Below are 121,425 nucleotides of genomic sequence, written 5' to 3' on the forward strand. Positions count from 1 at the left end.
CCGCCTCACCCCTGGTTGCCTGGCACCTGTGTATGCAAATCAACCCACCATCTTTGTTGGGTTAATTTGCATACTCACACCTGATTGGCTAGTGGGTGTCACGAAGGTACAGTCGATTTGCATCTTACTCTTTTATTAGTGTAGATATTAAAAAGGATAAATCTTCATGTTAAAAAAAGTGCCAATATTGAACAAAATTAGTTTTAAAAAAATAATAATAGAAGAAACTGTAATCAGAGGTGGAAGTGTAGGGGAAGGGATATGGAACTCTGTATTATCTACTCAACTACTCTGTAAATCTAAACTGTACCTCAAAATCTATTATTTGTTTATTTGCATAAACTCAATGTATCTCCCCACAAGATGTTTACTAGTCAGAAAAAAAGAGAGTAATTTTTTTTTTAAGAGAGTAATTTTATAGTAGAGAAACCCAGCATATACCATCTTATCCAGGTGATCAAAGTTCATATGACCAGATGAAGACATACCAACATCATGTACCATGTAATATGCTCTGAGAACACATCACTTCCTTACTATCCTTGCCCCAAATGAGTAAGCGCAAAGTAATCATTATAAAACATCAAATAAATCCAAATAGGCAGAGATAATCTACAAAATAATTGGACAGTACTCTTCATAAAAGTTCATGGGAAAAAAAATCTGAGAAACTATCCCAGATTGGAGGAGACCAAGGAGATATGACAACTGAAGAGCCAGCCTCCAAGATGGTCTCACAGTGACCCTGCATTCCTGGAATAGGGCCGACCTGTGTGCCAACAGGATGTTGTGGAAATGACACTGATTTCGGAAGCGAGTCCTAAAAGACTTTGCAACTTCAACCTTGCTTTCTCTGGGAGAAGCCAGCTGCCACGTCATGAGGCCATTCAAGCAGCAGTCTGGGGAGACCCATGTGGGGAGGGACTGAGGCCCCCGGCCGTTATGTCTCCTTGAAAGCAGATTCCCCAGTCTTAAGAGGTCAGATGACCGCAGGCCTAGCTGATGTCATGAATGCAACCTCACCAGAGACCCTGAGCAAGATCTACCCAGCGGAGCAGCTCCCAAATTCCCGACCCACAGAAACCATGAGATAATAAATGTTGGTTGTGTTAAGCTTCTAAGTTTTAGGGTATTTGTGACACAACAGTGAATGACTAATACAGCAGTTACGTGCAATTTGGAATTCTACATTGGATCCTGGACCAGGAAGTAAATGTTAGTGGGACCATTGGCACAGTCAAAAGAAGGTCTGTAGATTAGCTAACAGTATTACAGCAATGTTAATTTCCTGGTTTTAAAACTGTCTTTTGGTTGTGTAAGATGTTAGCATTAAGAAATGTTTGGTGAAGGGAATACAGGGACTCTGCAAAGTTTTTGCAATTATTTGTAAATCTAAATTATTTCTAAATAAATAAATATTTTACAAAGAACAGAAAAATATGCCTAATGAAAGTAGAAGGAATAAAAGAATAAAGAGCAGAAATTAACAAATTAGAAAACATATAATGGAAAGAATTTTTTTAAAAATATACATATTATTGATTTTTTTACAGAGAGGAAGGGAGAGGGATAGAGATTTAGAAACATTGAGATTCAGCTGCCTTCTGAACACTCCCCACTCGGGATGTGCCCGCAACCAAGGTACATGCTCTTGACAGGAATTGAACCTGGGACCCTTGAGTCCGCAGGCAGATCGATGCTCTATCCACTGAGCCAAACCGGTTAGGGCTAATGGAAAGAATTTAAAAAGTAAAAATGTTTCTTCAATAATACCAATAAAATTGACAAATCTCTAGCAACATGGATTCAGATATAATTTTTTAAAAAGAAGGCACAAATTAACAATAACGGGAATGAAAGCCTTAGCTGGTTTGGCTTGGTGGATAGAGCATCAGCCTTCGACTGAAGGGTCCCAGGTTCGACTCCAGTCAGGAGCACAGGCCCGGGTTGTGGGCCTGATCCCCAATGTGGGACCAGGCTGGTGTGGGGGAGGGGCTGTGGGGCAGTTGGCCAGCTGGCCCCACCCCCTGGTCAAACTCCCAATCGAACTCCCGGTTGAGGGGACAATTTGCATATTAGCCTTTTATTATATAGGATATGTAAAATATTTATTAATTTTATATGTTTATATTTAAGGTTATATGAAAATAGACAAGTCTCTATAGAAAAATGTAATTCAGCAAAACTAAAACAAGTAGAAATAGAAACCCTGGTTAGTCCTATAATATTAAACAAACTGAATCAGTAGACAAAAAACTTACCACAAAAAAAACTCCAGGCCCCATATGGCTCCACCAGTGAGATTACCCAAACATTCAAAGAACAAATACTGCTATCTTATACAGATCCTTCCAACTTCCCCTACACGTCATAAAGGTAGCATGCTTGACACCAAAAGTTAACAAGGACTGCCTCTGAACAAGGAGGTCACGGTTTGATTCCCAGTCAGGGCACAGGTCCAGGTTGCAGGCGTGCAGGAGGCAACCGATCAATGATTCTCTCTCATCACTGTTTCTATCTCTCTCCCTCTCCCTTCCTCTCTGAAATCAATAAAAATATATATTTTTAAAAATAAGGACTGCGAGAAAAAGAAATACTGCAGGCTCATAAACGTAGATGTAAATATCCTAAACAGATGATCGCTAAACTGAATCTAGTAATGTACAAAATAAATAACACACTGTGGCCGAAACCGGTTTGGCTCAGTGGATAGAGCGTCGGCCTGCGGACTCACGGGTCCCAGGTTCGATTCCGGTCAAGGGCATGTACCTTGGTTGCGGGCACATCCCCAGTAGGAGGTGTGCAAGAGGCAGCTGATCGATGTTTCTCTCTCATCGATGTTTCTAACTCTCTATCCCTCTCTCTTCCTCTCTGTAAAAAATCAATAAAAATATTTTTAAAAAAAATAGCACACTGTGCCCAAGTGGGATTTATTCTAAAAATATGAGGTTAGAGATGAGAAATGTACTGAATGCAATTTACTCCTTTAACAGGTTAGAGGAGAAAAGTTGTACCACCTCACTGAATCCAGGGTGCATGTTGCCATGCCCAGTGAGACAGACAGACCCAAAGGGCACATCACACCGGTAGGGGCAGGTGGCTAAGAGCAAGAGGAGAGGCCGTGGCTGGGCAGAATGTTTGAGCCAGTTGTTGAAATGGGATCTAGATACTGGCAGCTTTCTCGGCAGTGCCCTTTGGCGCTGAAATATAAAATCCTTTCCATTCTGAACTGAAACATTTTTATAAGCATAGTTACAATAAAATAACCACTGAGTATGAGAAAAAGCAAAGTAAGGTAATGAATTGAGAAATATAAAATTGGGGGTGTGGCATATTGGGGTGGGAGACAGAGAGATGTGATGGGGAGGAGGAAATAGGGAAACTTTGTGATACTGTTAATGTTCTGTTTGTCAAATTGGGGGCTTATTTAATTATTCATTCCACTATTTATGTATAATTGACATCAATTACTTTGTACATATCACACGGGTCATAATTTTAAAAAGTGAACTCAACATGCTGCCTCCATCCCTGCTATCTCTGGGATTCTCCATCTTACAGAATAATTTCTTTTTCAAATATATATATATTATATAATTTAATATATTTTATTTATTTTTTTACAGAGAAGAAGGGAGAGGGAGAGAGTTAGAAACATTGATAAGAGAGAAACATCGATCAGCCTCCTGCACACCTCCCACTGGGGATGTGCCTGAACCAAGGTACATGCCCTTGACCAGAATTGAACCTGAGACCCTTCAGTCCACAGGTTAACACTCTATCCACTGAGCCAAATCAACCGGGGTCAAATATATTTTATTGATTTTTTACAGAGAGGAAGGGAGAGGGAGAGAGAGTTAGAAACATCAATCAGCTACCTCCTGCACACTCCCTACTGGGGATGTGCCCGCAACCAAGGTACATGCCCTTGTCTGGAATCGAACCTGGGACCCTTCAGTCCGCAGGCTGACGCTCTATCCATTGAGCCAAACCAGTTAGGGCTCTTATAGAATAACTAGAGGTCCAGTGCACGGATTCGTGCACATTCAAAGGAAATTAATTAGAAGGTGGCTGGTGGGGCAGGACTGGGCGAGATGTGCTGGACATGCCCTGGAGCCAACCTCCCGCAGTCTCTCCCAGGCCAGCCGCACCTGGGGCAGCGCCAGGGCTCGAAAGCCATCTGCGGAGTGAGGAGTGAGCCCGGTCCCTCCAGTAGGTGGGGTCCCTCAGCCTGGCCTGCAGTCCAACATCCCCTGAGGGGTCCCTCTGGGAATGGGAGAGGGCACTCTGCAAAGTTGCTGTCACTCGGCAGCTCCTACGTTGAGTGTCTGCCCCCTGGTGGTCAGTGCATGTCATGCCTACTGGCTGGTCAGCCAGTCAGCCAGTCAGCCAGTCAGCCAGTCGGCCAGTGGGCCAGTCGGCCAGTTGGCAGGTCACTTAACCTTGTATAGATATAGATTTTATCTTCCACACAAGGCCACTCTGCTTCTCCCTTTCCCTCTCCCCCACGCTTAACCGGATACTGAATTCTGGCCCTGCACACCTTCGGCACCTCTGTCGTCCACCCTGTCCAGCCCAGCGCAGGCTGTCTTTATCCCTACATGAGCCGCTGCATCAGCTTCCTGACCATTCCTCCTGCTCCAACTGGCACTCCCCTCCCTCCTTCAGGCCCCCACTCACCGAGGCCAAGGATAATATCTCCCAATGCAGATATGCTCAGCCATCTCCTGCTTAGCCCGTGGCAGTATCTTTCCACTGACCCTAGTGTAAACCCCAAAGTCATTAAGAGGCTGTTTTCATGGGCCAGTGGATCTGGCTCACCCATCTCTTCAGACTCATTTTCTGCCATTCCCAGCCTCACTCACCAAGCTTCAGTCCCCCGGGATTCTCTTTGCTTCCTAATAGACACCTAGACCAGTGGTTGGCAAACTCATTAGTCAACAGAGCCAAATATCAAGAGTACAACGATTGCCCTCACCGGTGTGGCTCAGTAGATAGAGCGTCGGCCTGCGGACTGAAGGGTCCCGGGTTCGATTCCGGTCAAGGGCATGTACCTTGGTTGCGGGCACATCCCCAGTAGGGGGCGTGCGAGAGGCAGCTGATGGATGTTTCTCTCTCATCGATGTTTCTAGCTCTCTATCCCTCTCCCTTCCTCTCTGTAAAAAACCAATAAAATATATATATTAAAAAAAAGAAAAAAAGAGTACAACGATTGAAATTTCTTTTGAGAGCCAAATTTTTTAAACTTAAACTATATAGGTAGGTACATTGTTATTAACTTAATTAGGGTACTCCTAAGCTGGCCTTTGCTAAAAACTCAAGGGGCCAAAGAGCCACATGTGGCTCGCGAGCCGCAGTTTGCCGACCACTGACCTAGACTTTCCATTCAGGCCAGAGGGTCTTCCCAATGACTGATCCTATTCCTTTCTCCCTTCCACCCACCCTACCCTCTAATCATCTTACGGTTTCATCTAAAATGTCACTTCATCATCCCACTTTTATTATTTTTTAAAATATATATTTTATTGATTTTTAAAAATAGATATTTTATTGATTTTTTACAGAGAGGAAGAGGGAGGGATAGAGAGTTAGAAACATAGATGAGAGAAAAACACCCATCAGCTGCCTCCCGCACACCCGCTACTGGGGATGTGCCCGCAACCAAGGCACATGCCCTTGACCGGAATCGAACCTGGGACCCTTGAGTCCACAGACCGATGCTCTATCCACTGAGCCAAACCGGTTTCGGCTTTATTGATTTTTTTACATAGGGAAAGGGAGAGGGATAGAGAGTTAGAAACATTGATGAGAGAGAAACATCGATCAGCTGCCTCCGGCACACTCCCTACTGGGTATGTGCCTGCAACCAAGGTACATGCCCTTGACCAGAATTGAACTTGGGACACTTCAGTCCACAGGCTGACGCTCTATCTACTGAGCCAAACTGATTAGGGCTTTTTTTTTTATTATTCTTCATTGCCAAGTGTTGCCTTTGAAAACCTCCCTCTCTTATGATCTACCTCACTTTTTATATCCCTGACTTCCAGCCAAATGCAGATCTCCCAGGAACTCCCAGGGCCCCTAGGAAACGGCAGAGCCACAAGATAGAAAGAGCCTGGGTTCTCCAGTAATCAGGTGGGAGCTTGACCTCCAGTTGTTCTCCTGTCAAAGAGATGTATTAGTTGTCTATTGTGTAAAAATTACTTCGGAACTTTGTGGTTTAAATTAAAAAACACACATTTGTTATCTCACTGTTCTGTGGGTCAGGAATTCAAGAGCAACTTATCTGGGAGAGACTCACAGTCATTCATGAGGTTGCATGCAGTCAAGATGTTGGCCAGGGCTGCAGGCACCTGAAAGCTTGCTTGGCTGATATGAACATTCATGTACAAGTGTCTGTATGAACAGATGTTTTCAAATCTCTTAGATATGTATCTACGAGTGGAATATCTGGGTCATATGGTAACTGTATGCTTAACTTCTTGAGAAACTGCCAAACTGTTTTCCAAAGCATCTGCACTATTTTACCAGAAATGTATGAGTGTACCAATTGCTCAGCATTCTTCCTAAAACTTGTTATTGTGTTTAGTTATAATATCCTAGTGGGTCTGAAGTGGTATCTCATTGTGGTTTTGATTTGCATAACCACGATGTGCCTGTTGGCCATTTTTATATCTCCTTTGAATAAGTTTCTATTCAAATCCTTTGCCCATAAAATTGGGTTACTTGTCTTTTTATGAGAGTTATAAGAGTTCCTTATATTTTATAGATACAAGTTCCTTGCCAAATATATGATTTGCAAATATTTTCTCCCATCCTGTGGGTTGTCTTTTCACTTTCTGAATGGTGTCCTTTGAAGTACAACATTTTTAAAAATTTTGATAAAATCCAATGTATCTAGTTTTCCTTTTGTTGTTGTGCTTTTGGTGTCATATGAAAGAAACCATTATCTAGCCCAAGCTCATGAAGATTTATGCTTAAGTTTTCTGCTAATACTTTCATAATGTTAGGTCTTACATTTAGGTCTCTGATCCATTTTGAGTTAATTTTTGTGTGTGGTGTAAGGTAGATGCCCCAGCAGCATTTGTTGACAAGACTATTCTTTCCTCCATTGCATTGTTGTAGCAACCTTGTTGAAAATCAATTGACTGCACTGGCTAGTTTGGTTCAGTGGATAGAGCGTTGGCCTGTGGACCAAAGGATCCCAGGTTTGATTCTGGTCAAGGGCACATACCTCGGTTGCAGGCTCCTCCCTGGTCTGGGCCCTGGTCGGGGCTCGTGCAGGAGGCAACCAGTCGATGTGTTTCTCTCACATCAATATTTCTCTGTCTTTCCCTCTCTCTAAAAATCAATGAAAAAACATCCTTGGGTGAGGAGAAAGAAGAGAGAGAGAGAGAAGAGAAGAGAAGAGAAGAGAAGAGAAGAGAAGAGAAGAGAAGAGAAGAGAAGAAAAAGAAAAGCAATTGACCATAAATGTGTATTTATTTCTGGACTCTTAATTTTATTCCATTGATTTATTTGTCTATGTTAATTAGTGTGGATTTGTAGTAAGTTTTCAAATCAAAAAGTATGAATACTATAACTTTATTTATTCCAAAACTGTTTTCTCTATTCTGAATCTTGTGTATTTCAATATGAATTTTATGTCATCTTTGCACAGGGACCACGATAATCTTCTCTGTATCCTTCCAATTTTAGTATATGTGCTGCTGAATCGAGCAGTCAACGTGAATTTTAGGATCACCTTGTCAATTTTTGCAATAAAGGCAGCTGGGATTTTGATAGGGACTGTTGAATTTTTAGATCAAATTTGGGGAATATTGCTATCAAACAATGTTAAGTCTTAGAATCTATGTATATGAGTTATTTATTTAGGTCTTTAATTTACTTCAATTATGTTTTGTAATATTCAGTGTACCAATCTTATACTTCTTTTGCTAAATTTATCATAAGCATTTTGTGTGTGCATTGTAAATGGAAATGTTTCCTTGATTTCATTTTTGGACTGTTCATTACTACTGTATAAAAATACGATTGAATTTTGCATATTAATCTTCTATCCTGCAACCTTACTGGACTTGTTTATTAACTCCAATAGTTGCTAGAAAGTCATAGATGGCTTCATGGGGCATCAACTAAGTGACAGTTCACAAGCAAAACTGACTAGGTCAGTGTTGTAGCATGTAGCAGTACTTCAATCCAGGTCAACAGGTGGTGGTGAAGGCGGCTGAGGCACCAGGACGGGACTCAATGCCAACCCCAGGACAGGTCTCGTTAAATCTCTGGACCTCAATTGTCTCACGTATAAAATGAAGATAGCACCACCTAGCTCATAAACTTTAATGATAGTTAAGTGAGATGACAAAATTGCAAGGCACAAAGTGGGTGCATTAGCTTCATTCTGCCAATGAACAGACTGGGTTGGCACAAACTGAAATACCGGGCAGCACGAGACGAGAGGGAGCTGTGCCCCAGGCCCAGAACCGGACACCACCAGGACAGGAAAGCTGCAGGCGCGGGAATGCAGCATTGAAGTCAAGCCTTTTAACGGGACATTCCCACCCGGCACTGAAGGTCTGCCTTCTCCTCAGTCCGTGGCACACCTGACTGCCCTCTCCCACAAAGTGCAGCAAACGTCCCCCCAAGGCAGACACTCATCCCCACCCGCCCCCGACGGCACCTTCCCCACTCTCGGCCCGCTGGGGTAGGACCTAGTCCTAGGCAACGCTGCCTTCCGCCCCTAGCAACCGCTCACCTGCTTTTCTCTTCCTATAGGCCAGCACATTTCCCTTCTTTTTTTTTATTGGTCCGCGTAACTACATCTCGACCAATCCGTAGCAGCCACGGGGAGCCAACCTACTCCCACACAATTTGGGGTGATCTTGGAGGAGACGAGTTTTTCCTTTTCTGAATCCAGTTTTCCCAGAAAGCATCTTACTTGTCAAACTATTGTGACTCCCCCTGGAAGTAGTTTCGAAACATTGTATGTCCTAGGCCTGTCTATCCCTTGCCGACTCCCCACTCCCAGCGGCACGGCCCCCGTAAAGCTCCACCTCCCAGCCACTCGGAGAGCCCGAGTCCCCCGCTAGGTAGAGGCCACTCAGCGGCGAGACGATACCATCTGTGACTAATAAATAGGGGGACTTAACCACCCCCAGGGGTGCCCTATTCCGCACCGGCCACCTATTGCATCTCTTGCTCGAACCACGGGCACGAACCCCAGACATGGTGGTGGGACGACGGCTCCCGGCACCGAGGAAGGCACGCGATGCGGACGAGAGAAGGGTGCACTTGGTACGGCCCACGCCGCGCCCCGCGCTTCCGGAAGTGAGGTGTCTCACCCTCGAAGTTCCGGCTCGCAGGGGGTGGAGGAGTGTTGTTAACCGGGACGCCTCCGCAGTCGCGGGGTTTGAGCGGGCTCGCGGCGGTGGGCTCCTGGTGAGTGCGCCGGGGCCGGGCCGGGGTGTGGTTGGAGTCGGGACCTGGACCTTCCCCGGAGGTCTCCGGGGTCGGGCGCCCCTCAGCCCGCCGCCCGCTTTCGGTCTGTCAGCCGGCGGCAGACCAGGCGCCCGCGCGGCCGCTCTCGCTGAGGCCGGGCCCGCCTGCGACGCTCGCAGCTTCGGGCGCTTACAGGTGCGCGATCGCGGGGCGACCCGGGTCCCCCCTCCGTCTCGCCGCTGCATCCTGTCGGTCGGCCGTTTCTCAGGTGCCCCGAGTGGACACTGCCCCGAGGGTTGGGGGGCACCAGGGTTCCAGACTGACGGACCCGCCCGCTCCCGCGGGGCGCGTGTCGGAGCTGCCCACCCTGGCCGAGCTGTCACCGGCCCGGCTGCGCCCCCAGCGCCTTGGCTTCTCCCAGCCCCGGCCGCCCGTTCCGGCCGCTGGAGATCCATGCCTTCTGCACCCCTCCGTGTCATCTTCACTTGAGAGTCAGTGGGAGCAGTTCGCCCCGCTCCACGTTGGTGCTGTCCTCCTTCCTCCCTAGGGGCGGCGGCTTGGCAGGCAGACAGAGCCCTAGATTTGAAACAAGACTGACCGAGGCTCCAGGCTGGCGTCAGTGGGATCAACTAACCACTTTGAGCCTCAGTTTTCTGTTTGTAAAATGGGGGGAATACATGCTATTCTTGATGTGATGATTGTAAGGGCGGAATGAGTTTTTATTTTCTCTCTGTTTACTGACGGGGCGTCCCAGGCACTGGCTAGACTGCACCGTATGGGCATCACACACGTTCTTCTTTCCTTTCCGCCTGCAGGTGTCCAGGCCAGGGCAATGTTCCGCACCGCAGTGATGATGGCGGCCAGCCTGGCGCTGACCGGAGCAGTGGTGGCTCATGCCTACTACCTCAAGCACCAGTTCTACCCCACGGTGGTGTACTTGACCAAGTCCAGCCCCAGCATGGCAGTGAGTTGAGGGCTCAGGGAGGGAGGAACTCCTGGGAGGGGAGGAGGAGGTTGCTTGAGACAGAGGCGGGGCTAGAGGTAAGAGAGAAGTGAAGTAGCCACCAGCTGCCTAACTTTGAATAAGTTGTGATGGGGATGTGGGGTGTTTCTGAATGATGAGTGTCAGGCTGAGCAAAGCCAAAACTGACCTCAAACCATTGCCTCTTTCTGCTCCTAGGTCCTGTACATCCAGGCCTTCGTTCTTGTCTTCCTTTTGGGCAAGGTGATGGGCAAGGTGTTCTTCGGACAGCTGAGGGCAGCAGAGATGGAGGTAAGATGGTTGTGGCCCCAAAGGTGAGGGCCAGGGAGCTGGGCAAGAAGAGTCTGAGTTCTACATCATGCCCTGCCCAACCCCCAGCACCTTCTGGAACGTTCCTGGTATGCGGTCACGGAGACTTGTCTGGCCTTCACTGTCTTTCGGGATGACTTCAGCCCCCGCTTTGTTGCGCTCTTCACTCTCCTTCTCTTCCTCAAGTGTTTTCACTGGCTGGCTGAGGACCGTGTGGATTTTGTGAGTAGGGTCAGGGGTTCTCTGGAGCAGACAGAAGCCAGAGAGTGGCCGGTGGGCAGGCTTGTGGACTGAGGGGGGCTGGGTTGGGGGTATGGGGTGAGTCCCAGCCTTCCTGACAGGACCCCTCTCTGCTCTGCCTCAGATGGAACGCAGCCCCAATATCTCCTGGCTCTTTCACTGCCGCATTGTCTGTGAGTGAGACCCACGCGAGGGGCGAGGGGGGAAGAGGCGCCAGGACCTGTACTGTAGAGCACAGGCTGCCCAGCTGTACAGGAAAGATAATTTAGGAAATTAATTTGCATCATCTCTGCCCTGTTCCACTCCAGAGCTTCTCAGCTGCCTGGCCCCTTAGCTCTTTGCCTCCTCACCTGGAGCTTGGGCTGCCCCAGGGCCCCTCTAGGCAGAACTGGAGTTCCCAGGGGGCCAGGTTCAGTGGTATGTGCCCACCTGACTAGAGGCTGGGACCATCCATTATGGGCTTGAGGGTGGGAGCTGTCTTAGAGCATGAGATGGCTGCCAGGCCCTGGGCTGACCCCTCCAACCCCCCATGTGGGGGTCCCCACAGCCCTTATGTTCCTCCTGGGTATCCTGGACTTCCTCTTCGTCAGCCATGCCTATCACAGCATCCTGACCCGTGGGGCCTCTGTGCAGCTGGTGTTTGGCTTTGAGGTAAACTGGCTCGGGAAGTTGGGAGGACAAGCCTGAGGTGGCACTGCATGTGCCTCGAATGACCCAACAAACTTCACTGAGCACCTGCTCTGTGGCCAGCCCCATGCGGGCCACCAAGGAGCAGCCTCCAGTCAGTCCCAGCTCCCGGGAGAGTGGGGAAGGCACAGAAAGAGGCGCGTGTGGAGGAGGACCCTGACCTGGTGCTCAGGGAAGGCTTCCGGAAGCTGATGCCAGAAGAGCTGGCTGTTGATGGACAAAGGAGTTAGCTTGATGGACAGCTGGGGAGGTGTGTCCCTGGCAGAGGAAGAATGTGCTCATTGACAACAGCTCCCTTTGTTGAATGTTTATTGCGTGCCAGGCCCTGTGCTGAGCACTTGACCTGCATCTCTTTTAATTAGCAAAGTAACATTGTTATAAAGGAACAGCTAATTCTGTCATTTTACAGACAAGCAGACTGTAGTTCAGAGAGGTCTATGGATTGCCAAAAGCCAGACCAGCTAGTGAGTGGAGGGGCTGGGCAGACCCCGGCTGTGTCCAAGCCTGCGCTTGTACTATTGGACCTGCTGTGCAGAGGCCTGGGACAGCAGTGTGGCTGGAGCAAGCAGGGGCTGCATGCTTATGCCCCCCCCCCTCCTCCCTCCAGTACGCCATCCTGATGACTATGGTGCTCACCATCTTCATCAAATACGTGCTGCACTCCGTGGACCTTCAGAGCGAAAACCCCTGGGACAATAAGGCCGTGTACATGCTCTACACAGAGCTGTTTACAGGTGACAGGAGCCGGGGCCTCCCCTGACCTGGACTAGTATCCCCAGCTCTGCCTCCCAGGCCCTGTGACCTGCTGCTCTCTGTACACCTTCCTCCGCAGGCTTCATCAAGGTTCTGCTCTATCTGGCCTTCATGACCATCATGATCAAGGTGCATACCTTCCCTCTGTTTGCCATCCGGCCTATGTACCTGGCCATGAGGTGAGCCCAGCTGAGCCGGGCCCTGCCATACCCCTAACCCCTATTTGATCCCTCCCCTTCCTCTCCCAACTTTCACTGAAACTGTCCTTTCAGGCAATTCAAGAAAGCTGTGACAGACGCCATCATGTCTCGCCGAGCTATCCGCAACATGAACACACTGTAAGTGGGCCTGGCCTCGGTGCTCTCCTAAGCTCTGCCCCGGCTCTGCCCCGGCTCTGGTCTTGACATGTCCTTGGCCTGTTCTAACCAGGTACCCAGATGCCACCCCAGAGGAACTCCAGGCAATGGACAATGTATGCATCATCTGTCGAGAAGAGATGGTGACTGGTGCCAAGAAACTGCCCTGCAACCACATTTTCCATACCAGGTGGGAGGACCCTGGGGAGTCTGCGCATCAGGGGGCAGGCTCTGGGGGCAGGTCCCTAGGGACCTGCTAATCATTGCCCGGTGCTCACTCCCAGCTGCCTGCGCTCCTGGTTCCAGCGGCAGCAGACCTGCCCTACTTGCCGTATGGATGTCCTTCGTGCATCGCTGCCAACCCAGTCACCACCACCCCCTGAACCTGCGGATCAGGGACCACCACCTGCCCCCCATCCCCCACCACTCCTGCCCCAGCCCCCCAACTGTGAGTGACCCCTCGTTTGGCCATCTGACACTGTCTAGTACTTGCCTTGGGCTGGGTATGGGAAATCAGAGTCCCTGCCCACTAGCTCAGTCTGGTGTGGTGATGGGGAGGTCATGGGAGGAGACATAGATGGTTGCTGTCATGTGTAGTCAGTGCTGAGCTCAGAGAGGACCTGTGGGAGCAGAGGACATAGCTCCCAACAAGCAGCCCCTTGCCTGTGATTGGGACTTTTTCTCATTACCTCCTGTCCTCTGCAGTCCCCCAGGGCCTCCTGCCTCCCTTTCCACCAGGCATGTTCCCGCTGTGGCCCCCCATGGGCCCCTTTCCACCCGTCCCACCTCCCCCCAGCTCGGGAGAGGCTGCGGCCCCTCCGTCCACCAGCGCAGGTGAGCCTTTGGGTACTGCGACAACCGGGGGGCGGGAGTAGTAGAAGCAGAGGCCCCTCAACACTCACCGACTTCCTGTTCTTGCTCTTTAGCAGCCCTTTCTCGGCCCAGTGGAGCAGCCACAACCACAGCTGCTTCTGCTGCCTCTGTCCCGGCACCTGGCTCTGCCCCCACCTCCGAGGCTGCTCCCACCCCGGGCTTCCCCTTCCCCCCTCCCTGGATGGGTATGCCGCTGCCGCCACCCTTTGGTAAACAGGGACTCTCGGGGTGGTTCTGGTGGGTGAGGGGTGTCAGGCCCAGGCAACCCAGGCTGAGCCTCTCCCTCCCTCCAGCCTTCCCCCCAATGCCTGTGCCCCCTGCCGGCTTTGCTGGGCTGACCCCAGAGGAGCTGCGGGCTCTGGAAGGCCACGAGCGGCAGCACCTGGAGGCTCGGCTGCAGAGCCTGCGCAACATCCACACGCTGCTAGATGCTGCCATGCTGCAGATCAACCAGTACCTCACTGTTCTCGCCTCCTTGGGGTACGTCTGCACAGGGAGCCGGGGGGGGGGGGGGGGGCGGGCAGCAGAGGCACGGAGCTGCCAGAAGGCTCCCAGGAGTGGTTCTTGCCCTTTTTCTCGTGCCATCCTGAGATACCTGTTGATTCGGGCCACCTGTCTGTAGGCACTCTTGGTGCCTTGTTATCCTCCACTGCAGAAGGCCTGTCTGGATCTCAGGACAGTAGAAGTGTGGATTATTAGAGAGCCGAGTTTGCATCTTGTTACTTTATCTTTTCCTCAAGTCAAATTCCTTATAATTCTCAGTGTTTTAGTTCATCCCCTGCACCCTCCTGACATACGGTGACACTGGGACTGGGAATCAGTGTCCCTGACCTGAGACGGCAAATAAAGTTAGTCACTTGGAGGCAGCCTGGCTCGAGTTCAAGTCCTGGTGCCAACACTCAGGTGCTTTGTGGCCACCATTACCGTATTTGAATGGAAGAGGATCTCATTCCTGTTCACAGGTCCTATGTACAAAGTGCCTGGCACCCAACAATGACAGCACAGGTGTGGAGGGGAGCCGAGACCCGAGTGCTCTGTTGTATTCAGTGGGATGTCTTAGTTGGTACCTTATAAGGTACCCAGGGTGGAGACTCTGCATGTAAGTGAACAGGCCTGCAGTCCCTGCCTGCAAGTGGCTTCCATTACTCTGTGAGGTAGTCACAAGAATTCCTGCATGCGTTCACTTGTGTCTGGTGGTCACTGAGCTGCAGAGGCACGTCAGTGCTGTACTCTATTTTATATTTTTTTTATTGATTTCAGAGAGGAAGAGGGAGAGATAGAAACAGCAATGATAAGAGAGAACCATTGATCGGCTGCCTCCTGCATGCCCCCCACTGGGGATTGAGCCCATGACCGAGGCATGCGCCCTTGACCAGAATCGAACCCGGGACCCTTCAGTCCGCAGGCCGACCCTCTATCCACTGAGCCAAACCGGCTAGGGCAGTGCTGGACTCTGTTTTGCAAGGCTTGCCAAGGACAGGAGAATCTGCCCAGTCATACCAAGATGCCAAAGCTGGGCTTACCTCTTGTCCCTTCTCTTCCTAGGCCCCCCCGGCCTGCCACCTCAGTCAACCCCACTGAGGAGGCTGCCCCTACAGTTGCTGCTGCTGCCTCCTCCACCAGCATCCCCAGCTCTGAAGCCACCACCCCATCCCCAGGAGCTTCCCCACCCGCCCCAGAACCTGAAAAGCCTCCAGGTAGTTGTGGTCAGCCTACAGGGGCGCAGGGTAAGGGATTTCTCTGTGTTGCACTTCTGACCTCTCTGTCCCCAGCTCCTGAGTCAGTGGGCACCGAGGAGCTGCCTGAGGATGGGGAGCCCGATGCAGCAGAGCTCCGCCGCCGCCGCCTGCAGAAGTTGGAGTCCCCCGTTGCCCATTGACACTGCTCCAGGCCTGGCCCCTGCTCCCTCTCGAGCAGCCCTTGCTGGAACATGTCCTGCCACCAAGTGCCAGCTCCTCTCTGTACCAGGGAGCAGTAACCCCCACATCTGAGACAAAGGAGGTGGCATCCCCTAGGCCAAGTGGAAAGAGGCCTAAGGCCCCAGTTGACTCCAGCCCTTACAGTCCTTGGGCAGCCAAGGGGATCCTGAGTCAGTTCCAGCCTTCTCCAGCCCTGCAGCCCTGTGTTCTGCTGGGGCCTTGAAGGCAGAACAGCACAGCCTCTGAGAAGCCCTCTGAGCCCCACTTGCGTGTGTGGAGTCACACTGCAGTGCCGAACAGTATTAGCTCCCATTCCTAAGTGAGGACTCACGGGTCTGGGGGCAGGCCAGGAACTTGCTCCCTGGCCCACCAAGACTGGTACCGGTGTCCATTTTTTACCCTAAACTCCCTGGAAGCCCTTCCTGGTGGTGGCTGTGTCCCTTATGCCCTGTGACATTTCCATGTCTTACTGGCAACCACACAACTCAGGGAAAGGAGTGCCTGGGGGCAGAGAAGCAGGAGGGCAGCACCGAGGGACACTGCCTACAAGGCCCCTCTCCCTGTAGCTTGTCTAAAGCGAGACTGTCCCTGCTCTGACCCAGCAGCCACTGCCCAGCCTCACTCCAGGCTGAGGGCTTGTGTCTGCTCCGGAACCACTGCAAGCCCCAGAATCTTCGGAAGGCCACTTCTCAACTTACAGAACTTGTCTGAAGTTTAAAGAATTGGAGTGACTTCCTTGTATTTTCTTGGGCTTAAAATTTGTCTTTGGATTTGAATGCTTGACCCCAGGGAAGAGGAGCAGGAGTGCCAGGCTCCTGGTCTTTCCAGTTCAGAAAAGGCTCTGGGCAGGCAGGGAACGGGAGCCACGGCCTGCCTGTCCCTGTCTTTTCCCCCTTGGTTTTGTGTTAAGTGAGTTGCTGGAGAGTTTCAGATGATTATTTAATTTGTAAATATTGTACAAATTTTAATAGCTTGAATTGTATATACAGCCAAATAAAAGCTTGCATTAACAATTGGTAGATACGGTGTCAAAGCATCAGTGAGCTGGGCTCCATTTTCTTGCTCAGGCTGTAGACTTGAGAGTGGCCTGGACTCTTTCAGGGATGAGGGTTTATTTATACAACCCAGCACTGTCCTTGGCGCATTGTTATTAAACTATTAGGAAGATATACCCACATTACATCAGAAAAAACAGCTCCAAAAAGGTTAAGTGCCCTGCCTCAGCCCAGAGGGAGCTAGGCTCTGAACCCTGACTTAGCCAGTCTGATACTGGGGTGGGGGTGGGTTTTCGGCCCTCATTACAGGACAAGTGTGAAGGTTCACTGGATGGCGATGGCAGGGGCAAAAGGACAGCATCTTCATGCCTGCAAACCCCCTGTCCAGCCTTGATACCAGGTCATCAAGCTGGGAAGCATGCCATGTGCTGGGCTGCTAAGAGCTCCCAAGCACCCCCTTGTGGGCAAATCGGCTACAGCGAATCTAATTACTGCAGCTGGAAACCCAATCAGCCTAACTCTGGTCTGGAATAGAGCAGAGGTGAGTGCGCCTTCTGCCTCACCATGGGTAGGAAAGATGAGCTCGGGCTGACAAGGGCACGCTGTGCCCCATGCCCAGCACTGCACATGTAACTGAAGGCTTCCGGAACCCATGTCAGTCATCGGTGTTCTCCGTAGCCTCCACAAGCCAGGTCTGGCTAGAGGAAGAGCTTGGGAATGTTCGCAGCAGTAAGTCTAAGGACCAAGGAAGGAAGGTTCCCAACGGTTCTGTCTGTGCTACCCTCCCCTAAACACCAGAGGGGCAGCCAACAACCTCCAGAATTTGAATAACTGACCCAAGGAGCTCCAATGAAGAAAAAGCAAGAATAGACCAAAATCAGGGGCAGGGGGGACAGCAACTAATGCCCCCCACTAGCTCAGCTGTTTCTAGTGGGTCTCCAATGTTAAGATAGCCCTCCCTCAGTGCTGGCATCTGAGCAGATGGTCCTGTTTCCCCCTTTATGCAAGCAAGGTCTGCTCCAAGGCCCTTTAGCCCTCACTCTACTTTGCCCAAGCCCTCACCCTAGTCTGTACCCCAATCCTAGTTGCTTCAACACCGCCTCCTTCCTGAGGTCCCCTGGACTCCAGTCTGTGGGGGATGCTGTCATGCAGGCTGCTCAGCTAGGCCTCAGAAGCCCTTCTCTAAGAGCCAGGTTTTTAGTTGCTGGTCAAAGTAGCCCTTGATCCGCAGGGTACCTGTCACCTCATTGACCTGGGTGATAGGTGTCTTCCCCAGCAGTGGGCTCAGAAAGTCTTCCACATCCTTCTGCAGGGCCTGGGGGAAGAGGACAAATCAGGCCTGGTCAGGAGACCCGTCACCTCTAGAGGATTCCCATCCCTTCAGCCCGAAAAGACCACCATCAGACCCTGACCCACCCACACACTTACCCAAATGTCTCCCTCCACCTTCCGGATCACAGTCATCTGACGGTTGCCATGTGTGATGTCTGTATAGACAGGGAGGTTGTGCATCCGAGAGCGCCGCACAAAGTAAGGCAGGTTGGGTGGAGGGTCTGGGACAGGGAGGGATGGTGATAAGCCCAATCTTCCCAGGCTTCATCCCACCTCAGCCAAGGCCTTTCTCCTCACAGTCTGCAGAAGTCTACGGCAAAGCCAGCTCCAGACTCCAATCAGGAGACCTGCTCTTTCCCTAAGTTGAGAGCCAGGGCACTAGTAGCCCAAGACCCAGACAGGTGCCTCAAGAAGATGCTCAAGCCGAAACCGGTTTGGCTCAGTGGATAGAGCGTCAGCCTGCGGACTGAAAGGTCCCAGGTTCGATTCCGGTCAAGGGCATGTACCTTGGTTGCGGGCACATCCCCAGTAGGGGGTGTGCAGGAGGCAGCTGATCGATGTTTCTCTCTCATGGATGTTTCTAACTCTCTATCTCTCTCCCTTCCTCTCTGTTAAAAAAATCAATAAAATATATTTTTTAAAAAAAAGAAGAAGAAGAAGATGCTCAAAAAGAAATTAAGTGAGGGCCAAGCCTCCCTGGATATTCGGGTCCCCCTGTGGGACCAATTCTTGCTCTTCTCCTCTGGGTCAGGGAGACTAGAATGAATCTCTGCACAAAGGCATGGAGATTTACAAGTACTGAACACCCACCACATGCTGGGCTAGCACTAAGTACTTTATGGGGCCAAGCAGATTATCTCCATTTTACTGAGACTGAGGTTGGGAGAAGCTGAGTTCTCAATTATGGTACATGGACTACTGGGGGTGGGGATGGGGAGAGAAGGAGTCCAAGCCCTTGGGTCTTCTCTCTATGCTTCTTTTCCTGCATGGGGAGACCTTATCCCAGTAGTGTGGATGGATGGTTACTTGTAAAACAGGGCTCCATTCCTGAGCCCTTCCTTGAACATGAAACAGGTACTGATCCTGTGAGATGTCAAAACAAGTCCTGAAACCATTGAGTTCAGTGTCAGCTGGGGCAGGCCACCCACCAAGGAGGGGTACTTCCCTGTAGCCTTCAAGCCATGCCCATTATCTAGCTCACCTCTGGGGGGCTGCCAGCCACTAGGAGTAGGATAATGTTCATGCTTCGGGGGCTCTGGAACGCGGGTGGGGGGTAATAGGCGTTCCACAAACTGGTATTCATCCTCAGACTCCACGAAGCTGGGATAATTGGGAGGCCCTTGGGTCTGGCTCTGAGGCAAAAACAAAAATCAACCATCAGCGTACTCACCACGCACCCAACACAACAGAACTTTAGTAAGTAGTGAAAGGAAACATTACAGGTGGAGAGAATGGTATAAATAAATGGCTGGAGATAGAAAAGCACCAGACTTCAGTTTGTCAGGGTGCAGGTGGGACTGGAAAAGAAATTCAAGCATTCTGAAGGTCTGCCTCTCCTACCTCTCAGTCCCTCCTGGGACTCAAATAACAAGACAATTAACTGGAAATCTGAGCAATATGGCATAATTCAGTATCGAAAGTTTCTTTTAAATATTCCACTGAAATATTCTAGTTCTGGGTTAGGCACTTTCAACAACCCTGATCGTTTTTCCACTCACACTCATCCCACGTGATCCTCCTTTACCTGGAAGGTTTCAGCCTCATACGCACACGGCCAGGCATCATACTAAGTGCTCTACAGGTATTGTTTTCATTTAATTCTTATAATGCGGCGTATTTTATCACACCCATTTTTAATCCAAGGAAGATCAAGACATTCAGCAATCTACCCTAAAGTCACACTCCAAATTCTGTCCTCCCATCCTGCAGCTTTAAGATCCTTTTTGGACACTTATCCCGACAGATACCACGGAGTCCTGATAGGCGCCGGCGTGACAATGAGAACAGGGAGGCAGGATGAAGTGGCCTGTATGTCATGAGCTCGAAGTTCCCAGCAGTGTCGCCAATGACCGGGTCGATCTGTGGACCCGTCGGTTTCCCCTTCAAAAAGTTAGGCAGCGAGAATCGTGTGTAGCCCCTCCCAGTGCTGACTCAGCGAGCTTGTCCTCCAATCAGGTTCTAACCCCCACACCCCGAAGCGCGCACCAGGTCCTGTCACCTCCCTTCTCAATCTTGTATCTCAGCTACAGAAAAGGTCTCCCGGATCGGATGGGAAAACTAAGGCCCAAACGGGAATGCGATTTTCAGGGCTAAAAGGAATAACTGTGAGCCTCGCACCCAGCCCTCTGCCCGCCTCTCCATGCTCAGTACTCTCACCAGCCGCCGTAGCGCGCAGCCCGGCTGGACGCCGATCCTCCAGCGCCGCAGCAAGGCCGGGAACACGGCCGCAGCCATCTTGAACGCCCCCAACTTTAGCTTTCTGCGCGCGCAACCCGCCTAGTCCCGCCCCGCGAGACCGGACGAACGCCTACGCGCAGCGCCAGGGGGCGGAGTCACGATGCCGTGGGCGCTACAAATAGCCGAGGTTATGGTCGGCGCGCAGCAGTGACGTTAGACGCAGCAAGCGCTTAGGACGTGTACGCTGCTCTTCCTTCCTCTTTCTCGACTCCATCTTCGCGGTAGCGGCACAGGCCGCAGTTCAGGTAGAGTTGGGGGCTCGGCTGAATCCGGAGGGCTTCGTAGCAGCTGGGCTGCGAGGGCAGAGGGCGCGGGAAAAAGAGAGGGAGAGGGGTTGCCGTGCGGGCCGGGTTCTTGTCCCCACCCGACCTCCCTGGCAGGCCGGCCGGCCCGGTCTTACCCACGTGAGCCCTGCGATCGCACCCGGCCCGCCACCGACGCCCTCTCTCCCAGAGTATTTCTTCTCTTACAAGCATTCCTTTTCCTCAGTCGCCGCCATGCAGCTTTTTGTCCGCGCCCAGGAGCTACACACCCTCGAGGTGACCGGCGGGGAGACTGTCTCCCAGATCAAGGTAAGGCTGCTGTGCACCTCGGGCACCGTACTCTTGTGCTCTCGAACCTCGCTCCCCGCGGGAACGCTAACGAGCCTCATTTTTGCGTGTAGGCTCATGTCGCCTCGCTGGAGGGCATCGCTCCAGAAGATCAAGTCGTGCTCCTGGCAGGCACACCCCTGGAGGATGAGGCTACCCTGGGCCAGTGTGGGGTGGAGGCTCTGACCACGCTGGAAGTAGCCGCCCGCATGCTTGGAGGTGAGTTGGGGAGGACTGTCCTTAGAACTGCCTGTAAGCACATAATGAGTGGAGATCAGTGTCCTTAATCCAGGGTGGTCCTTCCGGTTTACCTCAGAATTAACTCTTTTTGTTTGTTTTGTTATCCTCACCCGAGGATATTTTTTCCATTGGTTTTCAGGAGAGAGGGAGGGAGGTGGGGAGGGGGAGAAAGAGAGAAACATTGATGTGAGAAAGACACATGGATTGGTTGCCTCCCACATCCGCAGTATGGAATCTGCAACCCAGGTACGTGCTCTTGACCAGGAATTGAACCAGTAACCCTTTTGTGTGCGGGCTTGGCGCTCTAACCACTGAGCACGCCAGCCAGGGCAGAATTAACTCTTTTTAAAAATTTTTATTGTTGTTGCCCTAGCTGATTTGGCTTAGTGGATAGAGCGTCGGCCTGCAGACTGAAGGGTCCCGGGTTTGATTCCAGTAAAGGGCACATGCCTGGGTTGTGGGCTCGATTCAGAAGGCAGCCAATCAATAATTCTCTCTCATCATTGATGTTTCTATCTCTCTCCCTCTTCCTTCCTCTCTGAAATCAATAAAAATCTATTTTTTAAAAATTACTGTTGAAAGTATTACACATATCTCCGCCCCCCCCCCCATTGACCTCTCCCTGCCTGCTCCCCTCCCCCCCAGCACATGTCCCCACCTCCTTATTCTCTGTCCTTTGGCAAAATTAACTCTTGAGAGGTCCCTGGAAGACTGAACTAGAGTGTAGTTGTATTTCAGTCACTTATTAGATCCTTGCCTATTTCCCAGTTTCCTCATTAAAATTAGGAGGTTAGACCAGACCCCCTTCCGTTCTTATTTAAAGTCCAGGGGCTAGAAAATCCTGAAGTGAAACCTGGAACATGCTAGACTAACATTCCTGGTCAGATGTCAAATCTCTGCAGTTTTGTTCTCATTTCCTGTTGAGCCCAGCTCACCTTTAAAGGCTCGAGTTGAGGGGGAGAATTCTGCTGGGTGGGGCCTTGCTCTCCTAAGCGCTTGCTGTCCTTTCCCTCCACAGGTAAAGTCCATGGCTCTCTGGCCCGTGCTGGGAAAGTCAGAGGTCAGACCCCCAAGGTAAGTGAGGGTATTGCTGGTGTCCTTGGACTTCGTTTTTCACTGTCACAGCTAAGCTAAGACCCTTGGCTTTTGGCCAGTCTTCTCCCTCCCTGGAAATGAGCCGGAGGGAAGAGGTGGAAGATGTCCACCGGGGTCTGACCAGCCTTCCCCTCTCCCAGGTGGCCAAACAGGAGAAGAAGAAGAAGAAGACTGGTCGGGCCAAGCGACGGATGCAGTACAACCGGCGTTTTGTCAACGTTGTGCCCACCTTTGGCAAGAAGAAGGGCCCCAATGCCAACTCCTAAAGCCCTCTGTAACCTGGTTTCCTCCAATAAAGCCACTTAGCCAGTCACCTCGTTTCATGTTAATTTGCAGGGCCTCGGGGTGAGAGAAGGCTTCTAGGGCTGGTGGTATGTCCACTAGAACAGTGAGGTCTCGTTTTGGTGTCTTGGTATTGCCAAGTGAGGCAGAGGCCCTTGATGGGCAGAGGTGAGAGGGAGGTGGTAAACTACAAGAAAAGGCTTCCCGGGAAAACAGGTGCCAGTCCTTCAAATGTAGAGTTAGGGCAATTTCTGATCTCAAATAACTTGGTAATTCCCCCAAATCCTTTCTTTTTGTTTGTTTGTTTGTTTGTTTTGTTCTTACTCTTTTTTGTTGTTGTTCTTATTCTTTTAAACAAGATAGGAGTCCTGGGTGTTTTATAGAGGCAGCAATGGAAGGGAGGAATTCTGGGAGAAAAAAACGTCAGGGAATGCCAATCTGGCCTTTTCCTGAACTTGGACCAGCTGTGGCCTTAGTGGGGCTCAGTGCAGAAATTCAGTTTGCCCAGCTTTGGAAAGTACCACTGATGATATTGGCGCTGTGGGGACCTTGTTTGTGCCTCTGATTGCATGACTGGTCTTGCTAATCTAATCAGAACTTGGGCTGGTCAGCTGGTTGGTTCACTGTTCCCAAAAGTTGAGTTCTCTGGAACTGATTTAAGGTTCCCTGCTAGCAACACATGCACACCCACACGTTTATTCTAAGGTTTTTGAACCTGCTGCTGCTTAGAATAAAGCCCACAGGGTAAAGAGACCTTGGGCTCTAGACTTAGACTGCCTTGAGTCTCGATCCTTGCTCCATTTATAATTAAAACATCTCTGGCCAGGTAGCTCAGAGTATTGGCCCAATATGCCAAGGTTGCAGGTTTGATCGCTGGTCAGGACACATGGAATCGACCAATAAATGCATAAATGTGTGGAGCAACAAATCAAATGTTTCTCCCTTACTCGCTAAAATCAGTTTAAAAAAGCCTAATTGCCCAGCCTGCATGGTTCAGCGGTTCAATTCCCATTTAGGGCACATGCCAGGGGTATGGACTTGATCCCCAGTATGAGGTGTACAGGAAGCAGCTGATCAATGATTCCCTCATCATTGATGTTTCTATCTCCTCTGAAATTAGTAAAAAAATTTTGATCATTTTTATTTTATTTTATATATATATATTTTATATATATATATAATTATATATATATATGTGTGTGTGTGTATATATATATATATATATATATATATATATATATATATACACAATTGCTTTCAGAGAGAGAGGGAGAGAGAAACCTGCAACCCAGGCATGTTCCCTTGACCAGAATCAAATCTGGGACCTTTCAGTTCGCAGGCCAACGCTCCATCCCCTGAGCCAAACTAGCCAGGGCAAAATACATATATATTTTTAAACTAATTCCTGCCGTTATCTCTGAAGAAGCCAATATTCTCCCCGAGGATATTTTTTGTCCATTGATTTTTAGAGAGTGGAAGAGAGAGAGAGACACATCAATTGCTTGCCTCTCGAACTGCTCCAACCAGGACTGGGGAATGAATCCCAAGCCAGGGTACAATGTACCCTTGACCAAAAATCAAACCGGAGACTGAACTGAGGGCTGGTGGTCTAACCATTGGTCTACACTGGCCGGGGCATCTGCTATCATCTCTTGACAGTTACTGTGAGGATTAAATAAAGGCTGGAAAGTGCTTGGATCAGCACTTGCCACATAGTAAGTACAAATATATTGGCTGTTTGGTCTCTGAAGTTACACCTGGCGCCCTCACTTCTAGGAATTTAGATTCATGTGGAGAAAGTGAGGAAACTAAATTGTTAATAGCCTTAAAGAAAGTAAGTGTAGGGTACTGTAATGAAGGGGTTGGGTAAACCCATACTATCCTAGGAAAGGTCTCTGAAGACCTGAAACAAGGAGCACCAGTGATGGTGGAAATGTAAAAAAATGAACAGACTTGATTGTCTCACTGCTTCACTCTTCAACTCACTTGAAACAGACTTGAAGGTCATCAGACCCATCTAGATCTTGGTAGAGAAATCTATGATTGATATTGAAATAAGTGCAAGGTGTTTTGAAGGCAGGACTGACTGTAGGTGGGATTGGATGTGAGAGGTGAGGGACTAAAGAACCAGACAGAGCTTACTATCTATCGGGAGTGCCATGGACCAACTCCTCATCTACCACAAACTAAGCTCCATTATGATAGGGCCGCATCTCTGCTCAAGGTGGTCCACTTTATAGGTGGATGAACGATAGGTTTGGAGGAGGAAATCGAACAGGAGCTCAGATGTTTGTTAAATGTTGCTTTGTTCTGAAGAGGGAACAGGCCGCCAACACACACCCAGTCTAGGCGAGGTACCCCACCTTGGCCTTTCCACTCTCTCCCCTTTGTCCTCTAGTATAATGGCTGTCCCTACGGCGCAGGGACCCGGCACAATTAACGGCCCAGAGGAGGTGCTTGGCAAAGACCTTCTGCCCCTGCGCGTTGCAGCGCCCAGCAGTCGCGCTGGGGCGGGGACCGCCTTCCCACCTCACCCTGCGCGGGCCGGGCTCCTACCTCACCACCGCCTCCTGCGCCTGCCCGACCGCGACGTGAGGGCGGGGCTTGGATTCCGAGTGCGGGCGGAAGTTGCCGAGAATCTTCGGGAGCTTTCACTAGGCGCTCGGTGGGCCCCACAGAGAGGCGGAAGTAGCCGAGGAGCGCCGGAGGTTGTCGAGCTGCGGCCTCTGCGTTCGCGGGTGGCACGCGGCGCCAGTTGCCATGGAGCCGGCCGGGCCCTGTGGTTTCTGCCCGGCCGCGGAGGCCCAGCCGGCGCGCTACACCTGCCCCCGCTGTAACGTGCCCTACTGCTCGCTGCGCTGCTACCGGGCGCATGGCACCTGCGCCGAAGACTTCTACCGGGACCAGGTGCTGGGAGAGCTCCGCGGCCGCAGCGCCTCTCCCAGCCGCCTGGCCAGCGCCCTCCGCCGGCTGCGTCAGCAACGCGAGACCGAGGACGAGCCGCAGGACGCAGGCCTCAGGCCTGGCCCGGCGCCGGGCGGCCTCTTAGGACTCTGGGAGCGGCTGGCCCCGGCCGAGAAGGCGGCCTTCGAGCAGCTGCTGAACCGCGGCGAGGCCGGGCGGCTGCTGCCCCCGTGGCGGCCGTGGTGGTGGGGTAGCGGGACCGGGCCACGACTTCTGGAGGAGCTGGATGGTACCCCGGGCGGTGAGGCCGCGGAGCTGGAGCCCGACCCTGCGAAGGCGCCGCCAGAACCCGGGAGGGATGCCGCTGCCGCGGAGTCCCCGGCCGCCGAGGAGGCGGTTCTTGGAGACGCCCCGGGGGTCTGCACGCCCGCTGTGCCCACCCGGATCCCCACGCTGGGCAGCCTGAGCCGCGGCAGGGTCTCGCCGCTCGTACGCTTCCAGCTGCCCAACGTGCTGTTCGCCTACGCGCACACGCTCGTCCTGTATCATGGCGGCGACGATGCGCTGCTCTCCGACTTCTGCGCCACGCTGCTCGGCGTTTCGGGAGCCCTGGGTGCCCAGCAGGTCTTTGCCTCTGCCGAAGAGGCCCTGCAGGCCGCAGCGCACGTGCTGGAAGCGGGCGAGCATCCACCCGGGCCCCTCGGCACACGGGGTGCCATGCGCGAGGCCGCCCGCATCCTGCTGGGCGAGGGCCCTGCCAACCAGAAGGGCTACACGCTGGCAGCACTGGGGCACTTGGTGCAGACTCTGGGCCGGGCCCGGAAACAGGCCGAGGCTACTGAAGTGCGAGACCGCCTCTACCGGGCCCGAAAGAAGTGCCAGTTCCTGATGGCTTGGACCAACGAAAATGAGGTGGCCCTCCCGGCCCTGGCTCTGGACTGTGCCAGGGCCCACCGAGCTCACACCGTAGCAGCGGGAGAGGTGGCAGCCCTCACTGGGGAGCTGGAGCGGCTTTGGGGAGGCCCCCTACCACCTGCCCCCAGGACTCTCATTGAGGAACTCCCTGGCTGAAGTGTGGGCTCCTGGTCACCAATAAACCTGTGAATGGTCTGGCCTGCTGGGGGTGCCCATTTCTGAGACACAGCTGTTGTTTCCCCCCCCACACTTCCCCGATTCTTGGGCCCACAAACCTCAGCTTCTCCCTCATCAGGGCTGACCCAGCCAATATTTAAACACCCCTGTCCCAGAAAGGGAGAGAAGTGGTACCAAGGGTTCCAGATGTTTATCCAAGAAGTAAGAGCACCCTCTCCACTCGTTTTTGGGTGCTGCCTTCATTTTCTCCTTGCTCCCAACCACCGCTCTGAGGCTGTCACCCCGCCTGTTGGAGCTCGGCAGGATGGAGTGCAGGCTTTTGAGTCCTAGACGTGCCCAGGCTCCTGCTGCAGGGTGTGCTGGCCGCTGGGTGGGCACGTGCTGCCACCTTGGGTGGGGGGAGCCACCTCAGTAGATGTAGGGCACAATTCGGTAGGGCACACGCCGGCAATATTCCCGCCAGGCCAGGCCGTACTTTTGCAGGCACTGCTGCTCGTCCCGGGCCTCACGGTGCACCAGCAGCGCAGTGAAGTAGAGGAGGTAGAAGTAGGGCAGCAGGTGGGACACCCCTGTGGGGAGGGGGCTCTGTGACCACTCAGCCAGACCCCAGTTCACCAAGGGTTCCACACCTAACAGCTCAGGGCATTAGGGCTCAGTAGTGAAAGGTCCCGGGTCTGCAGCAAGGTGCCGGCAGTGCTGTCTGTCCCAGTCACATCCTGAGTCCATCTCCAGCCCCCTGACGACTCCCTCATATGAGGCGCACCCCTATTCATTCTGCACCCAGACACATGCAGTACCTACCCAAGCTACTCACCACAGGGCAACGACCAGGCCAGAGCCATAACGAGGTCTCCGAGATAGTTGGGATGGCGGACCATACCCCACCACCCAGACACTAACAGCTGCCTCCCCGTGGCTGTAGCGATGGTCTCCAGGCCTGGGGGAAGACAGACAGTGGGATGGGTGACCCCCAGGAAGCCCAGCTGCCCCACCTCACTCATGGCAACCTAGGAACACAGCTCACCGGCCACTCTGGGGTCAGAAGGATTCTTTCGGAAGGTGTTTTTCTGGGAATTGGCTCCACGGAAGATGTAGTAACCAACAGCTGAGGGGAAGCATGCGCAGGCAGTCAGGGGTGAGGGCCACAGGTTCTGCCTGACCCTGATCATCCCCACAGCCTAAACCCAGTCTGCCTGGACCCCAGGGCCCCGCCCCCAGCTTCAGAGAAGAGCGTGAGGCTTAGCACCTACCTAGTGGGTGCTGAATAAACAATAAATGAGACCGGCTGGCGTGGCTCAGTGGTTGAGTGTCAACCTATGAACCAGGAGGTCACAGTTCCATTCCTGGTCAGAGCACATGCCCAGGTTGTGGACTCTATCCCCAGTGTGGGGCGTGCGGGAGGCAGCCAATCAATGATTCTCATCATTGATGTTTCTATCTCTCTCCCTCTCCTTGCCTCTTTGAAATCAATAAAAATATATAAAACATAAGAAAGGGGAGGGAGAAATGCATGCACCCAGCCTGCTGCCCGTTCCTGACTGACCATTGACAAGGCAGATGACTGAGGCCATGGGTAACTCCAGGGGCTGTGGGTGGTACAGCAGGAACTGGGCCTGCAGGCTGTAGGTGAAGGGTACCCAGGCTAGGTCCCCAAAGGCCAGCATGAAGCCAAACCCGTCGTGTGTGATGTCCATGGTGGTGAGTACCGCTTCCTGCAGGGACAGGACCCAGACACACTTGTAGTCCCCACAAGGTCCTCAGGCAGTTTCCCCTGCTTCCCCTGAGCAGTCCAACCTCACCTCGTGCCAGAGGGCATCACCCACATAGAGTAACTGGAAGCCATTGACCAGCCACATGGCCAGGGAGGGACTCCCCCGAAGTTCTGCTTCCTGTACCAGCAGAGCCAGGTTGATGAGGACCTGGGGGTTGGGAGGAGACAGGACAGTCTGTCCCTAGCCCATCTCCACTGAGTGGGCAGCACCTGGGTAGGGCAGTGGCCAGCTTCTCCCCATCTAAGTGTCAGCCACTAACTCTCCAGCTCTTTGTCAGATGAACCCAGCCCCTGTTCCCAGAGAGCCTGCAACGGAGGTGTTCCCAGCTGTTTTCTCTCGCCGTATCCTGTAGTGTTCCCTTTGGGAGAGCAGCATAGGGCGTAGGCGGGTGCTGCAGGCTTGAGAGTTAAAACAAATTTGGCCAAAACCGGTTTGGCTCAGTGGATAGAGCGTCGGCCTGCGGACTGAAGGGTCCCAGGTTTGATTCCGGTCAAGGGCACGTAACTTGGTTGCGGGCACATCCCCGGTGGGGGGTGTTCAGGAGGCAGCTGGTTGATGTTTCTCTTTCATCGATGTTTCTAGCTCTCTATCCCTCTCCCTTCTCTCTGTAAAAAATCAATAAAATATATTTAAAAAAAAAAAATACATCTGGTTTTGAATCAGCTTCCCCACTTGGGCAAGTTGCTTACCCTCTCTAAAGCCCTCCTGTGGGAAATGGAGATAATTACGGAGCTGCCCGAGGACTCAGGGGAGTGATGGGTGACACACAGGAAGTGCTCACAATGGTGGCTAGCAGCCAGCCTGACTGAGCACCCCCATCTGGAGCAGTAGGCTAGGTGCTGTTACCCCTTCAAATCCTCATCATAATCCTAGGAAGAAGCTCTTTATCCCATTCCATACATCAGGACATAGCGTGGCACTTGGCATTCCTCCTGCCTGAGTGAGGGTTCCGGGATGGCCTGGGGGACCTTGGGGAAACCCTGACCACAGTCCAGCACTGAGTATAACCAAGAAACACAGCTGGCATGTCAGTCAAAGACACCAGCGATGGATGGGTTGTAAATGCAGTGCTCAGGTCTAAGCTCTGCACTACTTGGACTAGCAGGCAACATAGGACCGCCCTCCCGTCTCGAAATAGACTTTTGCACTTGACTGCTTCATTTAAAACTGCACCTCGCCCTGCTGGGTGGCTCAGGTGGTTTGGATTTCAATTCCGGGTCAGTGCAGTTTCCATGCCTGTTCGGGGCGCAAATGGGAGGTAATGGATCAATGTTTCTCTCACACATCAGTATTTCTCCCTTCCTCTCTCTAAAAATCAATAGAAACATAGCCTTGGTGAGGATTAAAAAACAATTGCACCTCTTCTTTCCCGCCTTGCTTTTCTCCACGGCACTCAGCATCCTTTGACATGCTATATATACTTATTTTTTTGTCTGTCTTTTCCATGAGAATGTAGGTTCCATGAGGACAGTTTTCCTTTTCTGTAATTTTTTCTTATATCTCAGTACCTAGGACACATATTAGATCCCACAAGTGTTTGTGGGATGAATGAATGATGTCTGGGCTATACTGCACCTGCCCTGCCCAGGAACTGCTCATCCATCCCACCCCTCCTGCTGGCCCAAGTCCCACTTAGCCCTGCCCAGCATGCCCAGCATACCCAGCCGATGAGGCCAGGCCGCAGTTCGCAGAAATATTTGCAGTCAAAGGAACCGATGCGCGGGTTGAGCTCCCGTCCCAAGAAAAAGTCGTAAATGGGATTGCCTGGAGAACGACGGAGAGTGAAATTGCAAGCAAGCACCCCTAGCTGCCTGCATCTGTACCCACTGGGACCCTCTCACCTGAGTTCCCTCCGGGTGCCAGGGCGGAGGCAGGGGCCATTAGAGCCTTCAGATACAGAAGGAGGCTGAAGATGAAGGCGGTGAGGGTGGCCACCGACGCCAAGGGCAGGAGCATTTCCGTGAGCACTCCCAGGGGCAGCCCAGCCGACACCCCCAGGCCCACCGACAGGGCTGTCAGCACCAGAGCCTGGAAGCCTGAACCCCAGCACAGGGTGAGTCCTGGGGACCACGCCCCCCATCTCTGGTCCCCCACCCCACCCCAAACACACAAACACTGCTCAAAGCCAAGAGGTCACAGACCTCGACCCAAGCCATTAGGCTGACACCTTGGCTTTCAGATCACCTCAGCTGCTGCTGAGGTGCAGAGCAGCAGCAAATGCTGTAGGAAAGGGTGGAGGGATGGGGGTGTGCAGGAGAGTGAGACCCCCAAGACCTGGAGCTCCAGCCCACCCGCGCAACTCCCGCTAAAGGGCCCAGCCCAGGCACCGTTAATGGGGTAGCGCAGGCGACTCTTGTCCTTCAGTTCCTGGCCCTCGGCCATCTGCAGGCACAAAGGGCTCTGATTAGGGTTGAGGGTGCCTTTCTCCTCGCTGAGCCCTACCCTCCGCCCCCCTCCCACGCGCGTCCGGAGGCAGGTCCGCACCTTGCGCGCCGGCAGCAGGTAGAGGGCCGCCTGCAGGCCAAGCCAGGTGAGCCACAGCAGCAGCGCCGCCGGGCTCCACAGCGCCTCGGGTGCCGGCAGGTGCGGGGGGAGGCCCAGGAGGCGCGCCGGCCCGGAGCGAGCCGCCAAGAGCAGATGGAACATGGTGGCCGGGAGCAGCAGCATCAGCGCCGCGGCGCCTGGGAGGGGGCCGATCGCGTCACGTGTCCGCTCCCCAACTCTCCCCGACCCCCGTCAGCATCCCCCTCGCCCTGGCCCGCATCCCGTTCCCAGCCTCAGCACCTTTCCCGAACTTCCTTCTTGGTCCCCGCCTCCAGACTCCCTGGAACACCCTCCTCCTGCTCCCCGACTCTGTCCACTCCACAGACCCCGCTCTGCAGCCCCCTCTCCAGACACTCCCTCACACCCCCCTACCCCCGGACACCTCTCAAAGCCTTCCGATTCTACCCCATCCCCGTTCGTAGCTCCCCCCTTCTTTGCTCCATTACCCAGGGGTCCCCCGAATTCCAGCGGGGCCCGGGAGCCCTGAGGGGCCATGGTCTCTGCTCCGCCGGGAGGTGGGGTTCACGAAAATCCGTCAAGGAAACACCCTCCACCCCATCCCCAAGATGGGCTCGGCGACACCAGGAATCCGACCCCCGTGGCCTGCACCTGTCCCGGGCGGAGCTCGGACACAGCGCATGTCCATCCTGAGGTCTTTAAACGGGCCCGCCCCCGGCCCATCCTGGGCCCAGCACATCAGCCAATCGGCTCTTGGGGGCGAGTCCGACGCAAGCACCCCAGAGGCTGTCGTAAGCCTCAGCCTCACAACTCCACCCCTCAAGTCCCGCCCCTGCAAGCGAGAGGGAGGAGACAGCACATCTTTATTTTGCGGGTCTTGAGGTAAGAGGGGAAGGGCCAGGGGGGCTGGAGGTCCAGGGATGCGCGGGTTGGGGCAGCTGGCAAGCCGGTGCATGACCATGGCCGGGCCTAGCCGCGCTCGCAGATGACCTCTACGACACTGGGCTCCATGGGCACCGGGTCCGGGCATCGCAGGGCAGCGGAGGCCACCACCTCGTCCAGCAGCAGGTGCACAAGCTCCTCGTCGGCCACGAAGCGCCACAGGTAGAGCTGCAGAAAGTGGCAGTCCACCTGCACCTGCTGCAGCCCAAAGCGCCCAAAGGTGCGCAGCCGCACACACTCCAGCAGCGTCTTCAGGCTGATCTTGATGATGCCCGTCAGCACCGACACCTGCGGGAAGGGACACGGGGATGCAGCTCCCGACAGCAGGTGTTGGGGAAGGGCACCCACGTTAGGGCCAGGGAGACAATAAGAGGCCAGTAGCTGTGATGGCATGGAAAGCCCAGGGAGGGAGGGAAACGGACAGGGAGTGCCCAGCAATCACAGGCAGAGATGGGGGTCAGCAATGACAAGGGGAGGGGGGTTTACTGAGTCAGAAGAACACCATGTCCCTGAGTGCGGGCTGGGCGGGGCTGAGACCAGGGTGTGAACAGGAACCCTGGGGAGGACCCAGGACTGCTGTGGGAAACAGCACAAGAGCCAGACACACTAGATCAGCACCCACACCCCGGCTGGGAGCACACCAAGGTCGGGGCAAAGGGCCATGGGATGGTGATGGTGGGCTCTGGATACTCATTCCCGGAAACACCCCTCGGAGAAAGACTGGGGGGGACAGAATGCTAAGGGCTCCCTGAGCCAGTGTGGGGACCCTGGGAGGGGGGTCACTGGTGACTTCAAACCTTGTTGAACTCAACAGGGCTGAACACATCAATACGCTCAGAGAACAGCTTCTGGATGTTGCTCAAGAGGTTGGTGTCCATTGGGGCACTGGATGGGGGGAGGTGGGGACAAGCATTCAGAGCCCACCCTGCACCCGTTAACCTCTGTCCATCCCCCCAGGGGCCAGTCTGACCAGCAGACCTGGGTGTATAGCTGGGTGCATAGCGTCCCTGCTGCCGGGAGCTGCTGTACACCGAGAAGGTCCTCTTGCTGGAGTCACTGCTCTGGGCCTTGCGAACACCCTCTTCGTACAGGAGCCCCACCTGGTGGTGGAAGGAGACACTGCAAAGAGGCCAGAGTACAGGGGACCTCCAGCTCACCAGGCGCCCTGGGCAAGGGCTAAGGATGCCCTAAGCTACACACTAATTTACTACAAGTCACATTTGTTACAAGAATCACAGGCAGTCCAGGCTTGGAACCTCACTGTTACCCAGTCACTATTTACGGAAGTAGTGGAGTGGGGTAAAGGTGGACACAACGATACTGAGGCCCTTATTTTCTGGGTGACTCGGCCTCTTGGAAGGAATGGGGGTGATGATGCCACAACCTGGGCTGAGGAGGAATGAGGCCATGGATGCAGGCACTGCCTGGCCCCTGCAGTCTTACCCTCGGAGGGTGTTTCCCAGCACCCCCTCGCCCTGCACCTTCAGGGCTCCCCTGCCAGCACCTGCACGTCAATAGCCGTCGTGTCCTCCACCACCCGCTTCATGACAGCGCGCACGTTCCGGGGCTCCAGGGTACTGAGCCAGTCCCGCGTCTCCACGCTCTTGCGCAACATCTGTGATATGACCAGGCCCTGCACCTTCACATAGTGGGTCAGCAGCCGCCGTGCCGTCTCCCTGGCCTCTGCACACAGTGTGCTCACAGGTGTCACTGGAGACTGGTCCTGAGCCAGGGATGCAGAGGACAAAAAGGTAGTGGGTGCTGGGGGAAGCTCAGGGGGCACTGCCAACCAGGAGCTGGGCACAGGCTGGGCATGGGGGAGGTTGGGTTGGGCACAGGCAGCTGGCCTGACCATGAGGGCACTGCCTGGCCTCCTGCTTTCCCAGCACCACCATCCCCTACCCTGCCATGAGCTGGGAGTTCACCTGCACCAGAAACTGTTCATCAGTGAGGGTGAGAATGTAGGAGATGGTGGCCGTCTCATAGTCCAGGCAGAGGCGGGAGAGGAGCAGGAGCAGGGCGGGCGGCGTGGCACCCCCCTTCTCCCCAGGGCTGTCACAGAAGCTCTGAGCCGTCTGGCACATGGACCGGATGAAACCCACAATGAGGCCCTCACGGACACCCTGGCTGCAGAACTCGCCCTGTGAGGAGGAAGGGCGGACATACAGCAGGTCCCCTCTTCCAGGCGGGCGCTGCTAGTGATCCTCTGCTGGAACCCTAAACGCCCTGGCCCTTCACCAAGGGACAGCTTCATCCTGCATTCCAGTGCCCCAGAGCAGCTGCTCTGCTTAGGGAAGGGACCAGCACTGGGGACCCAGCTTGCAGATGCCCTCACACCCTTCCCCATCCCTCCAGGCTCTGCCAGTATTCCTCATGACAGCCTGAAACCACATCTAGAGTACCTGGGTAGCTACCAATCTGCAGAATGAATAAAAGAATGCCCAGGAAAAAAAAAAGAAAGTGCCCAGGGGCAGGCCATACCCGGAAGTAGGGCTTGTTGGAGAAAGACACCTCCTTGGCGGTGAAGAGGTGTACAGCAGCCAGCGAGGCCTTGATGTGGCTCAGGATGGAGCTGGCCACATTGGCCAGCAACTCGGCCAGGCCAGGGCCTTCCTTCCCAGCCAAGCGAGGTGCAGCCAGCGCCTGCCGCACATCGGTTAGGCAGCCCAGGAAGGCCGCCCGCAGGCCCTGCAGGTGGTGGCCCAGGCGCTCCCGGGCCACGCGCTCCACGATCTCCGTGGCAGCGTCGGCCAGCCCAGCAGCAGCAAGCAGAGCCCCAGGTGCTCGCAAGCGCCGGTGGAAGCGGTCTAGTGCCCGCACCAGCAGCGAGTTGTCGCTGCCACCTTGCTCCTGCGCCAGCCGCCTCTCCACCAGGGCAAAGTAGCAGCCGCCCAGCTCCTGGGCAAAGGCTGCCAGCTTCTCCGCACCTGCTGGGCCCTGGGCCGCAAACAGCTCCTGATAAGCTGCGGCCACCTGGCAGAGGCCACCCACAAAGCCGCTGCCTCCATGGTCGGTAAATTCTAACACATCAGGGGCAGGAGGGGAGGGCCCCAGCTCTGCCTCCAGGCTTCTCAGCTCTTCCTCCAGCCGCCCTCGGGCATGTGCCAGGAACTCCTCACACAGCTCCTCTGCGGGCTCGCCCAGGGCCAGCAGCAGCTCCACGCACTCCGCCTGCTCAGGGGCACCGGAGCCGCCCTCCCTACCGGGAGGAAGATGGCAGGGTAGAGCAAGAAGTCAGAATTTGGGGGGGGGGGGGGACTGGGGGAGAAGGGAAAGTGCAGGGCAGGGGTAGGAGGGGGGCCCAGAGGCCACACCTGAAGCGCTGCCGTAGCTGCTGGGCCAGGCGAGCTGTGATGACCTGGCAGTCATCCTGGATGGCACGGAACGAGGGCAGGTGCTGGTACTGCTGCAGCACGGCTCGCGCACGGCCCTGGTAGCGCACCGCCTGCCCGTAGGCGCCCAGCTCCACGCACTTGGTGAGGCGCGAGGGCAGCTCGAAGAGGAACTGCAGCTTCCGAAGCAGAGCGTGGACCCCTGGGGGCGAGGGCAGGTGGTGTCAGCCTCAAAGCCCCGAGGGCGGCCCACTTTAGCACCTTCACTGGGGCAGGGCCCACCTGCCAGCTTGGTGATGCGCTCGTGGCGGTCCTGCAGTGTGGCACTGATGCGCGCGCTGAAGTCTGTGATCACCGCCATGTTGGTGGCCAGCCGGTCCATCTCATCCTCCATCTTCCGGAAATCATTCTTCATCTTCCGAATGGTGTCTGCGAGGGCAAGGGCGCAGAAGAGGGAAAAGGAGATGGAGGGGCGCAGTGCCAGGCCAGCACTCAGCCTGAGGACACAGCGCAGGTGCTCTCACCCACGCCCTCTTCCCAAAGGCCTGAGCCCACACTGCCCTGAGGCACCGAGGGCTGCGTGGGTGTCTGGTGTGAGCGGGCTGCCATGGTGCTGGGTCACAGTGAGTGGGGGAGGGGTATTATGCCAGCGCAGCAGGTGTTTCCCGGCACCCCGTGTGTGTCCCTAGCCCTGGGGCAGTGGGAAGGCAGCTCAGTTTCTGCCCTCGGGAGATGCCCAGAGCCAAAGGAGGGCACAGGGCACCTGCGGAGACCTGTCTGCTCTTTCCCAGGGGCATCCTCTGTGCCCAGGGCACTGCCTGGCACTGGGGAGACAATAAATACCTGTTCAGCTTTATCTCCTTCAGACTTCCCAAACCCTTTTACCCGCCTTCCAGAACACGGCCAATCTTTTCAGAAGGGTCTTTCCCTTTTGTCCGACAGAAACCTGGCCAAGGAGGCTGTTCGGCCTTCACACCCAGGCACCTCAGGGCTGGCCCCTTAACGCTTTCAGACAGGTTCCACTCCCCCTCCCTGCAAGACCCCTGCTTCTTTGAAGACCACGCCATCAAACTATCCCCCTCCCCCGTTGCTGTCCTTGTGTCCTCTTTCCGTGCCTCTCGGTCCCTGATCAGTCACCTCCTTGTGGACTCAAACACCCCTATAGGTGAGCCTGGGGGACATCCTTGAGTCTCTGTTCTCTGACCGCCTCAATGCCATCCATTCTGCCTCATCTGTGCCACCCTCCCCTTGTCCTCAGCAAGAACTGCCTCCCCTGACCAGGGATTGGCCATGCAACCTTGGCATATTGGAAAGACCCTCTAACCAACAGAGCTAGCCAGCCACGGCATCTTTGCGTCCCTTCATATCATACATTTTCTGTTTCTTTGCTTAATTAAAAAGATGAAAGGGCCCTGGCCGGTGTGACTCAGTGGTTGAACATTGACCCAGGAACCAAGAGGTTGCCGCTTTGATTCCTGGTTTCCCCAGTCGGGGCCATGCAGGAGGCAGCCGATTATTGATGATGTTCCTCTCTCATCAATGTTTCTATCTCTCTATCCCTCTCCCTTCCTTTCTTGGAATTAAGGAAGGGATGAAGGAAAGAAGGAAGGAAGGAAGGAAGGTAGAGGCAAGCCCATCCTCAAGACAGACCGGAACCAGAGAAGAAAGCTCCCACTAATGAAAGGCATCCTTACTAAGGCATCCTTAGTGCCAGGTATTCCAAGTACATTAGATAAATTAACTTCATTTTCTCCTTCCTCCCCCTTTGGTCCTCAAAACAACACTCTGAGAGCAGCTATTACCTCTACAGTCATCTGACCACAGAAGCTCTGACAGAGAGAGGTGAGAGTGGGTTAATGGCAGAGCTGGAATTTGGATCTCCTCCTTCTAAATCCCCTGGTAGCTCTCCCAACTCAGGGAAGGAACTGGGGGAGGTGGGACGGAGAGGGGCGTGTCCCAGTGGGAATCACCTGTGGCTGAGATGAATTTGTTGTAGTTCTCATAGACCAGGGTCTGCATGTCGCTGTCTAGAGCCCGGATCTGCCGCACCATGTCCGTCTCACTGTCCATCAGCTGAGCCAGGGGGCACTCTCTACGCAACTGGAGGAAATGGGGTGTTTAGTGCTCAGGTCAGAGGGTACTCGTGTCCCCAACCCTTGCCCCTAACTGGAAGGCTTTCGGTGCAAGAAAACCCTTTTCCCATCCCTATCAGGAATCCGAAACGGAGTCTATAAGTGGCATAGCTCAGGAGTTACTAGGTTTGGGGAACCACATTTGGGGTTTGTCAGCTTTTGAAATCCTGAGATTCATCCAAGGCCCAGTCCAGAGCCTGTCAGCGGCGGGGCCACGCCCACTCCCCGGGGCCTGTCAAAACATCAGGGGACCTCAGACTCCAGGCCAAACCCGCCCACGCCCCCTTAGACTCCAGCTTTGTCCCAGCTGCCTGGCCGAGGGTCGTCTTCCCTTTACGAGCCCCTGCTTCTTTCACCTCCGTAACAGAGTCGGGGGCATGTTCTGGGGGTGCAATATATCGGGGCCTGGTTCCCTCCCCTTCCCCCCCCCCCCCCCCGCCCCGCATAAACTTACCTTGTCCAGATACACTTCCGGGTCGAAGTGCGCCCCGTTGAGATCTGTCGGGTCCAGGGGGTCCGACCCCGGGGTGCGCCCCGCCGCCTCCCCCTCCGAGAGGCCATAGTAAAGCTTCAGCATCCCGTGCGCCTTCCTGCGACGCTCCGGAGCCTCGGCCTCGGGCCCCTCCGGGGAGTCCCCAGGGCCAGACCCCGGGCCAGGCCCAGCGGCTGCAGCCGCCATCGCGCCAACTGCAGCCCACCGGAGTGAGGCTGGGAGGAGGCACTTCCGGGAATCATAAAGTTGTTGAAACGAGGTAGTCCTTCAGGAGAAACGTTCCTCCGCCGTCCTGGGTCCTTCGAGATTAGAGTTCCCCCGCCTCTTTCCTCCTCGAGCGAAGAGGTTCCGAGAGCCCTTGGTTCCGCCAGCTTCTCAGGTGGAGGGAAGGCAGGTAGTGGCTCCCAACCCTGCTCCCCCGCTCTCCCCCCCACCCCGAAGACAAGGACCTGCTTTCTGTAGAATCAGAGAGCTTGTGCCTGGCCTCCTGCCACTGCCTGGGTTCCATTGCCACCCCTATTCCTAAAATTGGGGTACATTCTTCACAGGGGAGTTGTGAGAATTAAATGCACATACCGTACGCCACACGGTGCCTCTAGTGCAGCCTCTGGAAGCCTGGTTCTCTGGCGTGCATCAGAATTCCCTGTGGTGTGTTTTAAGACTGGGCTTCCCCCAGACCTAGCTCCTTTAAAAAAAAAAAAAAGTCCCCAAGGAGTTCTGGTGCACTTAAATATACCGTGTTTAGAAGACAGACTCAGCAGCTCCTAAGTGACTGATAGGATGTGCTGAGTGAGGGGTTGAGTGGAGACTTGACCATAATTCTCAGGTTTCTGACTTGGGTAAAGGTGCCGGTTCACCAAGATGAAGAGCTCAAGAGGACAGGGGATGACTAGGAGTTCAAATCGAGACATGCCGAGTTTGAATGGAACTGGTGACCTTTTGGTGCAGGGGAGGACGCTCTGTTGGTATAGCATCATCCCATGCACTGAGAGGCTGTCGGTTCAATTCCCAGTCAGCACATATGTCCAGTTTTCCGGCTTGATCCCCAGTAGGGAACATGAAAGAGGCAGCCAATTGATGTTCCTCTCTCTAAAATAAACAAAAGCAGATTTATATTTTAAATGGCATTGAGCTAGGAGCCCTAATATATAAATGTTTATTTGTAGTCAAAGGAGAACTGAGGTGCAAACAATTGTTTCAACAGTGGGACCATGGCTGGGCATTGGGACATCACCCCTTTAATGTGTCAGGAGGGAGCTCTGAGGGGATGTTGTGATTAATGAGTCTGGGCGGCAAGCATGGATGGTGAGGTCAGGCTCTAACCCTACCCATTGGAGGCGGAAGACTTTGGGCCATGACCTGACCTGGGTCCTAATGTCCCAGGCAGACAGGCAGGTGGCAATGGGGGTGGACAAGTTCAACATTAAATCCTTCCTTTTCAACTTTCGTTGCTGGGAACTTACATGTCCCTTTACACCATTTCTGGCCATTTTTCAGGCCTATTTTGTTGACAGTCTTGGAGTTTTGTGTGTGTTTTTTAGAAATATATTTTATTGATTTTTTACAGAGAGGAAGAGAGGGATAGAGAGTTAGAAACATCAATGAGAAACATCGATCAGCTGCCTCCTGCACAACTCCTACTGGGGATGTGCCCGCAACCAAGGTACATGCCCTTGACTGGAACCGAACCTGGGACCTTACAGTCTGCAGGCCGACGCTCTATCCACTGAGCCAAACTGGTTAGGGCTTGGAGGTTTTTTTAAAAAAATATTTTTATTGATTTCAGAGAGGAAGGGAGAGGAAGAGACAGAAACATCAATGATAAGAGAGAATCATTGATTGGCTGCCACCTGCACTCCCCCACTAGGGGCTGAGTCCACAACCCAGGCATATGTGGAATCGAACCCTTGACTTCCTGGTTCCTAGGCCGATGCTCAACCACTGAGCCACGCTGGTCAGGCGAGTTTTTTTCTCTTACATGTAGGGAGGAAATGTTTTCTTCTTGGCTTCTAACTGTCCCTTCTCATCCCACAGCCACAGGTAGAATTAGATCTTGGTCTCAGTACTGACTCTCTCACTCATTGGCTGTGAAAGCTTGAGCTGACAATCCCTCCCTGTACCCCGGATTCCTGTGTAAAATAGGATTTATGCCATCAGCCCCAGCTTTCTCATGGGACTCTTGAAATGAGAGACAATGGGTGTGAAAATGCTCTGAGCACAGGAAGGTGGCAGAGGGGGAAGCTGGTCAGATCATGTCCTTGAACATCTGGGGAGAGGATTGAAAAGCCAGTTTTTCGTAGGGCCACATCTAAGGAGGGCATGGGGAAGGTCCCAGGGCAGCCATGGGAATCTGTGGTCCCTCCCCTTCCCTTAGTTCTTCTGGTAGGTGTTGAAGCAAATACCTGGAGCTTGTGAGCCCAGGCCTCCCCTCATTGGGACCCCCCCCACACACACACACACACACTTTCCTGAGCTGCAGTTCTTCATCTGTAGTATGCCCACACTAACTCCTCAGTGGAAATGTTGAGAGGACTCGGTGAGAAGACATGCAAAGTATAGAGGTGGGATGATGTGGAGACGCTGTCCCTTCAACACAACAAGACCTACTGATCTGTACCTTTAGCCCACCACCCCTCCACAATTCAGAGCTCCCCTGGCGACCCATGAAACACTCCTCTATTGGCTGGAACCAGCCTGTGTTCTAGAATCTTGTCTCCTAAATGTCCTCCTGGTTCTAGAATCCCACTGCTATTTGACACAGCGCACTCTAGAAGCAGAGGGGTCAGCTGCTCTTCCTGGGTGTTGTCTGCTCGCTCAAGCTCTACTGACCTCCGTCTGTGCTGCTACCAGGATGCGGTGGCGGGACCGTATTGCGATGCTATTCTTCCCGAAAGGCATGGTGCTCACCATGGCTGCAATGCTGCTCTTCTTTATACACCTGCTCATCTTTGCCAGCGACGTGTACAACTTCTGCTTCACCTACCACTACGACCGCATGAGCTTCCGCTACACAGTTGTCCTGATGGTAGGTGAGGGCAGGGGCTGGTTGGGGGAAGCCCAGGGACTGATGGAAACCCCAGTTGTGCCAGAGGGTCACTCTCCCACTGGATGGGGCCTACAGTTCTCCAAGGTGATCAGCATCTGCTGGGCCGCCATGGGGTCACTCTACGCTGAGATGGAAGATTACAAGATTGCTCGGTGCTTTGCCCTGGTCATCCTGAGTGAGTGAGGGAATGGGGACCTTTGGAACCCTGAAAAGTGGCAGGGAGCTGATGGGGGCTCTCTCCTCCGCTCAGTGCTCAACACAGCCATGTTCTTCAACCGCCTGTCCCTGGAGTTTCTGGCCATGCAGTACCGGGAGGAGAGCCACTGAGGCTTGGGGATTGGGTTGAGAAGGGGGAAGGAAAAGGAGGCTTTGGGAATTTTAATAAAGTCTGCCATTTATTTCCACCTGTCAGCTCCTTCATGGGTTGGGGATGGGAGGCCAGAGACCCAGGGGAAGCAGGTCAAGACAGACACTTGATCTGCAGGGACCCCAGGCCCAGCCTACAGCCACTCTAGTGGACTCGGCTTTGGGTCTGGGATCTTAGTGTCTCAGACTTGAGAAAGAGGAGCAGCGAAAGGGCCCGCAGACCTGCCCATCTCCCCTTTTCAAGGCCCCAGGTCCTAGGCTGGCCCAGCCACAAGCAAGGGCTCAGGAGGGACCCACACGGATGTGAGGGTTCATGAGTGGGTCCAGGTTGGGATCATTGTCAGCTGCAGCCCGGCCCAGGCGAGACATGAGGGCAAGAAGGGCCAGGAAGCCCAGCAGTCCCAGCAGCAGCAGCAGCCCCGCCCGCTGGAGCAGGGTCAGCGGCCGTTTACGAGACCCGTCCCGGCTCCTGGGGAGACGAGGGGAAAGTCAGATCAGGCCCCAAGTCCCTGGTGGCCCTGTGGCCTGGAGAAGAGCCCTGATCATGACACTCATCTTCTGGCCCCAGCGCCACCATTCCTGAGCCTCACTCAGTTCCTCAAGTGTGCCATGGGGAAGATCATCCCTGTCCCTGCCCACTACAAGGGTGACTGTGCAGCTTGAACCAGCTGAGGCAGTGACGGTTCTGGAAACGGGAATGTGCCAGGCATGGGGACAGTCATAGATCGGATGGTGTGGAAGCAGGAAGGGACCTCAAAGAGCCTGAGTCCAAACCTCATATATAAGGCCAAGGGACAGCCCGAGAGGGCAGACCGAAGACTTTCCTTGTCAAGCTGAAGCCTCTACACAGCCCAACACCTGGGTACCCAGGTCAGGCCCCTTTTGTCACGAAATCGTTGTGCCCGGGGCCTCTGGCTCTCACTTCCTTTCCTCCCCCTTCCTGGCATCATAACCCTGTGTACCTGAGCAGCTGGGCCAGCCAGCCCAGGGCAGGCCGGCGACGGTACTTGTCATCATCGCAATCCCTGTGGAGGCCTGGTGCCCGATCATCATCCCGTGTGTCATACACCTTTCTTGGGGCCGAGGCTGCAGGGGCAGAGGCACGAGCATTCACAGGCTCAGGGAAACTGCCCCACAGCAGGGGGAGAGGGGAGAGTAGGAGATCTTGGCCCTTCGAAGCCTGACATTATGTCTCAGAATTGTGGGTAGGTAACGTCTGTGCTTGGAGTGAGGAAGGGTCCCTCCGGTGGGTCTCTGGGGCCCTGAGCTCCCTCCACCCCACTCCACTCCCCTGGCCCAGGCAATCCCCTGGCTCACCGTGAGTCAAGGGCTCAGAACTGCCCATGTGGATCACTGTGTGCTGCTCAGGTCGGTTGGGAGTCGCGGGGGGCCGGGGGACTTGGCTGTAGAAGGCTGGGGCAGTAGAAGTGCTGGCTATCTCTTCTTGTGCAGGGGTACTGGCTGTGGCAGGAAGACAGCTGTCAGCAGAGCAGGGAGTCCAGGGCCCCAACAGTAGGTGGAGACCACCACTCACCATTAAAGCTGGACCAGTCAGAGAAGTCCGAAGTGTTGAGGGGCTCGGGCTCTGGGCTCACCACCTCATCGATCTGGAGGAAGGAACCTGTCTCACCAGCTGCTCAGTGCTGTCCCCACTCACTTATTTGGCCCAAGACAGATGGACAGACAGACAGAGGGACTCTCACCAGAGGAAGGCCCAGTCCTGCCCGGGCCCAGTTGACCGTGGTCAGCTTCTCTCTCAGCACAGAGGCCACAGGACCCACCAGGTTGCTTGGGGGGAAGATGGGGCCACTGCAGCTGGGACACTGGTAGCCAGCAGGTGCTGTATTTCGGGGTAGCTGGGCAGCACGTTCATTGAGGCAGGCCCAATGGAAGAGATCTTAAGGCCCAGGAAACAGCAGAGAAGAGGCATGAGGAAGAAGGCACTTAGGCCTCTCGCCCAGCAACAGCCCCCAGCCCCTTGCAGGGATCTACACTCATACACGTGTAGCCCAGAGCCGCCTCCTTCCCATCCTCACCCTAGGTCCATTTCATCAGTGTTCTCTAAGCCTTCAGCCTTATTGGCTACCACCATCTCACTAAGTCAAAACAGATGCTACAAAGCTCCCCAGCCCACTGGGGGGTGGGGGTGGGTGGGAAGAATTTGCCAATCAAGAACAGTTTCAGAAAAGCTTCCTAGACACACACAGAGGCACACGTGTGCTTGTACACACCTATGGGCACAAATATACATAGGCTTACATATGCATAAACACAAATGCCAACTCACACATACACATCTATACATGCACTTGTTGGCTAACACTTGAGCACCCTCACCCACACATTCTCCTGCAACCCCACAACACATTTGTAGTCATGTTCACACACATTTACCCACTCACCTATAAGTACTAATGAACACACTAACACTTATGTAAAGACACATGCACATAAAATTCATGCACATATATCCACATCCTGACACTGAAAAACTTTAGTAGAGTTCACTCTTTTGCACTAGCTCCTTCAAAAAGTGGAACTAAGACCAACTGATATGTCTCTCTCACATTGATGTTTCTCTCTCTCTGTCTCTCCCCCTCCACTCTCTAAAAATCAATGGAAAAAAATCCTTGGATGAGGATTAACAACAAAAAAAGTGGAACTAAGACTCTTAGAGCAGAGTCAGGTCAATGTCATGACATGTCTGCTGACTTCTTTCAGCAGACTTTACTGTGGGAAACTCCTTTCTTCTCTATTCAATCTTGGAATCAGTAATTAATCTTTTTTCTTAATCCCCACCTGAGGATTTTTAAGAGGGTGAAAGGGAGGGAGGAGGGGGGGGGGAGAGAGAGAAACATTGATGTGAAAGACACATTGAGCCCTAGCTGGTTTGGCTCAGTGGATAGAGCGTTGGCCTGTGGACGAAGGGTCCCAGGTTCAATTCCAGTCAAGGGCACATGCCTGGGGCTGTGGGCTTGATCCCCAGTAGGGGGTGTGCAGGAGGCAGCCAATCAATGATCCTCTCTCATCATTGATGTTTCTATCGCTCTTTCCCTCTCCCTTCCTCTCTGAAATCAATAAATATATATATACATATTTTTAAAAAAGAGACACATTGATTGGTTGCCTCCCGTATGCACCCCAACCAGGGTCTGGGATCAAACCTGCAACCAAGGTACATGCCCTTGACTGGGAATCGAACCCAAGATCCTTCAGTTCTCAAACCAACACTCTAATCACTGAGCAAAAATGGCCAGGGCTCAGTAATGAATCTTGAATGCCTGAAAGCCCCATGCTTTCAGCTCATGCCTGGTCTGGTCAGCTACTGCTCACAGACACAAACACACCCACACGTTTGACTGATTTTCCCTCAACCCTCAAGATTGGAGGGCTAAGAGGGAGTCGGACTTCTGTCACCACCATTTGTCCACCATCCAGAGCTGAGGGGTCAGTGCTGACATGTACACATAAGGAACTGGTGGACATTGAAATTGGGTCTCTAAAGAACTGTTGGTCCAGAGAGAAACTCACTACAGACTGATTCATTTGCCTGTCAGCATAACTATTATTGCTCGTCTCACATTCAATTCTTATAAGTATATCTCTAGTGACACATGATCTCGCTCATCTAGGGGAAATGATGAACAACATAGATTGAGGAACAAGAACAGAACCAGAAACAAGGAGGCATCGATCGGACTATTGGGCCTCAGAGGGAGGATAGGGGAAGGTGGGGGGAGGGGGCAGAGATCAACCAAAGGACTTGTGTGCATGCATATGAGCCTATCCAATGGTTAAGTTCAACAGGGGGTTGGGGCATCCGTGGGGAGGGGTGTGAGATGGGAATGGGGGGATGAGGACAAATATGTGACACCTTAATCAATAAAGAAATTAAAAAAAAAAAAAGATTGGAGGGCTAGCAGCTTCAATTTTTAGGGAAAGACACTGAGGCCTAGGATTGGAAAATGACTTGCCTGAGTTAACACAACATGTATGTAACCTAGCAAGACTGGGAACTCGGGCTCCAACCTCCTTAGCTAGGCAGTCTCACTGTCCTGCTGTTTTCGGAGGGCGTGGAAACCAGCCACCAAGACGGGCCTGTCCTGAAACCCCCAGGACTCACCATAACAGACAAGACGGGTCGTCTCCCGCGAGGCCAGGGGTGTGTTGCACAGGCGGCAATTGGAGCTGTAGTCGCTATCTTGGAGCCACTGCAGGTAAGACTGTACGATGCACTGGAGTGGGAGAGAGAGGTCACAACTGAGCAGGGGCTCCACAACCCAGCTACCCAAGACCCAATGGTCTATCTCTCATCGCAAAGACTTCTTACATTTGTTCAATCAATAAACATTTACTGAGCACATACTGTGTGCCAGATTATATCTTAAGGGCTAGGGGCATAGCAACGAATCAAATAAATGAAGTCCTGGCCCTCGTGGATCTTCCATTCTAGCGCCTGGCCCTTCATGGATTTGGAAGTAGCCAATACTACCTGCCCTCCCAGTGCCCTGCTCAGCCGCTCTTTTGAAGGCCCCACCTTGGCGTGATTGGCTACCAGGCAGTGCTCGCAGACGTTGACCCGGTGTTCGAAGCAGAATAGGTTTGTCACCTTCCTCTTGGGGCACTTGCAAAGCCCCATGGTCCACCCTGAAGAAGGGGCCTGAGTTGGTAGGGAGCCAGGTTCTGGTGGCCGCCACTAGGCACTCACCAGCCAAGTTCGTTTCTACTCCCCTAGACACTCTCATATTGGTGCCAGCCCCAATTTTCGGCCCAGCGCCCCTCTTCACTCCGGACCACGCCCCCAGCATAAATCCGTCCTCCAAAGACCCCCCTCATTCCTCCTGAACCCCGCCCCGGCCAGGCTCCTCCATCAGCGTCCCTCAGATACCACCGGCCCCGCCCCCAGGGGCCCCTCCTGGGTCCCACCCCTCCAAGCCCCGCCCCCACTTTCTCCACAGACCCCTCTCTCAGTGTTACTGAAGCACCGCGGCACCGGTCCCGATGAGCGGGAGCGCTGGTCCGAGGGGTAGACACCGCGCCCCGTCGACCTCCGGCTCAGCTCTTTCCAGCTCCGGCCGCCCCGACTATCCCTCCGCTGCCACGTCTCTTCCGGGTGCGGCGCGTGCCGATGACGCAAGCACGCCACTGGCCCCGCCCCCGAGACGCTTTACGTGGTGCCGGGCGGAGAGCGGACCCTCTTTCCCCCTCCCGCCTTGCGTCACTTCCGCTTCCTCACGGGTGAGGCGGGTAGTTCGAACGTTTCTGCTTCGAAGGAGCCTTACGGTTGGCGCGAGCCCCACCACCTGCGGTGGCGGCGCGGCGAAGGTCGAGGCCAAGATATGTCCGAGAGGCGAACGCGGTCCGGCGGGGCCGCCCAGGGCTCCGGTGAGCGGAGGGCGCGCGGGAGAGATGGGGCCCAAGTGTTTGAGGGACGCAGTTTCGTGAGGGAGGCCCTCCCCCAACCGCCAGAAGAGGCTCGGACCGGGAAGGCGCCCCCGACGGGCCTGTTTGGGAACCTTCTGTCTCTTTTCCAGGGCCGAGGGCCTCACTTCCTACTCAGTCTCTGCGGAGGTCTCAGCGGAAATCAGGCTCTGATCTTCCCAACATCCTCCCTGAAATCTGCCCGAAGGTGAGCCCGGGATTCCTCAGGTCCTTCCACAGAGGCGCCTCCTTCCCAGGAGACCCCTGGGCTAGGATAGAGCTCATGGTCACCCCCTCCTCTCCAGGCGCCTCGTGCGACTCCAGTCAGAAAGCCCATCGTCTTGAAGAAGATTGTGGCTCATACTGTAAAGGTGAGGCCTGAGAGAGGGGTTGTGGGTGGGGAGCAAAATTGGGGGCTGGCTATGTGATCAACTAGTGTTGTCTCCACAGATCCCATCTGTGCACTCGCCTCGAAGGAGCCCTAGGGTGAGTTCATTTTCATCTGCTTTGCTGCGTGGAATCCAGGACATTGTAGAGCTGGGAAGGGGCATGGTGTCTGCTCACATCTGCTTAGGGTGCTGTTTGCAGTATTTTGAAAGTTTGTCTTTCCATATCTGCATGCATTGCCAGTCTTGCTTCCTCCTGTAGACTTACTAGGTCTTGATACCCTGGTATCCTCTACCGTTTTCCTTCTAGCCCACCCCCCACCTAGGCCTTCACCACTCTATTGTCTGTGTCCATGGGTTATGCATACAAGATCTTTGGTTGCTCTCTTCCCACCCACCCACCCACCTCCCCCACGTATTATCTATTTTCCTCCACTAGAATGCTCCATGGAGACAGGGGTTTTCTGTTTTATTCCCTGCTGTACTGCTCTGTTTTACTCCCCGGTCACATTTTGGAGACAGAGCTGGCAGCACCGGTAGGCGGTGGTGAGTCCTTTTAAAAGAGGCACAAAACCACACTCCTCAGAATCAATGCCCACTTGTTCTTTTCTCCCCTTCCCCACATCTATCTTAGCTTGATTTCTCACCCAACCTGTCTCCTCTTTTCCTTTTAAACATGTATGTCCAGTGGATCTTTCCTTCCACCCTAAATCTCCTCCGGCTTCCTGGAAGTAATATAGCCGAGTAACAGGGAGGCATTCTCTCTTCTGTCCTGGTAGATTGCGTTTTCCTTGGAGAAAGAAAACAATCCTCCTACCAAGGAGCCTACTAAGGAGGACCTCTTCGAGAAATTTATTGTCCCTGCCACTCCTGTGCACACTCCAGATGTTGAACCAAACTCCAGTGATGGAGACCTGGACACCAGAGACTTGGACATGTCCAAGAAAGTCAGGCGATCCTACAGCCGGCTGGACCCCCTTCACTGCGCCTCCACCTCCACCCCAGGCCGCCCATCCTGCTTTGGCTTCGAGAGGCTTCTGGGGACAGAAGACCTGGCTGGAGTCTCACCTTTGGTGTGTTCAAAGTTAACCGAGGTCCCCAGGGTCCCTGGGAATCCTTGGGTCCCAGACACGACTCTCCCTGGAATTTCCCCACCCGTGAAAGAGAAAAAGAAGAAGAAGAAGGTGCCAGAGATCCTGGTGAGTGGGGCAGGGGCCTGCCTCTGCGGTCACGCAGACATACTGGGAGATGCCAGGACACGTGAAGGGCTGGGGCTCAGTTCTGGTTGTTTTGGGGGAAAGATAGCACCTGCGTGCAGGGTGTGGGTAGACATGCTCCAGACAACATGTCCTCTTCCCCACTCACCTGCCTCCCATTTCTCTTCCCTCAGAAATCGGAGCTGGATGAGTGGGCTGCAGCCATGAATGCTGAGTTTGAAGCTGCTGAGCAGTTTGATCTCCTGGTTGAATGAGATGAAACGGGGGTGCACCTAGCCAGACTTCCTTCCCCCTGTACATAGCCTCTTCTTCCTGTGCAACAGACACTTGGGGTCCCCTTCCCTGGCCTTGTTACCTGTGCATGTGCTGTTGCTGCACGTGAGGTCTGCCCTTGAGTGTTTGTGCGGTGGCAGCTGTAGGAAATAGGGTTCGCCTGGCCGGTGTCCTGGCTATAGTCAGTGACCCACCATCTCCTCCCTACTTCCTGCAGTGTCCTGGCCAGTTTCCAGTTGGGCTACAGACTTGGGAGGGAGAGTCACTGGCCCAGCAGGAGGAGGTTACAGGGCTGAGGATTGTGGGTGAGAGCATCTCTACTGTTGCGGAATGTGGCTGCCCTGTGCCAGCCCCAACAGAAATGCATCCCCAGCCCAGCCCGTGTGGTTCAGTGGTTGAGCATCGACCAATGAACCAGGAGGACACGGTTTGATTCCTGGTCGAGGCACATGTCTGGGTTGCGTGTTCAATTTCCAGTGTGGGGCGTGCAGGAGGCAGCCGATCAGTGATTCTCATCGTTGATGTTTCTATCTCTCTCTACCTCCTTTTCTCTCTGAAGTCAGTAAAAGTATATTTAAAAAGAAAAGAAACAGGCACCCGCAGCCAGAGCAGCCTCAGGCTTTCTCTCCTGAGTTGCCTTCTGTTGGTGGCTTGGTTCCATCTATGTAAAAAGGCTTGGGTTTCCTTAGATTCTCTAGATGGTCCAGGAGAGAATTTGTGGATTTGGGACGGTTCTGTCTGTGAGGAAGAAGCTGGACACGCAGGCAGTAGAATCGGGTTTAGAAGGAGAGTGGGAAAGCCGTAGTTGGCTTCGGACCATAGGCGTTTGCTCCTTAGAAGCTGTATTTCATATTTCTGTGTTCTGCTGTTGAGGTATTTGGTTAAAAACAAGGCCGCTGGAGTGCTGGCCGCATAGGGCAAAGGGTGAATTTGGGGGTGTGGCAACAGGTACCACAGGTTCCAGCCTCTATAGAACCTGAGGCTCGGCTGGGAAGGGGCCCATGGCAGGAGGTGACCCCTCTTGTCATGCACATCTGTTTCTTACAAACTAAAGTTCACAGTCTGTTCAGCTCTAGAACAAAAACATAGGTTAAGCAGTCCTAGTCCCACTGGCATTTTGCAGCTACACATATAGGTTAAGCAGTCTTAGTCCCGCTGGCATTTTGCAGCTACACATGTAAAGTTCTAGGAAGCTTTTCTCACGTTCCAGAAGGGGCAGGGGCAGGGGTCGATAGCAGTGTTAACCTTTAGCTTCCTTAGTGCCCTGTCACAGGAGGACACTGCCTGAGGCAGGTGCTAGGAGTTGAGCTAGGGGGCAGAGAAAGATCACCTTCCTGTCTTCAAGGAAGCCCGCTCCCACCATTTCTCTTCTCATGCTGGTAAAAGGTGTGCTTTCAAAGGCTGCCCAACCACACTTTGCTCCATTCCCCACGTGTTGAACCTTTGCACACTTACAGGTTTGTGGAAGTAGAGGCTAGTGAATAGCAGAGTGTCAGGGAAGATCTGCTTGTTCAGTTACCTGCACGGCACTGATGAAGCTCTTCACAAGGCCCGGGAGTCCCAGACTACCTGTTCCACGCTTTGTGCTTTGTCAGGTCTTACAAGCAAGCCCCTTTGTCAGGGTGGGCCAGATGTCCTTGAGCTGGACCACACCTGAAGAAACCTTCTCCTCACTGGCTGGTGGGCAGGACGCCTGAGAATTGTTTTAGTCCTGTAGAATCAGGAGTAGCCAGATGATGATGTTATTGCTGCAAACTTCTCTCCCTGAAAAACTAAGAATGTGGAGTTTAAGGGAATTTTTTTTTTTTTTTTTTTTTAATAAACCTGGTTGAAGAATTTGTCTGTTCCGAGATTGTGTTTCTTTCATTGGGTCAAAGGCAGTGCTGAGGGTTTGAGGCCCAGGAAGCTAAGCCTTTAGGCTGTGTCACAGGGTTGACCCCATCCTCCATATCTTTCTGTCCAGTTGCTCACACCATTCTTCCAAGGCTGGGCTACCTGCCTGAAGGGGAGTTCCAGGATAAGGCTGCTAAAAGCTTAATCCAGAGCAGGCGTCCTCAAACTACGGCCCGGGGGCCACATGCAGGTGTTTTTGCCGTTTTGTTTTTTTACTTCAAAATATGTGCAGTGTGCATAGGAATTTGTTCATAGTATGTTTTTTTTTTTTTTTAAACTATAGTCCAGCCCTCCAACGGTCTGAGGGACAGTGAACTGGCCCCCTGTTTAAAAAGTTTGAGGACCCCTAGTCCAGAGCCTGGGAACAAACCCTCCCATCCTGAGTCAAGCCCTTGTTTCCCTATCCCCCGTCCCCAGGAGCTCGCTCCTCACGCTGGCCCAGCCTGGTGCAGAAGCCCCCGGGGAACTAGTCAGGTATCCATGCATTTGCACGTGGGTGACACAAACCAGTCTTGTCAGGTCTCTACATTTGTCCTTGCCTCCTAGACCGAGCAAATCAAGACCTTTCAATTCTTAAGTTTTTTTTTTTTTATAAGTAGTATTTTTTTTTTAAATTACTTTATTGATTAAGGTATCACATATTTGTCCTCAACCCCCTCCCCCCGTTCAATTCTTAAGTTTTTACAGCCTCCCCACACCTCCCTTCTACCTCTTTACCCAGAGGAAAGCAGGTCCCTTTTTTCAAGGCCAAGCTTTCCACTTTGGCTTTTGATCCAAGTCTGTCATCTGAGCCCTTGTGCCTCTCACCTACAAGTCCTAAACAGGCTTATGTTCATTTTATTAGAAACAACCACCCTGACCCAAAAAAAGTTTTGATCAGCCTCTCCTTTTAGCTACTACTATTATTCCTTTTGAGGTTAAGCTCCTTGAAAAAAATGTTAGGAAATTGCTTGCTGCTTCTGTCCCATGTACTCTAGGTGCCCTCACTCACTTACTGCTCAGTGACCACATAATCCGCAATGCTACAGCTCAGGCCTCTGCACCCTGGGCCAAGAGCACCCTTCTTGGGGCCATGACACTGCTGGCCCCTTTCTTTGCTTCCACTGAAATGTCAGGACACCTAGGTTCAGTCCTGGACCCTCTTTTTTTCCTTTTCTTTATTGATTAAGGTATTACATATGTATCCTTATCTCCCCATTGCCCCCTTCACCCCCCACTCATGCCCTCGCCCCCCTGGTGTCTGTGTCCATTGGCTAGGCTTCTGTGCATGCATACAAGTCTTTGGTTGATCTCTCCCCCTTGCCCCCACCTTCCCTCTGAGGTTTGATGGTCTGATCAATGCTTCTCTGTCTCTGTTTTTGTTCATCAGTTTCTGGACCCTCTTTTCAATCTGCTTGACCTCAAGCTCTCTAGGCCACCTTGTTGCCCAAGATTGGCCAGTCTTTCTCTCCCACCCATATATCTCTTCTGAACTTCAAACCAGAATCTAGAACTATATTCTAGAACTATCTCAACTCAGAAGTTACCTCGAACTTAGCTTATCCATCAGCTTGCCTCTTCCTGTGCTCCCTACATCATTAGCATCACCTCGGGCTGACCCAATCACACAAGCCAGGCCATTGGGGGTCATCTGCAGCTCCACACTCTCCCTCACCCCATCCCTTCAGCCCAATCTCAACATCCCTCCATCCCCACGGCTACTGGACAATTGCCTTGGCCTAGTGATTTTCAATCTTTTTCATCTCATGACACACCTAAATTAATTACTAAAATTCTGCAGCACACCAAAAAATAAATTCCTTGCCGATCTGACAAAAAAAAGTGTAATTTTGATTCATTCACACAGACAGCTATTCTGTTGGTTTTTTTTGTTTTTGTTAATCCTCACTCAAGGATATATTTTTTTATTGTTTCTTTAGAGAGTGGACGGGAGGGAGGTAGTGGAGAGAGAAAGATCAATGTGAGGCACATTGATTCATTGCCTCCTGCACACTCCCTGACTAGGGCTGGGGATCAAATCAGAATCCAGGTTGTGCCCCTTACCACAAAACCTGCAACTTTTCAGTTTGAGAGCCGATGAGAAACACTGGCCAGGGTGATTGTTGTCAATGTTTTTGTGTTTTTATTTATTTATTATTATTTTTTTAAAATATATTTTTATTAATTTTTTTCCAGAGCGAAAGGGAGAGGGATAGAGAGTTAGAAACATCGATGTGAGAGAAACCGATCAGCTGCCTCCTGTACATCCCCTACCAGGGACTGAGCCTGCAACCCAGGCATGTGCCCTTGACAGGAATCAAACCTGGGACCCTTCAGTCTGCAGGCCGGCGCTCTATCCACTGAGCCAAACCGGCCAGGGCTGTGTTTTTAAAAATGTATATATTTTAGCCCTAGCCAGTTTGGCTCAGTGGATAGAGCGCCGGCCTGCAGACTGAAGGGTCCCAGGTTTGATTCTTGTCAAGGGCACATGCCTGGGTTGCAGTCTCAGTCCCTGGTAGGGGGCATGCAGGAGGCAGCCGATCAATGAGTTTCTCTCATCATTGATGTTTCTATCTCTCTTTCCCTCCCCCTCTCTGAAATCAGTAAAGATATATTTAACAAAAAAAAAAATATATCGATATTTTTATTAATTTCAGAGGAGATAGAAACATCAATGATGAGAGAGAATCATTCATCACTGCCTCCTGCATGCTCCCCCCCCCCCCCCGCCCCAATTGGGAATCAAGCCCACAACCCAGGCATGTGATCTGACCAGGAATCGAACCAGTGACCTGGTTTATAGATCGATACTCAACTACTGGACAACATTGGGCCATTTTTTAAATTTGACAATCTAAGTTGAGGTCAATGCCCTGACTAAATAGTCATGTGTTGCATGTTTTAAAAGTTCTTGCAGCACATCAGTGTGTCTCTTGTGCCTCACCAGTGTGCCATGGCACACCAGCTGAAAATCACTGCCCTGGCCTAGTAGCTCTTCAAACTATACTGCGGCCTGAATCAGTTTCCAAGAGAAAATATGGTGTTGTTTTTCCCCTGCTTAAAGCCTTTTTAAAAATACATACATATATATATATATATACACACACACTTTTTTTTTATTAATTTCAGAGAGAAAGGGGAGGGGAAAGAGAGAGAAACATCAATGATAAGAGAATCATTGATCAGCTGCCTCCTGCATGTCCCCTACTGGGGATTGAGCCCACAACCCGGGCATGCGCCCTTGACTGGAATCAAACCTGGGACCCTTCAGTCCGCAGGCTGACGTTCTATCCCAGCGGTCGCCAAACAGTGGTCAGTGGACCACTGGTGGTCCGTGAGGTCCGAAAGGTTGGTAACCGCTGCTCTATCCACTGAGCCAAACCAGCTAGGGCTGCTTAAAGCCTTTTGATACAATTCCATTTCTGGGTGTAATACCCAAAAGAATTGGAAGTAGGGTCTTGAAGAAATATTTGTACATCCATGTTCATAGCATGGCTCACAATAGACAAAAAAGGTGGAAACACCATAAATATCCATTGATGGATGAATGGATAAACAAAATACAGTATGTAGGTACAATGGAATATTATTCAGCTCTATCAATTTCAAAAGGAATGAAATTCTTTTATTTTATTTTATTTTTTATTTATTTATTTATTTTAAATTTCTTTATTGATTAAGGTATCACATATTTGTCCTCGTCCCCCCAGGAATGAAATTCTGATACATGCTACAACATGGATGAACCTTGAAAACACGATGATAAATGTAATGGGCTATACACAAAAGGATAAATATTATATGATTCCACTAATAAGAAATACTGGAAGCAGTCAAACTCATAGAGACAGAAGTAGAATGATGGTGGTTGCCAGGGGATGGAGGAGGGCGAATGGATTATTATTTAACTAGAGGCCCGGTGCACAGGATTCATGCACTGGTGGGGAACGTGACCTGGGGAGATTGGCCCGCTGTGGGAACAGCTGCTCCCAGTCAGTTGAGCGTCTGCCCCCTGGTGGTCAGTGTACATCATAGCGACTGGTCGATCATTCTGCCTTGGTCGCTGGGCTTTTATTAAATGGAATGAGTATAGCGTTTCAGTTTGGGAAAATCAATGGTGGTGATGGCTGCATGGCAATGTGAATGTACTTAATGCCAATGAACTGTACACTTAAAAGTGGTTAAAATGGTAAATTTTATGTTATGTATTTTGTCACAATAATTTTTTTGAAAAATACCCTTTGGTGACTTTCCATTGTCCATGCAGAATCATAATGATGGTTAGTGGGTTTTGGCTGCCCAGTGTCTCAGTCTCTATAAGTGAGCTGGCTGCATGGGACATGCTTACACAAAAATTGTTCTTTGTTTATCTGGCAATGAAACTTAACTAGCTCACGCTGTTTCCCAGCGGAGTGCCCCACATCTTCGACACCATCCTGCCCAAGCTGTTCCTTCTGGATTGCCCTTCACTGGCCAGGATACCCCACTTGTTGAAGATCAAGCAGCACCTCCCTGATGGAGTCTGCCTAGAGCTCCTAAGCCAAGTGTGTGGCCCTCTCCTCTCGAGACCAGGGCTTTCTGTCCGGGCCTCTTTATGGCACATTTCCCTGCACTAGGATCCCCTGTGAACCTAGGATCCCCTGTGAACTGGGCCCTCTTGCGTCCCCTGAAGCTTCTCTGGGGCAGAACCAGATCAGATCATCTATCTGTATGTTCTCAGGACCCGGCCTGAGGCCTGTCCTGCAGACCTGTTGGTCAACCAGTGCTTACTGGGGACCGTTAATTGCAGCGTGAATTGTATTTTATTACATTTGTACATCATAATTTATTTACCTTTTCTTATATTTGGGCCCTTTAAGCCAGTTTTAGTTTTTCTTCTTGGTGTAAATCAGCCACTGTGGGCCTCTGTACAAATTTTTATTTCTTTTGAAGTCATTTCTTTAGACCTAGTTTCCAAAGCGAAGTTACCTCGGAAGCATTCTCAGGCTCAGCCCAGCTCCGGCTCCTCTGCCGACCCAGCTAGGGAATACCAGGGGAGGCAATTTTGCTCAGCAGAGAAAAGTATGGTCCGAATTCAGATTGCAGAAGGAGATGGGAATGGGAGAGGGGTGAACATTATGGGCAAGAGCATGGCACTGGGGAAGGTTTGGCATGGGGTTGGGAAGTGAGACTCCTGGCTGGTATGAGCAGAGTATTATGTGGGTTAGAACCAATGGTGTCCATAACAGAGGGTCTTGAATGCCATATTAATTACTTCTCCATGCCCAACTAATAGATGATTTCTATACCAGAAATGAGAGGCATTCTCCACTGTTTACAAGTTTCTCTAGGGTTCCATTACATAGTGCCATCCCAGCCCCCAAATCCCACCCCCATCCCTTGCGTTTGCAGGGACCTGGTTGGCTGGACAAGAATTGGTGATAGAGACTCTCCAGGCTGGAGGCTGCCCCAAGATAACCAGATGAGGCTGGAAAGGGGAGGCCCATGGGTTGATGGATGTGGCTTACCAACTGGGCTTCTGTCTTCCTCAGTCTCCCCAGAGCAGACAAAAAACCCATTCTGAGCCCGTTGAGGAGCCAGTGGTGCAACCTGTTGAGCAGGAGAACCTGGAAGACCCTCAGGTCTGTGGGGAGCTGGGCACAGAGGTGGCAGGGGGGCTGGAGACGTTCTTCTTTCCCTGCTGGGAGATGACAACTCCCAGCCAACGCTCCCGGGTGTGGGAGGACCCAAGCTCTTGGGCTGCCAGCCCCGTGTCACTTTGGTCACCATGACACCTTCTCTGCCAAAGCCACCTTCTTCAGAGTCACAGCAGGACCTGCAACCAGAACCCACGGCCAAGTTCCTGTTTACACTCCTGAGCTCGGTGGAGCCCTCTGAGCCCAAAGAACCTCAAGAGTAAGTCTGTGTGAGTGTGTGAAGGGGAGGGAGGCCCATGGTGCTTCTCTCCCTACTCCCAACCCCCATATTAACACTCAGATCTGGGCCAGGGCTCAGCCCTGGGGTGGGCAGAGGGGAAGCCCAGATAGGACTGAAGGATCCTGGGCCTTGGGCTGCCCCACCTCTCTGACCACCCAGTTCTCTCCCAGCCTATTGATCCTCCATCCTACCCTCACTGCAAACCCATTCTAGGGACTTGGAGGTCCTGGAGAGCCGGTTCCTGGATAAGGAAGACTGGGGCACCCAGCAAACCTCGAAGGAAATTAACCATTTGCAGAATGCTTGTATGAGGTGAGCCAGGTCTGGGCAGGTGCAGGCAGGTAGGGTGACAGGACTTTTCTCCAAGGAGGTCATGGCCTGGGGCTTGATGGCCGCAGGCTTGCACCTTCTTGCCCCTCTTTCTTCCCTCCTTTCCTGTTCTACTCTGGAGACCTCCTTGGCCCGCAGTCTCTTTCCTCCCAAGCATCATGTCCTTGTATGTTGGTGGACCTGCCCTACAGGTATGGGGGCCACAACTCTTCCCTAGCAATTGACTGTGTGCCCACATGCCTGCTTATTGGGCAATCTCCTAATAATCAGCTTAAAAATCAATATCCCAAAAGGCAATTTTGGGGTGGTAAAACTTTGGTTCCCCTCAATAAGACTGGACTCTGGGTGAAACCCTGGTCTCAGATGGCTGTGCCAGGTCACACAGCTCACACAGGAGGCATGGGTTGGGGGTGGGGCTGCCTAGGACAAGAGCCTGGGGGCTGAGGGGACATCTCTTTCAACCCTAGGCTTCAGGAGTCCCTGAGCACTATTCAAGCAGACAATGTGGCCCTGAGGGAGAAGCTGCAAAACCTGGTGAGGCCCTCAGCCAGGACTTCCTTCCTTTTCCATACCTCCTCCCTGCCTCCCAGCCCAGCTCCCTGCTGGGGAGCCTCAGCTGGTCCTGCCAAGGTCAGCTACCCACCTCTCACCCCTGCAACCCTGTGTTCTAGCCCGACTTGTTGTATCACATCCTCACGGAGGAACTGAAGGATGTCCCGGAAGAAGGGAAGGCTGCCCAGGAGGAAGAGCAGGATGTCCAGGAAACAGGGCTGTTCCAGGTGGACAGGCAGCCCCACGGCGAGTGGTGAAGGGGACACACCTCTCTCCCCTTGCCAGCAACAGCCCAGCGTCCAGAAGGCAGCCCTGCTCTCCCTGTAGCCTGATGCTGCCCATGACCACAGAAACCAATGTCAGCCTGAAGAGCCCGAGGCCAGAGACGGGCACCTCCTCAGGAAGCCACTCCAACAGCAATAAACTTCCCTAGAGCTGAGCGGAGGCTCCCCGTGTGTCTGTGAGACCCTGAAAAGCAGGTGGAGCAGGAAGCCACCAGCTCCAAACTGAGCTTGGTTCCTGGATGCCCTCTGGTGTCTCCCACGTGGTTTGCTGGTGCTGAGCTTCTCCCCACCCTGAGGAGGTTCAGGTCTGGTTAGTGTCAGCCTCAAGGTCGATGTACCTGTGATAAGCACTGGGGCAGGACTGGAAGGGGCCACACCCCTTTCGAGGAGGATGAAGGTACCAGGTCTAACTCCAAAGGGCAGATGTTCTATGGAGGGGCAAGAAGAACCACTTCCCACCTTGTGACCCCACTGGATCAGTCTCTACCCCTTTGTCAGTCATGTTATGGGGGCGGGCAGTTAGTAAGAGCTCCCCAAGGGCCCAGCACCCTTCAGGCTGGAGTTGCATCTGGAATTTGAATCCCCCCTCTCACCCAACCTTCACCCTCCAGCCAGGGCTTTCTGGGGCCTCCCATGAGACCTCACTCCCTTCATCTCTAGGGCTCTCCTTGTCCAGGGCCACCGTGCTGGCCCCTTACCCGCCTCAGGACTGGCTTCCTGAGCTCCTAGCTGTGGTCACTGTGTCCTGGTCACCCATAGGCCTTCAGGGCTTGTGTCCACTAGCCTTGCTGCCCTCAGTGCCTGTCTGTCTAGTCCTAGGGAGCCTTTCCTTCTAGTCCCATGATTCGTGATGTAAGGAGAGAGAGAATAGGTAGAATATTCAAAAACTTAGAAATAATTCCCATACAAATAGACAAGGACTGTGCTTCCATCTTTTTGTGTTTTTTATTTTCAACTCCTTAAGAGAGATAATAGCAGGATGACAAAGCTAGTTTAAATGAGAATACAAGAAACTGACACATATATGTAGTCAAGTCGGGGGGAAAAAGAAGGAATCCTGAAATTTTGCTAAATTGGATACAAAATTGGTCAATACCATATAGGGTAATCTTTTTCAAAGCCCTATAAGCCTAAGGGTGACATTGCTTACTGGGCAGAAATCCTCTAGTTCGTCATGGAAAGGACTGTAACCATTTTCTGCTTTATACCCACTGCAGGGGGACACTAGCCAAGCGGATGGAAGTTCAGGTTTGTGGCCCCTCCTCAGATCTGACTTAAACCAGACCCCATGACCACGCCCAGACCAGTAACTGATGCCAGACTTGATTAGTGAAGGATTGATTTGGTCACAGCTGCAGGCTGAGCTGAGCGGAGCTCTGCTTAGCAGCCCACCCCTCCCAAGACCCACCCTTCTTGCCCGATGGCTTTAGGTGCCCCAGGCATCCCTCATATCATTTCCTGACCAGTTCCAGACCCCTGTTCCAGCCGACCAGTGACCCATTTTCCCGAAGGGAGTCATCCGATGCTGAGATTGAGGGAGGATAGTTGGACCAACAGCCTAATGGTTAAGTACATTTCACCACTTAAGGACTTCTAGCAACAATACATAGTCATCAGGATGGCCCCAGCTGAGCTGCTTCCTCTGGAAACCTCTGGCATCTCAGCCTGGGAAAGCAGGCCCATGTGGCTGCATTGGTAAGACTCCGCTGTAGGAAACGGGAGTCTGTTACAGAGCCCTCCCCGCTTCCCAGGTGTCTAAACCACAGAAATTGCTGACAGATGCCCTAAGTGCATCCTGGCTACTGCCCAGTGGCCCAGGGCCCCAGCCTGCACTGCCCTGAGCTCAGTCCCTAACAGCCACTCCTGCTGACACCAAGTCCCACCAGTACTGCAGCCCCGTCAGCAAGGCCCTTTCAAGAGGAGCTCCCAAAGCAGCAAAGCTGCCTGGGCCCTAGGGCACTCCCAGTCTTTTATCTCTCTCTCTCTCTCTCTCTCTCTCTCTCTCTCTCTCTCTCTCTCTCACACACACACACACACACACACACACACACACACACACTCACACTCTTCCCAGAACTGCTAGTCAAAGTAGGCTACTGTGTCAGTCACAAGCTTGGCTCAGATCTTCCAGGCCTCTGTTATTAAGACACTGGGGCTGCAGCCAGCTGGTGTGGCTCAGCGGTTGAGCATTGACCTATGAACCAGGAGGTCAACGGTTCGATTTCCAGTCAGGACACATGTCTGGGTTATGGGCTCAATCCCCGGTGGAGACGTGCAGGAGGAAGCCAATCAATGATTCTCTTATCATTGATGTTTCTTTCTCTCCTCTCTTCCTCTCTGAAATCAATAAAAATATACTTTTTTTTAAAAGACACTGAGGCTGGGTTAGAAAACAAAAAAGAAAACAAAAGACACCAGGGCTGGGTTGGCAAACCCCTTCCTGTGTGTCCCCAGGGTCCCATCTCTCTTGTGAGGCCTGGAATGGAATCCTCCCTCTTGCCTAGTGTCTGAGAGGTGGTACAGCTCCTGGCTAAGGCTGCAGGAGATGCGGCCTCTCCCTGAACCCTCACCTCAGCCGGGCCAGTTGTTAGCATTCAGTGAATGTCGGCGATTATGAGCTGACCTCCAGTGGATCTACCCACTCCGAGAGGCCCAGTGGAAGCAGGTGGGGGTACCTGTGCTCCCTGCTGGCTCCCTATTCCTAACCAGCCTAAAGGTCCTGCCATTCCTACCTGAGGATGCCCGACCCTGCAATCTGGCAGCATCACCACCATCCCATGGCACCAGCCTTCAGAAACATCTGCTCTGGGGGCTGTGAGGTCCCACATCCTCGTCTCATGAGGGCACCTGTGTGATGCAGGCCCCCCCCCCACCCCCATGGCTGGCTGCAGTCGTGTTGGGGTCTATTTCCCAGGGGTGTTTTTGCATCCCTGTTGTTGCCCTGGACACTCCTCAAATCCCAGACAGCTGGAGCACGAACACCCGGTGTTGAGGAGCTGAGCTGCTTCAGGTCGGCTTTCATCCATTCTGCAGGGGCCTGGTGGGCGCCTCCTGGAGCTCTCCTCCAAGCGACGAGGGAGTCGGGGCCAGGATGAACTCCAGGTTTCTTCTGAAGGCTCAGCAGGATTTACTGATAGACCCACGGTAGAATATGAGAGAAAGCAGAGTAAAACGTAACTCCAAGATTTTTATATAAAAAAATAAAATAAAGCCCTAGCCGGTTTGGCTTAGTGGTAGAGTGTCTGCCTGTGAACTGAAAGGTCCCAGGTTCGATTCCGGTCAAGGGCACATGCCTGGGTTGTGGGCTCGATCCCCAGTGGGGGACTTGCAGGAGGCAGCTGATCCACCATGATTCTCTTTCATCATTGATGTTTCTATCTCTCCCTCTTCCTTCCTCTCTGAAATCAATAAAAATATATTTTAAAAAATAATAAGAGGACAGAAGTGAATTTGGCAACATGGAGCGAAGTTGACCTTTTTAAAAAAAATGTATTTTTATTGATTTCAGAGAGGAAGGAAGAGGGGGGAGAGAGAGAGAAACATCAATGATGAGAGAGTCATTGATCAGCTGCCTCCTGCACACCCTACACTGGGGATTGAGCCCGAAACCCGGGAATGTGCCCTGACTGGGAATCGAACCGTGACCTCCTGGTTCACAGGTCGACTCTCAACCACTGAGCTATGCCAGCTGGGCAAACTTTATTGAAGTTGACCTTTTTAAGAGCAGTTTTAGCAGAATGGTGGGTAAAGCCTAAGGTGACCAGATCGTCCCGCTTTTGGTGGGACAGTCCCGATTTTTAACCATTTGTCCCGCGTCCCGCCAAAAGCGGGACGATCTGGTCACCTTAGTAAAGCCCCAACTTGAGCAGCCTCAAGAGAGAACGGAGGCAAGGAATTGGGGACAAACACGGATAACTCGTTGAGTTTTATCATAAAAGGGAACAGGAAATTGGAAGTTACTGGAGGAGCAAGTGGAATTGAGAGATGTTGAAGAGATGGTGTTCAACACCATGAATGGATGGGAGTGATCCACTGGAGAAGCAGAGCAGGGCGGCCATTGTTGAGCAGTGAGGGTGGTGGGCTCTGGTGTGAGGTAGAGGTTGATACTAGATGGGCACAAACCATTCACCACAGTGACAGGAGAGGGCCAAGGAGATGGTGGGGTGAGCAACTCAAGTGGTGAAGTTCCCTCTGACTTTCTCAGTGAAATAGGGAAGCACGGGGTGGGGGGGGGGAGGGGAGGAGGTGCCGAGGAGGTGGGAAGGACATAAGAATCAATCAAAGGACTTGTATGAATGCATATAAGCATAGCCAATAGACACAGTAGGGGGTGAGGGCCTGTGCTGGGAGATGGAGGTGGGCAGGGAGAGGTCATGGGGGAAAAAAGACATGTAATACTTTCTACGATAAATAATTTAAATAAAAAGAAGCAATCAATTCTATGGTGGGGGGGCGGATAGGCAAGCACAGTCACTGGCTGAGAGAGAGGGTGGAGGCGACCATGTTGGAGGCTTGAGAACAGGAGAGGGTGTGGCGTCACCATCTAGGAGCCTAGGAGGGAGAGTGAGTGGGCCAGGAAAGATGGCAGGACGAGGGCCTGCTTGAGGTGTGGGATCATAAATTTATTTTATTTATTTAAATTTTTATTTTATTTTATTGATTTTTTTACAGAGAGGAAGGGAGAGAGAGAGAGAGAGTTAGAAACATCGATGAGAGAGAAACACCAATCAGCTGCCTCCTGTATACCCCCTACTGGGGATGTGCCCGCAACCAAGGTACATGCCCTTGACCGGAATCGAACCTGGGACCCTTGAGTCCGCAGGCCAAAGCTCTCTCCAGTGAGCTAAATCGGTTTTGGCATAAATTTAAGCAAGATCAGTGGGGTCGTGTGGCTCTGCAGGCACATTAAGGGTCAGGGTGCAGGTGCAGAGTGGGTGGTGGGTTGCATATAACCAGGTTGGGGTTTTACCCAGTGACTGTGACCAAAACAGCAGAGAGGATCACGAGTGGTGAGAGGCTTTGCAAGGGACTGAGTCTGGGCAAGGAGGGAGGTGAGTCCACGTGGGAGGGAGGGAGAGTGGCAAGGAGCTGGCACAGATAGATTGGCAGTCCCGGAGAGACTGAAGAACTCAGAGTCAGCACGATCCTGGGAGTGAGGTGAGAAGATAAAGGAAATCAAATGCATTGGCTACCTCAGGCGATTTTCATCAACACCCACAATTCAAAATATTCAGGGAGGGGCCATACCACCCACCCAACTAAGACAGGGGAAGGAAGATTGATCAAATTAATGTCTGCTGCCTACAGCAGTGTAGACACCAGCTGACTCCCACAGCCTGCGCCAGAGTTCTCGGGACTCTCTCTCTCTCTCTCTCTCTCTCTCTTTCTCTCTCTCTCTCTCTCACACACACACACACACACACATTCACACACACTACACTCAGGTGGAGTAGCTCACTCAGATGTCACATACTCTTGTCCAGGTGTCGTGTTTGGAACTTCACATGTTCAAGGGACTAAATCCTTCCAGGAGGGGGTGGGGTGGGACCATAAAGCTGTACCTTGTGGTGTCCTCACCCTGTCTCTGCCTCAGTTATCAGCTGACCTTGGCGTCCCACTGCCTTCCTGGTGTAACTGTCCTCCTGGGTCCTCGTAAGGAACATGTGTGCTCTCCATGCTGACAGGCTTCTGATAAGATCCAAGGTCAATAACCTGGGTGCTGATAACCACCTCGCCAAGAACAGTGGCTTCCTGGTGCATGTGCCCAAAGTCACTGATCACACTCCCCCCGTCTCCCCTCCCCCACCTCCAGTCCTCCTATGCTAACATGCAAACCTTCCTCACCAGCAGCACAAGGGAGATGGCATGGTGGGGCCTGGGGCAGGTGAGGTTGTGAGCAGAAGGGGGCTGCTCCTAGAGGGGGCTGTGAATCTCACACACACACACACACACACACACACACACACACACACACACACACACAGTCCACCATGGCCCAGCTCCCTCAGCTCTTCAGGCATCTTTGGGCCTGTCAATGGGCAGCAGCCTGGCTGGTGCCAAGGCAGGATAACATGGGAGGTGGGAGGAGGCACAGCTTGATGCCCAGGGACCTTCCCGGCTCTGCTTGGTGCTCTGTGAGATGTGAAGAGGCTCATTATTTGTGCTGAGTACTTAGTGTCTCCCTCTCCCTATCTCCCAGCCTTTGCACATGCTAGGCCGTCTGTACATGATAGAGCCAAATTACCGTTCCCTGGGAACAGTAAGGACCTCATTACATACAGAGGGCCAGACCCTCACCCTCTCTGTGTCTAAATTCCTTCTCATCCTTGGAAGATCCCCTCCAATGGTCCCTTCCAGACAGAATTCCTCGTTCTCCCCACTGGGAGCACTTTGGTCCTCCTTCTGTAGGGCACTTCCCACATGGTGGAGTCCACGGCCTGTCTGTCTCCCCTGCTGGACTTGAGCTCCTGGCCACCTTTGCTCCCTTAGGGCCTGGCATGGATCTGGCATAGAGCTGAATGAATCAAGGATGCTTGCAGGTATAAGTGATGGAGAATGGATGGATGGATAGATGGACAGGTGGATAGGAAAGTGGGTGGGTGAGTGGGTGGGTAGATGGATAGATGGGTGGATATGCGTGGGTAGTGGATAAACAGGTGAATGGATGATGAACAGATGAATGGATTCCATTTTTTAAAAATATGGTGTTTATTGATTTTGAGAGAGAGAGAGAGAAATAAAAGCATCAATGAGAGAGAAACATCGATTGGCTGTCTCCTGCACAGCCCCCACTGGGGATCGAGTCCACAACCCTGACCAGAAATTGCAACTATATCTCTTGGTGAATGAGTGGATACTCAACCACTGAGCCACACCAGCTGGGCAAATGGATTCCAAATAGGGCCAGGAGATGGAGGAGGAAGTCACATTGCCAAAGAAGCGTGGGCTTCCCTTCTGTCTTCTAGAACAGCCTCCCTAAGAGTTCCCTTTCCTCCCATAAGCTGGACCCCTGCAGGCTAGATACAGGGGATTCTTGTGGGTCCCCCTTCTTCCTTTAAGGGGTCAAGTGAAGCAGGAGCGGCTAAAATGTACTGAGCTCCCACTATGTGCCGGCCACTACGCGAGTTGTTTCTATACATGCGGTCTTCTTTAAAGAAAACAGAACCACAGTTCTGTGAAATAGGTTTTATTATCCCCATTTTACAGCCAAGGAAACAGGCCAGAAAAACCAAGTGAATTGCCCCAGGTCACACTGTTTATGTCAAAAAAAGATGGGATTTATTTTACTTTTTAAAAAATGTATTTTTATTGATTTCAGAGAGGAAGGGAGAGAGAGGAAGATAGAAACATCAATGAGAGAGAATCATGGATCCTCTGCCTCCCTCACGCCCCTTGCTGGGAATCGAGTCCGCAACCCAGGCATGTGCCCTGACCGGAAGCCAAACCTTGACCTTCCAGTTCATAGGTCGATGCGCTGGGTGGAAGGATGGGGTTTAAACGCAAACCTGCTTAAGCAGCCAGTGCTGGATGTGCTGGAACTCAAATGACACCGAGGAGGCAGAGGCAGGGAGGACGGGCAGCAGGCGCAGCCCTTCTGGACACGGGCTCGGAGTCCTGGCTTGGCCTCTGTTTTACTGAGCACCTGGGTCCCTCTCTGGGCCTCAGTGTCCCTGTGCGGAGGTAATGCCCCGGGAGGCCTTTTCCAGGTGAATGATACAGACACTGGGGGTGTGAACAGCTCCAGGCCCTCCCTGCAGGGTTTTCCCTCACTCTCCCTGATAGCGTGGGAGCCAAAGGGCAGGGCCATCCTGGGGTAATGGTTATCTAGGCCTGACACCCCATCTATAAGAAGCCACCCTCGCTGGCCAAGACTCCACAGGATGCAGTGGGTGAAGGTGCTCGGGGGAGTTGTGGGGGCCGCTGCCCTCTTGGCGCTAGGGATCATCCTGGGCCACTTTGCCATCCCCAAGGGAGCCAACCCGCCAGCGTCCAGTGCCTCAGCCTTCCAGGACCTGGACCCAGAGATCCTTGAGACCGTCATGGGGCAGCTGGATGCCAGCAGGATCCGTGAGAACCTTAGGTGAGAGGCCTATCTACCAGCCCCTTCTGTTTGCCAGAGGCCCCTCCCTGACCCTGGGCCTGCTCCCCTCTGCCCCCGCTGCAGAGAGCTCTCCAGGGAGCCGCACCTGGCCTCCAGCCCCCAGGACGAGGCGCTGGTGCAGCTGCTGCTGCGGCGCTGGCAGGACCCAGAGTCAGGTCTGGACTCGGCGGAGGCATCCAGCTACGAGGTGCTGCTGTCCTTCCCCAGCCAGGAGCAGCCGAACCACGTGGCCATTGGTGAGGTCCGGCCCCGCTGGCTTAGGGATGCCTGTGGGGTGGGGAGCTGTGGGGCCCAGGGGCAATACCTCAGGCACATACCTCGGGCATGTACCTCATACCTTGGTTGCAGGCTCGATTGTAAGCTCCTAACACTGCCCCCCTTCCACAGTGGGTCCCACTGGGGACATCCTCTTCTCCTGTCGCCAGAGCGAAGAGAACCTGACTGGGGAGCAGGGGGGGCCTGATGTGGTGCCACCCTATGCTGCCTACGCTCCCCCCGGAACCCCACAGGTGGGCCTAGAATACACCCTCCCACTGCCATGGCCCAGCTGCCCCGGCTCCCACTCCAGCTTCTCCCATCCTGACTCAGGGGCAGTTGAGAAAATGTCTCAACTGGGGCTCAGCTCCCCAACCCGAGTTCACTCAGCTCCACACTCCATTGCTACTTGTATCGCCCATCTCGTAGTAACTCAGCAAATACTAATGGCTCCCGCTCAAGGCCGGGCCAGATAATGGTACCTGGACACCAGGAAACCAGATGGGACTGACCTTGGGGAGCTTACAATCGAAACCCTTTATCCTGCCACCCAGCTGTCCCTCTCCTTCCCCACTCCATCTTCCCTGGGCCTGGCTCTAAGGGTCACCTCCTCTTGGGACTAGGGCCTCCTCGTCTACGCCAACTGGGGCTCAGAAGAAGACTTTAAGGAGCTACAGGCTCAGGGCATCCAACTCAAAGGCACCATCGCCCTGACCCGCTACGGGGGTGTAGGACGCGGGGCCAAGGTGAGCAGCGGCCCCCAGTGCAGGGTGCTGGGTGGGGGGAGGGGCCCAGCAGTGGACAGGAGGAAGTGTGGGGAAGGGGAAGAAGCAATATTGAGAGGTGGGCTGAGCTGTATTTGTGTTATACCACTGATGTGCTGTGTGACCTTGGATGCCTCCCCTAACCTCTCTGAGCCTCATTAGGCAAAATTTTCAGCTTTGATATTTTAGGAATCTAAGACCTCCTGTGAAGTAATTCTTCTCAATATTCAACTTAAATACCTCCAGCTGCCGTCTCCACATCCTGCTTCTTTTCACTTAAAAGTTTTGACTAAATATAACATGTCTATAGTTTAAAAAATTTAAAAATATATACAGGTATAGCGCGCAAGAGAGTGTTTAATGGATATGGAATTGCAGATTTGCAAGACGAAAAGAGTTCCAGAGATGCATGGTGGTAATAATTGCACAATAATATGAATGTATTTAATACCACTGAGCGGTACACTTTAAAATGCTTAAGACAACCTTCGAACTGAAGGGTCCCAGGTTCGCTTCTGGCCAAGGGCACATACCTCCACTGCAGGCTCAATCTCCGGCCCTGGTCAGGGTGCCTGCGGGAGGTAACCCATTGATGTGTCTCTCTCACATCGATGTTTCTCTCTCTGTATCTCTCCCCCTCCCTTCCACTCTCTCTAAAAATCAATTTAAAAAATCCATGGGTGAGGGTTAACAATAAAATAAAATAAAGTGGTTTAGATAATAAGTTTTATGTTATGTGTACTTGATCATAGTTTTTAAAGAAGTGCCCATAATAAGAGCTGAACAAAAGAAAAAGAAAAGGGAAGAAAAGAACAGAACAGAATAAAAGGGGGGTGGGGACAGGCATGATGGAATTTCCCGTTTAAAGAAACACCGCCTGAAATGAAAAGTTCTCCTGTGAGGCCACCCTCCGAAGAGGCCGCCACTCTTCGGCTTCTGGGATACCCACCCAGCGTTCCCTTCGGAGGACACACAAACTCTGTCCTGTGCTGCCTTTTGAAAAGGCACCGTTCTGTTTTTGTTGTAGCCAGATGTACTGTTTTATCCGCCTTTAAGTGTACAAGGCAGTGGCATTAAGAACATTCACAAAATGGGGCAGTCACCGCCAGCAGCCACGCCCAGGACTCTGGCTCCATTCCAGATGAAACTGTCCTCATAAACTAACTCTCCTCAGCCCTGGTAGCCTCTATCCACCTTTCTGTCTCTCTGAATTTGCCTGTTCTTGGTATCTCGTGTAAGAGAAATCATATGGTATTTATTCTTTTATGTCTGCCTTATTTCCCTTGGCATAATGTTTTCAACGTTCATCAATGTTGTATCAGCATCTCCTTCCTTTTGAGGCTGCATGATTCGTTATATACCACATTTTGCTTATTCATCCATCCGTCGATGGCCCCTTGGGTTGTTTCTACCTTTTGGTGATTGTGAACAGTGCTGCTATGAGCATGGGTGTGCAGAACGTCCTTGCTCTTTTATACAGCTGCAAGTACTTGTGGGGCGCGGCTGCAGTGTTGGGACAGGTTCAAGCCTTGGACTAATGAGAGGTCACAGTCCTCTCATCCCCACGTGCAAGTCCCAGCTTGGAGGGCAGAGCCCCACGTGCCTGAGTGATACAGGCTGCAAGTAAACAAAACTCTATCAGGTGCATGTAATTGAGTGGGATCGAAACCTACAAGAATGTTGTAAACATCTTGACCAGCCCTTACTGTGCCTCGAGGCATCTGCTATAAAATAAAGACAAGGCCCGTGGCGCTGTCTCTCAGGGAGCAGAGTCCCACCCAGACCCAGCTCTCATTCTCTTGTGTTTTTTGTTTTGTTTTTTTTTAAAATATATTTTATTGTGTTTTTTTTTACAGAGAGGAAGGGAGAGGGAGAGAGAAACACTGATCAGCTGCCTCCTGCACACCTCCTACTGGGGATGTGCCCGCAACTAAGGTACATGCCCTTGACTAGAATCGAACTCGGGACCCTTCAGTCCACAGGTGGAGGCTCTATCCACTGAGCCAAACCGGTCAGGGTTCTCTTGTCTTTTCTAAGCCTTTCAGCCGCCTCCACTCAGGGTCCCTGAACCTGGCGGAGCTGGTGCGGCACATACGGCGCCCTGGGGCTGAGTATGCCATGGCCGTGCCAGCCCGCCACAAGCATTCCCTTGTGAGATGCTTCCACTTATTCAACCAGCCCCCCACCCCCCACCCCCATAAGCACTGGCTTGCCTATGTCCAAGCAGAACTGCAATAAATGACTTGGGTTAGCATCATCCTGCCAGTGGGAAGATAGATCTGTCCTGGCTCCCACAGCCAGAACAATAGGTGTGCATCCTCCTCACCCCTCCCCTAAACATAGCCTCCTCCTCCTCCTCCTCCTCCTGCAGGCTGTGAACGCTGCCAAGCACGAGGTGGCTGGGGTGCTGGTGTATACGGACCCCGCAGACATCAATGATGGGCATAGCTTGCCCAACGAGACCTTCCCGCACTCCTGGCACCTGCCTCCCTCTGGGGTGGAACGAGGCTCCTACTATGAGTATTTTGGGGACCCCCTGACTCCCTACCTTCCAGCCAACCCCTCTTCCTTTCGCCTGGACCCAGCCAATGCCTCCGGATTTCCCCCAATTCCCATTCAGCCCATTGGCTTTGAGGGTGCCAAAGTCCTTCTCTGGTGAGCTTGTGCCCTGGGGTCTCCTGCCCATCCTCCAATGGCCTCCAAGTTTCTACCCATATTTGCTCTGAAGGCTCTCCCTCTCCTCCCAGTAACCTCCAGGGACCCTCAGCCCCGGCTGCCTGGCAGGGGGCGCTGGGCTGTGACTACAAGTTGGGCCCGGGCTTCCAGCCTGGTGGCGTCTTCGCAGGCAGGTGAGCTGGGCCCCTCCTCCCTCAACTCCTCTCCCCTCCCTCGTTATGCTTCCCTGACCCTCAGTTTCCCCTCTGCCCACTTTAAGGCCTGGCCTTCCCCTTACTTCTCTTCCAAGCCCTCCCTTGACTCAAATGTCTGTCTTGTCTTTGGGGAACCCGTGAGACAGCTGTGTGGCCCACAAGTCCCTGTGGGGTACCCCTGCTTTATCTCAGACCTCCACTCTCCAGTCGCCCCCTCTGTTGAGCACACCAAGCTTACTCCCAAATCAGGGTCTCCGCACTTGCTGTTCCCTCTGCTGGGAACACCCTTCCGGGCGCTCCTGCCATTCCTGCGGGCACTAACCTCCCTGCCGCCAGGGAGCCTCTCACACGTCCACTGCAGTTGTTTGCTTCCTGGTGGTCTGGCTCGGGAGAGGGAGGCCCCTAGTGCGGTGCCGGCTACACCAAGTATCTGATAAGCACGGAGGGAGGGAGGGAGGGCACCGACGAAAAGGAGAACAGGAATCGGAAGAGCTGGGCTCTCGCCTTACTGTCTCTCCTGGTACTTCTGGGCACGTGATCTTGCCCTGTCCTATTCCGCCCTGGCCTCAGTTTCTCTCGCACTGGGGCAGAGAGCGGGGCGGTGGGGGGGTGGGGGAGCGGGGCCAACACTGCCGTCCCCTTCACTCCGCAGCCAGGTGAACGTGAGTGTTCACAACCGCCTGGAGCTGCGGAACTCCTCCAACGTCCTGGGGATCATCCGCGGGGCCGTGGAGCCTGGTGAGCCCCCAGGAGCAGCCCTGCTCTGAGCCCCCTGACTGCGCCCCCTCCACCCTGCCTGGCTGACCCCCCTCTTCTCTGGTTTCTGATTCTGCTCCTCCCGCCAGACCGCTATGTGCTCTATGGAAACCACCGGGACAGCTGGGTGCACGGGGCCGTGGACCCCAGCAGTGGCACCGCGGTCCTCCTGGAGCTCTCCCGCGTCCTGGGGGCCCTGCTCAAGAAGGGTGAGGCCGCCCCTGACCCAGGACTCTCCCCCGGAGGTCGCCTCCAAACCCACTCCTTCCTAGCTCTGGACTTCCTGTCCACCTCCTGTCTCATTCTCCCGTGCCCGCTTGTGCCTGAGGGCCCTGGAGGCAGACACGCGTGGACAGCAGCCCTGGCCTCGAGTAGCCCAGTGGGGTACAGGGGACGGAACGGGCCATTGATGAATTCGTACAGTAGCTTCTGAGGCCTGTTGTGCCCCTGGATGGAAGGAGGCCGGGATGCTGCTGGGAGCAAGGCGGTGTCCAGGCTCTGCCTCCGCGAGCTTCCGCCCACTTGAGGCAGGAATGACAGTCCTTAGCTCCGCAGATATGTCTCGGTGCCACTACATGTCAGGCCGATTCTAAGCACCGGGGGTCCCACAGTGAACCCCCAGAGCGCCTGCATGCAGTGACAATTGGGATGGGCTATAAAGAAATGTATCTGAGGGGCTTTCCAGGTGCAAGTCTGAGGGCAGCTCGGGGAAAGGAGAAGGTAATGTATGGTCGCCAGGTGAAGACTGGGCCAGTGTTTCTAGGATGATGGGTGAAGGGGTTGGAGGTGGAGCGTCAGGAGGCCTTCTCAAGCATGCCTCTAGCGAAGAGGGAGGCCGGCCGTCTGGGTAAGGGACCACCTGACTGAGGGATGCTGGTGCTGGGGGCAATGTTGGGGTGGTGGTGGGGTGTCACAGCAGAGGAGGGAGCCTCTGGGAAGACTTGGCTGGAGAGGTACCAGGACCTACCTCCAGCCCTCCGTCCTCTCCACATCCCCAGCCTTTTTGTGAGTCACCCCAGGATCTGGGGACCCCTGCCCTCTAACCCTTTACCCCTTCCCCAGGCATCTGGCGTCCCCGCAGATCGATCGTGTTTGCGAGCTGGGGGGCAGAGGAGTTTGGGCTCATTGGCTCCACAGAATTCACGGAGGTGAGTGAGCCTCCAGGGTAGGCGATCAAGGGGATCCCGGGCCGGGCAGTGCCGGGCTGACGTCGCCCCTCCCCGCAGGAGTTCTTCAGCAAGCTGCAGGAGCGCGCCGTGGCCTACATCAACGTGGACATCTCGGTGTTCGGTATGGGGGAGACTGGGCTGACTGGGCGCGGGGGGTGGGGAGATAAGGGGGCTGGGGTCAGGATAGAGCCCTTCTCCGGTCCTCCCACAGCCAACGCCACCCTGAGGGCGCAGGGGACGCCCCCGGTCCAAAGCGTCATCTTCTCCGCAGCCAAACAGGTGAAGGGGGCGGGGCCGGAACCGGCACTTACTGTGGGGGCTGGGGTGGGACTGAGCCTGGAGGCGGGCCTTTGGGACCCGCAGGACTGTGCGTTGGCTGGAGACTAGGGTGGGCCGGGCAGAGGACCCGTTCATTGTTGGGTCGGGGAGAGGCCAACCCCGAGACTAGATTCCCCTCTGGTCAGATCCCCGCACCAGGCCCTGGCAGCCTCAGCGTCTACGACAACTGGATCCGGTATTTCAACCGTAGCAGTCCAGTGTATGGCCTGGTCCCCAGGTGAGCCCGGGGCTGGGGCCGGGCCCCGGGCCCCGGATGGGCGGGCTGGCCCAGCAGTCTCTAGCCCATCCATCTTCCTTCCCGCAGCTTGGGCTCCCTGGGTGCTGGCAGCGACTATGCACCCTTCATTCACTTCCTGGGCATCTCCTCCATGGACATCGCCTACACCTATGACCGGGTGAGCGGCACCGCTGCGTCTCCCAGCTCTAGACTTTGCTCCACTCGCCGCCCCCTCCTCTCCTGGCTTCTCTAGAGCAGTCTGAATCCGGCTCCATCACTCAGTAGCTGTGCTACCTCGGCCAACTTTCTTCTCTGAGAATCTGCTTATGCTCATCTAACTTATCAAATTTAAGACACTATTGACTGTAAGATGCACTATTATGATATGCACTATTCGGGGGGGGGGGGGAACTGCACTGCCAATTAGGTGTAGAATAACACTGACTGTAAGCATCTTGATTCCAGAATCCTTAAAAGATGAAAAAGTTTATCTCAGAATAGATTAAATGACAGTGTAAAAGAGGGACAACTCATGGCATTGGTGTGAGAGTGCAATGAGATGGGGCATACAGAATACCCAGCCTGTGTCTCCACAAGTAGTCTCTCCCCTTCCTGTTCCTGGGTAGTGAGCTAGATTTAATCCTGTCTCACTCCAAAGCTCCGGACTCTTCTTCATGTGAAACAGGAAACCGGCACCTGACCCAGCTCTGCCACTTACTAGCTGCGTGATAGCAGGCAGGTTACTTAACCTCCCTGAGCATCAGTTTCTTCTTCTATGAAGTGGGAATTCTAAAACTACCTCATGGATGGGGCAGTGATTTGAGGGAATGTCTCTACATTGTAGCTCACTGTAGGTACACCTCCTCCCACTTCCCATCTCAAGCCTGTCACCTCTGGACTTTGTTTCTCCAGAGCAAGACCTCTGCCCGGATCTACCCCACCTACCACACAGCTTTCGACACCTTTGGTTACGTGGACAAGTTTGTGGACCCCGGTGAGGACAGGGTCAAGAGCATCCTGAGGCTAGGGAGGATGGGCTGGAGACTGAGCCCTGGCCTTGTCGCCCTCTCTGCAGGCTTCAGCAGCCACCAGGCCGTGGCCAGGACGGCGGGGAACGTGCTTCTTCGGCTCAGTGACAGCCTTTTCCTGCCTCTCAATGTCAGTGACTACAGTGAGACCCTCCGAAGCTTCCTGCAGGTTACCCAGCAGTTCTTCGGGGCCCTGCTGGAGCACCGCAGCATCAGCCTGGGTACGAAGGCCCCCTGACAAGAGGCACGGGGAAGCCTGCACCCCCCGGGCTAAGATGCTGGCTGTACCCACAGGGCCTCTGGTGACGGCAGTGGAGAAGTTCGAGGGGGCAGCTGTGGCCTTGGGCCAGCACATATCCGCGCTGCAGAAGGGCACCTTCGAGTGAGCAAGGGCAGCAAGCGGGTGTCTGGGAGGGTGGCATCCAGGGCAAGATGCAGGCTGGCAGCTGGGCTGCTGGCTCCAGAGTGACTAGCAAGTCCTGCCACCTCCAGCCCCCTGCAGGTACGGATGCTCAATGACCAGCTGATGCTCCTGGAAAGGGCCTTCCTGAACCCGCGAGCCTTCCCAGAGCAACGCTACTATAGGTGAGTCTGTCCCAAAGCTCTTGGGAGGTGCAGTGGGGTGAGGCTGGGTCATGGGCACCGAGGGAGGAGGATGTCAGCATTTCACTGGCCTTTAAGGGAACCAGGCTCAAAGGAAGGGATGCAAATCAGTCACAGTCACCCTGGGACTAGAATTTACGCCTTCTACCAAGAGCCGCAGCTTTCAGAGGCAGTGGAGGTGCTTTTGGGCCCAGCTCTATACGGGAGCGGAGCCCATTCCAGGCTGAAGCAAACAACCCTGATGCTCCCTATTTCTCCTGTCAGCCACGTGCTCTGGGCGCCTCTTAACAGCTTCGCAGATACATTCCCAGGCCTGGCCGATGCCTGTTTAAGGGCCTTGAACACAGACCCAGGATCTGCGGCCTGGGCTGAGGTGCAGAGGCAGCTCAGCATTGTGGTGGTGGCCCTGGAGGGTGCAGCAGCCACCCTGAGGCCCGTGGCTGACCTCTGACCCCAGCCCTCCTTCCTCAGCTCACCACTACCCCCCCTTTATCTGAACCCTCTCCCACTCCAGTTTTCTTTGGGTGTCCCAGTCTTCCCTGATGCCAAGAGAGGTCATGACTATGGAATCCTTTCAATCTCTGGGGCAACAGCTCAGGGCCCTACCAGTTGTGGTCACCTGAGGGGAGTGACAAGCCCTGAATGAATCTCCCTCATCCTGGCTCTTGGTTGACAGAGGGTAGAGAAAAGGAGGCAGGGATGGTGGGAATGGCAAAACCCTCAATTGCTCTTGGTGGTGGGTGGGTGAGGATAGTACACATGCCAACCTTAGATGCCAGCTCAGAGTCCACCAGGGCTACTCCTCAGGGACCAGCAGGGAAACTGAGGCTCAGGGTAAATAGGGCCTTGTCCACTCTGGGTTCCTCCACCCTCATACCTCACACTTCTCAACTCCTTCCTGCCCTTCCCCAAATAAATCAAGCCTAGCTATTGTCCTTACAAAACAAGTTCCTTTTATTGTGTGGGAATCATGAGAAAAGGAGCCTGAGTGTTCAGACCCAGCCCTGGGCTCTGGGAGACGGCACAGTCCCTCCTTACTCAAGGGGCTTGGAGCTGTCCCCACCTACCTCTTCCTCCTCCGCCATGACTACTTCCTCCAGGGAGCGCCCTCCAAGCTTGCTTCCCACCAACACTTGGCAGGTCCCCGCTGGTGGCAGCCCTTCCTCAGTGTAGTAACCCCTCTGGAACACAACTCTGTCCTGTCCCACCAAGGGCAGTCCATGGGCCTGGCACAGGTCCCGTGCCTCCTCGGGCCCATCCAGGGCCAGCAGGTGGACCATGTATCCCAGGGGTAAGGTCTGGCCCTTGGGGGTGCTCAGGGCACGAGCGAGGCAGGCCAGGGCTCTGCGGCGGGCGTGGCCCACGTGGCACTGCACGGCACAGCTCTGCAGGTATGGCAGCGTCCGGAGCAGGCGGAACAGGCGAGCAGCATTGCCTTCCCGGAAGGCTGCGTCCACAGCCAGGGCTGTGCGTAGGGCTGGGCAGGAACGCAGGGCAGCTGGCAGCCGCAGAACACTGTGAAGGGCCTCCACGGAGCCTGCGAGGGCAGAAAGCTGGGATGAGGCCCAGATGAGTCCTTCCAGGCCCAGGCCCAGCTTTCATCCCATCCGCTTCTGCCTCCCTCCCCCACCTGAGCACCCAGGGGCTCCAGGCCTCCACCAAGCCCATCTCCCCACCTCAGTCCTGCCACCATCCCACCTGGCCACGCCCCTCCCCTAGGCCAAGTGCACCTTCACCTTTTCCCATCAGTCCTTCCTGAGACATAGCTGACTGAGGTTGCCCCTTCAAACAGTTTGGATCCTTCTAATAAACTGAAGCAGTGTTTATGGATGAGGGGGAAAGGCCCAGATGATTTCACAACTTGCCTGAGACTTGAACTGTCCTACAGTTCAGATGTAGTAGAACCAGTGCAATCAAATCCACGTTTTCTGACTTGAAACCCAGTTCTTTCTCCACTGCCCTACCTGCCCCACAGATCAGGGCACCGGCTCGGCCACACCTTCCCTGTCCCTTTGGCAAGGCCATTTCTTCGAGGAGATACTGCCCCTGCTTCCCTTCTAAAAGAATCGGACACTTGGAACCTTTGGCCACTTTTGTAAGCTGAGGCTTCTGACCCGTTAGTGGGTTGTGAAGTCAACAGCATTTTATTACATTTAAATATTACTTATTAGAATGCACCATCCATCCACAGAAAGGATCTAAAAGTCTTGGTCGGTGGATCTTGTGCTTTGACTTGACACACATTTATGAGGCAGGGAGGGGGAGAGGGCTAAGGGTGAGATTTTAAAGCTTCTCTTTCCTTCCCGGCATCCACTGTCCACATACAGGATACCCCACCGCCGCGTACTGTCCCGCCGCTGGGGCCCCCGACTCACCCAGGTTATAGAGCAGAAAGAGGCCCTGGAAGGCGGCCTGGCGGGGGTGCGGCCCTGCACCCTGCGCGTAGCAGCGCCGCAGCGAACCGAAGCCCTCCTGCACCTGGGCCTGCAGCAGCACCGGGTCCACTAGCCCGTACGCTGCATTGGGCCGGAGCTGCGCCACCACGGCCAGCAGCACAGCCAGCGCCGCCTCCAGCACCGCCGCTGACTCGGCGTCGCCCGCGCTCTGCAGGGCCAGGTCCAGACGCACGGCGCGCAGCCGGTCCGCCACGAAGCTGGCCACCTCCGCGCGGGATGCGTCGGTGCGTTCCGCCACCTCACTGGCCAAATAGCGCACGGTGGCCAGCAGCACGGCCGGCGGACGGAGCTGGCTCGGCTGCGGCCGGACCTTGCCGGCGGCTGGCCGGCTGTACTCCTTCACAGCGCGCTGCGGGTCAGCGCGGGGCCAGTTCCCGCAGCACCCCGGCGCCACCTCGAAGCGATGCAAACGGCCCTCCTTTTCGCGTCGGGCGCGCTCGGAGGCTGGGCACATGTCCGGGCATGTGCCCACGGGCAGCTCGCAGCCGGACATGGTGGGCTGGGGAGAGAGGATGGGCGCTCAGCATCCCGAGGACAGCGGCGGCCCCTCGCCCCATTCTGCAGGAAGTGGGGGGCACGCCGAGCCCGACAGAGGACCGAAGTCTGGGCGGGGTATAAACGTCCCCGCCGACGTCGGCAACCGCCCTCCTCTCACCGTCAGTTGCTTCCCATAAAGCTTGGAGCAGGCTTCCCGAGATGCACTGCGTTGTAGTTCCGTGCCGCACGCTCAGGACCGCAAATGGCCCCATAATGCGCCGCGCACAGCTTGGGCCACTCCCATGATGCACCGGCTTGTAGTCCCTCCCACAACCAATCGCTTTGCAGCGGGGCGGGCAGGAGCAGAGCCACGCCTTCCCAGCATCCTGCGCACTTAAGGGTCCTCGTTTGGCTTTGGAGACCCACCTCTGCAAAATGGATAACCCCGCTTCGGGTTCCTCTCCATCATCCATCCCCGTCGGCCAATAAACTGGCCCAGTCAGCCTTACTGTCATTCTCCCCAGTTTCCCAGGAGACTATTCTCCCCATTTTCTAAATCCAGGGTCAGCGAGTTAATGTTTGGGACTTTCGGTGGCCACTACATACCTCTGCTACTAGTCAACCCTTCTGGTGGAGTGAGAAAGCAGCCATGGACAATACTAAATGAATGAGCCTGGTTGTAGTCCAATAAAATTGTATTTTTAGATACTTAAACTTCATTTTCACCTGTCACAGAACATTATTCTTTTGATTTTTTTTCAACTATTAAAAAAATGTAAAAACCATTCTAGCTCACAGGCTTTACAAATAAAAAGGTGGTGGGCCAGATTTGGCTGCAGGCTGCAGTTTGCAGACCCCAGTTCTAGAACGATAAACAGAAAGTTTAGAGCTACTGCCCACACATCAAGATAGACAGGCAGGATCAAAAGTGTGAGTCCCTGGTTCCATGCTGGCGGGTGTGGTCAGGGAACTAAGTCACTGTTTTTCTCATTCTTGGTCCAGTTACATACAGAAATGGTCTCTTGAGTTACAAGACCAGGAGATAGGGCAGGCTCCAGGGAGAGGAGAAGGGTGGCTGGCAGTGCTGGAGTCCTGGGGAAGGGTGGCTCCCTCTCAGGGTGGGACTTTGGACAGGTGTCGGTGCAGGATTTCCTCTGCCCGCTTTAGGTACTCCGCTGCCTTCTTCTTCACACCTTCCCGCCGGGCAGGCGATGGGTCACCTGTGGAGAGAGAATGGCTCAACTGAGGTACTGGGTTCAGAACCAGTCTAGCCCCTTATAGTTCACAAAGCATGCATCTTTCCCCTTCCCTGGGGATCAGATCTAGCTTCCCATTTTATAAACAAGAAAACGGAAGCCACAAGAGGTAGAGAAACTGCCCAAGGCTTTACAGCTGGTCAGTAAGGAGCAAGTTGCTTGTTCTTCACGTTCCCTTCCCTTCACCGCACCATCTGGGACCCCAGGCCTGACCCTCATCTCTCCAGTCCTACTCACCGGGAACTCCCTGAAGCAGGATGTGCACGCCGTCCCGATAGCCCTGCAGAGCTGCAGGGTAGGCGCCTGCCTTCTCATCCCGCAGGGCCTGGGTGATGAGCTCAGTGGCTTGGCTCAGATAGGCAGGGGTGGGCCCTCCTTCCTTGTCCTCTTCCTCCTCCTGTCCTCCAGGCTCCCAGGCTTCCTGGTCCAGCCTCTCAGACTCTGCCTCCATTGCTGTCAGCTCACCTATGTGGGTAGGACTGGGGCCTGCACCTTCTGCAATCAGATATGGAGGACTCAGGCTATACCGGCCGTCCCTTTCCCAGGGCCTGCTGCCCACCCCCAGACCTCTCTTCCCATTAGGGGACCAACCTGTTCCAGGTGGGGAGAAGCAGTGCCTGAGCAGTTCAGAAGCCACTGTGCATAGGAAACTAGCCATGACCTATTTGACTGGTGGAGTTCATATGCTTTTGTGAACACAGCCTACCTTCCTAATTCTTTCTTTAAGTACACATTAACGTTCGTTTGCAAGCTCCGGGCCACTAGTCTTACTTTCCTCCTGACTACAGTTGATCTATAAATCCAAGAATTCCCTCAGTAAAGTCTAATTGAAGGATGCTAGGCCAACTATGCCAGGCCAAGGGTAGAAATTCTCCAAGCCTTGGAATCTTAGGGCTTTAAAACACACACACATATTTTTATTGATTTCAGAGAGGAAGGGAGAGGGAGAGAGAGACAGAAACATCAGTGATGAGAGAAAAATCATTATCAGCTGCCTCCTTCATGCCCCCTACTGGAGATCAAGCCCACAATCTGGGCATGTGCCCTGACCAGGAATCGAACCTTGACCTCCTGGTTCATAGGGTCGATGCTCAACCACTGAGCCATGCTGGTCGGGCTTAGGGCTCTTGTTGAGGCCCCACATGCGAAGACACTGGGTAGTAGGTATCCTCACATTCCAGAGAGAGGGCTCATATCCCCCCCAGGACTGGCCAAGAGGTGGCTGAACACCCCCTTTGTAGCTTATACAAAAGAAGACTAGCGACCTGGTGAATCTGTGATGAAAGGCCTTTGGAGGCAAGGTGCAGGAGCAGGAAGCACCATGGCACACCCTGGCCCAGAGGGAAGTGACCCCATGAGCAGCCCAGGGCTTCCGGCGGGAAGGGAAGGTGGCAGCTCACCTCCCAGCTGGACCTGCAGCCCTCCCTGTGCTGCTGATGGAGGAAGGCAGGAGAGTACTTGGGGGGCCCTGCTACTTGAGTTCAGGACTTCGGTGTGAGACGAAGAGAGGCAGTGCCACTCCTGTCTGGAGGTTCTGATGCCGAGAGGCTTGCTGAGAGGCCCACAAGAGTGGGGCGAGAAGACGAGGCAGCATCTGAGCAAACCGCAGTTCCCGGCTTGGGGGGTCAGGGGTTTGCAAGTTCTCCCACAGGCTGAGGGAATGTCTCATGGGAGCCACCTTGGAAGAATCTTTTTTAAAAATATATATTTTATTGATTTTTTTAGAAAGAGGAAGGGAGAGGGATAGAGAGTTAGAAACATCGATCAGCTGCCTCCTGCCCACCCCCCACTGGGGATGTGCCCGCAACCAAGGTATGTGCCCTTGACCGGAATCGAACCTGGGACCTTTCAGTCCACAGGCCGATGCTCTAACCACTGAGCAAAACCAGTTAGGGCGCCTTGGTGGAATCTTAATAGGGCTCCTGTCTAAGCGTCTGGCCACCGGGCAGCGCAGGATGGGGCGAGGCAGAGTATGTGGACACCTGCCTCTCAGCCGGCACATCAGTCCCAGTGACACCACTCCTGCCTTGCCCCTCCAGTTCCTTCCTCCCCACCCTGGAGGGGCCGGAGCAGGAAGGGGAGGGGGCAAATTAGAAGAGCAAAAGAACCCTCATGCTCTTGGTCACCATGGGCCTGGTCACCAGGACCAGGGGCCAGGCCAGCAGTCAGAACTGAGCAGGGTCGAGGGGGTGAGGGTGAAAACCGGATGAGAGACCGAGGTCCTGGTTTGGACCAGACCTGAGGGTGAGAGAGCTCAAATGTCTGAAACTGATCCAAAAACTCAGGATCTGCCAGGAGGTCACCAAAGGAGGAATAAGAGAAGCCAATAAAATGGGCCGACAGGCTGCTGAGGAATCCAAATGAAGCTGATTCATGATGATCCCTCAGTGAGATCAGCCACTTCCACACAGCAGCTGCAGGAGCAGCACAAACCCAGAGAATCTCACCATGAAGAGATGCAGGTCTCAGAGTCCAGGGCTGTTAGGCCCCCCGATCTCACCAGGACCTCTATGGCCCCCACCCCAACAGCTTCTCCAGGGCCCTCCCCTGCTGCTCTCTGAGCCCAGGCCTCACCCGCCTGGACCAATAGGCCTCTCCTGACTTCCGGGTCTACAGCCAGACCCTGAGGCAGCCAGAAGCAGGTGGCCCCTGCTCATCCCAGAGCTTTTGCAGGGGGAAGATCCACCCTGGGGAGTGGCTTATTTCATTCCTCCATGGTTGCTCACTGCACAAGGGCATCCAGCTGGCCACGCCCTGGCACAGGGCTATGGGACCTGCTTCTAATGCTCATGGAGGCTGCCATTTGCCACAGAGGGCACCTTTCTCAGGTTTACAGGCACCACAGCCTACCCGGTGGCACCGCCTGCCTCCCTTCCTCCGAGCACCTTCTGCCCAGCCCTCCCTCTGACTGTCCCAGCCTGTTACCTTCCTTGGAGAAGGGGTCGAAGAGGGCCAGCTCAGCCTCAGTGAGGGGGCCTCGGGCAGGGGAACTAGACGCCTCCTCGGTGCTCCCACAGTTAAAGAGGAGATCCAGGGCCTCCTGGGCAGGGCTGGATGGCAGGGGCTCCGCTGAGGAATAGATCATGGGGGACATTTACGTCTGCCCTTATTACTTCACAGCTTTCACAATGGAGCTATCTCACTGAATCCTGGCAGCAACCCTGAGTGTAGACAAGCCCATTCTTAGCATTTGTGCCCATTTTACAGATTAAGAAACTGCAGCCCAGGTGCCCTGTGCAGAGCTCCCGGCAGGTTAGTGGTAGAGGAGCCGGAACACGCCCCAGGCTTTTCACTAAGATCACTGAGGAGGGAGTGGGCCCCCCGCCTCCACTCTGGACCCTCCAGCCTTGGCTCCCTCCCCCACCCCTAAGTACCTGGCACCTCCAACTCCTCAAGGCCCCTCTTCTCTGTGGGGAGTGGCTGGGGTAACCAGGACTCATCAGGTGGTGGCTGGAGCTCCTCGGGGGGCGGTGTGGGGATCAGAGGGGGTGGCAGGATGTGCAGGTCCCTGGACACCTGGGTGGGCCTTGTCACCTCCCCACCCTGCAGGAGAGAGACCAGCCAGGAGGAGTCACAGGGTGCAGCCTGGGGAGCAGGAAGGTTCCCCGGATGCTGGGGGGGGTGGGGTGCGAGCAGGTACACATACCCGGAAGAACTCCTTGAGCTGGGGGCTGTTGTTGAGCGCGGGGATGTGCACAGTGAAGCGAAGCAAGTCCTCAGCCCCTTTCCGCCGCTCCTCAATCACAGAGGCCTCGAACCTGCCTGCAGCCCCAAGAGAAGGGGCAGGAAGAGAAGCGGTGACTCCCAGGGCCTGTGGCCCCCAGGCCACTTCTGGTTCTGCCTGAGAGGGTCTGAACAGCCCATCCGAGCTCCCCACTCTCCCAGCAATCTTCCCCGACTCCTCCAGGGTGGGGGGCACTTGAAAGAAGGGACCCATCTCCCTGTTCATCCATTTACCAGATGCTTACTGAACACCTACTATGTGCTAGGTTCACAAGGTGAATGAGAGAGAAGCAAGCTCTCTGCTCTCATAGATATCACATCCTAGATAGGAGGAGGCAAGCAACCAACAAGAAACAAAATAATTTCAGATGGCTTTGATGTAATGAGGAGCAAAGTAAGGCTCAGAGAGGGGAAGAGACTTGCCCAAGGTCACACAGCAAGTAGCCCCCTTTTATCACAGTCTCACTGCTCTGTTCTAGGTAGCTGTCTAACTCTAGCCTAGACACCATGCTGCCCTGCTGCCCTCGCCACGGCCTGGCACAGCCTGCCAGCAGAACCTGGCTGCAGAAAACCTCTCATGTGATTCTAGAGAACCAAGTGCAGGTCAGCCCCGTCCAACAGAAATATAATATGTAACTTACAATTTCCTAGTAGCCACATTAAAAAAAAAAAAGTAAAAAGAGACCTACCCAGTTTGGCTCAGTGGATAGAGCGTTCGCCTGTGGACTGAGGAGTCCCAGGTTCTATTCCTGGCGGGGGCACATGCCCAGGTTGTGGGCTCAATCCCCAGTGTGGGGCATGCAGGAGGCAGCCAATTAATGATTTCCTCTCATCACTGATGTTTCTATCTCTCTCTCTCCTCTCCCTTCCTCTCTGAAATCAATAAAAAATATATTTTTTAAAAAGTAAAAAGAAACAGATTAATTGTAATATTTTCTGTTTAACTCAATATATTCAAATTATCCTCATTTGAACATATACTCAATACATACATCGTTGTGATAGTTTACATTCCCCTGTGTATGTGACCCAAAGGCCCATCCTATCTCCAGCGCTGCCCGGCCACGTGTGGCTCGTGGCTACTGTTTTGGGACAGGGCAGGTCTGCTGGAAACCGGGTTTGTGGGTAGGAATTCCGGTTCTGTCACTTACAGGCCCAGCCCCTTCATCTCCCTGAGCCTCGCTGCCTCATCTTGGAAAGGATGCTAACGAGGACAGGAATGTTAAAGGGTCTGACACAACCAGGGCGGGGCTCCTCTGAGCCTCCAAGTCTCCATCGGTTACAGGAGGCCAGCTCCGAGGGCCCTCCCAGCCTCCGGAATGTCCCCGCAGGGAGTGTCCGGCCCTGTCTCTCCAGCCCCCACCAGCAGAGGTCCCCTGTGCCCAACTCTTCCACCCTCTTTGGCCTGAATGCCTAGATCCACTCACCAAACACCTGGGCCCGCGGGAAAGCAGGGAACTCCTCCAGGCGGCGGAAGAGGTTGCGGTGGGTGTAGGCCAGGTCTCCGTGCAGCTTGCGGAAGTCGCTGTACCGCTTCCAGACCACCACCTGCGAGGAACAGGGACTTGACGGGCCCAGCAACCTGGGAAGAGGCCTTCCCCATCCCCTGCCTGGCCCAGGGTCAAGGGGGCTGGTCTCCGCACAGAGTTACCAGCGGCTGCTCCTTCCCTGTTTCCAGATCTGGAATGGGGGAATGGGCCCCCTTCTTCCCAGGAGCCTCACCTCTTTGACATCCTCTGGGTCTCTCTTGGAGATGAACTGAGGAAGGAAGGCAAGAACCAGGTGAGACCAGAGACCGACATCTGTCATCGCATCACCCTGTAAGACCCTAGGACGCCCCAGGTACCTCCCAGCTCCCTCAAAGGGGCAGGCAGTGGCCACTGGCCACGGGTATCCGGGTGTGCTGGCTTGCAGGCTTTGAGTGTAACCTGGGGCAGTTTTTCTATCATGCACCTCGGTTTCTTCATCTGTCAAATGAGAGGATCCCTAAAGGCCGCTCCAGACTCCTCCATCCTCAGCCCGACTTTTATGTCAGTTCCTTCGAAGGGCCAAGTCCCTGCAGCTCCTTCTGAAACCAAAGAACCCCAACTTCTCTAAAAAATGAGGTTCTGCCCCAGGAGCCACTCCTTCCTAAAGGAGGGAGCCTCTGTGGATGGACACTCCTGGACAAAGAAAAACCATCACTGGGTTGTGACCCCTGGTCGAGCAGACAGGCCTGAAGTAGTAAGAAGACTCCAATTCACGGTTTTGTTCATAATAATTTGAAAATAACATCCTACAGCTTGGAGTACTTGACGGTTTTCAAAGTAAAAGAAGCTTGTTTTAAAAACCATTGAGGAATATGTACCTAACAAAGGACTTGTATCCGGAATATAAAGAACTACAAAAAGATAAGACAAGCAACCCAATTTCAAAAATCGGGCAGAATGGGCAGAATACTTGAATAGACACCTCCCTCAGAAAAAGACATATGAGTGGCCCATAAGATTATGTTGTGATGTTGTTTTTTGTTAATCCCTACCCAAGGATATTTTTCCCATTGATTTTTAGAGAGAGTGGAAGGGAGGGAGGGAGGAGAGAGAGAGAGAGAAAGAGAGAGAGAGAGAGAGAGAGACAGACAGAGAGAGAGACATTGATGTGAGAAAGACATATCAATTGGTTGCCTTCTGCATGTGGCCTGACTGGGGCCTGGGACTGACCTGCAATCCAGGTACATACAGGGAATCAAACCTGAGACCCTTTGGTGGGTGGGCTGACACGCTGCCACTGAGCCACACAAGGCCAGGGTGCCAATAAGATTATGAAAATACACTCAACATCATTTCTCATCAGAGAAATGCAAATTAATACTCCAATGAGATATTCCACACCCACCAAGAATGGCTAAAATTAAAGATGCTGATGATATCAAGTGCTGGCAACAATGGGAGTATAAAATGGAATAATCACTTTATAATTTTTTTAAATGTTCATTTATTGATTTTAGAGAGAAAGGAGGGAGAAACATCAATTTGTTGTTCCACTTATTTATGTAGTCATTGGTTGCTCTTTTTTAAAAAAATTAATATGTGGTTTTTTAAAATTGATTTCAGAAGAAGGGAGAGGGAGAGAAAACATCAATGATGAGAATCATGGATGGGCTGCCTCCTGCACGCCCCCTACTGGGGATCAAGCCCACCACCAGGGCATGTGCCCTGACTAGGAATCGAACCCTGACCTCCTGGTTCATAGGTCGAGGCTCAGTCACTGAGCCATACCAGCCAGGTGAACTGTATGAATTTTTAAAGTCATAGACAAGTTGTTGGTTTGTTTTTTTTGTAATTAAAAATAAACTCTTTAGAGGGCTTTTATGTAAATATCCAACAAACCAAAAAACAAAACTTACTTTGAGAGATTGGAGAACTAACTAATATTTGGGTTGAGCCAGAGACTTCACGTTAATTTAAAGAAATTCACAGCCTGATGCCCAGACACCACACTTGGGGCTTGGGTACGCCAACTCTCAGGTCCAGGAACTGCAGTCCACGCCCCTTTAAGAGGACAGCGCCCTCCCATGGCTCCGCCCCCTGACGGCGACCGAGGCCCCTGAAGACTCGCACCTAAACCTCCGCTTAAAGGGGACACCTATTTCTGTCCGCCAAAAACGGAGCTTCCAGCAGCGACTTGCCTTAAGGTCAAACACGGCCCCTCTGTCGTTAAAGGGGTAAGGTCCCCCCGCCGGCCCCGCCTCACCTGCGCGGTCACTTTATACTCGGTGTAGCCCTTGGGGTGCGTCCGGGGGTCGGAGACTGTGTAGTGCCGCAAGAAGTCGTCCTTAGCTCGGCGGGACATGGCCACCCAGCTGGGGCCGAGCCGCCCCCGCCCCCGCCCCTCCGGGTCAGCCGCCGCCAGCCGCCGCCTCTCGCGGGCCCGCGCCCAGCATCCTCCCGCCCAGGGAGCTGGTCGCAAGTGACGGCGCAGTTCTCGGCCGGGCACGCGGCCAAGGGAGCGTCTAAAAAGGTCTCGGAAGTTGGTAAAGCGTAAACTAGGTGATGTGAGGATAAGGATTGGGGAGGTTGGGTCACTCCTCCCTGCCGAGCGATCCAGCCCACCCCCTCCAAGAGTGAACCCTCATCACACATCTCCACACGGCTTCTCCTCTGCTTCCCAACCCCCTTTCATCCATTCACCCAGTTTTTATTGTGTCCAGTATGCGCCGGACACAGCTAAATTATTTTCCTGTCTCCCTCCATAGGATTCCCTAATTCATGTTTTCTGGAAGGATCGGGGGAGCAAAAAGAACTCCAGAGAAGCACGTTGGTGTCAAGGGTCCTGAAGTTACACTTGTTACTAGTTGTAGGACTTTCCCATAACGACTGGAGCCTCGGTTTCTCATCCTCAGAATGGGGATCTTGATAACGGACTCTACTGCCAGGGGGTTTCTTTTCTCCCTTCCTGTTAATATCATTTTGGAGGTAGTTTATGTGTAGCCCGTCAGCCTTCTACTCCAGAATCTAAAGGTGTCACCTCCTTTTCTTGCCCCAGGTCCCAGGTGGGGGTGAGGGACTCTCTCCTGACACCTTGAATCTTGAGTGAAGGACAGAGGGCACAGTGCCTGGCCAGGAGACCAGTGTTGGCTGTGGATTGGCTGTCCAGCCTCTGAAGCCCTCTGTTTTCCGAGCCTGGACATCCAGTCTCCATCGGGATGCCGTGAGTCCCCAGTACCCTTCCAAGAAATGTCCTTTCGACTGCAGGCAGTTGTACTCTGCTTCTGGGCAGGCCATCACGGACCCTGACTATGGGTCACCTAAGCATTCATGACCACTCTTGTTACGAGAACTCAGATGTGTGGACACTGTTTCTAGAAAGAAACACACAGCAAAATCCCAAATCAGATTCTTGGAAACTCAGAAATGAGGTAGTTCACGCCCTAACCAGTTTGGCTTGGTGGATAGAGCGTTGGCCTGTGGACTGAAGGGTCCCAGGTTCGATTCCGGTCAAGGGCATGTACCTTGGTTGCAGGCACATCCCCAGTAGGGAGGTGTGCAGGAGGCAGCTGATCGATGTTTCTCTCATCAATGTTTCTAACTCTCTATCCCTCTCCCTTCCTCTCTGTAAAAAATCAATAAAATATATTTTAAAAAAAGAAATGAGGTAGTTCATCTAGGAGGTGTTGGGGAGTTGGCTGGGATGGGGTTCCTCTAAAGACCCCTTTAGACATGGCTGCTGCTTTCCATACCTTTCTGGGCAGGGCTGTGGCTCCGAGTCTCCTTCTCACCCATCATTACCTCCCTTCCTGACCCGGTAGCTCCCAATGCTCCCCTTTCTGCGTTCTTTCTTCCCGCCCCCTCCAGAGCCTTTCCTATCTAGATCTGTGTAGTCTCTGGCCTTCTCCAGATCACCAAACTCCACCAGTTCTGTTACTAAGAGAAGCAAACAGAAGAGCCTTCCAAGAAGGTGGGGAGAGGGAGGAGCCACCAGCGTGCAGCTGCAGGGAGCCTGCGCCCCACAGTCGCCCTGCTTGACCATGTGATGCGGACTTTCTGCCACAGCTCAAACTCCCCGTCCATAGGCCTTTGTGATGAGGATAATAGCCTTGTTATTTTCCTGATGTGCGTAATTCACAGTTTAAATCAAGGATGCTGCTTACCAAGGGCCCCGGGAGGACTTGAACATGGGTGACTCACCCAGATCAGTGGATGGCTGAGTTCATATTGCTTGGATCTGTTTGAGCTCCTACTGGCTCCTATAATGATGATGATAGCTAGCTTTAACTTAATACAGTGCTTAAGACACAAGACACCCACCCATTTGGTCCTCATCACAACCCTAGGAGGTCGGCGCCATTATCTTTCCGTAGATGGGGAAACGGAGGCACAGATAGGTTAGGCGATTTGCTCAGCATCCTCCAGTGAGAAGCACAGCTGGGGTTTGGCCCCGGAGCCCGGATGTGTACACTCAGCACAAGATTTGGGGGTGTGGGGTCCATGTGTCTGCCTTGCATAGAGGACAGGGCAGGCGGTTGTAGTGTTCTACTCTGAAGGACAGTTGATGTTTGAAGGTTGTCCACCCAACTCCCACTTCCCTTCTTCCACCCCAGCAGAGCCCAGGTTTTGCACAGGTTTCTACCCCTCCAGGAGGGGGTCCCAGAGCTAATTCAGGAGGAAATCCAGTGTCTCTTCCTCCTCTCCCTTGGCAGAACCACCTGCTCTCATTAGACCCTCCCCTGCAGTTTGAATTTTGAGAGAGACAGACACTGAAAAGTTACAGGGCTAAGTGTGCTGGGTCCAAGTCTCAGCTCCCCACTTCCTCGCCGAGTGGCTTTGAGCAAGTCATGTAGCCTCCTGGAGGCGCGTTCCCATACACTGTCCATGGAATACTGAGGGTCTGTACTCCTCAGGTCATTCTCAATGCAGCAGGAAGTGCAGGTCTCCGGACAGAAGCCTCAGGGTAAGCAGCCGCTGCTGAGACCACAGCACAGGTCCCTGTGGACTATCATCCATCCTGCCATCCTGGGGTGCCCTTGTTCCCATCCTCTCTCAGACCAGCCCCTGCTTCAGAGAGTGCCCTGGAGCCTTCAGGGAGGCCCTTCCAGGCTCTGCTCTTGGTTAGCTCCTCCTGCCTGCGCCCTCACCACTCCCTATTTCCCAAGAGCCCTTGCTCTTTATTCCTGTCACGTGATTTCCTCTGCTTGAACCTGTGCTGCCTGGTACAGCCTGCAGGCTGTCCACTGCTTGTGGGTTCCTGGCTGCCGCAGGAAGTTGGGAGCTGAAATTCAGCCCGTGTTCCATTCAAGAAGCTGAGTCCTGATGTAGAGGTGTATGTGTCCTTTTCTAATCCATACCTCTGAGGGTAGCAGTCGCTCTGTTAAACTGTCCTCTTTCCTCTATCCAGAAAACTCCTACGCACCCTTTACTCCCAGCTTTACTGTCACCTCCTCTGGGAGCCTGCCTGGACTCTTCCAAATGGCAATAATTGCAGCCCGGTCCTATGCTTCTGTGCTCTGCACATCCCTCAGACACAGCACCAGTTAGCCTGACTGAAGTGATCTGTCCCCTGGTTCCCTGGACTGCGGGCCCTAGGTGGTCTCCAAAGCTGTTGAATTAGCAAATGACTCAGCCAGGAATCGGGACAAGGAAGTTTATTCTCACAGCTGAGCAAGGACGAGGCCCACAGCCTGGATAGCAGCAGAGGCAGCCCTCCCAGCCTCAGCCCCTGCCTCTTGGAATGGCAGCTGCAGGAGGGCCGGGTCATGAGCAGGGTGACAGCCAGGACAGTAGCGCACCCGCCCTGGGATCTGGGCTGGCCGTGGAGCAGCGGTGGGCAGCAGCAGCAGGTTACGAAGGGGGCGTGGAGTGTTAGTTGGGCTGGCTGATTCCCATCCTCCCCTGGGTGGTGCTTGGTGAGGGTCGGGGGTAAGGGGGCCCCGGGCTGCGAGGTGGGGGCATCTGGAGCGGCTCAGTCGGCTGTGAAGATGCGGCTGGAAATGTCATCTAGGAGCCAGTCGATGCCGGGCAGCAGGTTATCCCCGGTGACAGCGCTGCAGCCCTGGATGCACCAGTGGTGGCTTCGGATGGAGTCCAGCTCCAGGGCCTGAAAGGGAGGGAAGTGCTGGGGGCCCGGGAGCTCCCAGCCCGCCCTCAGCTCCTCTCCTCTCCTGGCCCAGGGGAAACCGGGGCTGCCTCCAGGTCCTGCCCTGGGAAGTCCCCTGCTCCCCAGTGAAGATCTCCCGGGCACCGGGCCCTCTGCACGCTGTCAGGCCAGCACTACCCCTTAGGAAGGAAACAGCAACCCAGGCGTCCAGGCGTCTGTTAGGGTCCAGGCATTGTGCCGAGGGCCCCACAACGTCCTCACCCACTCCTCCCACGGCCACACTGGCCAGCGCCTGTGCTGGCCTCCGACCACGGAGGAAACCACAGCGGAGAGGTTAAGGTCACACAGCCAGTAAGAGGCAGAACCAAGGTTCTAGCCCCACTCTTCCTCCTTCCGGTGCTGAAGCTCCAGAGTCAAGGTTAAGACTGGGGTCAGATAGGCCTGCGCTTAGATCCTGGCTTGTTGGCTGTGACCTTGGGCGAGTTACCTAGCCTCGCTAAGCTGGCTTCGTCATCTGCAGAGTGGTAACAGTTCCTACTCCATGAGGTGGTTGTGGGAACGGAATGATTGGACCAGGCAGAGCCTCGCACACAGAATGCACTCAGGACGCTTTATCCTGTGGAATGACCTATTTGCGTCTGCCCCCCACAGCCTGCGAGGCCACTACTCTTACTGATCACAGACTCTCCAGTGCCCCGAAGAGGTCCTGCCACACAGCGGGGGCTCACAATGCTTTTAAAATGAATTAACCAACACGTGCCTCTTTCCCTCCACGGGCCCGAACTCACCTCCCGAATGGCGTTAGAAGATAGTGCTCCCGGCAGGTCCTGCTTGTTCGCAAAGATGAGGAGGGTGGCTCCAGCCAGGCGCTGGGGGAGACAAACGGGGACGGGGCTCAGAGAGCAGCCCGGCTCCTCATCTAATTGCCCAGAGCAGCTGGAGCCGGAGACCAACCTGGAATACCAGGGCAGCGCACCGTGGGGGTGGGAGTGGGGCGGGCAGTGTGGACACTGCCTTTGAGGCCGGGCGCTCATGGGGGTGATGGGGCCCTGGTTCTAGTCCAATACCCACCCAGTGGGCACCTTTCTCCTCCATGCCTCAGCTTCCTCTTCTGTAAGTGGGGAGGGGGTGATGGACAAGATGACCCGAGAGCCCGCTGTGGTCTGGAATGCTCCCCCTGCTGAGCTGACGTGTACGAAGGCCCAGGGTCTGCTGGGAAGGGCCTTTCCCTCTTGCACGTTCACAGAGCCCTTCCACTGCCCACTGCCCTGCCAGGCCCTCCGCCTCCAATTCCAGTTTTTCCTACATGTGTTACATGTGTTACATGTGTTACATGTGTTACATGTGTTCAGTCCTGGGAGCTGCTCCATGTGGCTGGATCTAGCTCGGGCTGGGCATTTGATCTCACTGGACCTGCCCGACACCCCTGGGAGGCAGCTACTGTTATGCCAGGTGACCATGTGGCCCTGTGTGCGCAGGACAGCCCCATTCATGCCTGTTGTCCCCTCATCATTAGCAACTCCCTCTTTCACTCTCAAATTGTCCCTGTTTTCATCCAAATGCAGCGTAGTTAACTAGATCAGATCCCGGAACAGAAAAAGGGCATCAGTGGAAAAACTGGTGAAATCCAAACAAAATCTGCAGTTCTTAAAGAGTAGCTCCCCAGTGTTAATTTCTCCGTTTTGACATATAGTGATTATGTAAGATATTAATGGGGAGGCAGCATAGTCTCTCTTCATTATCTTTGCAATTTTTCTGTAAATCCAAAATTTTACTTTCTCAAAAGTGTTTTGGCCCAGACAATAAATTATAAGATCACTCTAATTATAATGCCCACCTTGGAGATGAGGAAGTGAAGGTTCAGAGAGGTTAAGGGCCTTGCCTGAGGTCACACAGCGAAGAGGCTAACTCCTGAGCCAGGCTCCCCTGCTTCCCAAAGCTTCACACTGGCCTGCAGTCATCCCCCTACAGCTGGATTGGGGCGGGGAAACTGAAGCTCAGTGTGGGAAGCGGTGACATCACAGGCGTGTGAACTCAGGTCTCGGCCCATAGCATGAACTGCCTGTGGCACCGTGGGCACACGCGACCAGGTGTACCGGTGGCCTCTGCCTCCCCCCGGGCGCTGGGCACACGGGGCGGGCTCAGGGAGTCTGCGGAGGCAGGTGTCCACACGTCCACGTACGCGCACAAAGCACGGGGCCTGGATGCAGGCGCGAGCCCAGCTCCCCACCCCTCCTTCCCGCTCCGCCAGGCCCCTGCCCACCTCCTCCACCAGCAGGCTCTGCAGCTCCCGCTGGCAGTCCTGCATGCGCTGGCGGTCGGCGCTGTCCACCACCCAGATGAGGCCGTCAGTGCTCTCAAAGTAGTTCCGCCAGTAGGACCGCAGGGACTTCTGGCCGCCAACATCCCAGATGTTCAGCTTGAATCTAGGCAGGGAGCGGGTGGCTGGAGGGTCAGCCTGGCCCCTCACCCACCCTCCCCGCCTTGCTCCGGGCTGGCCCGCCTGCAGGGACCCCGCTCACCCCCGGTGCTCCAGGGTCTTGATGTTGAAGCCCAGGGTCGGGGAGATGGTGTCGATGTCTTCTCCATTGAACTTCTTGAGGATCGTTGTTTTGCCGGCGTTGTCCAGGCCGCTGGGGCACACCAGGTTAAGGAGAAACCCCGTTGTCCGCAGGGTGGTCACTCGGTGACAGTGCCCCTCTCTTACGGGACAAACCATTTCCCACCGCGTACCCAAATCAGTTGAGCACATAACCGACCCACGATAAACGTGGAAGTATCAAGAAACAAGACTCTTATCTTCTCCTGACCAGAAGCTCCTTCATTAACTCCATAATATTTACTGAATACCCACTAAATGCCAGGCCCCCTTCCGGTGCTGGGGGCCCCTGTGTCAAAGTCCGCCCTCGTGCAGCTTAAGTGAGGTCTCGTGTGGAGACAGTGATAGAGTGTAAACCAATGAGAAAGTTCTGTCAGATCCTGGGGAGTGTTAGAAAAACAAGAAATACACGGAAGCGGTTTGGAGAGGGCCATCCGGGGCGCCTCCTGTAGCTCAGGCACCAGGGGAAGGCCTCTCAGAGGGTCTCGAGGTTTTTGGAGGACTGGGGAAAGAACGTTCTAGGCAGAGGGAACAGCAAGAGCAAGAATCTGGAGGCAGCCACCTCACTTGTTTCTGGAATATTCCAAATCTTTTGCTGCCGAGTGAGTGTGCAAATGTGAGCTCACCAGCAGGAGAGAACCACCCTCCTCTTTGCTCCTCCCTTATGGGCCTTGCAGCTGGGACGGGGGCCCAGGCCTTTCTGCTCACCTGACCTAGCAAGTGACTCAAACCAGTGACATGGGGGTGACAGAGCACCCCTCCCGAGACCCAGCCTTAGCCCTTGGTAATTGGCCACTGATTATCCCCTCATTCTCCCCACCCTCCAACTTCACCCACATTTCCTTCTCCACCGGATCATTCCCCTCAGCGGACAAACTCTCTGGCACCTCTCCCACCTTAGAAGAAGCAAACATCCTCCTTTAAAAAAAATTTAAATGTCAGGCCCCAGGCGATGAGCAGGCCAGTGTCGGTGATGTTGCTGCAGCCCCCCAGCTCCAGCACCTCCAGGCCCTTGAGCGACTGGGACATCCTCCCCTCTTGATCCCTCTTCCCCTTGTCCCTTTATATCCCTCCTTTAACAGCAACTCTCCTCAAAGCCTGTCCATTCTCACCTCCAACTTCTGTCCTGCTCTTTCTGGAACCCATGAGGCTTTTGCTCCAACTTCGTCCCTGCTACTGCTCTCGCCAAGGTCAGTCCCTGAAGCATCCATCTGGGTTCCTTCTCCGAGGAGTTAGCACCTGCTGTCCCTCTGCTTTAAAGAATGTCCCCAGACATCTACCTGCTTCACCCCTCACCTCCCTGTCTGAACTCAGCTGCCACTTTCTCCAGGCGGCCTCCCTTCTCCATCCATACTGTACATTTCCTCATTCGTTTTATTAACATCTTTCTCCCTCCAGTATCACAGACTGTCCATGAAGGTCGGAGTTGTTTATTTTGCTGTTTTACCCCAGCCCCTAGGACAGTGCCTAGTACACAGTAGGTGCTCAATATTTACTGGGTGAGTGAATTCTCTGTGTCTTTCTCAAGATTCTTTAAAACAGACATGATGTGAATATTGTTTTTGAGTTATTTGCGTAGGTAAATGTCTTCTCTCCCAGCTAGCGGAGTCGGAGGAGTCAGAGTCGGGGTGAGGGCGGCCCAGCTCTTGGATCTCAGAGTCGTCCCCCATGGGGCCTGGGGCAGAGGAGGCGAAGAGTGCCGACGCCTGTTAATGGGACTCGGAAGGTCGATGGGGCCCTCGGGGTCCACGGACATCGACAGGCCGTGGGCAGCAGAGACTGGACAGTTCGACCCACCCGCGAAAGGACCCTCGCGGAGGCTACACCGGCTTCTCCAAGGAGCTGAGGGCGGGGCGACCCCGGGATTCCGATCTCGAGGGCGGGGCCGAGGCCTCACCCCTCGGACAGGGGTAGGAGGGCAGAGCCGAGGACAGCGGCCCCACGCTGGGCCAGACCGAAGGGTGGTGGCGGCCGAGTTACTTCCGGGCCCCCCTCCCCCTACATTGGGACACCTGTCCGGCCGCTGCGCCCTAAGGCCCACAGCTTTGGCCCTGGGACCGGCGTCTGCTCGCCCCGCGCCGCTGGTTCGGCCTCCGCCCGGCCCCCGCCAGAGTGATTGGTAGAACCCACGTGCGTGACGCACAAGGGCAGTTGGCACCCCGCGCCCGGTAGGGGGCGCCTAGCTCCGCCCGCCCGGCCGGGCCCCGCTACCCTGGCGGCTCCGGCCTCCGGGAGGATACAGCATGAGCAGTCGCAGCTCCCGCTCTTTCTGCTTCATCTTCTTCAGGATGGTCAGAAGGCCCATGGTCCCCGAAGCCCCCTCCCGGCCGCTGTTTCTTCCTGGTCCGGGGACTCCTCTCCCTGCTCCTATTGGCTATCACGCCCACCGAGAGCACAGCCTATTGGCCGGCCCCTCGCTTAGTCCCGCCCTCGCTCTCACGTGACCGTGAGGTCACCGAGCCGTGCTGCTCGGGCCCCTCTAGGGGCGATGGGGGCTTCCGCGCTGCCACCTGCTGTAACCCTTCGCACCCCGAGGGCACCGCCATTCCTCCCTCCCCAGGACCCCAGGCTCCGCTGGGGACGGAAACCTGAAGTTCCTGGGTTTGTCTTGGCTGCATGGAGAGTAACCGATAGCCCGGGCTTGCTGACGAGCTCATCCCGGGGCCAGTGTAAGGCTCTGTTCCCCAGAAACGTGGTCCAGACCTTCCTCATCTTGGGCCTCTGGCGACATCCTGAACCTGCCAGTTACAGGGCCTCCCCTTTCCCTGGCACCTGCAATCGTGGAGGGTGAGCTTGGGGGGTGTTTCTCCATGGAGGATGGAAGTGCCCCCTAGGGGGCATTTGGAAATGAGCGATGGCGTCATCGTGTTAATGTCAGGGCCGGAGCAGGCAGGTCTGCCTCTGGACCTACAGCCTGCGGGTTCTTGACTTCCTGCAGGAACAATTGCACAACCTGCGTCCAGGTGGTTCTGCGAGTTCGTGTATTAATGCTGGGGTCAGTGAAACAGGAAGGGCTTCGAACAGAAGAAGCAACAGGAGAGAGACTGGACTGGGCTGCTTGGCTCTCTGGAAACGTTATGGAAAAGAAGTTAACCGCCTCCCCCCCCCCCCCAAAAAAAAAAAAAAGAAAAAAGAAAGAAAAGTGAGCCAAGGGGGGGCAGTTGTCAGCTCAATAGAGAGTCAGAAAAGGGGGCCTTGGGGACAGGTTCAGGGGGTTAGCAGGGACGAGCTGCCGCTGCCCATTGCTCCCCTAGTTGCAAGTCTCATAGGTCCGGCCCTTAGAGTTTAGGAGGTGCTTGTCTGTGGGGGAACAAGAGGGGAAGGGAAAGGCTCAAGTGTGCTCTCAGGAGGGAGAGAGGTGCTGGGTCCTTAGTCGTGAGGGGTTTAAAAGCTGGGGATTCAGGGGCGGTCTTAGGGGAGGATCTCAAGCGAATATTCACCAGCTTTTCCAGGTTATCCTTTCAGGTCCCGGTCTCCACTGATGGGGCGTCCCCAGGGCAGGGGGCCATTATTCATCACAGCTGGTCCTGGTGTCACTTGCCTGCTTTTGCTGCTTTTCTGGGCGTGGAGCTGAAATACAGCTGAGGCCTAGATGTTATCTCTAGGGAGGAAAGGTCAGGGGTCTAAACTGCCTGGCCAGCCATATGCCAGGGGAGGAAAGGCCACCCCGGGGGCGAGGTCTGGCACCAGTGTTGCGTGTTGCTGGACACCCTGGGCTTTTCCTGGCTGTAAACTGCTCAGCCAGTTTGTTCATCTATTTGTGTTTCCCCATTCCACTTGCCAGGGAATTTTCTTGGCTTCTCGCTATCCTGCCTCAGTTGGATTGTCCCCATTACCAGATAGGTACCTGTTGTTTAGAAAGCAGGGCGACAGACCTGCACAAATAATTATTTCGCTCGAGATGCCCACCATTTCTCTATTAAGAAGCACAATTCTTCGATTTATTGATGAGAAAGTTGAGGCTCACCTGGTGCTTGGCATAGTGACTGGCAAATAGTAGATGCTCCATAAATGTTTGTTGTCGAAAGGACTGTTCAAATGTTTGGTTCTTTTTTTTTTATTTTAATGTATTTTATTGATTTTTTACAGAGAGGAAGGGAGAGGAGAGAGAGTTAGAGAGAAACATCGATCAGCTGCCTCCTGCCCACCCCCTACTGGGGATGTGCCTGCAACCAAGGTACATGCCCTTGACTGGAATCGAACCTGGGACCCTTGAGTCCTCAGGCCGACGCTCTACCCACTAAGCCAAACCGGTTAGGGCAAATGTTTGGTTCTTCACCTTAATGATCAAGTACAGAAAAAAGTGAAGATACTGAGGCCGGGACTAGGCAAATTGTAAACTCAGAAAGGTGTGTCTTACTGTCTTATTTTGAGCCCTTTCCCCAGCCCCCTCCAGGGTAAATGCTAATGGGCAGCACAGAGAAGGCTTTGTCCCATGCTTGGGAAAGAAGTCAGGCTCTGGGCAGTTGCTCAGTGGTTAGAGCATTGGCCCACTGATCGAAAGGTCTGAGGTTTGATCCCCCATGTGGGAGGCAACCAATAGAGGTGTTTCTCTCTCGTTGATATTTCTCTCCCCGCCCCGCCCTTCCACTGGTCTGAAAATCAATGGAAAAATTATCCTCGGGTGAGGAGTAAGAAGAGAAGTCAGGCACCAGCGGAAGGTAATGGCGGACTTCTCTGTAATTGTTTACAAAGCACTCCGAGTTTTCTATTTCATCCTCCCGGCAGGATGAGAGGTTTATTTCCTGTTTGTAGATGTGATGGTGGAGTCCAGAGAGCTTAGTGTTTAGACAGCAATTTAAACTCACGTCTGGTTGACAGTAATGTGCAGTGTTTTCCGGGTCCCTAAGAAATCTAAGTATAACCCTGGCCGGGTACCTCAGCTGGTTAGATCATCCTCCTGATACGCCAAGGTTTTAGGTTCGATCCCCAGTCAGGGCACATACGAGAAGCAACCAATAAATGCATAAATAAGTGGAATAACACACTGATGTTTTTTTCTCTCTCTCTCTCTAAAATACATAAATTGAATTAAAATCTAAGTGCCTTCAGTGGGGATCAGTTACCTAAGCTGGGGCACGTGTGTGTGGTAGGTTCCATGAAGCCTTTGAGAAGTGTGAGTTGGGGCTGTAAAGTTCATGGAAGATGCCCATGCCCTATTAAGTGAAAAAAGGGGACTTCGATCCATTTTAATGTTAAAATAACAATGACCCACTAAACAATGTTTTTCAAACTATGGCAGCCCATTAATGAGCTTGTGAAATTACTTTAGTGTCACGAATAAGTCGAACCATATGAAATCGCCTGTAAACAGCGTGAACAGAGCGGAAAGCGTTCCTGCCTTTGCCCAGGAAGTAGGGCGTCGTGCTTGTTTCGATATTTATATGGATGTGTGTACTGCTCCCTAAGAGTCAGAGTCACAAACATTTGAAAACCGTTGCGGTTCCACTGCTGCCTCTGGAGTAGGTTTCAGGGAAACGTGAGATGATTACCGCAGGCCCTTCCGGATTGCTTGACTTCAGTGCAGCCACCGGCACGGCAGTCCTGGTTTAAATGTCAGGCTTCAAACCCTGTCCTGTCCACGCTGTGGTTCTGGCTTCCCAGGGGCCACGTAATAGGATCACAGGGAACATCAATGGCAAAAGCCTGGGAGCTCTGTGAAAGAGTAGGAGACCAGGAAGTGGCCGTGTTTCACTTTGGAGTAATAATTGCCTATTGCTGGACGTCCAGGCCGGGGTGCAGGGGCGCTTAAAGACAAGGGTAGGAGCTCTGTGGCAGGCGGGATTCTCATTAGCCTGGTAGAAAGGAGGAGAGGGCGCTCTTAGGGGAGTAACATCTGTAGGGAATGCCTTCGGGAGAAAACGGAAAGAAGATCTGCAGTTAAATATAACCGTGAATATAGTCACGAGACAGAATCATGAAATTAAAATACCTGAATTCTGACAGCTGTGAAATCTGCTTCTGAAGGGAGGGTTTCTAAGTGGATTGTAGCTGCCTTTCAGAGGTGTGTTTACCCATGTGTCTGGGGAGGACCATTTGGCACTGTAGTTTTACATTTAAGAGAAGAGAGAGCCTTTTTGCCCTAACCGGTTTGGCTCAGTGGATAGAGCGTCGGCCTGCGGACTGAAGGGTCCCAGGTTCGATTCCGGTCAAGGGCATGTACCTTGGTTGCGGGCACATCCCCAGTGGGGAGGGTGCAGGATGCCGCTGATCGATGTTTCTCTCTCATCGGTGTTTCTAACTATCTCTCTCCCTTCCTCTCTGTAAAATATCAATATATTTTTTTTTTTTAAAGAGAGCCTTTTTGATCCAGCCATGCACTTCATGTATCACCTTTCAATCGTGAAATAAAAATAAAACTTCTTATCCTGGACCACCAACACAAACAAAAAGCCAGCGCAGGGACCCTGTTGGACTTATAATTGCTGATCATGAAGCATTAGCAAGAGGTATAGCTAAGTACTTTATTTATTTGTGAATATAAACATTCATTTTTAAGCTTGCTCTGGGTGAAATTTCTATTTGACTCTTTAAGACTATAATGTACACATATGAGGTTTAAAGTTACAGTTTTGATAAGAGAAATCCTATGTTTTTTCTCTGGTGAAACACGTCTGTGACACAGGTTTTCTTTTTTCGGACCACGTGCTCGTGACGGAAGCACCGACCAGCACGCCCAAGTGTAGGTTTTGTCCTACTTATTTGTAAACCAAGAACTGGATGTCTGAACGTGCGGCCTGGTCACGGAAATGGCAGCTGCCCGTGGACCGGCCTGCCCTGGCCTGCTCTAGGAGTCCCACCCCGTAAGGATGCAAGGTGGCCTGTCCCCAGCCAGTGTGCGCGTGGAGCAGGCCACAGCTGAATGCCTCAAATGGCACGTCAGAGTCTCCAAGCACCTTCCGCCCAGGTGTCAGCCCAGCTGCCTGGCGTGGGAGGCGGAGGAGGTGTCCTCTCCAGCTCCAGATGACAAATGAGCTGTTACTCACACCCTGCCAGCCACTCCAGGGCACTTGACCTCCTTAGGCCTTTCCAGAAATGAGGAATGGGGAAGGATTGAGAATCAGCTCTTCCAACAACTGAGTTCACCTCCCTGTGCCTGGGGCATCCTCCAGAGCAAGGCTGTGCCGGACTGTGTCTCCCAGGGCCTGGCAGGGGCCTGAGGGGCAGTTCACTGAGCTTTCTCAGCAACCTGAGAGCCAGGTGCCCTGTTATCGCCACGTGACAGGTGAGCCAGGAGCTCCACTCGCCCAGGTGGAGTCCCCCCCTCCCCTTCCCCAGCGCGTTCCCACGGCCCTCGAGACATACCTCCCCCTCTTCAATGCTTTGCTCAAATGTCGAATGTCTCAGAAAATATTTTTCAAATATCTCAATGAGGCCCAGCCTGACCACTGTTTACATTGGAAACTGCTTAACCCCCCACCCACATTCCCCAAATCATTTCTTTCGCTTTATATTTCCCACAACACTTAAGGCCTGCTGCCAGCCCCTACCATCCCCTTAATGTATTACATTTATTCTCCCCGATCCCTCCGTCCCCGCCAGAAAGGAAGCTCCGCAGGGCAGGGATTTGGCTCTTTCTGTTGGTTGGTTTTATTGAAAAGTCATTGATCTACATCACTATGTAAGCTTAAGATGTACAGGATGGTGGTTTGATTTACATGTGCTGTGATTACCACAAGCTTCAGCTGGCATCCATCTTCTCATACAGATGCAATGAAAAGAAAAGGGCCCGACCGAGGCGGCTCAGTGGTTGCGTGTCGACCTATGAGCCAGGAGGTCCCGGTTCAATTCCGGGTCAGGGCACATGCTCTGGTGCGGGCTCAGTCCCCAGTGTGGGGCGTGCAGGGGCAGGGGCAGAGCAGGAGGCAGCCAGTCAATGATTCTCTCTTGAATAGCACAGCCCCCTCGGGCCGGAGGTGTCAGTCTCCCAAGAGGCCTCGGGCTGGCCCCAGCCTCCAGCCACAGCCAGAGGGGCCCTGAAAGGGACACATCCCTCATTTTACATTTAGGGAAACTGAGCCCCAGGGAGTGCATGAAGCTGCCTGAGGCCTCAGGCCTCTTAGCACGTGAGCTGCTGGTGAACCCAGTTCTTCTGGGACCCCTTCCCAGCCTTTCTTCTGGATGGGGCCCCCTCCCGGCTTCAGGACCCACCCGTGGGAGGCCCCGTCTTCGCTGCTGCTTCACTGTGGCTCAACAGCCCTTCCCATGCTGACCCCCAGCAGGCTTCTGCCTTGGGTACGAGCATCCCTGCCCTTCTGAGGGCCCCGTGTCCCCGTTATTTCCACTCCAGGCCCAGGAGACCCTGGCTGGATTGGTGAGGCATGTCCAGTCTGCCAGGCTCTGCCACCTTGTACTTGGCTAAGCCCCCTCCTCTTGCGGAGTCTCAGACAATCCAGGATCCCCTGCTCTTGGCACCTTTGGTGTGGTGTTTGACTGGGTGGGCCGAGGCGGGCGCTCTATGTCTGTGGCGTGGAGTCCCTGGCCATGCTGGGTTGGGCTCCATCCCCCAACCAGCCTTCCAGGCCCTTGCTCGTTACCCTGCCCGACCACTGCCCCACACCAGCCTCCGAGAGCCTTGTGGGAAGAGAAGGGGGAGAGCTGAGGGGTGGAAAGGCTCCCTCAAAGGCCAGGAGACAGTTCTTTCTCTCCAGTGTCAGGATCTCGGCAGGGTGCCCAGCCGGGGCTTCTCCGCCATTCACAGGGGACAGTGGGAATGTGACATCACAAGGAGGCCCCGCCAGGGACACTGGACAAGAGGGTCTCACTGGTGACTGCGTTCCGTGTGTGGTTTCAGTTGTCATGACAGCCCTGGCAAAGCAAGGGTGTTATCCCCATTTTACAGACAAGGAAACTGAGGCCCAGAGAAAGCCAGGGTCTTGTTCAAGGTCACACAGCTAGAAGTGGCAAAGCAGGGATTTGAACCCAAGCCTGTTGGGGACCCCCTGGGGAAATCCAGGAGCTGTGGTCACCACTGCCACATCTCACAAAGCACTGGGAGGCTCGAGGACACTTTGGCACCCAGCTGTTTATCTTATTTATTTTTTTAATTAAAAAAATATATATTTCTTTATTGATTTCAGAGAGGAAGGGAGAAGGAGAGAGAGAAAGATAAATGATGAGAGAGAATCATTGATTGGCTGCCTCCTGCATGCCCCCCGCTGGAGACCAAGCCCGAAACCCAGGCATATGCCCTTGGCCAGAATCGAACCTGGGACCCTTCAGTCTGCAGACTGACACTCTATCCACTGAGCCAAGCCGGCTAGGGCTATTTATTTATTTTAAATATGTTTTTATTGATTTCAGAGAGGAAGGGAGAGAGAGAGAGGATAGAAACATCAATGATGAGAGAGGATCACTGATTAGCTGCCTCCTGCCCACCTACACTAGGGATCGAGCTTGCAACTCGGGCATATGCCCTGACCAGGAATTGAACTATGACCTCCTGGTTCATAGGTCAATGCTCAACTACTGAGCCACGCAGGCTGTGCTCAGCTGCTTATTATTAATGCTGCCTGCCCACTTCCAAAAGTTGGAGCCAGTTTCCTGGGAAGATGTGTATGTTGAAGGACTAGCAGAGAATGAGAAGCACAAAGCTTTGGAGGTGGCAGCCACCCCCTCCGCAGGCCTGGGAGGCAGGGACGGCACGCTCTTGCTAAGGACTGGGCGTGATGGCGCCATAGAGGCCTGGCGAAGTCACCCCGCTCCCGGGAGGCCTGGCTATTTGCAGAGTCCGTTAATGAGCACTCGCAGGTCCTGTGCTGAAGTGAGTCAGTCCTTTCCTCCTGTGCCCTGGGGAGTCCCCACATGTCACTGCCCCCCCCCCCGTCCCTGCCCATATTCAGTGCACCTGGCATCGTCCCCTCAGCAAGACTTAGCTCTCCTGCCCACAGTCCCTGTGGAGCAGTGGAGAGGATGCCTGTCTTGGTGAAAGAGACGCGTGGGCGTTGAGTTTGCCCCGCCGGGGATGTGACTCGGCCAGGGGATGCCCCTCTGAGCAGCAGCTTGCTCATACCCGCGTCTGAGCCTCTTCTCCCACCAGCAGCACCGATGCCCTTCGGTGGTTGCCCCTTCCATACCTCCAGTCCCTGCGGGTAAGATGGTGCTGCCTACCTCCCGGGACCCAGGGAGGGCCTCGGACTCTGCCTGGCCTATCTCTCTGGTCTTTACCTCCTGGCCACAGTGACTCATGTCAGGAATTAGCCACGTGACTCAAGTCAGACCAGGGAGACCCAGGCATGGGACCTTTGTTGGAGCTACTGTACTAGGAAAGTAGTAAGGGGTAGAGAGATGCGTCCCCGTCCTAGGGCAGCTAAGCTGGTGTTTCCGGTAGCCATCTTCCTGCCACAAGTGGTCCCTGCCCGAGGATATAGCCAGCCTAGAGCAGAGCAGGTAGGGTGAAACACTGACCCCTTATGACCCCATTGTTTGGGCATCATGATCCAGCCATGCCTGAAGCTGGAACACTAGACTTGTCAGTGACTTAAACTTGACTTAGACCATTCTTAAAACTAAGAATCCAGAGAACCCTAATTTCCATTTCTTACTGAGACTCCTTTGTAAGCTTGAGAAATTTTGAGCAATTTATGTCACATATTAAGTGCTACTTCTTTGTTGTTGTTGTTAATCTTCACCTGAGGATATTTTTTTCCATTGTTTTTAGAGAGAGTAGGAGGGAGAGGGAGAGACACAGAGAGAGAAACAATGACGTGAGAGAGACACATCAATTGAGAGCTTGTTTGGAGGTTCTAGCAGGGGAGCGCAGCTACTCGTATACCCTTGACCGAAGACCGGTCCTCTCCTCTGGGGGGAAGGTCGTCCTCTTCGACCGAGCGCGCAGCTTCGTGAGGGAGGAGGGCAGCACCCGCCTAGCCAGCCAGATCAGCCGAATCAACCCTGGTGATCAATGGGTGACAGATGTCGCAGCCAGATCGCCCTCACATCCGAGACACATCAATTGGACTGGGGCCTGCCATGGAGCCTGCAACTGAGATACGTGCCCTTGACCGCAATTGAATCTGGGACCCTTCAGTCTGAGGGCTGACGCTCTAACCACTGCGCAAATCAGCTAGTGCAAGTGCTGCTTCTTACACATGGACACAGTCATTAACTTTTTTTACATTACAAAGGTATTTCATTAGATAAATAATATCATCCCTGTTCTTATACTCCACCATTTTTTTCTTAAACGTAATAATAACAATGAATAAAATACAAGCCTATTGTTACGTGAACAAAAATTTCATCAGGAATTTATTGAGTGCCTTTGTGAAAAGTAACGGATGTTTAACAGTGACTTACTGTGTGCCAGGCACTGTTCTAAGCCCTTTACATACATTGCTTCATCAAATCCTTGTATTATTATCGCCTCATTTTACAGGTGAGGCAGAAAGAGGTTAGTTAAGTGACTTGTCCAAGATCAAGTTCCAGGCCCGGAGAGCCCACTTCCCTGGAAGGCCTTTGCTGACTCCCCAACGGAAGCGCACCTCCTGCCCTGCCGGGCCATGTGCCCTGCGTGTGTCCCAGCCGAGGCTTAGTTCCCACGAGGCCCATCCTCAGTTGCTAGTGGGAAGACGCTAGCCAGCCTCAGCCCTGCCAGCAGCCACCTGGCCTCTTTCTCTGCTGTTCATCGTCGGAAGCTCCTTCAAGATGCCCTGAAGAAACCAGGCCCCAAGTGAGGGATACACGTGGTGGGGGGCCTAGAAAGAAGGCTCTCATCCCTGGGCAGCTGGAAACCCCCAGAGTCTCTCCGCCTTCAGGTGTGGGAAGGAATTGGGGCAGAGCATCGGTGCATCCTAACTTCTCCCAAACCAGCCCTGTGACTGTCCCCCCGCCGCCCACCCAGTGCCTCAGTTTCCTCGGTGGTAAAATGAGAAGGTTGGTTAGGGAGAGTCTCCCCAGGAACCCAGGGCAGGTCCTGGAGGAATGAGTAAGGCAAAAGTTTCTTTACTTGTCCAGGAAGCTTTTGGGGTTCCTGGATGGCAAGCTGTCTGCTGGACTTTGGTTCCTGTATTCATTAATTGAGCACCTATTACGTGGAGGCAGTGTTTGAGGCACCGGGGGATACTTCAGAGAGTAAGATAGGTCGTGATCCTGCTGCCCAAGAGCTTACCCTGTAGCTGTGGTTTTGGGAGGCTTCCGAGCCTTCACCCATCCGGGCTGCAGGCTTTGAACCAGGCCCTTCCACAAGCCTGATTGAGAGGGAGGGCCGAGGTGGGGGTGAGGGGGGAGAGGTGTGTCCTCCCTGCAGCTCTGCCCTCTCCCACCAGACAGCCTTTCAGGCATTAGCTTCCTCACTCCTAAGGGAGAGGCTGGACTGGATGGCCCTGCAGCCTGCTCCGCCAGCCTGGGAGGGGTCCCTCCCTGCGGGGAAGCCTTGCACAGCCGTTCACGGTTAAACATTACCCACCCCTCCCTACCACTCCTCAGCGACATCAGGCCATAGACAGTCTTCTCCGGTTTTCCTCCAGGGTCGTGGCCTCCTGGGAGGGGCCACAGGCACACTTGCTGACAGTTCCCACGCTAAGCGGGGGTCTGGAGAGGGGGAGACCGGGGTTCGGGTCTGGGGCCAGGGACTCCCGCCCTAGCCACCTCCTCCCCGCAAGATGTTTTTTCTTTGTTACATCATGCATGTGGCTCCGGGATCCTTCTGTGGACTGCCTTAATGAGCCCCGTAGGTGCTCGTCTCAGGCAAGACGCCCAACCCTCCTGGTTTCTGGGAAACAAAAATAATTCGGAGAAATCAGGGCAGTCTCACTGCCTGGGGTGCCCCACTCCAGCCTCTGCTCCCAGGCCCCTCAAGCAAGGAGTGCCGGGCCCAGCTATCACACCCAATCCCATCCACCCAGTCATGTTATTAAAATATTTGTTTTTAAATTTGATTTTTAGAGAGAAGGGGAGAGAGAAAGAGAAATATCCATGTGAGAAGGGAGCATGGATTAGCCGCCCCAACCAGGAAGTGACCGGGCAACCTCTCTGTGCAAGAGATGACACCCAACAACTGAGCCACCCCAGCCAGGGCCACCCCGTCCTTTTGAATTATGAGCCGGCATGAATCCTGAATTCCCACACAGTCTCAGGAACCGGGATGAATGCCGGCTGAGCTTTCTTCTCATTTCCTTCTTTTCCATCTTCAAAACGGCTTTGTAAAATAGGTATGATTTCTTTGTCAGGCCCAGCATATACATGAGAACACTGAGGTGCCAGGCATAGACCTGGTCAATAGAGAGCCAGCTGTCAGAGTCAAATCTTCTAACTCTAAAGCCCAGACTGGTTTCATCCCCAATTCTAGGTGGCTCAGGGAACTATTACTCTCATGACAGACATCACTAATCAATCATGGCCTGGCAGGCATTGCTAATCAATTGAAGTGCTCTTTTATAAAAATACTAGAGGCCCAGTGCATGAAATTTGTGCATGAGTAGGGTCCCTAGTGGCTGCTGTCTGCTGGCTGGGGCCTCCCTCCCCCCACTGCCTGCCACCACTGCTGGCTGGGGTGGGGCCAGTGTGTGTGGGGGCGGGGGGGGGGGAAACAGGGGAAGCTGCGGGCAGTTGGCCCCGCCCCCTGGTCAAACTCCCAGTCAAGGGGACAATTTGCATATTAGGCTTTTATGATATAGGATCAGAGGCAGCTTTGCACTCCTCAGCACAGTACTCCAGGACGCCATCTCCAGGAGATCAAATCCACAGTATTGGCCGTTCTTTTTTCTTTTTTTAAATATATTTTATTGATTTTTACAGAGAGGAAGGGAGAGGGATAGAGAGTTAGAAACATCGATGAGAGAGAATCATCGATCAGCTGCCTCCTGCCCACTCCCCACTGGGGATGTGCCCGCAACCAAGGTACATACCCCTGACCGGAATCGAACCCGGGACCCTTCAGTCCAGCAGGCCGACGCTCTATCCACTGAGCCAAACCGGTTTCGGCTTGGCCATTCTTTAGATCCCACACCATCAGCCTTGGGCCTTCAGGACTTAGGCACAACTCCCAGATGCCCTGGTCACCACAGCACAAGAATGCATTGCGCGTGCAGTTCTTGGACAGGGGTTACTGGCTCCTACCCCCCAAAAGATGTCCCTTCCAAGCATGGTCTCTCTCAGAGATACAACCACCATTCAGGTTTGCCTGGGGCTTCCAGGTTTGCTAGCAGGATTTTTAAATTATAAAACATTTCCTATATACCCTAGAGTGTAGACAATATCATCACACAGAACTGAGTTCCCACAGATTCAGCAGCAAAACACCACAGACAACTGAAGTGCCTGTGTCCCCCTCGGCCCATCTCTCTGAGTCTTTCTCCCGCACAGCTCACACTTTCCTTACCTATTTACATAAGCACATTTATCAACCTCACAGACATTACATTCAGATCTTGTTGCCGCTGTTACGGTCACACAATTGGGTGTTACGGACTCACAGGCATGGTGGTCAGTGAAGCTTTGACTCTCCCAGCGGGTGGCAGCCGTGACCATCTACGGAGCCCTCACTCTGCAGCAGGCACCGCTGAGGCGCCTCACCTGCCTTAACTCATTTCATCTTCACAAAACTGTCTTTATCCCCCCTTACAGGCTGGAAACAGCGGCCCCGAAAGGTGGAGTTACGTACCTGAGTCGCGTAGCTTGCTTGGCAGCTGTGCTGCTGACACCTTCTCCGCTGCTGCGAGGTCTGTTGAGTGAGAACCCAATACTTTATGCGTCTGCTCTCCTATTTAAGGGCCCCTGATTATTTTTGCCTCAACGTTGGTCTCACAGGGTTTGGGGTGGTTGCATTACCTCTCGTGGTTCCTACATCAAGCCTGTGAGTGGTATGTGTATCATCCCCCCCACACCCTTTCCAGTTGAGGAAACTAAGGCTCAGACAGGGTGAATCACCTTCTCAAAGCTGCAGAGCTCCCTTGTGCCAGAGGTGGGCCGTGAACCTGGCTCTTCCGGTCCCACAGCCCCTCTGAGCCTGCGGTCCCCATTGTCTTCCCTTGGCTCTGTCCCTGGCAGCCTGCTCTCCCTTCCCTGGAGTGCCCTCCCCACACCTGGGCTTTGATCTCCCTCCTCTGGCCCCCTCCACTGCCCTCCTCCCAGAGAGGTGGCCCAACCGGAAGGCCAGTGCGTGTTAGGAAATTCCAGCCACGTGAGCCAATCGAGCTAGGGATTCTGGGCAGCCCGTGGCTTTAGAAGAAACTGAAACTTGGCTTGCTGGGGGCGGAGTGGTCACTGGGGATTTAAAAAGCCACCACTTCCTTGGGTTCCCAGAGGGCACTGGGAGGTCACAGCAGCTGGGGGACACCCTGAACAGATGTGAGCCTTTTCCCACTGCCCAGGCCATGCACCTCTGTGGGGGGGAAGGGCTGCTGACCGGGACGGTGAGTACAGGGATCCAGGGAGAGGGGAGGAGAAGGGACATGTGCCTGAGGGTCCCCAGAGCCTGGGTGGGGAGAATAGGGTCAGAGCTCCTCAACCCAGCTCTGTACACGGGCTGGGCTCCACACGCCCCCCCCCCCCACACACACACACCTCTGGGCTTCAGTTTCCTTGGGGATCAGAATGAGGGCTTTCCAGCTCTCACATTGCAGATCCAGTCTCCAGGTTAGAACTTGGCCTCAATAGTGCTTTCTCCTAACCCACCTGTTCTCCCTTCACTGCCCTTAGGGTAGCCTCTCTTACCTCCCCAAATTATCCGGAGTGGTGTCCCTTGAAGGCCCTGCCCCTCTCCCAAGACCCAGGACCCAGAGGCCACCCCCTTCTCTCACTAGGGATCTTTCCCCCAAGCTCCAGTCTCCCCTCCCCTGAGCCTCCTCAGCCCCCAACCTCCAGTCTCCCCTCCCCTGAGACTCCTCAGCCCCCCACCCCCAGCACTTGTAATGGGCCTGCTGTGGCCATGGACCTAGGAGCAGAGTGTCCTCAGCCAGGGAGGCCAGGGCTCACCTGAGCTCTCTACACTCAGGACACACCTCCCTGAGGGACCTGAGTGAGGGGAGGTTGGGTTGCGGGGCCTCCAACATTCCTTCTTGCCTGACCTTCCAAAACTCTGGGCATTTGGGTTAAATAGTTCATCTAAGTATCATAGACCCCTCATCTGGGGCCCGGGGGCAGGGCAAGGTCACAGCTGCCCACCTTTGAGTCCACTCTTTTATCAGAACCAACTTCATGCGTTCATTCTAGGTTGTTGCCCTGCTAAAATGTGAGCAACTTGAGGGCGGGGAAGGAAAGGGCCCTGCTGCTTCCCCCTAGCTCAGAGCCTGACACACAGTAGGTGCTCAGTAAATATGAGTTGAGTAGGTGAATATCACCTTTGGGCCTGAGTTGAGCCTGGGCTCATGGAGCAGAGTCAGACCCCGCCCCCTCACGATGGGCAGCTAGGGAAACCACTTGACTGTGCCATGCCTGCGATGGGGTGTGTGGGCTCCAAGGGAGCCAGAGGTGGCTTCTGGGAGAAAGGGGACCTTTGGGGACTTGACTCGGGGAGGGCATGGCTTTACAAAAGGCCAGGATGGAAGGCACAGGCCGCTGCGGGGGCCTGAGCCCTTTGCTTGTGCCCAGCAGGACCCGGAGGGGCAGCAGCGGCAGCTGAAGAAGAAACAGGAGAACCGGGCATCTGCCCAGCGCAGCCGGAGGAGGCACACGGACAAGGCGGACGCCCTGCACCAGGTGGGGATTCTGCCTTCCCCTCCCCGCCTGCACTCCCCTCCCAGCTGCCTCCCCCCACCCACCTGTGGGCAGACCCCCACACGGCTGTGTCTAAGCATTGGAGAGACAGCTGTGAGCTCAGCAGCCGAAAGCAGCCCACCCTCCCCAGGGCTCATGTTGATATGGGGAGCTGGGCAGACAAATGAATGGTTCATGAGGTGATTGGCATGTCAGTGGTGATAGCTGTGGGGAACAAATTAAAGCAGGGAAGCCAGGGGGCCAGAGGGGGGGAATGGAAACCTAACAAGGGACGCCCTCCTTGAGTGGGTGACATTTGAGCAGCATAAGGTGGCGAATGAATGAATGAATGAATGAATGGAGTGACTCCATTTCTGGAGGCGAATTGAAGCCTTTGGAGAATTTAGGTGAAGGGTGACCTAACGACATTTTAAAAATGTCATTCCACATGTAGAGACCTGCCTGGATGGGGCTGCTGGTGGCTTTGACGCCTGTTAGGACTTTGAGTCCATGACCTAAGCAACATTTTTATGTAAAACACTCTTTCAACTTCTTCTTTCAAAAAATGCCCACAAGAGGAGGGTGAGGGAGGAAACCAAAGGAAGTCATTCAGCCTCATGAGCCAAAGAAATGGAATTCTTTTTATTTTATTTTGTTCTTTATTGTTTAAACTTTAACTGGTGGTCCGTGAGGTCCAAAAAGTTGGCGACCACTGGTTTAAAGTATTACCTATGTCTCCTTTTTCTCCCAAGAAATAGGAGTTCTTTCTGCTTTTTCCATCTCTGCTCATAAGTGGTTGTTTAGAAATGGAAGTTGATTTTTGTCCCCGTGGGTTCTCAGAACCCAGCAGGACAGAACCTGACCCAAGCTGACTCAGGGATGCTGAACAGAACCCGGGCCTCGGTGGGCGCGCAGGGCGCTGGGAGGTCCGGCAGGGCGCTGAGCAGCCTGGAGGTGTCCAGGGCAGGAGGAGGCTCAGCTGCATGAGAAGTCATCATCAGGACTGGTCCAGGGGAGGGGGCGCTGGACGGTGTCCAGACAGAGGCGACAGGAAATGCTCTGAGGAAGTAGAGTCCATCGAGGGACCGGAAGTGGGAGGGGTGGGAAAAGTTGAGAGAGAAAGCTGGAAGTGTGAGCTGGGGTCACCACGCTCAGGGGGCTGTGGGAGCCTTTAAAGGCTCTAGTGTTTGGTTAATGACATAGCTGCCCAATGGTTCCTCGGGCCAAGAAAACGGGGTGGTTTGGGGAGTCGCCCCAGTTAGGAGGCTGGTGGAGCTCCCAGGTGAGTGGAAATAGCAGGCTGGGAGAGACCACCGCCCGGGGAATTGAGGATAGGGGCAAGCACACCTGAGCCCCGGGGGGAGGTGGATGGGGGAGACTTGGTGGTGGTTGTGGAGGGCTGGCCAGAGGTAGCCAAGGGCCCCAGCCTGCGCATTTGCATGGCGGTGGTATCTTTTCCCTCGCTGGGAACCCTGAGGGGCTGGTGATGGGTGGCGGTGGATAGGGCTCGTGCTGAGCCCCTAGTGCTGGCTGACCTCCCTCCCTGCCCCTCTGCCTCTCCCTGCAGCAGCACGAGTCCCTGGAGAAACACAACCATGCTCTGCGGAAGGAGATCCAGGGCCTGCGGGCGGAGCTGGCGTGGTGGGGTCGGACCCTGCACATGCACGAGCGCCTGTGCCTGATGGGCTGTGCCTCCTGCTCGGCTCCTCTGCCCCCTGGCTGCTGGGGCCAGGCCAGGCGGCCCCTCGGCCCCGAGCCTCACAGGCAGCATGGCTGCCAGGAGCAACCAGGCCTGTTCCAGACCCCAGTCTCCTCTCCCCCGGCTCAGCAACTCTCTCCACACCCGCAGCCTCGTGGCTCCCCTGGCCTCCTGTCCCCTCTGCCCTGGCTGTCCCCGAGCCCCACCCAATCTGCGTCGCCCTCTGGCTCCAGCGTATTGGCACCTTCCTCCAAGCTCAAAGCCCCCCCGCCCCACTCATCAGCCCAACCTGCCCCTCACCAGCCCCGTGGGCCCGAGCACCTCAGCAGGGGGAAGCTGGTGCCCTCCCCGCTCAGCCCCTCGGCTGCTCTGGGGCTGGCCTGCCTGCAGGACCTGGAGCACAAGCCTGCTTTCTCAGCAGCAGACCAGCCCGGGCTGGGTGTGGACCTCGGCCCCCACCCGCTCCAGGCCTTCCCCCTGCTCTCCTCTGCTCAAGTCCACTTCTGACCCGGCCCCTGGAGCTGGGCTGGCCCTTCCTCAGGCTCAGGAAGCGGCCTTGGCACAGAGTCTCCTCCACGGCCCCCAGAGGCTGCCCTTCCGGGCCGACCAGCTGGCCCAGGACTTCCCAGGAAAAGGAAGCCGGCATCGTGTGCCCGTCGCCGACCAGGCCCTGTCACCACAGCTCTCTTATCTCAACTCCATGGTCATCCTGCAAAGTCCAGATGATCACTTTTTCAGAGAAGCAGACAGAAGTTCAGAGAAGGCAACGACTTGTCCAAGGTCACACAGCCTTTCTTGGGGCCCAAAACGCCACTCTCTGCCCCTTCCTCTGCTGGTGGGATCCTGGCCCGGGCACCGTAGGGGCTGAAGTCCCAGGAACTGCAGGCTGGTGTGAGGATGTTTAAGTGCTGGGAGCAGGGAGGAGCTCTCCCTTCCACTTTATGATTCCCAGGGCCACAGAGCGCTGAGTCCCTGAAACCTTGTCCTAACGAGGGGGTCCAGAGTCCAAGCCTGGGCGGGGGAGAAGCCTGGCGGGAGCCTGGAGGGGACTCTTTCTTCCGCTAGCAGGGTTTTCAGTTTCAGAACTGAACCTGGGGGGAGGGGAGGTTGGGGAGAAGCCTGGAAGTCTCCCCTGGGGTTTCTGCAGGTGAGGTGCCTATAGGCATACGAAGACCTGGGGAAATGCTGCAGGGTCAGCTTTCCAGGCTTTTCCCAAATAGTTCCCTGCCTCCCTCCTGCCCCCAAGGCCACGTGGGGGCGGGGTGTGATGTCCTGAGAGCCCTGCACATTGTGCACAACAGGCTGGAGGAAAGAGTGAGGGAAGGGCCGGGTGCAGGGTTCTGTTGAAGCAAGTGCTGGACCCGAACCTGAACCCGGCAGTAGAGAGACCTGTCTTCTTCAGCACCACCCCATCCTTGTGCCGCCCCAGGCCCCTCTGACAGTGGCCCTCATTGTTCTTTGGTCTGATGGAAGAACAGGGCCTGGGGACCAGGCTGGAGCTCAGCTGCAGTGTCTGCTCCAAATGGGGTTCTCACTCAGACCCAGGACAAGCACTGTAAGGGGCTTCAGGTGAGAAGAGCCCACTCTTTGTCCAGATGTTCAGCAGACACTACGCTAGCGAGTGTTAGACACACTCCAGGATGCTGAGCCTGTCTCCGCACATTGCTATGGTAAATAAAGTGTTTTCTGATTCCTTTTGCTTTGGCTAATGGTTTAAAGCTCTGCTTGTACATTGTACTATTGAAAACAAAGGGCCTCTGAAAGAGAGAGTTGTCTAGAATCTTAGGGGTGGGCAGTCCCTCATGGACCTCCTAATCTAACCCCCCTCCCATATTTCAGATGAAAAAACTGAGGCCCAGACATGGGATGGACTTGCCCAAGGCCACCCAGCAAGAGTAGGTTTAATGGTCACAGGATTGTGGGTGGCAGCAGAGCTGGGTCACCAGAGGTTTGGGGAGAGCAGACTGGTGGGAGGGAAGCCGAGATGCTAATTAGAGGGACCAGAGTTGATATAATGCACATGGACCAGGACGCGATGGGGGATGAGGATACCAGGGTCTGACTTGTGTCTCTATACCTAAAATTTGTCAGGCACCTGCTTGTTTTACTTGGGTTAATTCAGTGACACCTCTACTAACACTGTTCAGAAGGGGAAACTGAGGCCCAGGGGAGTTAAGTACCAAGTTCAAGGTCACACAGCTAGGAAATGGCATAGAACTGATGCAACATCAGGACCATATGGCCACAGGCAATCTTGCTTCCCCATCTTCTCCCTGTAGGCCCTGCACGGAGGGACAGCTATAGGCTGATAGATATGACCCAAGAAGATCTAAGCCTTCCTTAAGTTTATAACACATAAGAGAGGGATGTGACTAAATTAGCCTTGGTACACTCATACGATGATGACTGAAGAGGTCCTAAGAACAAAGAATGCTTTGAAGAATATTTAATGAGATGAGAAAATGCTTTGACATATTAAGCAGAAAAAAAAAAATAGAATGTGCAACTGTCACTACAGTTGGGTATTCTTCTTGTTTAAAAAATATAAACTGAATCGAAGAAGTGGGCAGAGGAAGGGTCGATTTTGGAGGGATATGTGCTAATATCTGTGAAGCCATCACTATTGCAGGAGCCTTCCACATGCTCAAAGAGATGGGAAGAATCTATATCTGAGTGTATCTATTGCTACATAACAAATTACTCCAAATCTTATCCTCTCACAGTTTCTGTGGGGGCAGGAATCTGGGTGTGACTTCGCTGGGTGCCTCTGACTCAGGACACAGGCTCCAACCAAAATATTGGCCAGGGCTGCAGCCACTCAAAGGCTCGACTGGGGGAATTCAATTCCAAGCTCTCTTCGAGGGCTGTCTTCAGGCCTCAGGAGGTCCACTTCCAAGCTCACTTCCAAGGTTGGTGGCAGGATTCTGTTCCTTGCGAGCTGTTGGACTGGGGAGTTCAGCTTCTTGTAGGCTGTTGGCTGGAGATGTAAGCTCCTTCCTGCGTGGGTCTCTCCGCAGGGCAGCTCCGCATACGAGCTGGCTTCTCTAAGCTAGCTTGAGAGCAAGGAAAGGTGAGCACATGGAAGCCACAGTCTTTTTGCAACCTAATTTCAGAAACGACATCCTCTCATGTTGACTGTATTCTAGCAGTAGAGGCAAGTCACTGGATCCAGCCCACAATCGAGGAGAGAGGATTACACAAGGACACAAAAACCAGGAGGGGGGTCAGGAGCATCCATCTGAGAGGCTGCCTACCACCCTGGGTGAGAACCAGCACTTTCTTGGGTCTTTCTTTTCGATTTATCACCAACACTAGCAGTTGGCTTTTTTTCAGGGAGCCATTTTTTCAGAAGGGAGCAACTTTGTCCCCTCTCTAGCAGTGGCAATACCCCCAGCAGTGAACAGAGAGGAACTGGTGGGTTTGGGGCTGAGAAATCCGCTCTTCCCCCACCCCCCAACTCCTTCCCTAGAGCCACACAGCCTCAAATTAGCCTTGCAGCAAGCACAAGGCAGCCACTGCCTCCTCAGAACGACCTTTGAAGTCACGCATGGACAGTCAGGGCTGAAATCGCCAGTATGCGCAGGCCAAAAAGTCTTCCATGCTTTCAAAAGTAATCACTCATGGAGGACTAAAGTTTAAACTCAATTTAAACTCTTTTAGCCCGCCCCCCCCCCCCCCCCATTCACCTTTGTAGTGGGTTGAACAGTGGCTCCCTAAAAGATCTGTCCACCCAGAACTGTGAATGTGACCTTATTTGGAAAAAGTATCTTTGCAGCAAATGTAATTAAGTTAAGGAACTAAAGCTGAGATCATCCTGGATTATCCCGGTGGGCCCTAAATCCAATGACCAGTAAAAGCAGGTCACCAATAACGGGAAGAGAAGACGCCGAGAGAGGCCCTGGGAAGACAGAGGCGGAGACTGGAGTTCGGCAGCCTCACGCCAAGCAACATCTGGAGCCACCCCAAGCTGGAAGAGGCAAAGAAAGCTGCTCCCTCGGGCCTTCAGAGGGCGCATGGACGCAGGGAGGCGGTGAGGAGGCCGCTGCAGTTGTTCAGGTGAGCGATGGTGGTGGCCACGCCAGGGTGGTGGTAAGGGGTCAGATTCAGGTGTGCTTCAGATAGAGCTGATGGGATGTGCTCACGGATTGGATGTGGGGAGAGGGAGGAAGGAAGTATGATGTTGTGGTTTGGGGCCTGAGCAATTGGTGGTTGGTAGTGCCAGGGACTAAGGAAGATTGAGAGAGGAGCAGTTTAGAGAGAGTGTGTGTGTGTGTGTGTGTGTGTGTGTGTGTGTGTGTGGCGGGGGGATCAGGAATCTTGTTTGGGCAATGTTCAATTTGAGGTGCTTATTTGTCATCCAACTGGATAAAAAAGCGGGCATGTGTGTGAGGGGGGGGTGGGGGGGGGTGGGAGGGGCCGGGGAGAGGTCAATGGGGGAAAAAGGAGACTCATGTAATACTTTAAATAATAAAGAATTTAAATAAAAAATGTTTATATCAATAATACCTACATTTCAGAAAACTGAAAACAATCCAGATGTTCCATCAATAGTACAATGAATACATTGTGGAATATTTTGCTCAAGGTAATGCTACAGGGCAAAGAGAATGATCAGATTACAACCACTTAGAACAATATGAATAAACTTCACAAACCTAATGTCAGGCTATAGAAACCAGACACAAAAGAGGAGACAATTTGTATAATTTGTTTATGTAAAGTCTAAAAATAGAAAAAAAGAACCCAATCTACACTATTAAAAGTCAAGGTTATGGTTACAGTGGGAGGCCAGCACCCAGAGGAGGACACAGGGGCCTTCTGGGTACCGATACGTTCTGTTTCTTGATCTTTGTGGTGGTTACGTGAACGTATCCACTATATGACAGTTCGGTGAGCTGTATGTTTATGATCTGCGCTCTTTTGTGTTACGTCTGATATACTTCAATAAAAAGAGGGTGGCCCAGCTGGTGTGGTTCAGTGGTTGAGCACCGACCCATTAACCAGGAGGTCACCAGTTCGAATCCTGGCTAGGGCACATGCCTGGGTTTCAGGCTGGATTCCCAGTGGGGTGTGTGTGTGTGTGTGTGTGTGTGTGTGTGCAGGAGGCGGCCAATCATTGTTTATCTCTCATCATTGATGTTTCTCTCTTTCTCTCCCTTCATCTCTGGAATCAATAAAAGTATATTTAAAAAAGTAAAATCAATAAAAACATATTTTTTAAAAAAGAGAGAGAAAGAAAATAAAGGCAGGTGAATTGAAGAAGCATGTCACAGCCCCGACAAAGTAAGTGCCTCAATAAACATTAGCTATTGCGAAGGAATGAGGGAAAACCCATGCCTTGTCCCCGAGTGAAACGCATGAACAGTCAGAACCATGGACAGATTAGAGTCTGTCCCCAAGGAAGGCTGGAGGAAAAGCAAGAGGTTCGGCTCTGATGCCTGGGACAGGACCCAGGACAGACTCTGAGACCTTTTCCGTTAGTTAGTGGTTCCGTGCCTCTGGGGCATTGCTGCCATGTAGAACGGAGACTCTTCCTGGGGGGCCGTGGGTATCTGTGTGCGTGTTCCTGCAAATTTCATCCCTTTTTAAAATGTCTGCAGCACCTTGTTTTTCTAAGCCAGTGAATGCTGAAAGCTCCCTAGCGAGGCTAGGCCTAGATCTAGTCTACCTAATGGTTTGCTCAGGCTCTTATAGGCTTTCTCACGGTCCTGACCTTGTATTTATCTGGTTAGGGGACAGGAAAGAGACTGCAAGCGGGGTAACCTGTGACAGATCTCCTCTCAGTCATGCCCCAGGTCCAGGAAGGAGGCATATTTTCTGTCGATTTACTGAGCTGCTTTACTTGGTAGTGAGTTCCCTGTCACTGAGAGCATCCACTCAGAGACTGCACAACTACCTTCAGGGGATTGCAAGGAGTGCTTACTTCTACCACATGAAGAATTTGCCCAGATGCCAGCTGAGGGCACTCCAAGGCTAAAATTCCATTATTTAAATCAACGCCAAATTTCCTTGAAGGCATGAACTGCTTTTCTGCATTGCCACCCCCCACCAGTGTTTCCCCTTTTTCCCCCCCTAAAAATTGAAATATATCATCTTCAGCAGGAAATTTGAAAAGCAAGGGGAAATGTATCCATACCACTGAATGCTACTCAATGATAAAAAGGAATGAATTATAGATACGCGTAATAACTTGGATGGAGCTCAAGGGCATGCATTATGCTGAGCGAAACAAAAAGCCAACCTCAAAAGGCCACATACTGTATGCCTCCACTTACGTAACATTCTCAAAATGATAAAATCATAGAGATGGAGAACACATGAGTTAGAGATGGTAGGGGGAGGGGATGGATATGACACTTTCTATGTCATTAACTACTCCACACAACAATCACTTTAATAGTTGCATCTTCGAGGTGATGGGGCATTCTTTATCTTGTGGTGGTTACACAACTCTACAGATATGCTAAAATGACATGGACTAGCCTTGGCTGGTTTGACTCAGTGGACAGAGCGTGGACTGAAGGGTCCCGGGTTTGATTCTGATCAAGGGCACATACATGCCTTGGTTGTGGGCTTGATCTCCAGGAGGGGATGTGCAGGAGGCAGCCAATCAATGATTCTCTCATCATTGATGTTTCTATCTTTCTCTCCCTCTCCCTCTCTCTGTGAAATCAATAAAAATATACTTTAAAAAATAAAAATAAAATAAAATGACATGGACTATACAACACTGATAGCAATGATGATTTTCTGGTTTTGATGTTGAACTAAATCACATAAGATGTAATCATTGGAGGAAATGAGTAAAGTCTACAGGACCTCTTTGTACTGCCTTTGCAATTTCTTGTGAATCTATAATTATTTCAAAATTAAAATAAATAGTCTTGGGCAGGTAGCTAAGTTGGTTAGAGCATCATCCTGATATGCCAAGATTGCAGGTTCCATCCCTGGTCAGGGCACATATAAGAATCAACCAACGAATACATAAATAAGTGGAATAATAACAAATCTCTCTCTCTCAAATCAATCAATAAAAATAAATTTAAAAGTATGGTAAACCCCACTGTTAACATTTTAGCATGTGTCCTGTGAATGATTTTCTTTACACAAGGATCATATTGTATATAAATTTTATATACTGAAATTTCCCCTTAATAGATATCATAGGCACTTTCTATATCATTAACTACTCCATAAAACAATCACTTTATGAGTTGTGTAATAGGTCAATTTCATAGATATGTCATAATTTCCTCAACCATCCATTCCTTATTGAACACTTGGGCTGTTTCCAATTTTTTATCACGCTAAATAACCTCATGATGAATATCTCTGTGCAGAAATGGTTAACTACATTTTGAATTCTTTTCTGAGGCTAGACTTCAGAAGGGAAATTGTCGAGTCAAAGGAAACAATTAAAGCAATTAAAATAGTCTTGTTGTGATAAACTGCAGCAATGACAGCCCCTTGGGAATGCCCAGCCCAGGGATTGGAAAGGAAAGCACCTGAATTACAACCACAGCCACATCCAAGGTTCTCTGAGGGTGGGCCCGCCACCAGCAGCAGCATCACCTGGGAACTTACTTTGCAGGTCCCACATGCAAATTCTCAGGCCCCCTCCTGCGGGAACCCCTCTCACGTCCCGCGTGGTTCAGGGTTCAGGTTCAGGGTTCGGGTTCTGGAGGAGGCCGCACACAAATGAAAGAGACTAGAAAAATATTAATTTGGTGATATTGGGGGCCAAGTGGCAGCCCACCTCTAGGGGGAGGACTACACCCCGCTCTGGCCTTGCTATCCCTTTTATTAAGATTATGGGATACACCCATAGCCTTTAGGCAGGCAATTCCAATAATAGCCAGTCAGCAAGGATTTACATAAGGTTAACAGGTGGAGGCTGCTTCAGCTACCAATGTCTCAACTAAACAGTGAGTGATTGGCTCTGACCTTTCAGAGCCTCCAAGGTTAACCAGCTTTCCGGGTTCCTTGTCCACACCTTTCTGCTAGTGGGACAATGATCGGTTTCCCACACCCTCCTTCCCAGACCTATGCATCAGAGACCTGGCTGGTTGAGTGTTGTCCTGTGTACCAAAAGGTCGCTGGTTCGATTCCCAGTCAGGGTACATGCCCAGGGGTTTCAGGCTCAGTCCCCAGTAGGGGGCCTGCAGAAGGCAGCCGATCGATGTTTCTTGCATCAATGTTTCTCTCTCTCTTAAAAATCAATAAAAGCATTTTTTTTTTAAAAAATGCCAGCCTATTTTCCAGAGCAGCATTTTGCATCCCCACTGGCAGCGAATCCGAGTTTCACTTGCTCTGCATCCTCGCCAGCACTTGGTATTTTCAGTTTCTCAACTTTCTGCCATTCTAATAGATATTAATGGTATCTCGGGGTAGATCTAATTTGCATCTCCCTAATGACTAATGATATTGAGCATTTTTCATGCATCCTTGGGATTCTGGAGAATGAATAAACCTGTACCCCAACGCAGAAACCAACTTACAGTGCCAAAGAGACTAATCTGGATTCTCACTTGGCTCGACACACTGGAACATGTTAGCAGCAATGCTCAGCAGATGACAACGGGACTCAAGCACATATGCTGATCTGTCAGACCAGCAAGCAGGCGGCAAGAGGCTCCTGGCTGCTAAGCACTGTCTCCCCTGTTCCAGGTTTTACGTAGAGGAAAATGTTTTGTGCCTTTGCCTTTGAGATGTGCCCCCTCCACCCCGGACTCCTCATCATTCCTGCTGTTGTTCCATCCTGGTGCAGAGGACAATGCTCAGCCAACTGAGCCACACCGGCCAGGGTGGTAGTTTCTTATAAAGTCAAGCGTACACTTACCCTATAGCCCAGCAATCCCATTTCTAAGTATGACTTGAGAAGTATGAAGACTGCAGTTCATACAACAACCAGGATGAGAATGCTTATAGAAGCTCTATTCAAAATTACCCCAAACTGGACACAACTCAAGTGTCATCAATAGGTGAATGAGAAACAAATGGGGGTCTATCCATACAATAGAATGCTACTCACTAATGAAGAACGAACTATTGCTACAGCAACAACACGGATCGATCTAAATTCAGGATGCTAAGAGAAAGAATCCAATTCTGAAAGTTACATACTGTATGACTCTGTTCATATGACAGTCTGGAAAAGGTAAAACTTTATTAATGTAGAACATGTTGCCAGGGGTTGGGGCAGGGGAAGGGTTTGACTACAAAGGGCAACTTGAGGGATTTTTAAAAATATATATTTTTATTGATTTTTTACAGAGAGGAAGAGAGGGATAGAGAGTAGAAACATTGATGAGAGAGAAACATCGGAGGGATTTTTTTGTGTGATAAAATTATTTTTCTATCATGATCTATGCATGTGTTAAAAATCATACACTTGCCCAGCTGGTGTGGCTCAGTGGTTGAGTGTCAACCCATGAACCAGGAGGTCATGATTCAATTCCCGGTCAGGGCACATGCCTGAGTTGTGGGGCATGCGGGAGGCAGCCGATTGGTGACTCTCATCATTGATGTTTCTATCTCTCTCTCCCACTCCATTCCTCCCTGAAATCAATAAAAATATATCTTTTAAAAATCGCAAGGGACAAGGCAGTCACCAGAGGTGGCACCCTCACCCACCGTCTTATCTGTAGTGGCCAGTGTCGGTCCCATCTCTCGTCAATCCATAGAACAAGCCTGGGTGGTTCGCTAAAGCAAGCTCCATGGCCGGCTGCTGCTTCAGGTGATGTCACAGGTTTGAACACCCCCACCCCCAACAATTTTACCATCTAGTTTGACCTCAATATCATCTCCATGGTGGCAGTTGATTTTGTCTTGTTTACCAAGGCATTCCCAAGGGCCTAGAACAATGCTTACACAGAGTGGGGCAAAAGTAGGAGCTTATTCTTGTATTATTTATTAATTTTGGCACTTAATATTCCTGCTCACGTGTTGGCTCTGCCCTCCTCTGGCCCAAGGGTCTGCTGAGCTCTCTGCTGAGAATTCCTCCTTCTCCCTCCTGATGTATCCCATTATGGCCCCTCAGCCAGAGCCCCAGTGGAAGCAGCCCTGGCCACATCACCAAAATCGGTGGCCAACATGGGGCTGCCACCCTCCTCCAGCAGGAAGGGCCAGTGGCCACGTGGTCGAAGAAATCACCTTGGGCCCTCCAGGTGCCATTCCCACTGGACAGCAGTGTGTGTTTATGTCTGCCAGGACGTATTTTTAGTTCAATCTCACTCACTCACTCAATCAAAATGTCGTGTGTTCCTTTTCCCTCTATTTCACTTGACACTCCCTAGTTCAGTGGTCGGCAAACTGCAGCTCTCGAGCCTCGGTTTGCCGCTCTGTTGACTAATGAGTTTGCTGACCACTGCCTTAGGGAAAAACATTTAAAAAACATTTTAATAATGTACTAATGTCTTTAACCTGAAGTCAAAACTTCTGGGTAAGGATAATGTCTTACGAAGTGGTCGGCAAACTCATTAGTCAACAGAGCGGCAAACCTCGGCTCTCGAGCCGCAGTTTGCCGACCACTGCCCTAGTTCATGTGGGAAGTTCAGTCACCGGGCTGTGATAAAGCCCTCTGGTTGGAATCCTCGGGGTTTCTGCCTGTTTCCCTTCAGGCTGGTGGAAACTGACGGCTCTTTGTGTCCAAACAGTGGTGATTTCCTCCGTCCTTCACACCCGGCAGGGGCCCTCCTCCACAGGAAGTCATTATGCACATCACCCAGGTGGCCATGGAAGACTCCTGACTTCTGTACCACCGTCTTAGGTACAAATAACATCCAGGTGAGTAGATTACAAGTAAACAGCACAGGTACAGAACAGTTTTCTCCAGCCTCACCGGAAGCCTGGTTCCTTTACCCTGCCTCGACCCCATCCCCACCCCACCCCACCCCACCCCACCCCACCCCACCCCACCCAGAGAAGGGTTTCTTGGTTCCCAGGCATAGAGAGCACAAGGGATGTACACCCAAAAGTCGCCAGAAGGCAGCCCTGTGCTGGGACTCAAGTCTTATCAACTTGGTCAACTTTTACTCTGTGCCAAGAAAGGTCAGAGGCACAAATGGCTGGCTGGTGTGGTGGTTGAGCATCGACCTACGAACCAGGAGGTCATGGTTTGATTCCTGGCTGGGCACTTGCCCCGGTTGCAGGCTCGATTCCCAGGGTGGGGTGTGTGGGAGGCAGCCAATCAATGATTGTCTCTCATCACTGAAGTTTCTCTCTCTCTCCTTTCCTCTATGAAATCAATAAAAATATATTTTAAAAAAAGATTACATGAAGGTGGGAAAGGGATTGAATTGCAGGATGGTTAATAAGATTAGTTGCTGTCTTGAGGGTGATTAGGGCTATTTCAAAGGTGTGTTAATGTAGATGCACAAAAACAAGGGACAGTAAACCTTTTACTAAAAAAGTTATGTGCCTGGGGCAGGACTACTTACCACACCTGTCCTGTTTAGAATTTATTGTCAGATCACCCTGGGAGGTTGTTAGGGGGGAAGGGCATGTAATAAGAATAGAGCCACAGTT

The 121,425-nt window shown here is 53.3% G+C and overlaps 14 protein-coding genes and 1 non-coding gene across 22 annotated transcripts; 7 read left to right on the plus strand and 8 right to left on the minus strand.

Moving 5' to 3' along the window:
* Positions 1-7,613: 7,613 nt before the first annotated feature.
* LOC114228899 (U6 spliceosomal RNA) lies at positions 7,614-7,722 on the minus strand. Its single transcript, XR_003615004.2, has one exon. It is a non-coding gene; the product is annotated as a U6 spliceosomal RNA (small nuclear RNA).
* Positions 7,723-9,360: 1,638 nt separating this feature from the next.
* On the plus strand, positions 9,361-16,576 carry SYVN1 (synoviolin 1). 2 transcript variants are annotated; one of them, XM_028135958.2, is made up of 16 exons: positions 9,361-9,438; positions 10,254-10,402; positions 10,619-10,711; positions 10,799-10,951; positions 11,094-11,142; positions 11,517-11,620; positions 12,264-12,390; positions 12,489-12,588; positions 12,682-12,747; positions 12,839-12,955; positions 13,050-13,213; positions 13,471-13,599; positions 13,692-13,847; positions 13,932-14,118; positions 15,184-15,335; positions 15,411-16,576. In XM_028135958.2, exons 2-16 carry the CDS (start codon positions 10,271-10,273, stop codon positions 15,515-15,517), a joined length of 1,836 nt encoding a protein of 611 aa, XP_027991759.2. In that variant the 5' UTR covers positions 9,361-9,438; positions 10,254-10,270; the 3' UTR covers positions 15,518-16,576. The 2 variants fall into 2 exon arrangements, with proteins under 2 accessions (XP_027991759.2, XP_008157333.2); XM_008159111.2 differs by having other exon boundaries at positions 13,695-13,847.
* MRPL49 (mitochondrial ribosomal protein L49) lies at positions 15,499-20,398 on the minus strand. 3 transcript variants are annotated; one of them, XM_054724596.1, is made up of 5 exons: positions 20,261-20,398; positions 19,086-19,236; positions 17,981-18,039; positions 17,805-17,867; positions 15,499-16,712 (listed from the first exon to the last, which is right to left on the minus strand). In XM_054724596.1, the coding sequence occupies exons 1-5, from the start codon at positions 20,336-20,338 to the stop codon at positions 16,497-16,499; spliced, it is 567 nt and encodes a 188-aa protein (XP_054580571.1). In that variant the 5' UTR covers positions 20,339-20,398; the 3' UTR covers positions 15,499-16,496. The 3 variants fall into 3 exon arrangements, with proteins under 3 accessions (XP_054580571.1, XP_054580570.1, XP_008157330.2); XM_054724595.1 differs by having other exon boundaries at positions 17,981-18,105; XM_008159108.3 differs by having other exon boundaries at positions 16,667-17,867; positions 17,981-18,105.
* A 92-nt stretch (positions 20,399-20,490) lies between these two features.
* FAU (FAU ubiquitin like and ribosomal protein S30 fusion) lies at positions 20,491-22,579 on the plus strand. The gene is made up of 5 exons (XM_008159107.3): positions 20,491-20,586; positions 20,831-20,913; positions 21,006-21,150; positions 22,190-22,245; positions 22,407-22,579. The coding sequence occupies exons 2-5, from the start codon at positions 20,839-20,841 to the stop codon at positions 22,530-22,532; spliced, it is 402 nt and encodes a 133-aa protein (XP_008157329.1). The 5' UTR covers positions 20,491-20,586; positions 20,831-20,838; the 3' UTR covers positions 22,533-22,579.
* A 2,624-nt stretch (positions 22,580-25,203) lies between these two features.
* Positions 25,204-26,570, plus strand: ZNHIT2 (zinc finger HIT-type containing 2). Its single transcript, XM_008159106.3, has one exon. The coding sequence runs from the start codon at positions 25,309-25,311 to the stop codon at positions 26,521-26,523; it is 1,215 nt and encodes a 404-aa protein (XP_008157328.2). The 5' UTR covers positions 25,204-25,308; the 3' UTR covers positions 26,524-26,570.
* Positions 26,571-26,724: 154 nt separating this feature from the next.
* TM7SF2 (transmembrane 7 superfamily member 2) lies at positions 26,725-31,503 on the minus strand. Of its 2 annotated transcripts, XM_008159103.3 has the most exons (10): positions 31,307-31,503; positions 30,801-30,997; positions 30,644-30,698; positions 30,158-30,352; positions 29,977-30,080; positions 28,344-28,463; positions 28,088-28,256; positions 27,569-27,649; positions 27,359-27,481; positions 26,725-27,113 (listed from the first exon to the last, which is right to left on the minus strand). In XM_008159103.3, exons 1-10 carry the CDS (start codon positions 31,353-31,355, stop codon positions 26,953-26,955), a joined length of 1,254 nt encoding a protein of 417 aa, XP_008157325.2. In that variant the 5' UTR covers positions 31,356-31,503; the 3' UTR covers positions 26,725-26,952. The 2 variants fall into 2 exon arrangements, with proteins under 2 accessions (XP_008157325.2, XP_054580567.1); XM_054724592.1 differs by lacking the exon at positions 30,158-30,352.
* A 159-nt stretch (positions 31,504-31,662) lies between these two features.
* VPS51 (VPS51 subunit of GARP complex) lies at positions 31,663-38,006 on the minus strand. Its single transcript, XM_008159102.3, has 10 exons — positions 37,679-38,006; positions 37,063-37,192; positions 35,375-35,521; positions 35,075-35,294; positions 34,242-34,959; positions 33,686-33,901; positions 33,265-33,483; positions 32,739-32,860; positions 32,558-32,645; positions 31,663-32,048 (listed from the first exon to the last, which is right to left on the minus strand). Exons 1-10 carry the CDS (start codon positions 37,901-37,903, stop codon positions 31,788-31,790), a joined length of 2,346 nt encoding a protein of 781 aa, XP_008157324.1. The 5' UTR covers positions 37,904-38,006; the 3' UTR covers positions 31,663-31,787.
* Positions 33,480-41,098, plus strand: TMEM262 (transmembrane protein 262). Its single transcript, XM_008159101.3, has 4 exons — positions 33,480-33,511; positions 40,568-40,742; positions 40,839-40,938; positions 41,014-41,098. The coding sequence occupies exons 1-4, from the start codon at positions 33,495-33,497 to the stop codon at positions 41,088-41,090; spliced, it is 369 nt and encodes a 122-aa protein (XP_008157323.2). The 5' UTR covers positions 33,480-33,494; the 3' UTR covers positions 41,091-41,098.
* Positions 41,003-46,265, minus strand: ZFPL1 (zinc finger protein like 1). 2 transcript variants are annotated; one of them, XM_054724593.1, is made up of 8 exons: positions 46,107-46,265; positions 45,667-45,776; positions 45,253-45,364; positions 42,833-43,026; positions 42,664-42,736; positions 42,447-42,590; positions 42,092-42,215; positions 41,003-41,598 (listed from the first exon to the last, which is right to left on the minus strand). In XM_054724593.1, exons 2-8 carry the CDS (start codon positions 45,766-45,768, stop codon positions 41,412-41,414), a joined length of 936 nt encoding a protein of 311 aa, XP_054580568.1. In that variant the 5' UTR covers positions 45,769-45,776; positions 46,107-46,265; the 3' UTR covers positions 41,003-41,411. The 2 variants fall into 2 exon arrangements, with proteins under 2 accessions (XP_054580568.1, XP_027991740.1); XM_028135939.2 differs by having other exon boundaries at positions 46,090-46,163.
* Positions 46,266-46,372: 107 nt separating this feature from the next.
* Positions 46,373-49,643, plus strand: CDCA5 (cell division cycle associated 5). Its single transcript, XM_054724594.1, has 6 exons — positions 46,373-46,514; positions 46,664-46,758; positions 46,856-46,921; positions 47,001-47,036; positions 47,716-48,135; positions 48,327-49,643. The coding sequence occupies exons 1-6, from the start codon at positions 46,469-46,471 to the stop codon at positions 48,405-48,407; spliced, it is 744 nt and encodes a 247-aa protein (XP_054580569.1). The 5' UTR covers positions 46,373-46,468; the 3' UTR covers positions 48,408-49,643.
* A 15,617-nt stretch (positions 49,644-65,260) lies between these two features.
* On the plus strand, positions 65,261-74,344 carry NAALADL1 (N-acetylated alpha-linked acidic dipeptidase like 1). Its single transcript, XM_008159097.3, has 18 exons — positions 65,261-65,460; positions 65,545-65,717; positions 65,869-65,990; positions 66,360-66,482; positions 68,872-69,155; positions 69,248-69,349; positions 70,023-70,108; positions 70,216-70,335; positions 71,189-71,274; positions 71,353-71,416; positions 71,507-71,574; positions 71,760-71,851; positions 71,939-72,029; positions 72,764-72,845; positions 72,927-73,100; positions 73,174-73,261; positions 73,372-73,464; positions 73,747-74,344. Exons 1-18 carry the CDS (start codon positions 65,261-65,263, stop codon positions 73,931-73,933), a joined length of 2,235 nt encoding a protein of 744 aa, XP_008157319.2. The 3' UTR covers positions 73,934-74,344.
* Positions 74,345-74,412: 68 nt separating this feature from the next.
* SAC3D1 (SAC3 domain containing 1) lies at positions 74,413-76,587 on the minus strand. Its single transcript, XM_054724818.1, has 2 exons — positions 75,858-76,587; positions 74,413-75,019 (listed from the first exon to the last, which is right to left on the minus strand). Exons 1-2 carry the CDS (start codon positions 76,429-76,431, stop codon positions 74,517-74,519), a joined length of 1,077 nt encoding a protein of 358 aa, XP_054580793.1. The 5' UTR covers positions 76,432-76,587; the 3' UTR covers positions 74,413-74,516.
* A 505-nt stretch (positions 76,588-77,092) lies between these two features.
* On the minus strand, positions 77,093-85,336 carry SNX15 (sorting nexin 15). Of its 3 annotated transcripts, XM_008159095.3 has the most exons (8): positions 85,127-85,336; positions 83,117-83,152; positions 82,822-82,942; positions 81,318-81,433; positions 81,046-81,214; positions 80,597-80,740; positions 77,909-78,166; positions 77,093-77,635 (listed from the first exon to the last, which is right to left on the minus strand). In XM_008159095.3, exons 1-8 carry the CDS (start codon positions 85,223-85,225, stop codon positions 77,529-77,531), a joined length of 1,050 nt encoding a protein of 349 aa, XP_008157317.1. In that variant the 5' UTR covers positions 85,226-85,336; the 3' UTR covers positions 77,093-77,528. The 3 variants fall into 3 exon arrangements, with proteins under 3 accessions (XP_008157317.1, XP_027991717.1, XP_054580792.1); XM_028135916.2 differs by lacking the exon at positions 80,597-80,740; XM_054724817.1 differs by lacking the exons at positions 77,093-77,635; positions 77,909-78,166 and adding an exon at positions 78,697-79,360.
* A 3,163-nt stretch (positions 85,337-88,499) lies between these two features.
* Positions 88,500-93,939, minus strand: ARL2 (ADP ribosylation factor like GTPase 2). The gene is made up of 5 exons (XM_008159093.3): positions 93,806-93,939; positions 91,489-91,599; positions 91,230-91,392; positions 89,755-89,835; positions 88,500-88,966 (listed from the first exon to the last, which is right to left on the minus strand). Exons 1-5 carry the CDS (start codon positions 93,868-93,870, stop codon positions 88,832-88,834), a joined length of 555 nt encoding a protein of 184 aa, XP_008157315.1. The 5' UTR covers positions 93,871-93,939; the 3' UTR covers positions 88,500-88,831.
* A 12,940-nt stretch (positions 93,940-106,879) lies between these two features.
* Positions 106,880-111,363, plus strand: BATF2 (basic leucine zipper ATF-like transcription factor 2). Its single transcript, XM_008159128.3, has 3 exons — positions 106,880-106,918; positions 108,099-108,203; positions 109,768-111,363. The coding sequence occupies exons 1-3, from the start codon at positions 106,880-106,882 to the stop codon at positions 110,404-110,406; spliced, it is 783 nt and encodes a 260-aa protein (XP_008157350.2). The 3' UTR covers positions 110,407-111,363.
* Positions 111,364-121,425: the final 10,062 nt, after the last annotated feature.

Source organism: Eptesicus fuscus, chromosome 13 (assembly GCF_027574615.1).
Source record: "Eptesicus fuscus isolate TK198812 chromosome 13, DD_ASM_mEF_20220401, whole genome shotgun sequence".
NCBI classification, from domain to species: domain Eukaryota; kingdom Metazoa; phylum Chordata; class Mammalia; order Chiroptera; family Vespertilionidae; genus Eptesicus; species Eptesicus fuscus.

Bases quoted from the DNA above. Each gene is read 5' to 3' on its own strand.
- NAALADL1 (XM_008159097.3), top strand. From the start codon at position 65,261: ATGCAGTGGGTGAAGGTGCTCGGGGGAGTTGTGGGGGCCGCTGCCCTC. The intron at 70,109-70,215 runs GTGAGCCCCCAG...TCCTCCCGCCAG, and splicing joins CCGCGGGGCCGTGGAGCCTG to ACCGCTATGTGCTCTATGGA. The intron at 73,262-73,371 runs GTGAGCAAGGGC...TGCCACCTCCAG, and splicing joins CTGCAGAAGGGCACCTTCGA to CCCCCTGCAGGTACGGATGC.
- ARL2 (XM_008159093.3), bottom strand. From the start codon at position 93,870: ATGGGCCTTCTGACCATCCTGAAGAAGATGAAGCAGAAAGAGCGGGAG. The intron at 91,600-93,805 runs GTATCCTCCCGG...GGTGTGCCCCAG, and splicing joins GAGCTGCGACTGCTCATGCT to CGGCCTGGACAACGCCGGCA. The intron at 91,393-91,488 runs GTGAGCGGGGTC...CTCCCTGCCTAG, and splicing joins AAGACCCTGGAGCACCGGGG to ATTCAAGCTGAACATCTGGG.
- FAU (XM_008159107.3), top strand. From the start codon at position 20,839: ATGCAGCTTTTTGTCCGCGCCCAGGAGCTACACACCCTCGAGGTGACC. The intron at 20,914-21,005 runs GTAAGGCTGCTG...TTTTGCGTGTAG, and splicing joins AGACTGTCTCCCAGATCAAG to GCTCATGTCGCCTCGCTGGA. The intron at 22,246-22,406 runs GTAAGTGAGGGT...CCCCTCTCCCAG, and splicing joins TCAGAGGTCAGACCCCCAAG to GTGGCCAAACAGGAGAAGAA.
- CDCA5 (XM_054724594.1), top strand. From the start codon at position 46,469: ATGTCCGAGAGGCGAACGCGGTCCGGCGGGGCCGCCCAGGGCTCCG. The intron at 46,922-47,000 runs GTGAGGCCTGAG...TTGTCTCCACAG, and splicing joins TTGTGGCTCATACTGTAAAG to ATCCCATCTGTGCACTCGCC. The intron at 48,136-48,326 runs GTGAGTGGGGCA...CTCTTCCCTCAG, and splicing joins AGAAGGTGCCAGAGATCCTG to AAATCGGAGCTGGATGAGTG.
- SYVN1 (XM_028135958.2), top strand. From the start codon at position 10,271: ATGTTCCGCACCGCAGTGATGATGGCGGCCAGCCTGGCGCTGACCGGA. The intron at 11,621-12,263 runs GTAAACTGGCTC...TCCTCCCTCCAG, and splicing joins AGCTGGTGTTTGGCTTTGAG to TACGCCATCCTGATGACTAT. The intron at 13,600-13,691 runs GTGAGCCTTTGG...CTTGCTCTTTAG, and splicing joins CCCTCCGTCCACCAGCGCAG to CAGCCCTTTCTCGGCCCAGT.
- SNX15 (XM_008159095.3), bottom strand. From the start codon at position 85,225: ATGTCCCGCCGAGCTAAGGACGACTTCTTGCGGCACTACACAGTCTCC. The intron at 83,153-85,126 runs GTGAGGCGGGGC...TTCCTTCCTCAG, and splicing joins AGTATAAAGTGACCGCGCAG to TTCATCTCCAAGAGAGACCC. The intron at 80,741-81,045 runs GTACTTAGGGGT...TCTATTCCTCAG, and splicing joins TGAGGAGTTGGAGGTGCCAG to CGGAGCCCCTGCCATCCAGC.
- TMEM262 (XM_008159101.3), top strand. The intron at 40,743-40,838 runs GTAGGTGAGGGC...TGGGGCCTACAG, and splicing joins GCTACACAGTTGTCCTGATG to TTCTCCAAGGTGATCAGCAT. The intron at 40,939-41,013 runs GTGAGTGAGGGA...TCCTCCGCTCAG, and splicing joins CTTTGCCCTGGTCATCCTGA to TGCTCAACACAGCCATGTTC.
- VPS51 (XM_008159102.3), bottom strand. From the start codon at position 37,903: ATGGCGGCTGCAGCCGCTGGGCCTGGCCCGGGGTCTGGCCCTGGGGAC. The intron at 35,295-35,374 runs GTGGGCCCTGCC...CCTCGCCCCCAG, and splicing joins GCGCATCACCAAGCTGGCAG to GGGTCCACGCTCTGCTTCGG. The intron at 32,049-32,557 runs GTTTGAAGTCAC...CCCTTCCCGCAG, and splicing joins GCCCTGTTGAGTTCAACAAG to GTGTCGGTGCTGACGGGCAT.
- ZFPL1 (XM_054724593.1), bottom strand. From the start codon at position 45,768: ATGGGGCTTTGCAAGTGCCCCAAGAGGAAGGTGACAAACCTATTCTGC. The intron at 45,365-45,666 runs GTGGGGCCTTCA...CTCCCACTCCAG, and splicing joins TGGTAGCCAATCACGCCAAG to TGCATCGTACAGTCTTACCT. The intron at 42,591-42,663 runs GTGAGTGGTGGT...TTCCTGCCACAG, and splicing joins TGACTGGTCCAGCTTTAATG to CCAGTACCCCTGCACAAGAA.
- MRPL49 (XM_054724595.1), bottom strand. From the start codon at position 20,338: ATGGCTGCGGCCGTGTTCCCGGCCTTGCTGCGGCGCTGGAGGATCGGC. The intron at 19,237-20,260 runs GTGAGAGTACTG...TTTTTGCCTCAG, and splicing joins GCTGCGCGCTACGGCGGCTG to AGCCAGACCCAAGGGCCTCC. The intron at 18,106-19,085 runs GTGAGCTAGATA...TCCCTGTCCCAG, and splicing joins TGGCTGGCAGCCCCCCAGAG to ACCCTCCACCCAACCTGCCT.
- TM7SF2 (XM_008159103.3), bottom strand. From the start codon at position 31,355: ATGGCCCCTCAGGGCTCCCGGGCCCCGCTGGAATTCGGGGGACCCCTG. The intron at 30,998-31,306 runs GTAATGGAGCAA...GCCCCCTCCCAG, and splicing joins GGAATTCGGGGGACCCCTGG to GCGCCGCGGCGCTGATGCTG. The intron at 30,699-30,800 runs GTGCGGACCTGC...TTGTGCCTGCAG, and splicing joins ACCTGCTGCCGGCGCGCAAG to ATGGCCGAGGGCCAGGAACT.
- BATF2 (XM_008159128.3), top strand. From the start codon at position 106,880: ATGCACCTCTGTGGGGGGGAAGGGCTGCTGACCGGGACG. The intron at 106,919-108,098 runs GTGAGTACAGGG...TGTGCCCAGCAG, and splicing joins AAGGGCTGCTGACCGGGACG to GACCCGGAGGGGCAGCAGCG. The intron at 108,204-109,767 runs GTGGGGATTCTG...CTCTCCCTGCAG, and splicing joins AGGCGGACGCCCTGCACCAG to CAGCACGAGTCCCTGGAGAA.
- ZNHIT2 (XM_008159106.3), top strand. From the start codon at position 25,309: ATGGAGCCGGCCGGGCCCTGTGGTTTCTGCCCGGCCGCGGAGGCCCAG.
- SAC3D1 (XM_054724818.1), bottom strand. From the start codon at position 76,431: ATGTCCGGCTGCGAGCTGCCCGTGGGCACATGCCCGGACATGTGCCCA. The intron at 75,020-75,857 runs GTGAGTCGGGGG...CTGCCCTCGCAG, and splicing joins CTTTCTGCTCTATAACCTGG to GCTCCGTGGAGGCCCTTCAC.